The 144,179-nt window shown below is 45.6% G+C and overlaps 6 protein-coding genes and 1 long non-coding RNA gene across 11 annotated transcripts in view; 4 read left to right on the top strand and 3 right to left on the bottom strand.

The window, feature by feature from the left end:
• Nucleotides 1–2,068: 2,068 nt before the first annotated feature.
• LRR1 (leucine rich repeat protein 1) lies at nucleotides 2,069–7,667 on the top strand. The gene is made up of 7 exons (XM_078870408.1): nucleotides 2,069–2,121; nucleotides 2,499–2,558; nucleotides 3,191–3,423; nucleotides 4,259–4,357; nucleotides 5,109–5,309; nucleotides 6,545–7,092; nucleotides 7,405–7,667. The coding sequence occupies exons 3-7, from the start codon at nucleotides 3,217–3,219 to the stop codon at nucleotides 7,646–7,648; spliced, it is 1,299 nt and encodes a 432-aa protein (XP_078726534.1). The 5' UTR covers nucleotides 2,069–2,121; nucleotides 2,499–2,558; nucleotides 3,191–3,216; the 3' UTR covers nucleotides 7,649–7,667.
• A 956-nt stretch (nucleotides 7,668–8,623) lies between these two features.
• FANCM (FA complementation group M) lies at nucleotides 8,624–65,246 on the bottom strand. 2 transcript variants are annotated; one of them, XM_078870407.1, is made up of 23 exons: nucleotides 63,960–65,246; nucleotides 62,685–62,857; nucleotides 61,793–61,870; nucleotides 60,793–60,951; nucleotides 32,984–33,115; nucleotides 29,626–29,758; nucleotides 28,329–28,466; nucleotides 28,036–28,170; nucleotides 26,624–26,826; nucleotides 25,678–25,884; nucleotides 24,393–24,609; nucleotides 23,207–23,364; nucleotides 21,765–21,932; nucleotides 18,805–20,818; nucleotides 18,304–18,452; nucleotides 17,630–17,734; nucleotides 15,772–15,927; nucleotides 15,324–15,483; nucleotides 14,713–14,816; nucleotides 13,277–14,203; nucleotides 12,673–12,928; nucleotides 11,660–11,931; nucleotides 8,624–10,247 (listed from the first exon to the last, which is right to left on the bottom strand). In XM_078870407.1, the coding sequence occupies exons 1-23, from the start codon at nucleotides 64,660–64,662 to the stop codon at nucleotides 10,164–10,166; spliced, it is 6,831 nt and encodes a 2,276-aa protein (XP_078726533.1). In that variant the 5' UTR covers nucleotides 64,663–65,246; the 3' UTR covers nucleotides 8,624–10,163. The 2 variants fall into 2 exon arrangements, with proteins under 2 accessions (XP_078726533.1, XP_078726531.1); XM_078870405.1 differs by having other exon boundaries at nucleotides 11,660–11,972.
• On the top strand, nucleotides 43,228–60,038 carry LOC144943166 (heme-binding protein 1-like). Of its 4 annotated transcripts, none has more exons than XM_078870396.1 (8): nucleotides 43,228–43,353; nucleotides 43,462–43,597; nucleotides 48,719–48,814; nucleotides 50,431–50,717; nucleotides 53,864–53,955; nucleotides 55,829–55,973; nucleotides 56,943–57,126; nucleotides 57,418–60,038. In XM_078870396.1, the coding sequence occupies exons 4-8, from the start codon at nucleotides 50,438–50,440 to the stop codon at nucleotides 57,587–57,589; spliced, it is 873 nt and encodes a 290-aa protein (XP_078726522.1). In that variant the 5' UTR covers nucleotides 43,228–43,353; nucleotides 43,462–43,597; nucleotides 48,719–48,814; nucleotides 50,431–50,437; the 3' UTR covers nucleotides 57,590–60,038. The 4 variants fall into 4 exon arrangements, with proteins under 4 accessions (XP_078726522.1, XP_078726523.1, XP_078726524.1 ...); XM_078870397.1 differs by having other exon boundaries at nucleotides 43,255–43,353; nucleotides 43,466–43,597; XM_078870398.1 differs by having other exon boundaries at nucleotides 43,255–43,353; nucleotides 43,532–43,597.
• A 3,457-nt stretch (nucleotides 65,247–68,703) lies between the features above and the next one.
• Nucleotides 68,704–75,114, top strand: LOC144943167 (uncharacterized). Its single transcript, XM_078870401.1, has 4 exons — nucleotides 68,704–68,831; nucleotides 69,730–69,798; nucleotides 72,386–72,514; nucleotides 72,797–75,114. The coding sequence occupies exons 2-4, from the start codon at nucleotides 69,742–69,744 to the stop codon at nucleotides 72,917–72,919; spliced, it is 309 nt and encodes a 102-aa protein (XP_078726527.1). The 5' UTR covers nucleotides 68,704–68,831; nucleotides 69,730–69,741; the 3' UTR covers nucleotides 72,920–75,114.
• A 1,672-nt stretch (nucleotides 75,115–76,786) lies between these two features.
• On the bottom strand, nucleotides 76,787–80,752 carry LOC144943168 (uncharacterized). The gene is made up of 3 exons (XR_013639465.1): nucleotides 80,321–80,752; nucleotides 79,586–79,678; nucleotides 76,787–79,471 (listed from the first exon to the last, which is right to left on the bottom strand). It is a non-coding gene; the product is annotated as an uncharacterized LOC144943168 (long non-coding RNA).
• A 44,264-nt stretch (nucleotides 80,753–125,016) lies between these two features.
• Nucleotides 125,017–126,738, bottom strand: LOC144943304 (ubiquitin carboxyl-terminal hydrolase 17-like protein D). The gene is made up of 3 exons (XM_078870676.1): nucleotides 126,330–126,738; nucleotides 125,739–125,839; nucleotides 125,017–125,480 (listed from the first exon to the last, which is right to left on the bottom strand). Exons 1-3 carry the CDS (start codon nucleotides 126,432–126,434, stop codon nucleotides 125,273–125,275), a joined length of 414 nt encoding a protein of 137 aa, XP_078726802.1. The 5' UTR covers nucleotides 126,435–126,738; the 3' UTR covers nucleotides 125,017–125,272.
• A 13,279-nt stretch (nucleotides 126,739–140,017) lies between these two features.
• The window catches only part of LOC144943356 (uncharacterized), a 6,343-nt gene continuing 2,181 nt past the window's right edge, over nucleotides 140,018–144,179 (top strand). Inside the window, exons 1-3 of the mRNA XM_078870730.1 lie at nucleotides 140,018–140,311; nucleotides 140,762–140,983; nucleotides 142,936–143,052. Coding sequence (XP_078726856.1) covers nucleotides 140,018–140,311; nucleotides 140,762–140,983; nucleotides 142,936–143,052 — 633 coding nt within the window. The remainder of the gene's footprint in view (nucleotides 140,312–140,761; nucleotides 140,984–142,935; nucleotides 143,053–144,179) is intronic.

Below are 144,179 nucleotides of genomic sequence, written 5' to 3' on the forward strand. Positions count from 1 at the left end.
AAACCTTTTCCAGGTAATTGGGGGAGCAAAATTCTCTGCTTCTAAAATCTAGGAGGGGGAATTACAGTATGCTTCATCACCCCGACTTACACAGGGAATGGCAGATATAACATCTGATGTTAACTACCTCGCCTGGTATACAGGAGGTCGTGGGTTCAATCCCCACCTCTGACGCCTGCTGCTGTATATTTGGAGTTTGCATATTCTCCCCGTGGATTATTCTCTGGGTCCTCCCGGTTATTCCGTCGACATTCACATTTCGAAACACGCGTTTCGAGTATTTGGCTGCTAGAAATGTCCACGTGATAAGCCGCTTCGTTGAGTTATAATTTGTGATAACGAGGTCGCTTCTGAAAAAGAGGTATCCAAGCCCAGTGGGCCTTACCTGGTCAAATAAATAAAACGTTTGTGGTTTAGTTTGTCGCAAGTGTCAGGAATTGAAATTGGATCAGTTTCTCCCTCTGCTGGGAGCACCGTGTTACTACTACAAGGACGTTATGGGCGATGTGACTTCTTTTACTCTGAACAGGGGTCGGAAAACCAAAATAATTACAGACATTTTTTCCGAATTTGGAATACAAAAAAACCCTCAATATTTCAAGAACTGAACTATAATTGCAAATGACTTAGAACGGACTTCGCCCATGACGGCACGGTGTTTTCTTTTCATTTCGAGGCAGTGTTGTTGACGAATGCGTTGAGTTTTGCTTTTGTTGTTTGTGTACCACTGGCCAACGCAGTATCACCAGACGATTTGTTTTCTTAGAACAAAGGAACGATGCATCTGCCAGGCATCGCAGAACCAGAATATTTATTTATAGTGGAGAAATCCGATGAGCTATAAAGTTATTTTTCACATATGTCCAGTCGATCTCAGTCAGCGAACCCATAGCAACTGGGTCTGTCCCGTGACCTTCCTGCCAGCGAGTCTTCGACAACACTTCACGTTGGCCTCAAAGTGCACCTAGCCTGGCACAAGCGTCGCGGTGACGTGGCCGCCACTTGAACGGAGAATTGCGGCTGTTGTTGTAAATCATTGTGCAATGCACACACATAAGTCCCTACCCCCTATCAGTGCCTAGCTTATTACAGTTCAATTCAGACTTTATTGATCACCCCGTGCCCTTTATAAATCTAAACGTTCATTCTACAAATTCCCATCGCAAGGGGATAAACACAAATTGACAAAAACGTGTTGCCCGTACGCCGTTTGAATCTAAAACTTCAATTTCCCCGTACAACATACGGCAAACCCGTGTATGGGTTGACAGGTATGCGCACTATGAGACCTCCTTTACCAGTGGCAAAATATAGTAGTAGGTTTTTACCCTTTAAACTGGTACAAAACTGACACCTTTATACAAGGCAACGCAGTATCACCAGACGATTTGTGTAAATGCTTACCCCAAGCTCTCAATACTCTGATAGTGCGCTGTTTTTGAGTTGTACGCCTTTTGTCGTCATCTGGTCCAACACCAATGGAGACTAGGCTCTACGAAAAGCTGTCTCGGGTGTGGACCAATCAACTTCAAGGGCAGTGCATATCTTTATCATCATCAGAGTTGTTTCTTTTTGTTTGCATTTTGACTGCTTGTGTTGTGGTTATTGCAAACATGATGCCTTGTATAAAGGTGTCAGTTTTGTACCAGTTTAAAGGGTAAAAACCTACTACTAGGTATGCGCACGTTTGTAATTTGTAGGGTGTTGTGGCGATAAACGCAGCTACACGGAGCGAACAGCAACTTTTGCGATCAGCGTCATCAACAAAGGGGGCCCAAGTCCCCAGCTGCTCAAAGTTCACGCGCTTTTAACAGCTGCGAAGAGGCGCTCGTTGATTGGCTCGCACGCTCTGATCACGCCCCCTTATGTCACCCTCTCGTTGGTCGGTTGCGTGCGATCACGCGCCAGTTAGGCGCTCCCCATTGGTCGAGAGCGACAACTAACGCCCCTCCCCCAACCCCAGCAACTTAGACGCCGACGTGTTAAGCGTGGTTCGACCAATGAGAAAGCTCGTTACGGCTCGTCGACGCCATACAACGCGCTTCACGATTGGTCTAAACCGCGCGGCGTTACAGTCTGCGTCCGAAATTTGGCGGGAAAGCACTTTTTTGTTCGCGTCTGGTATGTGTCTTCATTGCCGTTTCGTTCTATAAACAAGGGAGATTAATAAAAGCGGCGTATTGCCTCGATGTCTTAACCGCCGCGGTGTGCGATTAACTGTTGGAAACTAATACGATGAGCAAGTATACTTGTTGAGATAATTTGTCAGGCGCGTTCACGTCCAGACTACGTGTTCTAATGCTACCCGATACTTGTAATATTCAGCCCCTGATATTAAACCAGTGCTGGGTGAAGGTCCTCCACACGCCGTTTCGGTAAACGGGGGACCATACTTGACCGTGGTTAGTGCGGGTTTGTTAAAGTACTGCCGGATATGTTTCGTAAACGTACTGTAAAGCACAAATCGGCTTGTGAGTTTTTTTTTTATTTTCTTTCAGGGACACCGTGCACTGCCGGAGGACCTGGTGCCGAGAAGCTACTGCATAGCCGCGCACACGGTAATGAAAGCCACGCGTCTACCAAAGTGAAGTGTCTTTAATCGTAATAATAACACGGACACGTACAACAGTAACTCAAGAGGCGCGCGGAGCTTCTAGCTCAGCGTCACTTCGAAAGCTGTCGCCGTGACGCAATCGTGCCAGTTGGGTGCCTGTGTAACATTTTTGGCAGTACAAAAATAACGAGAGAAAATATGTAACAATAAGCTTTACTCTTTCTGGAAATAAGATGTTAAAACACCAAATAGATGCCTATTACAAGACATCAATTATGCATTAATCACACATACTTGTGGCAAAACATAGTACAAGTCTAAACACGACTTTATATTATTAGGTTGTGCTTCTACTTATAGTGTAAGGGCAAGCCCCTAATAACAGTACAATCACAACTTTATACCCTATTATTACGGACTTGCTCTATAGAAACTGGCTTTATTGATCACAGTGATGCCCACATGCTGGAAACACATCTGTACCAAAAAGGCCAATTTATAAATGTGTTTAGCCCCAACGCCTATACCTGTCGGCTTCCGTACCACGAATTAAATGGAACAAACGCACGTTGGGAAGTTGTTACAGGATCCATGCGAGTGAATGCATGGTTTGTATGTCTCGTTTTGTCTCTGTAGCGGCTGGGAAGCCACAAGCGGTCGGGATGCGGCTGCAGTGCGACGTGGAGACCTCGAGCCGTCTGCTGCCATCGTGTGGCCTGAGAGGTCGCGGACGCGGGATCTGGTCGGTCCTGACTATCGGAGCCCGCGGCGGTGGCGGCGATGGTGGAGATAAGGACGGCAAGAACGCGCACGGCCAGCTATGGCTCATGGTTTGCAGCAGCAAGGACAAAGCCGGCTCCAGATACAAGGCACGGGCTGGCCCATTGATACGCTAAACATGTGTTGCATGCCCCGGGGCTACGCGAGGTGGGCAGGAGATAATAATGCAGTCATGGGGCCCCAATAGCTTGGAACGATCTGTGGATTGAGTCGGTGTGGTGGTGTGTTGTCCCCTCGAATGCATGTATTTTCTCTGGGTTTCTCTGGTTTATGCCCACTTGCCAAACACTTGAACGGAATAGGATGAATTTTACAGTGCATGATCCTCCCAAAAGAGTTGCTACTGGGAAGGCTTTTTGGGTAATTTATGGGCACGATATTTACAAGCACAACTACCGGTAAAACAACTAACTAACCCTGGCCATATGTTCATTGCCACACAGTTTCATTGCAGAAATGCATTTGGATAATTGCATGGTAAAAAAATTAAAAACGGTAATGCAAGTGTATTTAACACGGCAGTGTAAATGGATATCACACCATCCTGAATGTTTAGAAATTCCAAAAACCCTAATTATTGGTCCATATTGTGATTACAGTATCAAGTTCTTTAAACGGTAACTTGAAATATAGGGCGACTGAATTTTCATGAGTGTAAAGCACAAACCATTAATCGTTAACACATCACAAGTTGAGATATTTAGGGTACTCCCTGCAAGTTAGTTGCCGGTAACGATTGTACGAAAATTAACGATAGTGCGTCATAGCCTACAGACATGCGCCTGGTGGTTATGACCATAGGGGTTGCAAGATTTACGACAGCCAGTCAGACACTCATTTTAGTTGTGTATATTCTACACTACTGGACAGTGGTGCTACGGTCTCGCGTTTGCCTTGTTGATATTTTTTTTGCTTCCGCTGCAGCTCAAAGGAAATATCGAGCAGCTCTTCACGAAGTTTGTCGATGAAGGAAAAGCCACCGTGCGGCTTAAGGAGCCTCCGGTTGACTTGTGCCTCAGCAAGGTAAAATAGGCGCTGCGTTAATGATAAGCCTCTAACCAAATCACCCGGAGTCTGCCCAATCTCCTCCAGTTACGGAAGCGATGTACATTTTGAGTTTTCCAGTTTATTTTGCTGGTGAAAACTCAAGAGACCATAACAGTCTCATTTGCAAGAGTAGCCTCGGCGGATTCGTCTGCCAGTAGGGGGTGATGATTGCTATGTATAAACCCAACTGAGTATTGATAGTGATCAGATAAGTGACCACCAATTTGTTGTAGGCTGCTGTGGGGCTATTGGGTGGATAGCAGAGGACAGTGCAGCAACCTCCATTGTTGTACAGTATTTCTAAGCTCTCGTGTTTGCTTCTTGTCTCTACTAAACCACATTGATCAGTATGGTAAACTTACCCCCATGATCCACACGAAAGGTATGTACATGTGAATGCTTGAGGATGGAGTGCTTGTTGGGACTTTGATCTGAATTAGGGTAATTGAGGGTAGCCAAATGGGGACATTCGTAATATTTTTTTGGAATCCAGCTCGGGTCTCTCGGCTCAGTGCAGTGCGCTAACCACTGGGCCAGCACTCCACCCTAGTGCCTCGTGTATACCTCTTATTAAACTACGCACTCCCTTTGTCATATTAGCCGGAGTGAACAAAAAAAACTAGCTAACATTAACGGAGCTTTGTGTTAAGGGAACTGTTTGCGAGCTTCCAAATACATAACTGGCGTTAACAACAAAACGATTGGTGGGTGGTGTGCGCACACGCAGGCAAGCACAGTGGGGCTCAAGGGTTTCCTGTCGGCACTGCGGCTGGCGCACCAGGACCACAACGTCTCCTCGATGCATATCTCTTCGCTGGCTCCTGCCCGCTCCTCGGACGTTGAGAAGCCGCGCGAGCACATGACTGTACTTTCCCGTGCCAATTACCCACTCGTCGCCGGCTTCCCCAGCTCCCTCCAGAGGCTGCAGGTGCCGCCCCAGCCCCCCCCTACATTACTTGCAAATGTTCCCTTGTCGGTTTTCTGCTGCAGTGGGCTAGGTCGCTTGGTCGGTGAGGGTTTTGTCATGGTGTTGAGCCTGGCACCGCTGAGAATCCGGGATTTGAATCGGAGTTTCAGCTGCCCCGACAACGGATAAACCAGGTTGCCGAGTGCAGTGAGTTGATGGTCTCAGCTCAGTCATATATAACTTACGTAGGAACTCGCTTAGATACCCATAGGATTATACATAAACCTATAGCTTCACAAAGAGACCCATAGACCAATATAGATTACGTTTTTATTAACGTGATTCTCCAATATTTATAGTTGAGCCTGGACACCAGTGACTTACATTGACACCCATACACTTAGACCTATATATTCATATATAAACCAAGATTCACAGACCAAGTTGCGTGTTAAACTGCGTTCTCAAATATATACATTTTGTTGTACAATCGTAAACTACAGTAGGGAATTTGTGCTTTTGAGCCTTTCCTTCTAATACTACTGCCAGCATAATTCTTGAAATTGTAAAGCTCTGTGTGGACATGTTATATATATATGTGTATATATTACACCACTCCCCATAATTATCCTCATCAGCCATGATTATCCATTTCTGAGTGAAAGCCTCAGAGGTTGGGGAGATTGACCGATTTGTAGATGGTGATGTCTGTCGTATACTGCCCACGTATCTGTTAAAAGGCCAAGCTTGGTGACATTGTTGTCCAGTGTGCAGGCAGTGCAACTGCAACAGGGCCCACAGCCCGAAGGGGCTTGGTTGCTAGGCAACAACTCGCATGGCCAATATCGAATCGGTGAAGTGTTAACTACCTCACCTGCGATACAGGTCGTGGGTTCGATCCCAACCCTGATGCCTGTATATTTGGAGTTTGCATGTTCTCCCCGTGGTCGCGTGGATTTTTCTCCAGGTCCACCGGTTTTTCCCTCCACATTTAGAAACATGCGTTTAGAGTGTTTGGCTGCTATAAATTTCCACATAAGCCACTTTGTTGAGCTTTCATTCGAGGGCAGGTTGCTTCTGAAAAAGAGCTATATAAGCTCATCGGCCCTTACCTGGTGAAATAAAAAGTTTAGTTTGTTATTCACGCTTGCGCACCACTAGCGATGCAAACCCTTCGTGATTTTCAGTTCTATTGACAAAGCAACTGCACGCCCCCCCCCCATCCACCCCTCTCCCTGCCCGCTTCTCACCACCAGGTTTCCAACTGCCGCCTGTCGCGCGTGGACAGCCGCATGCTGAGCCTGCGCCACCTGTGCCGCCTCGACCTGAGCCACAACCACGTGCGAGAGCTGACGGCAGCGCTCTCCTCGCTCGGCTGCCTGGCCGAGCTCATCCTCGCCGACAACCGCCTGGAGGCGTTCCCCTCTGCGCTCTGCTCCGACGACTCGGCGCTTCGCCGGTCGCTGCGCCTGCTTGACCTCTCGCGCAACTGCCTGCGCTCGCTGCCGCACAACTTCGGCCGCCTTAGTGAGCTCGCGTACCTCCGCCTGGACGACAACCGGCTGACGGCGCTGTGGCGCAGGCTGGGCCGGCCTAACGCCGGCGTTGGCCGGCTGAGGTCCCTGTCGGCAGCGCGGAACGCCATTGCACGGCTGCCTGGCGGGTTCGCGCGCCTGCGCCTCGACGTGCTGGACCTGCACGGAAATCCGCTGGAGCAGCCGCGACCCCACGACCTCGTCGCCGTGCGGCTACTGCTGCCTCCGACACTGGCCGAGCTGGCGGCACGAGTGGCGAAGGCGTGCAGGTAACCCCGGAGACTCGCGACATTTCTGGGCTGGGACTGGCCGGACCGCAGGATGACTAGCAGATTCTGGAGTTGGATCGCTACACTGCATGCTTGCTGCATCTTAAATCAAGTGACGTTGAGGTTTCAATTGAGAATTTCTCGTTGGACAGATTTGTATGGTTGCTACAAGCACATTCTAATTTTGTGGCCCACTGGAAAATATTATCCTTGGTCAATCCATGATTGGATAGGGATGTATGTATTGCAACTATATGAATGTCTCAGTGCCCACTCATAATAAACGTGCTATCCTGTGTTTCTCCTCCTAAGGCTGCCCTACTGTCCAGCTTCGGTGCCGGCTGAGCTTTGCCGATGGCTCGACGCGGCCGAGCCGTGCGAAGGCTGCGGTACTTTTACGCTCGACAGCTTCGTGGCCACGTCTCTGCCGCTGGACCTGCGGTGCATCGCCATTCAGGTGGTGCTACTGGACCATGGTGGCAGAGGCCAGGAGGCCCCTCGGCTTGTGTTCTTCTGCTCCCGTGCCTGTCACCAGCGCTTACTTCTGAAGCTCTGACTGCGTGAACTTTATATACCAAAAGAAAAAAAAGCATCGGAGTAATCAAAGTTCCCCTCGTTGAACTTCAATGAGAAAAGCTTACTCGCGTATATTTTGCTCGGGAATGAGAGTTCTGAAATTGTTGCTTATGGACCAACTCGGAGAATGTGCCCGATCTCATCTATGATTGTTTCTGGCTGGTGCTTGAATGGGTGATCACCATGCACAACAATAGGTTGCTGTGGGTCTATGTGGTGGGCAGTGTGGAAAAATCCATTGTTATAATGAACTTCTATGCTCCAATTTCTGTTCCCAGCCTTCACAAACCCACAGCTGACCATCATGGTGAATATTCTTAGGTTTTTTCGGTAAAGTCACGTAGGTAAAAAAAAAAAATTTAATTAATAAAAATAAAATAAAAATCACGACGTTTCGGAGGCAACACAAGCTTCCGTCTTCAGGTGGAACCGTCACAGTCCGACAGCTGTATCACCTGAAGACGGAAGCTTGTGTTGCCTCCGAAACGTCGTGATTTTATTTTTATTAATAAAAAAACAAAATTTTACCTACGTGACTTTACCGAAAAAACCTAAGAATGAATCCTTGCAGTCACGAAAGCTTCAAATCTAGCATCATGGTGAAGTATGGTTAAATAACCTGCCCCCCACGTCACATGACGTGGATGGCCAACCATTACAATGCAGGACCCTCCTGATTCGGTCTTGGGACTTGAAGCTCTGCTGTGTAAATACAGGGCATTGACAACTCTAAGTTTCAACTGCCCTCCTGCTGCCGCTGTACCTGGTCACTTTATATTTTTAAAGAGATCTCCATACCTACTGTAGCTTTGGATGTATAAGCCTAAAAACAGTGGGGCAAGATTAATTCCTGCTGTTATCTGGAGAGAGTAATTTCAGGCAATTACACACTTATTATATTTGAAGCGTTTTTTATTTATCATTACCATGACACATTACAAATTAAATAAAAAGCACAGCATTATCTCGTGGCAGATGCTTTCTGTAACATACATCACACTGAACACAAGGATTCACTTTTTATTTCAAATAAGTTAGATTGATATTAGGTCTGCATGAGAACTGTACACTTTCATTTAAAGCTTTAGACATCACCCTTGACAAGGTTCACTGATTCTCAGATAAAAAAATATTAATTTCGCAATGACGACATCAAAATTAATCAGACTTTCACAATGTGAAAACCAGTGGTGTAAAAAAAAAAAACTCCTTTCGGAAGGAGCCAAATTGAGCAACATCTTTTTCAGGCACTTTGTTATACAACATTGTGGCTTTCAAGCTGCTGGCGTAAAAAAAAACGATGGGGCCCATTCAGTCATAGTGCATTGGCAGTGGAACTTACAAGAAAAACAACAGCAAATAGGATCCTAGTGGCCAAATCATATGTTACCTGTGGGTCTCTGGAAACACGTCACCCAAAACGCAACGATTGTGTTTCCAAGTGGCCGCACGAGGCTGTGGCTACAGTCGGGCAGAGCAGGTTGTGTTAGAAATTTAGGAGCTCTGAACTGACAATTTCGATTTGTATTGCATGTGAAGACGCTGAACATTCAATTTACTTAAGGCAAGTTGTAGTCTTTTATTCTTTGTTGAGAATGTCAAACAGTCAGGGATAACATGCTGTGAACATCGCTGTACTCGCTAGGAGTAAGCTTGATATCGTTGTTAATTCATTTGCCCAGTGTGGATGTGGTGGTCACCCTTGTGGGTTCTGGGACCTGCCCAAACCCTTCATCTCCACAACCGACTGCACACACACGGCCCATATTTATTACTCAAAGTATATATATTCTGTTTACAACTGTGAGACATTCTTTTGTAGATTCTCAGGCAAATAAGCAAAAGTATATCTTTTTTTTTATAAAATGTAACAGTTGTACCATTCACAATTTATTGAAACGTTCGAACTAAAGTTCATGATTCATTTTTTGAATCGGTTATTCTTTTTGATCTTGGGGTGCAAAAACAAGACCGTGGAATGAATCTATTGCAGGGGTCAGCAACCTGCAGCTCTGGAAATATTTTTTTTACCGAATTTGAAAAAAATCACTTGTTATTTTAGTTGCTGACCCCTTATTGTGAAATAAATGAATTGCAAATAACCGCCCAACATCGTACACGCAATTCAACGCATGTACAATAACTCGCACACAACTTATGTCATGGGATTTGTTTGACAACACTTCACCACACTGGTCAGTGCGGGTTGCTGATGCGAGAGGGACTCAGAACGCCACCGATGTTAACCATGACAGCGGATAAAACTCCGGTCACCGGATTCAAAGCGTGGTGGCGCTAACCACTGCTGCCACTCCACCCTCTGCGTGCATTGTAAGCATAATCATCTTCAACTACGCGCTCGTCAAATGTTACATCCACAGGGGGTTACACCGGCCTTTTCACGTTTGTGGAAAGAACGGCTTGCGGGGTCGGAGATCGTCCATGCGGAGTGGGGGTCATGCTAAGGTGGCGGCGGGACGGGCAGCATGATGGGGTCAAACGGATAGCGCAGGAACTGGTGGAGGCGTTCGGCGCGTGCGTCGCTCATCCCCGCCCTGGCGCGGAGTTCGCTTGCCGAGCTGTGGGAAAAGGCCACAGGTCAGCAGAGTCTCACTCACACACACGCCAAAAAGTCAGAGCGCAGAGCCAGCTGCGCTGAGATCCTGGGTTCCAATCTGGGCAGCTGCTTGTAATCAAACTGGGTTCCCAAGAAGTGTAGTGAGTTGACAGTCTCACCCCTGTCACCAATGGCTGTATACAAACAAATCTACGAGGTTAAATTTGGTTCTGCACTTAATGTGGTTAAATTTGATCTTTGGTGAACATTACTCGTATGCAGAGTGGGTGCTAAAGGTTTGCCCTTTACTGTATGGACTAGAGGCCATTCTCTAATACAGAGTTCCAAATGGATACAATTGAGAAAATACAAACTAATTCAAAGTAATATTCTTGGTTCTTTCGGTAAAGTCACGTAGAAGGGAAATAATAATATAATATAAATATTAAAACAATTAAAATTATCACGACGTTTCGACTGCAACACAAGCAATCATCATCAGGTGGATTTCACACCTGATGATGATTGCTTGTGTTGCAGTCGTAACGTGAGAATTTTTGTTTGATATTTATATTATTTCCCTTCTACGTGACTTTACCGAAAGAACCAAGAATATGAATCCCTTTAGTCACGAAAGCTTTAAATCAAAATTTAATTCGAAGTAATTTAATTACCCAAGTAAAGCTCGCCGAGTCTCAAGGCTCTCTTTTTAAAGAGGATCTTGGCATTGGGATGTATGGCCAAAGTAATTTATGCGTTGTTTGTTCATGGGTCCAGGGCACTGCCTTGTATCTCCAGTCGACCTTGTCCTTGATACTGCAGACCATAAACCACAGCTTGGGTGCACTCCTACTTCCTCATACCCAGTTTATCACTTCGGCTTTCCCGACCAGTATTATTCATAATAAAGGTTTTTGGGTTAGATCACGTTATTTACTTCCTCATACCCATTCGACAGCACACAGACAAAGATCCACCCCATATAGCCTTCATAGGCTGCTGGGGGCAAGTGCTTTTAGGGAGCACTTAAGGTTGAAACGGCAGCACCACACCCAGCCATTTTTTATCTTCTCAGTGCTAATTACACTCGCCCATACTCACATTCACAAAGACCACCCCTACATATCCTTTGACTGTTTGGGCAAGTGCTATTCGCGAGCCTCTAAAGGCCAGCACAGCACACGAGGGTGCGCTGTGAACAAGACCACGCCTGGCTGCCTTTGTCTCCCCAAAGGTGAATGTTACACACGGTAACAAGGCTGAGTCAACCTAAGGGAGGCCCAGGACCGGTTCAGATATTCGTCACCGATTGTTATCCACGAGCAGGAATTTAACTCTGATCGCCGGGTTCGTAGCGCAGTGCGCTTGTCCACCGCTCCCCATCGCACACCCCCACAACACTCCCACTCTCTCAAACCCACACACTCGTTTCACCTCGCGAGTGCGTGCTGCACGCTGCGGAAGCCCCTGCACAGGCCCAGCGCCGTCACGTACGACACGCCGGGGAGGCGGCAGTAGAAGGCGAAGGCTGCTCGCTCGTGCGGGTGCGGCTCCGCAGGCCCAACCACGCCGACGCCCTTGCGCTGCTCGGAGAGCGCCAGCCGCTGCAGCAGCGTCGCCGAGGCGACGGGGCCCGAGCTGAACAGAACCCGCACGTCTGCCGCGGCCAGTCCAGCCAGGGCCGCGTCCAGGCAGCGCGTGCGCACCTGCGGGCGCGATGCCGACGACGCGCCCGCTCCTATCTCGCCTGCAGCACCGCATCGGGAGAACAGAGTCACGACGTCGTAGGTGTTGGGAGTTGACCGACTCAACATGTGCGAATTGTGGCATTCAAACTGCTAGTGGGGGAAAGGACATTGTTACAAGCCCAACTAGGCTGATATGCTATGGTAAGCACGTACTTATTCACCAACCCCTTTCCAGGTATCTGATTAATTTTGCCAAATCACAAGTTTAGAATATAGTCAGATAGTCCATCAATTAATCCTAAGTCATTAAGACCCAGCACCACCAGATAGAGCCAACCAAATTGTTATTAATTAACGATTTGTTTGGAGTGGTGAGTCTTGACAACTCAACTTTTATGAAAGGGAATAACAGCCGTGACAACCCTCTTCTTGGTTCTTTCGGTAAAGTCACGTAGAATGGAAATAATAAAAATAAAACATAATAAAATAATTCTCACGCCGTTTCGGCCACAACGCAAGCATCCGTCCTCAGGTGGAGAACAGGTCTGTCAAGGACGGTTGCTTGCATTGTGGCCGAAACGTCGTGAAACGTCGTAAGAATTATTTTATTATGTTTTATTATTTCCATTCTACGTGACTTTACCGAAAGAACCAAGAAGATTAATCCCCGCAGTCACGAAAGCTTTAAATCGAAGCCGTGACAACCTCCGTGTTAAACGAGTCAGTCAGTCCGTCCGTCCGTCCGTCCAACACACTCACCGGGCTTGGGGCGCTCCCTCTCAACGATGACGCACACGCGCTCGAAGCGTTCCTGCAGGGCCCGGACGCGCGCCGCCACGCGCGACCTCCCGGCCGGCCCCGCCAGCTCCCCCGTGGCGGCGCGCTTCACCGCCATGCGGCGGCTCACCACGTAGTCCCCGCCGACGCCCTGCAGCACCGCGGCATGCACGCCCAGACGCTGTCGCAGGAACGTCACCACCTCCTGACCTGTCGACGCCACCTCGTGGCTTCCCACCTGCACGCGGAGGGGAAGATGGGGGGTGGGCAGCAGAGTTTGCGGATGAAGGGGAGTGAAATGTGTAAAGTCTTAAGTCATCAAATTGGACAGTGCTTGCATGGGTGACCAGCACGGTTACGCGGTAGACAGCAGAGGGCAGTGCGGAAAAATCAGTCGTACTGTACTCATGCCACCACTAAATCCTAACTGACAAGTATGGTCGTTTTCTTGTGACGTTACGCCGGTAGCACACGTGATAAAACTGTTATTGAATTACGCGTTATTTGCTAAGTACGACAGGCTTCAGTTTGTTGACACTTATACACAACAGATTCCTCGTCCAGACAAACCCTGCACCACACTCACCAGAATCAGTAGCTCATCTTGCTGATCCATGGGCGTCGCCACCGATGACGCTGTCATAGCCAGCTTTGGTGCAGTCTTCCCTGGTGCACCAGTCTTGACAGAGGAGCCCGCTTGACGATGCTGCGCGTCATTCGTCACCGAGCTGAGTCGGGAGTCAAACTTCAACATGCCACGATCCTGGGCGTCTCGTCGTACTGACGTTTGAACGTTCGTCACGTCTGTCATTTCCAAACTCTCTGTCAACGTGCCAAGTCGTGCATGGCAGCTCGAGCGCTGAAATGAAACGTCGAATGTGCTGCAATTGCGAGTGTTTGTGCTGTCCCTGCTGTTGTGTGGTGCCGTCTGAAAGTCGATTGCATCCGATACCTCCGCTCGGGCCTGCAGCCTGATCCTGCAGCGCTCCGCCAACGACAACTCGGCGCATGACGCAGCGCCTTCCCGTCGCCGGCAACTCGTGCCTACCTGGGCTGGTGGCCTCTTGAGACAAGTTTCACTGTCCTCTCCTTGCCGTGTGTCCCTGGTGTTGTCGTTCCATTCATCCGGTCGCTGCACCGCTCCGAGCAGCCGTTCGGTGACGTGGTCCGCTTTGTCGTCGTCCTCGCCGCTTGAGGAATTTTCTTGTGCGAGGATCCGGCGCCGCTTTGGAGCGACAGCATCGTTAGATCGATCCCCGCATTTCCGGCGCGGTGCCAGCAGGTCCAGCTGCTTCTGGCGCCGTGTCCGGTAAAGCCGCCGCTTGCCGTCCAAAAAGCTGTTTTCGCCCTCCTCCTCTTCCTCCTCCTCGTTGGGACGGGCACCGGGACCGGCGATCGTCAATCCAAGGTCGTGGGTGTTGTCGTTGTCACTTAGGCAGGGGGCCTCCTCCTCGTCGACGTCATTGCTCACGCAGAAGCTGTCCTCCAAGTACGACTCGTCTTCCTCGGGCACCTGTTGGCAAGTGCCACACGCACGCACGCATGCACGGACACATGCAAGAGATGGTCGCGTCTCCAATTGAATGGGCTGACTGCTGGGGTGAGATATGGTAATAGTTCATTCTGAAACATATTTCACAATGCATCTATGAAGCCACTGATGTATTTATGGCCTCCTCCGCTGTGATGGTCATGGATGTTGTTGACCATACTTCACCGTGCTGGTTAGAACTAGTTGGTGGAGAGGAGGGGGGGAAGCCAAAACCGTCTGAGATATCACTCACCACTAATGTTAGCCATGGCCTGAAATAAAACTCTAGTCACTGGGTTAGCAGTGCACTGCTGTAACCACGGCTACACCGCTGCAATGGTGACATCTAAAATGTTCAATTCTAAGTTAAAGCACCGATAATTACCAACGCCGACCTGCTGGAATCAAACCGCAAAATTTGGGTTCAAATCTGTAAATTGTCGCGAGAATTACTTTTTCGCTTAGTCGCACCAATCCGTGGTGACAGTCACCTGAGAGAAGATGTCGTGGAACGGCTTGGAGGACAACTTGTAGCGTGCGGCCTGTACTGTGGGGCTCTGCACCGACTTGAGATACACGCCGTGCATCGCCGACTCTGCAGCACGCACGCACACACACAAACACAAGTTTCCCCAACTCCACCGTGTAGGATTATAGACTGTTGGGGCGAAGCACGAGATAGTGGTGTGGCTGAAATGGTGTCCGACCGCCTTTGTCGCGCCAGTGCTGGCGTTTCCATTTGGCACCAGGTCATTATTTTAATCCCGAGTTGACCTAAGGAAAGGCCAGAACCAGTTCTGATATCACTGGAAACTTCGATCTCTGGGTTTAGAGAACAGTGTGCGAGCCACTATGCCACTGCTCGTCACACACAGTCATGACAGACATTTTCAGGACCGCACACACATACAACACACACAACAAAGAAAAACACACAAACAGCATGCACATGCGGTCGTCACAGCACACTCAAACACAGCACAGGCAGCACATACACACACAACCAGTGCAGCCTCTCACCAAGCACAAAATCCAGCACTCACCTATGACAGTAAACATTTTCACGCACACAAAGGGAGAGGGCGATGGTTGGTTTGCGCACCATTGAGCGCCATGCCCTGTGTGAAAGTGGACGCGTCGTTGATGAATTCGCGCATGGAGGATTCGCTCCCCTCCGCATCGCTCCGCTCGTCCGACGATACAGAGCCGGCTCCCTCCTCCGACAACTCCGCCTCCTCGTCCAGGAATTGTCGACCGGAGCCCTGAGGTGATGAGAGAAAGGACACAATACTGGGTTGAGTGACTACTAAGACCGTAACGGTTCGCGAGGGCATGGCGTGGCCAGCACCATGTCCGGCGCTGCCTTTGCCTCCCCAGTGGTTGAGATTTAACCTTGGAGAGGCCCAGATCCAAGTCAGACACCACGAGCCACTGATGTTTCCTGTGGCCAGGAATCAAACTCAAACCCACTGGGTTTTTTAAAACGGGGGATTCACGCTCTGTACGGTGACACTACGGCATAGACATACGTAACAGAGAGCCGACTTTACCTTCTTGGGTTTCCTACTGGATAACGACGAGGACTTCTGGGCCTTCAACTTCCCGCGGGCGATCCTCAGGACCTTTCCCTGGATCTGGAAATCGTCGTCGTTATCGTCGTCGTCGTCCCCACGACGGTCGCTCGGAGCCGCGCCAAACGTCGCCACCTGCGGGAGGCGCGTCAAGATGACTCCGTTACCGCCCGCACAACGAGAGCACCACGGGGGGCTTACACCGACGTCAGCGATGAGTGGTATCTTCAGTTTCATTTATTAGGTAAAGCCCTGTGTGCCATTCGGCTCTTGAATCGGGTGCAACCGCAACAAACAAAAACATCTTAAAACATCTGAACGGATCCGGGGTTTCCCCTTCATCAACACATAACAATCGGCAATGGTGAAGTGTGGTCAAACAATCTCCCGTGACTGACATGGTGTGGGGAAGGCCTTCATCCAGCAGTGGATCAACAAAGGGAAAAGAAACGTCATTGCGCTAAAACCATGCAGCCACTACGTTTACAACACTGGCAAGAAGATGCTTGAATCAAATCACAACTGTGGTGGGTAGGCTTGAAGTCTAGGTGTGTTCTTATTTCTATCTCTTTACTAATCTATTTATCTAGGTCAATATTTGTTTACTTTCTTTTTTGTTTGTTTGTTCTATCGACTCTACCCAGTCTCTCATCCCTGGACAGGTAGGGCGCCGACAATGACCCTGAATTGCGGCAAATCACAAGGCGCATCCAGCATTGGACTTATTCAAGTTGGGGTATGGGTTATAGGAACAGCACTAAGTCTCCCTCACGAGAGAGACACACTCAAGTTGTCTTGAACATTCGTCATCCTCAGTCACACACGAACATACATTAACACAAAGTTGTGCGCGTCTTCCTTTGCATGGAACTTGAATCACAATAAAATACTGAGTTTACGACTTAAAGCTTTCGTGACTGTAGGAATTCATATTCCCTGGGTCTGTAGGTAAAGCCACGTAGATAGATCAAATCATAAAAAGTAATAAAAAATAACAATTTCGTAACGTTTCGATCGCAACACAAGCAATCGTCATTAGGTGAGAAATATCGTGGGAGAGCTGCTGACGATTGCTTGTGTTGTGATCGAAACGTCGTGATATTGTTATTATTTTAATTATTTTTTATAATTTGATCTATCTACGTGGCTTCACCGAAAGACCCAGGGAATATAGGGTTCCCTCACTAGGCGAGTTCGGTTTATGCAATTTCGTGTACGTGTGGCTAACCTATTTTTACCCAAAATTCGTTATTTGCGGTTTTAATTCACTCATATGCAGCTACGTGATGTGAGAGATGGACTGCACCTGTGCTGCAGTCACAAATAAGACTCATAGAAACTCGCACAGACCCAGACTCACATAGAGATCCATAAACTCACATAGCAACCCATAGACTTCGATAGATGTACATCGACTTAAGACAGAGACCCATACTATTCCACACAATGCTACATTGAGTAATGGATCGCCCTTCACCGCAGTCACCAATCGGCGACTGTTAAATTCCCCATTCGCAGAGGGGATCGCCCCCCCTCCCACACGTTGTTCTTACGTGGTTAAGTGCGGTCTAGTGAGCTACATAAATACGCCGGCGGCACAGCCACGCATGTCGTCGCCGTGGCGGCGTCAGTCGCGGCAGCACGCTGTGGCAAAGTGGTGGCACGCCGAGTTTTAAGTGCGTCTAATTCAATGGCGTGACCAAATAATGCATACACGCGCTCTAGTTTTCTGGTCCTCCAATTAAACGCTCTAAGGCGCTGTAGGCATGACAGTGGCAGGACGGGGGTGAAGACGATGATGGTGGTAGTGGTGGTGGTGGGGGGGGGGTTCGCCTGCCTTCAGTGAATTCTGCTGCGAGCTCTCCTCAAGGAATAAGAGAGGCTTGTTCACTCTCCTCTTCGGGCGGATCATCGGCGAATCCAAGTCGCTCCCATCTCCCGCCTGGAACGGGGAAGAAGCAGCACGGGGAGGATGACAGCAACCAAAAAAGATGGGTATATTAAGGACGGACACAATGCACAAAATCGAAAACAAGTATAAACATCACAAATGTGCAATAGGGAAGCTAACAGGTAGCTGTGAAGGCAACATGCATTCGCATAATTGCAAAGAGTAACTTTTGCTGTTTGTGTGTCAACGTTTTGGGTAGACCTTTCATCTATGTGGCCGGTTCTCAAGAGGGTAAGTCCGAAATAGCTAGACAACTTCATACCAGTTTGGTTTGTACTGTATTATATTTACCAATAACTATTGAATATCATTATTTAAATTAATACACATTGTTCTGTCACAGAGAAGCAAACACACCAATTGTGACAAGTCATACCTGTAGAACCAGTATCAGCGTTTAAAGGCTTTCTGAGCTTCAATGTTTAAATACGATAGAGACAACAATACAGCTTTAGCATACACAATTGTGTAATCGGCAATGATGTTGAGGAAGATGTTTAAGAATGAATCAATGACTGTTAAACAAACGGTCTGTGGGCACATGGCGTGACTCTTAGTACAATGGCAGCTGCTTCTCTAGGAGGGGTCCTTGCTGGGACACGGGCGTCCGGGGTGTCCAGCAGGAGCTGCACATTTGGACGCCTCCTCAGATGGTGGTTCATCAACTCGCCCTCCCTGTCGTCCAAACACACGGCAACCGCTCTGTTCCCTGCCAGCAGACATAACAAAGACAAAGATGCCCCGTGTAGGTATTAACACAGAGTGTTAGCGAACACCTATGAAGGATGGCAAGGCGCACGAGGGGGTGGCGTGGCCAACACCACACCAGGAACTCATTTAAGGCTAAGTTGACCGAGGGGAGGCCCAGCAACAACTCATATATTCATCACTGTAGTTGGCTGCGGCCAAGAATAAACTTCTGGCCGCCGAGTTCGTATCGGAGAGCACTAACAACGACACGTAATGACACAAGTACGGAGGCTACAGACGTGTGTGGATATAAGCAGACACTAGGAACTGATTGAAAGACACCTACACACGCAAGCTTGCTCCTTCCTCACCTGGGTCCTGTGCAGGTCTTCGGAGGTCACATGACGTCGCCAACAGAGGCGTTGAAGACTCAGTAGGCACCGTCAGGTTGACTAAGGAGATACTCGAAGGCCCCACCGGAGTACGAGGTAGCACGACGTTACCGGCCACGTGGGTGACGATCGGCTCTTCCAAATCGTCAAATTCATCATCAGCTGGCAGCGTAAAATCATCGATAATCACTGGGGAAGTGTCGTGCTTCACTGGCGCCGGTGGGAGAGCGAAGTCCTCATCAAAATCCAAATCCTTGAAGCTCAGATTGAATGTGATGGGAGCGACGGCCTCGTTCGTTTCCTGCGGTCGGGGCTGGGCTATGGGGGAATTTTGATGACCGCCACCGAGAACGTCTTCAGCGTCGTCGTCATCGTCCAACTGATTAAGGTCGAACTCGAGGTCAAAGTTGACCGAGAACAGCTCGGCCGAGTAGTCGGCCATAGAGTCTCCCAGCGCTGAGACCTCGCCCGTGAGCGGGGCACTTGCGTGTGTGAGAGGTGCGCGTGGCGACAGCGACGGTGTCGCAGTGATAATGGAGGCCACGTTTTTCGCGTGGCGAGAAAGCGTTAGTTCCCGCGGCACCCGTGCTGATGGTGCGTCGCTCGACACCACCTCTGGCTCAGGCCGAGGTGGTGTTAGGCACTGCTGCTGCTGCCCGCCCTGCTCCTCCCGTTCCAGCATGGAGAGGTCCACCTGCAGCAGCAGGTCGTCCTCCTCGTCAAACAGGGCGACGCTCATGTCACTATTGCTATCGAGAAAGGCGCTCGGGGTTGTGGAAGTTTTGGATGAGAATTCTATGGCTCCACGGTGGTGGGTTTGGGCAACGGAGCGATTTTGCTGCCCTGGTGAGAACGTACGTCGTCGCTCATCATTGTGCAAGCACAATTTGTCCGCTCCGTCGTTGTTGTTGTTAACTGTTCTGCGATGATCGTGATTGTCGCATGATGGTGGCTCAAGCTGACCAATTGTGGATGATATACCCGGGGGCCTAGATTTTTCCTTCTCATTTGTACACATACTCGTCGGGCCGGAGAGACATGGGGCGGTAAACGAAGGCACTCTGTCTGAACTCTGATTACGTATTTGTTGCCAATGCATCTGGAAAAGCATCCCAGGAAAGGGGATCTGCTGGATGTCATCGAGGAAAGAGAAGTCACTGGGCGGCACAGGATGAGAAAGAAATTCCTTGACCATCCTTGCCATGGCTACCACGTTGTCAGGAGTGCATTCGCCGTCCACTTCCATCGAAGCCTCCACATCAATCCTCTGGCTGTTGGGAAACACACTTTCCTTAGGGTCTCTCGAGTACCAGTAAAACAGATCAGATAAGGCAGAATCATCCACATCACTCTTGTACCCGCACTCTATGGCCCCGCTGTTCAACCCCAAATTCATTGCGAGCCACGGCGTGCCGCACGGATGGGTAGCGCTGCCAACATCTCCTTCGGTGCCCATCCGTTTCCGATGAAGACTGCTCCCTCCTGGGCTCTGCTCTTCTTCGTCCGGCCGGGAGTTCTCCAAACTTGAGCGGTTTTCCCTGACGTTATCGCCCTCCGCCGCGTCCTCCACAATGCAAACATCCGAATCGTCATCCGAGTCACTGGGCTTCGCCTCCCGCTCAGCCGACCTCCCTTTCCACCACGCCGGTTTCTTTTTGGAGGAAAAATCCGGATCGGTTTCTCCGGTGAAAAGCGGTGGCAGCGGCCTCGCACTCTTAAGAGTAACAGCCTTATCAACAGATTTGCGCAAGGAGATGGTAGCGGTGATGGCGGAAACAGATGTCGCTGTGCCCTTCACCGGTACCGATGTTGACGCGGGTTTTTTGCGTCGTTTCTGGTTCTCGGCAAGGGTTGACCATGGGTCTCTATGGCGGGCGTTTGTCCGCTCCGCACGGTGCGTGCTCGGCGCTGCGTCACCGTCCTCCTCTGCCCCATCGCTCAGCACGTCCTGCCGGTCCAAGTGAGACACCGCCTCGAAGCCATACTCCTCATCCTGAGATACAAGAGACAGTGACATCATCATTATCATGACCCTGACAGAAAAGGGAGGAAGAGTGACCATGGCTGATGATGAATGTTCAGAGTTTATTTTTTTCCCGGCAAAAACCTGATTGTAAAGACACCAATTTCAGCCAAGGCTGCTTTGTTAACAGCGTCAACGGTAATTCTCGTGCCATTAGATAAGCCCGACCCGTTTGCACAACGTCTGTGTGCACGCGAGCAAGAAACAATTGGGCCACCTGTGAAATACAGAGCAGCTAACAAGAATGCGGTTATTCTGCAATCTTAATAAACGCTTCATTATGCATCGGCTTTGAGTCGCCCACCAGGACATCCGGCAAGTAACACAAGGCAAATAATTGTGACAATTAACACATGACAAGAAAACTGTCGAGCGCCATTTGGCGCTGTTTTTTGCTAAAACAACAAACAGAAATTGGTGCACTCCACTTGCTTGTGGGCCAGTATGGCAGCGGGAACCACAAGCAAATTAACACCTGCCAAGTCTCACACGGGGGCACCCCCGACATCCTGGCCCAAGTGGTGCCATAAAACCCCCAATTCTATCGATCGACGATCTTTAATTCGACCGACGTGACAGCTTAGTGTAAAGCAGCTACACTGACCCCATCACCAAAGGCTGGTCTTATGACAAAGCGTGGATTTCTGACTCGCGTGGATTTCTGAGTAGCGTGAATCCCTAACTAGCGTGGATTTCTGACTAGTGTGGCTTTCTGACTAGCCTGGCTTTCCGAGTAGCGTGGCTTTTTGACTTGCATGGCCTTCTGACAAGCATTGCTTTCTGAGTAGTGTGGCTTTCTAACAAGCGTGTCTTTCTGACAAGCGTTGCTTTCTGAGTAGTGTGGCTTTCTAACAAGCGTGTCTTTCTGACAAGCGTTGCTTTCTGAGTAGCGTGGCTTTCCGACTAGCATCCAAACCTCGCAGTACTTGAGTTTGTCGACCAGCGTCATGAGCCTGATGAAGGGCAGGCACGCCGCCTCCGAGTGCTCCAGCGCATACGTGTCCTGCACCTTGGTCTGCCAGGGCACGTAGTTGCACAGGGACAACTCCCGCACGTGGTCGTCCCCCGCGCGCCGCTCCGCCGCCTGCACGCAAACCGTTGTCACATCAGACTTGGTGCACAGTCGATGCCGCTTAAAGGGAAAATGCGACCTGGGAATCGATCGGTTCTTATCTAACAGCTCCGCGCGCCTAGGCCATGCGTCACAGGGCTGTGTGATGCAGGTTTGATGCTTCGTTAATGACAACATACACTTCAAAGTACATTTTGGAAGTGCCGCCATGGTGATGCCCCTGCCGTGATGTTTTATTGCCGGGTTCTTCAACTAGCGGCCCCTCGGCCATACATATACAGAAAAGGCTATTGGAGTAGCCCGCTAAGAGATATGACTCGTTACGAGATATGAAGAAATGCAGATTAGTGAGATGAAAGTGAGATGAGAGATCTGGAGACTAGAGCTACAGAATAATGGTCACATATGACTTATGATGTTACATGATCCACGAACAATGCTCATTTTAACCTTTCCCATTCCGAGACAAGTTTTCGCCGTGATGTGTGGGTGGCTGACGGGGTTAATGCTACGCTGCGCGTCTTCGAATCCTGGCAGCTGCCCAGGGTTAAACGAGATTATCAAAGTGCAGAGAGTGTGAGAAACGTCATTCCAGACCTGGTAAACTTTTGACTGTGTGGGCTCACTGAGTTAAAGTTTTATTAGGTTACGATATAGAATTATATCGTAACCTAATGCGACTGCATTGTACAGAAACAGTGGACGTACTTGTTTTTAGACAAAGGTACTCAGTCATAGACAGAAGTAAAAAAGGAAGGTCTTGAGTCTGGACTTGAACAGGGGCAAGGGAGTTGATAGCATGGATGGCTGGGAGAAGGAAGATCCATACCCTAGGGCGGCAGAGGAGAAAGGGCGACCTCCCACTAAGAAAAAGTTTACTTGGGGATTCTACAGAGAGCCTTGGTTGCTGGCGCAGAGAGTATATGGAGGGAAGTAGAGTGAGATGAGGGGAGATGATATTGATAGCAAGTGCGATCAGGAATTAAAAGGAATTCAGGCCGGGAAAACCAACCTATCGTCCAAGAAAGGATAGAGCAAGGCAGGGAAGGGCAATGCTAGAACAGGGCAGGCCCCCTACTGCCAAGAATAATTCCTATTTGCAAACCGGTTCTGCGATCACCTTGTGCGGCACAGGGACAGCTGCTGTTGGCGGGGGGGGGGGTCCCCTTGGCTGGAGTGCAGCATGCTATTGGAACGGTTTGAGATGAGATGTGATGATGTAAGGTGCCTTTGAGTTGCTCAGGAAATGTAACAGTGCGCCCTGCAGGAAGAAGAGCAGGACCCACCGCGGTCCGCTCGGGGTCAGGGAGACACGCGAAGGGCGCCAGCGCGAGGACGGGCGTCTTCTCCCCGTGGTGCGGGCGCACGCGCCGCTCCCAGTCGTCCTGCTCATCCCGCGTGAGCAGCCCCTCACTTCTGCATGGCTGCTTCCTGCCCAGCGACGCTGGATAAAAAAACAACGGCTTCGTTGTCGTCGTTATCATCATCGTCAGCAACAACAGCATCAGCGGCAGCAATTGTTTATTCTCTACTGGATGAAGGGCTTTCCCAAACCGCTTCTGTTCCTCGTGGTCAAGCAACAACAGCATTAGCGGCAGCAATTATTTATTCTCTACTGGATGAAGGCTTTCCCAAACCGCTTCCGTTCCTCATGGTCAAGCAACAACAGCATCAGCGGCAGCAATTATTTATTCTCTACTGGATGAAGGCTTTCCCAAACCGCTTCCGTTCCTCGTGGTCAAGCAACAACAGCATCAGCGGCAGCAATTATTTATTCTCTACTGGATGAAGGCTTTCCCAAACCGCTTCTGTTCCTCATGGTCAAGCAACAACAGCATCAGCGGCAGCAATTATTTATTCTCTACTGGATGAAGGCTTTCCCAAACCGCTTCCGTTCCTCGTGGTCAAGCGATGCGCAACTCGCACCTGCGAGCCGATTCCATCGCCCGATCTCCGGGGTGGACATCCTCATGGGCTGCCACTCGACCACTGGCCATCGTCCCTTCTAGCCGTGTCATGTCCCTCCCAAGCCCACTTACTTTTCTCACAATCAATGTGTTCTCTGATCTGTATGTTCCTAATTCTCTCAGTGTAATTCCAAGTATGCACCTCTCCACGCTTCTTTGAGCACTTTCTTTCTTGGTGTCTATGTGTTTCTAAACCATATTGGACCAGGTAGCACGCACTGATTATAAACTGTGTCGGTGAAAATAACGTTAGCATAGTTTCAATAATGGATAAATCGATACCTTTTTTAGACTACACCCCAGTTAGGCCCAGGACCTTCACATGGCGCTGCCGGTCACGATATGTCCAAATGACCAGCTTGTACCGAGGGGGCGGTCTTCTCTACCACCACCACCACCACCTCCGTCTGACGCCGCGCGCTCACTCACCCGCTCGCCCGCCCGCTTGCCCGCCCGCTCACCCGCCCGCTCACCCGCCCGCTCGCCCGCCCGCTCGCTTGCTCACCGAGTGTGGTCGATGCCTCTGCGACCGTCCGGCATAGGCGACCCTTGCCCCTCGTCTGACCATCGAACTTTGGTACGTGCAGGTGCATGCGGTGCGGCACTGGGGAAAGGCCGGCAGGCACCATGCGCGGGTTGTAGGGGTAGAGCTGGAAGGAGGTGCTCGCTCCCTCGATCGCCTTGTAGATGCTCTTCCTGCTCGACTGGCTCTGGTTGTACATCTGACCAGTGGGGGGGGATCGCACCTCCGATTAACTGTGCTAATCGCACCTCCGATTAGCATGGAGTTGGCTATATATGGTGAAAAAAGAAGTTCAGCATTCATACATTGCGGGAGCTAATTATCGAGGAGAAATCTGGACGGTAAACAAAGCGACCTGAACAGAAAGATCGACCCCGGATGTTGCTGTGCAGATCGCTGAAGATGACAAGAAGTGGACATCTGTGAAAAAGCGCGTTATAGCTCATCGGATTCCTCCAATACAAATACATATTCTGATCACTGGCATCCCCCAGACCCCCACGGAAAAGGAAGCCGATGATGATCATGATGAACAAGGAGTAGCCATAGGGCATGGGAAGCCAAGCGAGATTGATTAACAAAGCAGACTCAAGGCGGTAAACTATTGGTAGGTTTTCAGGAGGGTTCTGCAGTGGGATGTTTGGCCAATCCATGGATGAGCACTTAGCTTCGTGTGGGAGGGAACTGGAGAACCCAGAGAATACTCACGACACACATGAGGGCAGAAACACTCAAAGCTCAGCACAGATAGATGCACGAATCCACGGCTACACTGCCATATGCTGATAACATTTAGCTAAGGCTTACAATACCTGTTTTTTTTCAGGCAAACTCTCAGGAAAGTAATAATCAGGCTCCAAAGCCTGCTTAGCTTCTGAGATCTGACAAGAGATGGCTCATTCCGGTCGATTTGATCATAGGCATTACATTAATTAATCTACACATCACGATAAAATTTGGCCTTTAGTTAATGTATGGGTGTATGCTGAACTTCTTTCACACCATACGTAGCCAACTGTGCTCATCGGAGGTGCGGGGGAAGAACAAACTAAACACAAAATATTAAGGAACCTGTGCTCGGCAATCATGGAGAAAACGAAAAATTGTAAGGGGTGCTGCCTTCGTCTGAATCGCTGAGCCTCAGGATTTTCTGCAGCCAAACCCCAACGAGGTTCGATGATGCTCGATGACGGCAACAATCTTGACGAAAGCTACGACTCAAGCGAGCGTCGCAGTAGCAAAGAGGAGGTTAAGACCCGGGACCGACCCTCTCCTCGCGTCCGTGCGCCAAGATGACGACGATGCGCCCGTGTCGGCGCCGCCCCGTGCGGCCCATGCGCTGCACGAGGCGCACCGGGCTCTTCTGCGCGTCGAAGCAGACGATGAGGTCCACCTCGCCAATGTCCAGCCCCTCCTCGCCCACGCACGTCGCCACCAGTGTGTTGTAGCCGCCGTGGCGGAAGCGCTTCACGACCTGGTGGGAGCACGGGGCGAGCGGGGTTAGCGGCGTGTGTGGCCCCGTGTGCGTGCGTGTGTGGAGAGCGGTAGTGTTAGCAGTTAACGCGCTGCGCTACGAACCCGACGACCCGAGTTCCATCGCAGCTCATGGCCAACAGCAGTGACGATTATCTGAACCACAGTCTCCTCTAGGTCAACTCAGCCTTAAATGAGTACCTGATGCAAGCATTGCCACTAAGGAGACAAAGGTGGCCAGGTGTGATGCTGGCAACCCACCCCCTTGTGTGCTGTACTCGCTTTCATAGATGCTCACTAATAGCACTTGCCCCAACAGTCTGTTAAGGCTGTAGGGGGGGGGGGGGGATATTTATTATTTTGGCGTATCCTCACACTAATATGACGCTGCAAACTGGTGTCAGAAAGCGTGATACCCGCAGCCAGGGCGTATATCTACCAGGTAACAGCTCTGCGGTTATTCGAGGTGGAGCTGACCTTTTAATCGTCCAATTTCACGATCGCGTGGGGAGACAAAGACCAAGTGGCACAAGAACACACGCCAAGTATGTCGCATCTTCTTGGTTCTTTCGGTAAAGTCACATAGAAGGATACTACAATAAAAAAATAACCAAATATTCAAATATAATTTTTTTTTATTTCCCTTCTACGTGACTTTACCAAAAGAACCAAGAAGATGAATCCATGCAGTCACGAAAGCTTTAAATCGAAAAGTACGTCGCGCGTCGCAGAGGTCACACCTGGACCTGCTCCTTCTGCGTGAAGCCGCGTGTTGCCTTGCCGCTGGATGACGACTGCCCCACGAACATCATGGCGCGCACCAGCGGGTGGTGGCGGCTCAGCATCTCGGCGATCTCCTGCACGCTGTCGCGGAACGACGAGAAGATCATGACGCGAGTGTCCGTCACAGCGGTGCTGCCCTCCGTTCCTCCATCGCTCGCTGCTGAATGTAAACAAGCAAAAACGACAACAAAGTCAAGCAATAGTGGCTGCAATAGAACCTCATCATCATTCTAGATTTGAAGCTTTCGTGACTGCAAGGATTCATATTCTTAGGTTTTTTTTTTCTTTTTTCGGTAAAGTCACGTAGGTAAAAAATTCAAATTAATAAACGTTTCGGAAGCAACACAAGCTTCCGTCTTCAGATGGAATCGTCACAGCCTGACAGCTGTATCCAGTAAATGAGGGATTACAAGAGATACCACTCCGTATATATAATGGTTGAGGGGGGCAGGGCCAGGAACGGCACACTTTTTATTAATATGGTAAGGTGAGGCTTAAGACTAAAAATAGACTGCATAACAATTGACTGAGCCTTTGTTATGGAGAGGTGCGGTTTGTGACTTAGCCATCGCCAATCTACTACTGGATGGCAGCCTTCCCAATCTACCGCCATCTCTCACAATCCTGCAACTGCACATGAACTCATTTCATCGCTCCATCTCTTTGGTGGATGTCCTCTCGGATGCCTTCCATTCTTTAGCTGCCACTCCATCATTGGTCTTGACCATCAGCCATCATTCCTTCCTTCTTGGGATGCATCCTGCCTAAGCACACTGACTTTTGTTGAGTGATGTCGTTAAGCTGCATATACCATTTAATCCATGTAAAGTATTTCAACTTACGTCTCTCAGCGTAATTGCAAACACGCACCTTTCCATGCTTCTTTGCTCAGTTTTTGGAAATGTTATTCATAAAATACCACGGCAGTGAATAGCCTCGAAATAAAATTAATACAAAAATAAAACCACCACATTCACATGCACTTGCATAAACTCGGCAGAGCGTATTGGCATCAGGAAAAGAATGCGGCAGGGCTCTTACACAAGCGGCGCATGTGTGAGGACTGTTCAGGGTTCACCCACAGCTGCGCTACTCACTCCTTCTTGGCAGAGGAGTCCTTTCCTGCCATTTCCTGCTGTTTCCTGCTGAGGCTGCACGCAGCCATTAACCAACTTCACTTTGCACCGCGGCCCGCCGGCATGAATGACCGTCGCGATAATTGCGACCGATGAATGAGCAAGCTGTCGCAAGCCGTTTAATCTTGGCGTGACCATCAGCTGACCACACCCAATTTCTAACCGCCAAGATGACGACATATCAACCAAGCTGGCGAGAAGGGCGACAACCAAGCCACAAGCCGACCACTCACCCGCCGTCTTCTGCTGCTGCTGTTGCTGCTGCTGTTGCCACTGCTGGAAGTGCTGCAGCACAACCTCCTCGAGCTTCCGCAGCTTGGGGTGGCTGTAGACAAAGGGCCTCGGCTCCACAACTCGCTCGGCGAGCACTAAGGAGCAAGAATGAGAACGCGGCAGCACTTGAGTAGTGGTTGCGGTGCCGTGGGGCAGTCAGCTCCACGAGAGCGGGTATGCACCGTCGCGGCGATCGCTTCACTCGTTAGTTCGTTTTACTAATTTCCGAGTGGCAGGGGAGCACGTGTCAGACCTGAGGCCTGGGTGGGCTGCAGGATGCTGCTCGTGTTTAACGGAGTGGAGCCAGCTTGACGAAACACCTCGTCCAGGCGCTGGTAGAGCTGCATGAAGTCGGGGTTCCGGCTCAGCTCGTTGCGAGCGCGCGTCTTCTCTGCATGCGATCAGATGTCCCCCCCCCTCCATAACTTAGCTAATGGGCATAGCAATGTTAGTACGCACAATGGATTCATCTGGGGGTTAAAATAAAGTCTTATGCTCACGATATACGTGTCGAATCGTGAAGCTAGCAATAAACTCTTTTTGGTTTGTATATATTGTGGCATCGAATTGGGTTATGGAAACCATGCAACAGTGGAGTGAACCCAGTCACTCGAGATTGATTCACAACCACGGCTAACACCAGTGATGAGTGATATCCCTTGTCCTTGCCTTGAACAAATGACACTATAGTACACAAAGAGCCAGCCATGTTAATATTTACAATGATAAGACCATCAATGATACAGCCAGGAAAGCGTCACTGAATCTCCAGCCACTTTTTCAGTCAGTCTTGCATTGGGATATGTGGCCAATACCATTAATGAGTGTTGCCATTAGAAACTTCCCCGATTAAAAATCTGGGGAAAAAAAATATGAAAATGTTGTCCAAAACTTGGCGACTCAAACCAGAGCAAAAAACACATGCAGATATGCAAATGGTCTTTGCCCTGACTGCTACCTATTGGTTTCCGTTCTGCTAATTCATTATTTGCGAAGACAAATGCACGTTTTAAAGCGTTACATAACCCGTGTTTTCTTCCAAACCAGTTTTAAACTGAAATGGGTTTACCTTGCATGCCATGTGTGATTTGATTATAATAATGCACATGGACAGCGGTGCATTGAACCAGTCTGAAGGTCAATGTCAGGCTGACACAACCCCGGCTGCTGAATTCTAGCACATTAACTTACAAGTAGGGTATGACCATTCATTTACTGAATTGCAGATGCATGAAACCCATTAACGAAGATCCTCTTTATAGCCATTCAGTGGTCACTTACCTAATAACTATCCAGGATCAACCCAGCTTGGCCTCTAAGGTCTGATGGAATCATGCATATACCGGATGATTTGGTTATATCCATAATTGATAAACATTTTGCATTCAATGGAAACAATGGACTCTTACACACAATTTGATGCGTGTATCTTGTGAACATGTGTCTACGATAAATTGTTACAAGCCTCAATCCTCCAGCTAAGGCACTTGCATTGAAGAGAGGTGACTGGAGATTTGTAGGAGTGGGGGGGGGGAGGGGCGACAGCTGACCTTTGCCCCCGTCCAAAATGCTCTTGAGGAAGAGCAGCAGGGAACGCGAGCCCATATGCAACAGGAGCTCGAAGCCGTGGTAGAGGCTCACGCACAGCGCAAAGTCACCTTCCACCGCACCCATCCTCGACCCCTGTCAAAGACAAAGATCCCCCGTATAGCCTTAACAGACTGTAGGGGCAAGTGCTGTTAGCGAGCACCTATGAAGGCCGGCACGGCACACGAGGGGGTGGGTGGCCAACACCACGCCCGGCCGCCTTTGTCTCCCTAGCAGCGATGTTTACACATCGCACTAGGTACTCATTTTAGGCTGAGTCGACCTAGGGGAGGCCCGGGACCGGTTCAGATAATCGTCACTGGTGTTGGCCGTGAGCGGGAATCGAACTCGGGTCGCCGGGTTCATAGCACAGTGCGCTAACTGCTACACACACACATACACAAACAACACCTGAGCGGTGGTGGTATTGGTGAAATTGCCAAGGCGGGCGTACCAGTATTGGATGAAGGCCTCCCAAAGTCGTCACCACTACACATAGTCTGGCAATGCTACAACCCATCTCACTCCAGTAACAGCCAAGCTCACTGCTCCATCTGCGTGGTTGGTCGTCCCATTGGGAGTGTTCTCTCCCATGGCTGCCACTACATCACTAGGCTTGTCCATTGGCCATCATCTCTCCTAGTGATGCATCTTGCCCAAGCACACTTAGTTTTATTAACAGTCGGTATGATGTCTCTGATTTGTGCTTATTTTCTGATCCATGTGTTCCTCCTTCCGAAAGCATGTGTGAAAATCTAGGAAGTCAGAATATCATTTGGCCAGCTCACAATGCGTCCTCACCCAAAAATCAATTATGAATCGTGATGTTAATTACAAAAACCTATGTGTTAAGTCATATTTTCAGATGCTTACTCTCTCGTATACATATATCTACACACAAGCGCTCGCAGATTCTCACTCGTGGATATGTAAGCACACGTTTTAACATTGGACTCGTTCGTAGACGCATCACAATTCCTGCAGTGATTTTCCCAGCTATAACAAAAACCATTCACCACACTGCATTAGGAGAGCACTCCAACCTCCTCTTCCACTCAAAACCAGTAGTGGGGGGGGGGGAGAGCAATGGCGTAAGCAGCTAGCGCACTGCAGCTTATAGTGTGCCGGTTATGGACGAGGGCTGACAACGCAGTGCTTCAGGCGACAGGAAGCCAGCTTCTACGCCATCAGTGGCCTCTTGCACAGGACGATTTGGTTGTGTTGCGATCGAAGCGTCGTAGTTTTTTTGTTATTATTTTCGTTATTTTCTTTGAACCTATCTACGTGACTTTACCGAAAGATCCAAGAACATGACATTTCAGGTGTTTTTGTGTAATCGCCAGGGTATTTTTGGGCCACGCTAAATTTGGCACATACTCACAAAGTGAACGAATGTTCCTTTCATGGCATCGATGAAAGGAAGCACTGCCATGAAAGGAAGCACTAGACCAATGACTTGGTGCAATCTGTTTGCTAGAATATTATTGTCTTTCAGGCACTTTATGTTGTTGCGAATGGAGTGTTCAAATTTTCATGTGAAGAGTGCTTTGCGATCTTTGGATGAAAGGCGCTATATAACAATTAATTATCATTGGTAAAATGACCGTAGCAAGGTCACGAGATTGAGAAATTTGAAGATAATAACAGTTTGCATGCACGTCAGGGTGTCCACAAAGGCGTTATTTATTATGAAACTAAACTACACTATAACCTATTTATATTTTACTAAGAAAAGCAACCTGAGCTATGCAGCTCTTTTTCAGAAGTGGCCTGGCCACAAATGATAGCTCAACGAAGTGGCTCATCATGTGGAAATGTATAGCAGCCAAATACTCTAAACGCATGTTTCTAAATGTAGAGGGAAGAACCGGAGGACCCAGAGAAAAATCCACAAGACCACAGGGAGAGCATGCAAAGTCAAAATATATAGGCGTCAGGGTGATGTTTGAACTGACGACCTCCTGTATACCAGACGAGGTAGTTAACATCTCGCCACCGTGAAGGAATCACAGAGCGTTTTGAAATCGGTGACTGCAACGCGGGTAAACACGTTTCCTCTTATACACTTGCTTTTTTATCCTAAAAGCTGGCACCATCTTCAAAAGCACAATAGCAGACGCATTAGAAACAATCGCAGCAGCAATGTTGGTGAACACCAGGGACTGTCAAATCTCCCCGTCATGTGTGCTGCCAATGCCACAGCAAACACGTGCAGGTTTAGAGGGATGAGACCTGCACGTGTGTGTTTAAACGACGAACCCAGGAACATATTTAATTTCGTCATGAACGAACTTGTGCCATCGACTAACGTGACAATGATTCATTAAACAAAGCTCGACAAGCTTTGTTATAAAGACTTGGGGACATCGATATCAACGCTGAACAACACGAGTGTCTCGTCTCTCCTGAATGCATGCCTTTCCCCCACTCACCTCTCTGATTGGCTGAAACGAGGTCAGTATTGTGAGCATGTTGCCAATAGTAACATCCAAGCAATGAATGAAATATCATAGAGCTCCATGAAATGATCGGCCAGGACTAAACACCGAAATCTGAAATAACCTAAGCTAGGTAAACGCACAAATCTTTACTGTTTAAACAGAACATATGTGGACAACTTTGGGGACTGTAACATGCCCTCATGACTGATGTTGCTTTTAGGCATTTTAACAATCACCTCCATTGCGATTCGTTGAGCAATAGTTAATCGGCCGCCGACTTCATTTCCTACGGCCCACGACTTAAATTCATACAGCCCACGATTTAATGCCATATGGCCCACGACTTCAATTCATGCAGCCCACGATTTAATGTCATACAGCCCGTGATCACACATGAGCCCTAGCCTGCAAACGAAACGTATCCATCACTGGCAAGCATTTTAACCGCACAAATCAAGAACTAGAGGGCAACATGTTCTACCCGACAACAATACTGTGGTTCTCATTTCAGTGCACTCAGCAGTTGTCTTTCACGTAGTTTGGAGCAAACAGCTAAGCAAAACAATCATAGCATGATCAAAGTTTAATATTAACGAATGCGAGGCCGGCCAAAGCTATTTGCAAGTCCTTTTCAGGCATCAATCTAGAAAAGGTTCCTAATCCTTCATTTAAATTAACCGATAGTTAACAACATATCTGGATAAAAACACAATACAATTCTAACACACACAATAGTTTAAGCATGTACAGCGAACTTTAAGTCCAGAACACACACACAAAAACAAGTTTCCAGATAAATGTTTCTTCACAAATCATTAGAAAACATTGTTTGGAAGTGCTTTCAAGCAAAAGTGGTAGCTGTCCAAGTACGTGGACTCACCGGGAAATGCGCCGGCGGGTTCTTACGGAAGTGGTCGCGCGCTAGCAGCACCTGGTACTTGGATATGGAAGCCACGTCCCCACGTGTCATAGCTCCGATCCGAGATAGCCTGCCCATGAAGACATCAAGCACCTGCAATAGGAGATGATGCGGAAAGGAGCCACATACGTCCAGTGTTAGCCAAGTTTGTGCTTTGCGCAACCTCATGTCCTGTCGCTACTACCGTGATGACTGTTCCTTATTGATTTCTCGCAGCCATGTTGAGGACTTGGTCTACCATATGGTTTCATCTCACTCATGCTGTGTTCATCCACTAGACTGCAGGATAAAATGCTTCACTTTTCTACTTCTTCTCACACATTGCTCGATACCATGGGGTGCCGCTTTGGCGAGATGTTAACTCCCTCGTCTGGTATGCAGCAGGGTCTAGGTTCAATGCCGACCCCGACGCCTGTGTAATTATATTTTGCATGTTCTCCCTGTGGTCACGTGGATTTTTTTTTATCCAGGTACTCCGGTTTTCCCCTCCACATTTAGGCACATGTGTTTAGTCTGGCTGCTATAAATTTCGTTGGGCTATCATTTATGACCAGGTTGCTTCTGAAAAAGATCTATATCGCTCAATAAAAAGTTAGTAGTTTTATTTTTGCGAATGAAAAACAACCGATGACTGAGCTCAACAAAACAGTGTTGCTCGCCTTGAGGGAGATCATATTTTTTTGAACTGAAAACCTTGCCGAGACTTATTACTTATTTTCATGAGAATTAGGCTTATTTTTTTAGGAGCTGAAGAATTAAAACCGATTCTTCGGCTCACAAAACGCAAATGTAAAGGTAGCGTAACAATACTTTATTTACATTTTATGCAAATTACAAGCAAAACATTGAGAAACAGTACAAACAGGACAGATAAAATTAGATCCAATAAATGTTTTTCTTAATTTAAGCATGACCTCATATCGTGAATTGCTCAAGTGGGGTGCAACTCATGACATGCCAGGTATTTAGTGGATTGCAGTCCTGCACACCTGTGGCAGATGTTCTCGACTTGGTAGTGTTTCGCTCTACCACGAAGAGGGAATTAATTTATGGAACACATGCAAGGCAGTGATGTGGACAAACAGTGGCAGCAACAGTATCAGCAGCAATGGGGCACATCATGTGAACACTTTGGATTTGGGTGGGATTGTAATTGTCCGGCTAGAGCTTTCCCTGGGACAGCTTAGCCTGAATGGCCAGTGCTGCAATCGTGTCTATAACATAAAATAAAATCGCTATGAAGATAAAGGTGCAGCCCTGCAATTGCTTGCTCACATCACTGCTGGCGGAAGGGTCTTCACGAGACTGAGCCCTAAAGTTCCCCTTTAGAGGGTATTTTGGCCTACCCTCCCCCACTGCCCAGACGTCTTGGTGGAAGTACCCACTCTTTACCCCAGCACACGTGACCTGCCGACTCAGTGGTGTACCCATTTATACTGCTGGGTGGACAAAGGTGGGGGGGCGGGGGAGGCAGGGAGATTTAAGAAACTTTCACCATTTTTTCAACTGTCTAGTCAAGAGATTTTAACGGATGACCTACGGATTGCAATTCCAGTGTACTAACCATTGCACCATGGCAACACCCCACCATCGAAAAAAAGAATACAAAATAAGCTGACTAAAAGTGAAGTCATAACCCCCGTATGTTGTTTGTATACAGGCCTCAGAAATAACTCATTGTAAGCTTTTTGTGATACGGACTTTCAGAAATAATGAGGACTCCTGTTTGTCCTAATTTTTCTGACAATGAATACAATACAATTGGCAAACATCAATTTCCTCATCCCAGCAGGCGTACATTGACCGCACAAATAATAATAGCTCCTTGGAATAAAAATTGCCTTACGGTTATCGGCGGCAGCACGCACCGCAGGAGTTGCGAGCGTCATTCCTTCTGCCGTGCATAAATATACAAATGTAAAAGCGACAATTCAATCTTAATTACAATTAAAATAACGAGACGCAAAACATAGACTGGCCAGACATGATAGACACGCAAGGTAGGAATGCAAGATGCACGATGTGATAGTGCTTGCCATATACGCTGACATCAATAACTCTGCCCAAGGCCTTGCAGCCTAGAAAGTAGGGCACACTGGGACAGTTCAGTCTTCTCCCATTGTCGCTATCTAACAGGTCTCTTTATCAGAGCTTCATTCTGTCGCGTAAAGGCCATCAGTGCAGCAAACCCGATTACTTACATTTATGGAGTTTTTTGGGGAGGGGGGGGGGTCCGGTAAAGCTAATCAGTAGAAGATGAGTGTTGTCTGGACACACTTGAAAAATACACTAGTGAATGTATTACTAGGGAATTTATTTAAGGGGGCTCAGATTTAAAAACGGTCACGAAGAGGCAAATGGGCACTGAATGGAATGCGATTTGAAAACCGAACTTGATCATGAGAGAGAAGCTAAATAACATGTGCTACACGAAGGATGCTTTCAATTAGGGTCTATTACGCATGAGAACACGTAGATCTGAAAATAGACAGTGACAATTACAATTGAACAAAAACTTCAAAGTGCATCAAGAAAGGAGGTCGTACATGCTTGCAATGACACCGATAGACAGAAGCAAGAACACAAGAATCTGAGAAGGCAAATGAGAGGTATCATTTCGACTGTTCAGGGAAGTCGGTGGGCTTGGGGCATGCACATCAATATAACGGATTTTGCTTTATGGACGAGACTGGTGATGGAATGGTAGATAACCACAGAGGTGGAGGAATGAAATAAGCTCGTACACGGGAACAAGACAGAGCAAGGCTTGCAGGACGGCAACAATGTGGGGGGACCTTCATCTAGCAGTGGATAGGCCAGGCCTGAAAATTGACATGCTCAGAACCTTTCACGTCTCATGGTGAGGATCAAAAGAAGGCACAAGAAAGAAATGGGTAATTAATGTTTTTCTTCTTCATATGTGTTCGAGTAAATAGGTTGATTAGTCTTCACAAAGAACTCGGTACAAAAACAAGCACTCTTGATTGAATGTGAAAAAAAAATTACTATGTTTTTCCCCACCATTGGGTGACAGGGTTTTTTAACGTCTGCCTGCTACTTACTTCAGCACGACAGTTGAGCAAAACTTTAAATGAGTGTCGGAGTCGTTGATTTGTTTGAGCAATTTATCGCGACGGAATAGGCGAGCTCTGAGAGATACAAACACTGCAGCAGTTTCATCACCAACCACAATCAAAGCCCCCCCCCCCCGACAGGCAGCAAAAAAGAATATAAAAATGGCCCCGCTTCACGGAGCGATTACTGAACCGAAACATTCAACGCATGCAGATACAAACAAATGCGGTTAACCTCAAATAATACGACAAGCTCCAACAAATCTCATACCAATGCCTGATTTTAGTTTAACTTTTTCTTAATTGATATACAGTAGTTGACATCAACATCAACAACCATGGTGAATTCCTCTGCAAGATGAAGGCCTGCCCACGCCACCATCACCTCCCACGATCCAGCAAAAATCCACCTGGCACCTTCCCACAAGCTGCTTTACATCGCTCCATCTCCTGGGTGGTCGTCCTCTCGGACACGTTCCATTCCTTGGTTGATAGAGTTAATTTTTTTTACTCAATCAGAGCAGTTTTAAATGCTTTATATCAGTTTTTAAAAATTTGTCAATTTGTAGAGTTCCAGTTTTTCAACTTTATTTTCATGAGATTGCAGAGAACCTTGGGAAACCTTGTTACAAAATGCACAACATAAACTTGATATATATTTTATATACACGTCATATATAGTTGAAATTAAGTATGTATGTAAGTAATACGTGATATATTATGTACAAAAACACAAGATTCTTAAACTCAGAAAAATCATGTCATGACCTTCATTTTATATGTTAAGTGAATCGGTGAATCGTTCCACCTCTATTATACTGTACACATATGCACACACAAGGCCATTCAGCTGAAATGTCCAAAGATCATGTTTACTTTACTGCATGCAATTCTATTTAATCCCTTGTACATTGCATAAATTTAACAGCGAAATCTTCGTAAATTTTACCAAACACAGACCTTCGTCAATCCACTGCCGGGCGAAGGTCTTCCAACGCCGTGTGAGTCACGGGAGTTATTTCACCATACTTGACCGATGCTGGTCAGTGTGGGTTGGTGAAAGTGGGATAGGCCAAGGGATCCGTTCAGACATCAGTCATTAATGATGTTAGCCGTGACCAGGAGCCGAGCTCAAGTCATTTGGTTCGGAACGTGATACACTGTCTTCTCACTTCATCATCATCACTCCCTCTTATACTGCACTAAAATGTCAAGGGCAGGACAATATGTTTTACGGAATGGGTGTAATCCATTGAAGGCACCCAATCTCAAACTTTTTATCCCATTGTCCTTAACGCTGTCATCACTCAAGTAAAATGATTCACAGAATAGCATGCACAGTGAAAAATTGGGATTAAAATGAAAAAATAATCTCTCGAAAGAATAATCTCTACAAATAAAATAATCCCATCAGATCCGTGTAGCACAACCATTAGTTAAAGACCCTGTGGAAATCCCTCCTACCTCTCCAGTCTCATCTCACTCTACTAGCCTCCACGCACTCTCCTACCTCTCCTTTCTCAACTCACTGTTCCCCTGCACACTCTCCCCCACCTCCTGTGGCATAACTTTGGTGGTTCCGATATCTTTATGTGGTCAATAACAATGAATTATGTGATAACCATTTTAAATGAGTGCGTTATCAAATAATTAACTTTTTCTTGGTTCTTTCGGTAAAGTCACGTAGAAGGGAAGTAATAAAATAATAAAAATAAAACATAATAAAATAATTCTCACGACGTTTCGGCCACAACGCAAGCAGCCGTCCTCAGGTGAAGAACAGGTCTGTCGATAAGACAGAGTCTGAATGACACGTCCTATGTTAGTGTAAATGAGAGTCGCGGCATCTCTTCAGAAAGGTGAGAGACTCGATTAGCTGAGCCTTCTTATCACGGAGCTTGTTGAAAAATCTCAAAGTTACGTGGAATCCCTCCCCGTAGGGGCGGTTAAATTTCGATTTAAAGCTTTCGTGACTGCAGGGATTCATCTTCTTGGTTCTTTGGGTAAAGTCACGTAGAAGGGAAGTAATAAAATAATAAAAATAAAACATAATAAAATAATTCTCACGACGTTTCGGCCACAAAATCGAAAAATAATTCACTCTTATTCGTCATACTAATTCATCGGCACGACTAAAGTCTTGCTACCTTAAGCGGGACCATGGACTACTGGTCACCCATTAGAAGTGCCCAGCCACAAGTAATCACATCATGCAATTGTATTGCTTTAATATCAATTTAAATTAGCGCCGTGGTGATTAGCGCATCGTACTATAAACCCGGCAACACGAGTGAGACTCCTGGCAACGGCTAACATGAATGGAAAGTGATATCTGAACCGGTCCTGGGCATTAGCTTCACCAACCAGCACTGACCATGCGCGTGGTGCAGTATTGTAAAAAAATTCCCGTAATTGGTATGGTATACATAGGCCTGCATCCAACAGCGGATTGCAAAATGTTCGTGAATCGATATGAATCAATAATTATGAGCCAAGCCTAAAGTGAGTGCCGTTTTGTTTCTGGCCACTCAGTATTTTGGGCTTCATTGGAACCTCATTTGCCAGTAAAAAATATGATAATAGTTTTTTTACCCTTCTATCTGGCAACAACACTGACACCTTTTTACAAGGAGTCATGTTTGCATAGACCACAATACCTGCAGTCATAATGCAACTGTCAGTGCATACATTATCAGAGTTATGTTTTTTGTTTGCATTATGACTGCAGGTATTGTGGTCTATGCAAACATGACTCCTTGTAAAAAAAAGTGTCAGTGTTGTTGCCAGATAGAAGGGTAAAAAAACAATTATCATATTTTGGGCTTGTGCTCAGTAACCGTGATTTAAAGAAGAAAATCCATCCCATCTCTTTTCTCAAGTTCTTATAACCTTGCTCAATACAACAAACACATGTATTACACCAGCAGCAGTGTTGCGTGTGGTTTGTTACTGGCCGTTCGGCATTTTTCACCTTTGGGACTGTGTTCAGCAACCTCGACAACAACAACAAAACGTGAGCTGGGGATCTCGGCATAATGCAGGCATAGCGGCATGAAATGGCCACGCCGATCGTGACGACAGAGCTGGTGCGAGATAATGTGTGCCGTGCACCAGAAGCATGGCGTTCAGCCATGGAGCGGAGTTCACTCACGCGGAAACGCTAACAGTTGGTGCTCATTGGCGTAAACATCCTGGGTTTGAGCTGTGCACACACCAAGAGTCATGATCAACACATGCGTATACTTGAATGACAAGATAAAGTTAAATACCCCCGTATAGCCCTAACAAACTGGGTTTGAGCTGTGCACACACCAAGAGTCATGATCAACACATGCGTATACTTGAATGACAAGATAAAGTTAAATACCCCCGTATAGCCCTAACAAACTTTTGTGGCAAGTGCTGTTCGCAAGCACCTATGAAGGATGGCATAGCACAAGGGGGTGGGTGGCCAACGACCATGCCCGGCCGCCTTTGTCACCTCCGATTAACATGGTTGGCTACATATGGCGTGAAAAATGCTCAACATACATACTAGTGCCAAGGGGAGGCCTACGGCCAATTCAGATAATCGTCACTGGTGTTGGTCGTGAACAGGAATTAAACTCGGGTCGCCAGGTTCGTAGCGCAGCGCTCTTAACCGCTACGCTACCGTTCCCCACAATGACAATACATACATACACACACGTTGATATACACATACAACGCAGACACGTTAACACAGTGCACTAACTGTTGCACTACCGCAAACGCATGGCAACGCATGGCAACGCATGAATGGCTTTAACCCAAAATCCAAAATACAGGCAAATCCTCACGTGATTGTCCTCAGGTGAGGACGATTGCTTGTGTGGCGATCGAAAGGTCGTGATGTATTGTTTTTTCTACCTACGTGACTTGACCGAAAGAACCAAAGAGCATGGATTCCTGCAGTCACGAATACTTCAAATCAAGATTAAATCCTCAAGTGTTAAAATGTTATTTTGCGTGCAGAAAATTACCCACAAGAGCTGGAGGCTGTCTGTATCATGTTGCTGAACTGCATTTGCGTGCTCGCAGGCGTATATGAAGAACGCGCCACATCCGTGCTACTAACAATGCGCTTTGTCGTTTCACTGCCAAAAATAACATGTACTTTTCAAACTCTATGGAACAAACAACTCTGGTCATTTTAATATTCTGTTTTGTACATTTAAAGCAACATCATCATCATCAGCCATGCTCAATCCACTGCTTCCTAACGCTGCCGTCATTTCCCAGGTTGCTGTGATGTAACAATTCACCGAGCACCTGCGCAGGAGATGATTTAGTCTCTCCACCACGTCGGCGGATATCATCTCGGACGTATTTCGCTCCCTCGGCTGACACCCTTGTTATTCTTGACCGTCGGCCATCGTCCATACTGGTGACGTGTCCTACCCAAGCCCACTCGCTTTTCTTCGCAGTTTTAAATAAGTCATTCAACCACGCTCTCCTCATATTTTGTCCCATTTTTCCCCACGAATGACCCGTGGTTCTATTCCACGCCAAAGCAGGTATTACACATTGATTAAAAACGATGGGGACATTGGTATCCAGATCACACACGCAAATAATAAATAATCGATTCTTATGTGCACAATTCGATGCATATATCATTAGAATATGAAACAAATATACGAGCGAAATCATTACATCCCTGTTAAACATCCAACACACGCACACACGAACATAATATGCTCATTTCACTACACCGTTTCGGTCTAATGGCCTACGCTCGTCTGACAGTCATTACTTTGTCCTTAAAAGTGTGTGCATGTGTGAGTGGACGTTGCTTGTTGCGTCTGCCTTTGTGTGTGCGTGTGTCTTTATATGCGCATGAGTGTGCTCGAGTGTCCAAGAGAGAGCACATGTGTACGTGCTTCCGCACGCGCAATTTTCTTCTGCCATATTTGGCGCTCATCACTTGTTAGCAGGACTCGCGATCTCTCGATTGCAAGTTCACTTTCCCAGTTAAAAGCGTTCGACCTAGCCCATCACCCCTTCTGAGGTCACTAAAACGAGTACCACTGTGCTCATGCAGAGTGTTCGCCGCTGGCTCAAGGCCACTAGTGAAGATGGGTCAAATGTCAATGCTCGTTAGAGCAGAGCGACACCGACTGTTGGCAGAAGGGCTTCCACTTGAGAGGAGCTTGAGAGAGCCGCTCATGAGGATAGGTTTGGCATACTCTTCCACGCGACATGTCAATCGACTAAATGTGGTGTAACCAATTATACTGCTGGGTGGATAGAGGTAGGGGGATTTAAGAAACTTGCACCATTGTTTCTGCCACACCAGAAGATGGCTTCGAACCGGCGGCCTCTTGATTGTAAGTCCAGTGTGAAAATCAGCACAGCACGGCAGGATTCTTGCACGCAAAGGTAACAATTATAGCATAAAAAAGGAATTTAATAGCATTCACCCAAAATACACAATCTCACACTCACAGGAAAATCAAAAATGTAAATGCCAGAAAGGGCATTCAATTTCCTCTGCCATGGTCACACGTTTGAAGAAATCTCAATAAATCAACACAATCTATAAAGCGGCAAAAAATAACGTGCGTGTTTAAAAAAAGAAATGTACATTTTGAATTTCCTGTATGAAAAACAAAGTCAGGAACTGCATACTGTACATTGTAAACTCTAGCATGTAACATGTTGCCCATTTCAAGCGAAGAGTATTTTATTAGCTTGAAGCAAACGTCACGGTGTCAAATCACATAGATCCCATTTGCATGACTTCAAATCAAATCACTCGAGCACCGCTCCCATCCAACTCCCACAAAGCACATTGTGTTCATTCTCTTCCCACCAAGCCCAACGTGAACCAAGTCTTGAATGAAGACACAACAAAAACAACAAGGGGGTATTGTGTACGTGAAGGTGGCTCAACGGCAGAGTTGGCGGCTCACAACTGGAATACTAGGAGCTCAAATCCATGTTAGGGATTGACTCAGCCTATCATCTCTCTGGGGGTCGATAAACGAATTACCACTTTGTGGGGAAGTCAACAGTGGTTGTCCTATGGATAGCCTCACCACCCCTGCCATTTGAACATGGAATTTCCACGAATGGTTCAGGGTTGTAAACAGGAAATGAGCATCCAGTTAATTTTAATTTCAGACAGAAATCACATTGCCTTTATGAAAAAGCACCCTGGTGTTTATTTGCTTTCCATGGCGAGGGCAGCTGTAAGCCCTGCCCAAGTCGGCACATCCACTGCTCCCCTACCCCACCACGCCCCTGCGGTGGGAATATGGCCGGGAAACGAGATTGGACGATTCAAATGCCACGCATGCATGGCCACTGCTGGCGGGAGGGCCTCCACCAGGGATGGCTTTATAGAGAGCCGCCCCCCCCCAGAGGGAATTGGTCTCTGGTCTACTCTTCTATGCTGGTCCCAGACGTCTTGGAAGGGAAACATATGTGTTGCCAACGCCTTATTAGGGCATTGGCTATGAAAACCTACGTTTTATGTATTTTGTTTCATGACACCGGCCACTCTCCTGCTGTAGCCTTCTCGGGCTGTGAACCGTTTGTACGTGTGGGTCTCTGTCATGCGATCACATTGGTTCACTGCGTTATGCCCTACGATGAACAGAAGTGGCACTGGCCAACATTACACGAGATTGCATAAATGTTTATTTTCCCCGTGTATGTTGTTCTTGTTGTGAAGAACATTTAGCATTTTTCTGTTTTGCTGTATCAGCTCTCCCCTATGAAAAAGACTTGTGATCTCAATGGGCTCTGACCTGGTCACGATTAACGTAATTTACTACGAGGCCAACATTCTCCAACCCAACACAGCCCATACCAGAGCATAACACAAGCCTCAGCGCATTCCATCCCAACATGGCTCAATAATGCACTTGGGTCAAGTCTAACAGTCCAATAGATCTCAACACAGCCTACTATATAGCCAAACCAAACACGGTTAAAAACATCCAGGACGAACGCAACCTAACACAGCCCAACACACTCGAGTGTGGCCCACCACAGCCCAGTGCGACAACCAAACCCAACAGAACCCAACAGAGGAGCCCAGCCCAACACACTCTAACTTGGCCCATCCTAACACAGCCCCGGCCCAGCCCCACATCACTCCGCCTCCCCGTTTTCAGAACTCCGCCTCCACCGCGGGGTCTGCTCTGCGCGCTTGCGCGAGCTCGCATGTCAACAGGAACACTCGCCAGCCAGCCCAGAGAGAGAGAGCGACACCGGGAGGGTAGACCGCACGTACGAACACACTCGCTCGCGCAACTACTAAACACGTTTCGAACGTGCCATTGTAATAGATAAATATATAACTATTAAATACTTTTGTGTTTTATATATATAATACAGACAGAGATTTGCGCGTGCTCCCATGTGCACCTGAGCTGTCATCCCCGCCTGTCTGCCCATCATCTGCCAGTCGCTGCCGCCACCACTGCCAATCCTTTCCCCTGCGCCTGCCCAAGTATCCAAGACGACGCAGCCAGTACGGTATTCACATGGTACTCACACGAATGTTACTCAGACCCGGACACATCATTCCCTGCAGGGACCGATTGACCGTATAAGAGCGTTTCATTTGTGCACCTGTTCTGGCATCGCTCTGTACCGCCTCCACAGGGTGCCCAGCATTGAGAACTGCCGAGTTGGCACGCTGGGCGCACTGCATTGTCGAGTGTGTGAGTGCCCGAGTTGGCACCCTCTCTCTTTATCTAAAAAGCGTCCAAAGTGTGTATTCTCTCCACTTTGTTAACAGTGTCTAAAGATCCACGCCACATTCACTGTAAGTGCCGCTACAGTGAGTGTCAACGCACTTTATTGTACTCGGTGGTGTCCTCTATTCTGTCCTACGTGCGTGCATGCTTTACGCGTTATGTACAATGAGTCCACGTGGTCTAGTAATGCCGGCATTTGAAAACCCGTGATAGCAAACTCTGTACGTGTACTCCAGTGTAGACTCTGCAGTACCTCCATGCTATCTACTTTCTGTCCTGAAGCATGCTCCCAAAAGCAGGTCTTTGGCTCAAGCGCCCTGCATTTCATCCGACAACGTTCCTCCCCCTCCCTTGTAACATCACATCGCCAAACTGTGGTTCTTGAGCCATAATAGCGAAGGCGAGTTGTGGTCGTTTCCCCGATTATACAGTTTCATGTCATGCCCAGAATGCCGAAGGCATTTAAATCCCCACAGGGCATTCAATCAAGGTAATATATCGCAAGACGTGTTTGCCAGCAATTGAATAGCTGCGTTAGTACACTCTGTACTCCGCTCCACACTCGACAGCGCCGTTCTTAGAAATTCCGGTCCTCACGAGCCGGGAGCCACACACCCCCACCCCCTACCCCCCACAGTGAAGATTTTTGCGATCAGCAATATTTCCCCAGTCGTCACGGGGTAATTAGGAGAAAAGCTGTACCATGGGGTAGTCGGAAGGACACAGGATTTGAGAAACATTACTCTGCAGTGTCTACACGCTCACTGCTCTGTTGGCGTAATTTTTGAGTTTATTTGATTTGTTACAGGGATGGTCCCGTTTAGCCAGTTGCCTGGGTATTTTACGACGGAGAGGGAGATCCGTGGTGTGTTAGCACAGCAGTACCAAGAACACACACGTTAAAATTGCAGAAAACAAGTATAGGGTACCTTGATAGATATTAAACTAGCAAACGAAGTATTTGACGGTCGTAAACGAAATACTCTTGTGAGTAAAAAAACTGCTAATATTTGCTTTACTGCTTTATTATTAAACTGCTAATAAATTGAAATCGCGCCAGAAAAAGCCAGGCACCACAGCATTGCGTTTACTACATCTCAAGCATTTGCACACATTTCAGGCAGTGTAATAAGTATGCTTTATATCCTGCTCTTGTTCCTGATTTTCATTCAGTCGGGCCTATGCACTGTTCACAGTATTTAAAATGTAAACATCTACATTTCAAGCACCCACATTGCGTTGACTAAGTCTCAAGCGATTAAATGTCCACGTTAGCATGCTGCTGTGTAGTTTGCAATTCTACATTATCTACAGCACATAAATAGCCATTTGAGAGTATCCTGTAGTGCATGGCTCGTGTGCCCAATTATGGATCATCATGATTCAGGGTCAGAATTCAGGGTCACGACTAGGTTCAAATACATTGGAGTAAATACAGAAGCTTCTAGTAGTTTCCAGTCGCATAAAACCATTATAACAATCACAACTGGGAAAACGTCACTTCTTACATACGTTATTTGAAGTGTCCTTTTGTTAACGAATGAATATTAATAAAAAAATATGTAAAAGGTTGTTTTGTGGTTGCAAAGATCAAAGAACCCCTGCTTTAGCTTAACGTTGCATTGCATTTTTTCCCTCACTTTCATCCTCCAACCTGCTTTTCTAAATTCAATAATTGATGTTTTGTTCTATTAACTATTGAAATATATCTCCTGGAAAAATCCCTTCAGACTGCACATCGTGCTTGCAGGGGTGTCCATGGCATCGTTCGAAACGTACAAACATTTGAATCCACCAAGAACAAGACTTTGAGACTCATCAAATATCACAGCAGCCGCTTGGTGGATCACAATGTAGTTAATTGTCAATAATAGTAATGATGAAAACCATTTTAATATTAATTGGCATTGATAATTATGGTAATGATGATGATGAACAGTGCATGAATCGTACTATTGGTCACATTTATACTCCACGGCAGAGCAGTGGCACAGGAGTTGGACCAATGCACAATGCACCCAATGGACCTGAGTTTGATTCCTGGCCACGGCTAACATCAATGGCGAGTGATAGATCAGCTTGTCCTGGTCACCCACCCACTCTGTTCCCCCCCCACCCCTTTACCAAGCCACATGAACTAGCGTTGTTAAGTATGCTCCATTAAACAAGCCCCATGACAGACACGGCATTAGGAGGCCCTCAGCAAGCAGTGGGTTGAGAAAGGAGATATGAATGATATAATATTATCGCACAGTGGAGTACACCTGTATGGGGTGATGCAACAATACAGTTTTCACACCACCTCTACAGGAGCCTGTGTCCTGTCTAGTAAACGCTCGCTCAGATTTAGAGGCTGTAAAAAACAAAATGGAACAAAGGGTGAAAAGTGCAGAAAGATGCATGGAGAGATGAATTAATGAAATGATAATAACTCATGATGATGACCCCCCTTTCTGTGATATCGGCTGGCAGCTGCAGCCAGCTGCCACTAACAGCCGCCCTTACGCGAGGTACAACTCAAAGATGAGAGGCGACAGTGTGCGTGCGTGTGTGGTATGCAAGGCATATGTGCATGTACAGCCCTCTGTCAATCCACTGCTAGATGAGGTCCTTCCATGCTGTGCGGGTCGTAGGGATAATTTGACCATACTTCACCATGCTCGTCAGAAGTGCGAGTTCAAGGGCATGGAGCGTAGAACAGTACAACAATGGATTTGTATTAACTGCCCTCTGCTTTTCGACTTCGCAGCCCAACCATCTGTAGCCATGCATGGCAATTGTCCATTCAAGCACTATCCAGGCTCAATCCTACCCAGGGCACATACATTTCCACATGTGTTTTGGAGCTTGCACACCGAGAACCATTTTGTGACCCGCTCATATTCATAATAATGATGATTATGATGATCGAGAGAAAAGTGTCATCGTGCCAATGATGTCGATAACGTTGATAATGATGGCGACAGTGATCGGAGATTGGCGGTCTTTGATGCGTGGTTTAAAAAAAAAACATGGCAACAGCTTGGGGTGATCTTCATCCAGTCCATCTAGCAGTGGATAGACCATGGCCGATGCCCCATATTGGATGAAATAAAACGATGCCTCTGGCTCGGTCCATACCCAGAACCATTCTCAGTGTACCAATGACTACAATGCAGCCATTATAGCCTTAGTGCATCTCTCTAATATTAATTAAATACCGGAGTTCCTCACGGGCTAATTTTGAACGTGGGCTGGAATTAATCGTGGAGTTTCCATCTGCCACCCATCATCGGCGGGAGAGCGTGTTTTTTTGCAAACTGCACTCATATGCACGGCGGTGGCAGAAGCAATAGTTGTATGGCCTCTCTCTCTGCAGCGGTGTCTCAAGAGATTTAATCAGCGAACACAACACTGGCTGCAGCCAAATCACACGTAATGTGCCCAATCTTGTCGGATCCAAGCAGCTGAGCAGGTTTGAGCCTGGATAGTCCTTGGATGGGTAACCACCATGCAGAGTACAAACAGCTATGCTCTGTCTTCAGGTGTCTAAGCCAGAGTGGTGAAATGCTTTCAAATATCCTCCAAGAGCTGCATGTTATGGAGAGGCCCTCATCTAGCAGTGTATTAAAAAAGGGCTCGACATGACCACATACAGAACGGGCTCCATTGTCTGCTCTATGAGGTAGGTGCCAAAGCCTGTGAAGATGCCACCACATGTAATGTAACTTAAATCCACCTGCAACCCTTACTCCACGGGCCAGATAATGTATCGGTTCAACTTGTGGTGAATTGAGCGATAGCTTACTCATGAATAAATCTTATCGTGTTATTCAATTTAATTTTGCACAAATGTAAAATGGGAGTAACATTTTTTGTTGTTTCATTTTTTTCGGGGGGGGGGGGAGCGGTGGCGGAGTGAAGTATTTCCAAACATCCCCCATGACAGATGTAGCCTGGGGAGACCTTGATCCAGCAGTAGATTGACAATGACTGATGTTGACAGGTTGCATGATTAATCTGTGCATCATATAATTTTGTTGAGTGCTTAATTGACATTTAGATTGTTGTTGTTATTGCTTGGCCATGGTGGGAATGTTGCTGTTGTTTTCATGTCTAAGACAATGTGATTCAGGCTAAGAAGCCACAGGAATTAAGGTCACATGGTATGAATAAGAAAGAGGACTGTTCAATTACATCGCTGCCAAAGCGCATTACACTCGCAAAGTCTAACCCGACCTACTAACTATGAATATCTCTGCACCGAGTGGCACGGTAGATTTAGGACTAGTAATTAATTCGAGGAAACGTTCTAAAAGCGATGGACAAAATACGCTCACCAATGTGTTTTTGAGGTTATGTCGTTCAGCAGGGTATCCGGACCTTTTGCGCCACACGATGGGAGCTTCTGAATGCTGAATGGCACACACCCCGGAGTGCTAAACAGCACAACCATGAAAACCCACGTAGCAGTAGCAGACTTTCCGTTGAAAGACAAACCGCACAACCACCAGTTGCATGAAGATACACTAAAAAGTGCAGAGGCTTGTTTCCGCTGGCGTGATAGAAGATTGAAAATGCCGAGCTAAGCCCCTCATCCCCAAAACATGAGCGCTTTACCACAACCAGCATTCTATTACAGGGGTAAAAGTGAAATCCTGCAACTGCTTGCTCACACCACTGCTGGCAGAAGGGGCTTCACAAGAGGGAACTCTAAAGTTCCTCTTTAGATGGTGTTTTGGTATACCCTACGACCCTGGCCAGACATCTTGGAAGAGGTCGGAATATCCCTCACTTTACCCCGCCACACGCGGCCTGCCGATCGACTTTGGTGAACCCACGTATGCTGCTGGGTGGACAGAGGTCAGAGGGAGGGATTATTTAAGAAACTTGCCCCCTCATTGTTTCAACAGCCGGACCGGAAGATTGAGTCGAACTGGCGACCTCTGGATTGCAAGTTCAGTGTGATAACCATTTCAACCACGGCAGCATCCCTCGCAGAGGAGCAGGTAAAAAACATCACGAAGGTACATGCAACAACGGAGGACATTACAGTTGACATGAAAAACAAAAGCGGTGTAAAGTAGAGGATACACCTAAAAGAAGGCTGCTGTTTTTCTGTTTCCAATGTACGTGGCTGACTTCCCAGCATCCGTTATGCTATAAGCACAACATCAACACAGCCCAGGTCAGGCCCACCGAGATCGAGGACACAATGAGACTGCTCGGGCATTCAGAATACAATTCTCATTCGCGAAGAGCTTCATTATTATTCTGTTAACAGATTCTCAGGGAAACAAACAACAACAATAAATGCACATGTAGTATTTCAACAAATTAAATAGGAAAGCCTCAATCCTGATGAAAACATTTATGCAGTAGAAAAATGTAAGAATTATACTGATTCATACATGAATAGGGTTATCCAACCCTGCACAGTTAAAACTATGCTTACTGCCTTGCCCTTGGAAAAAAACACAATCAGGCTACTGGCATCTAATCTTGATAAGATGAATCCAATGGCCCACAGAAGTGGATAAAACAGATCTACTTCTGAGCTCCATTCAAGTGACCTCTGTTCAACACAGGTGAGTGAAGTACTTTCTCATCTGCCCTGCGACAGAGAGTAATGTTAAGTAAAACTGATATAAAATCTCAGAGCTGGAATTTTGCCAAATTACCTGATCCTTTGTTTGCACAGTTATCAGTGACTGGTTTAAGACCATCAACTCACGACTTGAAAACCCGGTAGAATCATGGGCGACTGCCCGCTTTCAAACCGAGAATATTAGCCGTGAGTTACCAGGCCAATTCACTGTGCAGCCCCGTTAAAAGCCACTTGAAAAGTGTTGTTCTCCAATCAGGGTGTAATAGGATTGCTGTACATTTGTACAATCTTCTGTTTTTCTGATATATAAGCCACAATTTGCAGCCATGAACAAACCACTCCTGTTGATTGGATTTGTAATAATGAGCTTTATAATTCAAGGGGCAACTTGCTGCCACTTGTGGCCAACAAAGGGATGTGTTTTTCTCACTGTTGTGCAGCACAGAAAACATGTTACCTGCTGCCAGTCAGTGCAGTGCATTGCAAGAATCCGTACATCTGAGGTTTTTACGACCCCATAATCAACAATCGAAATCAAGCCACTGTGGGTGTGGCGGATGTCTGAAAGCACCCCACATGTTTTTGTTGATCATAACAAAGAGATATCCACACATTTGTTTCATATACATGATGACATTTTTGAGTCAACATTAAATAAACAATCCGAAAGCTGAGCTTGTGGGAAAGTGTGACACCTACTTCAAGGATTTGTTTAGAAGTCGTGTGAAAAAAATCTATTCTGCGGGGTATTCACGGACATACCATACTCAACAACATACTGATCACGTTTGTCAATGACACTGCAGCCTTGAAAGAAATAATATATAATAGTTGACATTTTGGGTAATGACCTTTCTTCAAAGTCCATAAATCGCTATGCAAAATGTACAAATATATTACCCGTGTTGTGACATGAGGTCGATATCACCAATGGAATACTTTTATTTAAAAAAAACCGCAACAAAGAAACACGCGTGTGTAGCTGGCAATGGCAAACGACGCCACTCCCCTTCACAGGACTGACATGGAGCAGGAGAGCTGTCGTTTCGGTGGTGGCAGCGGTATGGTGGGAGGCCAGGCCCGGGCCATGCCAGGCCAGCCCCACGCAGGGCAACTGCTCATCACGATGGATGACCTGGACACCATGTCAGAGGAGACCATGGAAGGCTCGAACTGCACGAGCGGCGACGGTGTGGACAACGCGGGCGGACCGATGGACAACGGCAGCAATGAAGGCATGGAGGACCAGCTTTTCAACTACTGGGAGGATATTGCTCGTACCCATCAGGTGGTGCTGCCCAGAGGTAGGAGTGCTCACCCAGGACAAAACAATGACGGCGATGATGCACTCGGGCAGGGTTCTTCACATATGTTTTCCGACGAGCCACATAATACAACTAGCGTATGTCGGCGGACCACATGATGGCATATGTATGAACGTTAAGACGTTGCTGACTATTTTCTCCAGGTTTCTCATATCTTTCTTGTCCATCTCACTTTGGTTTCGCTAATCTTATCTCTTGTCTACAGCTCTCTTATCTCCATCACATTTCTCACTTTCATGTGACTTATCTATATCTCTTATCTTCTAAGCAGGCCATATCTCTCAACAGGCCCTATCTCTCAGTAGGACACTCCAAGAGCCTTTTCTTTTCACACCTCATCACCATTTCTTCATTTCTTAGATCACCAAAGCTGTGGGACCCAGTAATTTTTCAAGGTCCACCATTAAAATGTTCGCAGAAATCATGTCGTGGTGTGGTGGTTGTTGGCTTTGAGCATGTGGGCTATCGTCCAATTTAAAAATAGAAAACTAGAGGCTATGCGATAGTGGTGGGAAAATTTGTTTCTTATCGACTGTAGCACCACCATCATGGACGTTGATTTTTTAAAGCAATGCAACTAACTTTGCCTCCTTTAAGTCTTTAAGTAAACACACAAACTGCATTGTAATTGCATGCACTGAAGACATTGATTCTTGGCAGTGGCTAAGGGCAACAGAGAAGTGATATCTCAACAGGTTCTGGGTCCCCCTTTTAACAATCCTGCACTGGACCAGTGTTGCAAAGCAAAGTATAGTCGAACAACCCCTACTTCTGATCCAGCAGTGGATTGACAAACTAATTTCACGTAAAATGAACACATGCTCTCTACCTAAACAGAAGCCCAGATTCAAATGTGCTTTTCCGCAACTTTAAAATAACGACTGGCAGACCTCCATCAGATGGGCGCTGTTTGGATGCCACTAGATGATGATGATGATGGTGGTGGCAGATGTGGTAGTGCGAGGTTCATAAAAAATGTTCCCAAACTGCCTTACTTTAGAACTCCTTTCCATAACCTATGATTCCTGATTCCTATAACCTTGCGAAACTAATAAAATATGTTAATTATTTTTGTTATATCACAAATACATGCTGTTTCTGGCTTTGAGACTCCCTCCTATCACCTACTCTCCCAAGTTCTTAACACCTTGCTCAATTCAAGAAACGTGTTATGTTGGACTGTAATTATCTCACTGCCAGTCCAATCCGTGTCATATGCCATTCAAACCTCCGATTATGACGGTTGGCTACGTATGGTGCGAAAGAAGTTCAACATACATACATGGATTTTGGCCTGTGCTCATTAATTGTGATTTATAAAATACAATTGGGATATGTTTCCCAGGGCACCCGCCAAATTCACGTCAACCATTTGCCCACACAGGCCTACATGCAAAGAGCCTCATTCCTTCTTCTTATTTTTGCTCACGATGCTGATATGATGGAATGGTGGGAACCGATTGAGTCACTTGAGCTTCCTATTAGTGGAGGCTCTTTGGCCAGCGGTGGTGTGAGCAAGCAATTTCAGGGCTACACCTTTACCTTTTACCCATTTGTTCTCAGCTAACTGCTCATTAGGGAGTGCGCAGACACATCTGAGTGTGCTATGCTAGGACTTACATAACTGCCCTCCACATACACACACATGGCTGGCAGCTTTTGGACATTACAATGGTGCCCCAAGAGCCGGTGGCACGGCATTCCAAGTCACGCGTCACGAGCAATCCACGCTGAGAGTGGTCCCGATTAAATATACTGCTGCCAGCTGCAGCGCCAAAACAAAGCAGAGCGCTTTCCAAGACACCATTTGTTTTGTGCTAATAGAGAGCAGCGCGCAAAAAAGTTGGCAACAACAACAAACGCTCACGAGTATTTTCTATCACTTTGCGTTTTTTTTACGGAAAGCTTGAGCATGCGATTGTTGAGTAATATAAAACAAATTTAACACATTTGCTGAGTATAGGCCCAAAGACCCACAATTACAAGCAGTCAGCAACAAACAGCCACCATCAAAGTTGTAACAGATAAATGCTAAATCTTGACTTAAAGCTTTCGTGACTGCAGGAATTCATATTCCTTGGGTCTTTCGGTAAAGCCACGTAGATAGAAAAAATAATCAAAATAATAACAATATCACGACGTTTCGATCGCAACACAAGCAATCGTCTTCAGGTGTTATCATTTTGATCATTTTTAAATCCTTTATATTAAGTTCACTTGCTTGCTTGCTTAGGACCGTGCAAATCTTTCGGTCGTTTTTTAACCCACTTCCCGTGATCCAATCGAGCTGACATTTTCCACACAGACTCGTTGTGCGTGACAATTAATGTTCGTGAAAAAAAATTTCCAAAATTTTTTTCCAAAATTTTTCACTTTTTAGGACAAAAATATTATATTTAATTACCAATTGCTTAATGCTGCCATGCAATCATCTGACCCATAGGTGGCAGCTATCTCAAGCCAGAGGACGAGAGGACTCTAGCCGCCACGCATATAAAGGATTTATAGTGAAAAACTTTGTTTTTACGGGTTATACTTGTTTCTATCTACGTGGCTTTACCGAAAGACCCAAATGAAAATAAATGTTAACACTTTTCTTAAATTTTGCAAGGTTATAAGACCTTGGGGAAGATGACAATTGCACGAGTGTGTGTCTATGTGTGTGCAGGCGTGGTGCTGGCTACACACCACTGCCTTGTGTGCCATGCCGCTATCATAGGTACTCGCAAACAGTCTGTGAAAGACTTCACGGGGGTGATTGTCATTGTTTTGTTTTGGTATATAAACTGTATATTTAACGTCTGATTCCCGATCACGGATAACATCATTGGTCAGTGATATATGAACCGGTCTTGGGCTTCAACGAGGTCGACTCAGCAAGGTGCAGTGTGTCAACATCCGCACCGGAGAGTCAAAGGCAGTTGGGCATTGTGTTAGCCACACCAAACCATTGTGTGGCATGCTGGTCTTAAAAGGTGCTCGCGAACAGCATTTGCCCTACCAGTCTGTTAGAAGCTACCAAGGGGGACCTTCATATTTTTTGGGCACTTACAAATAAAAAATACACGATTCTGTGCCACCCTAAAAACACCGCCTTCACAAATTGCCTTCTTGTACCGTTTCAGAAATGGCACAGCCTATTCAGCAGATGACGATGAACAATGACCCAGAAACCCGGGAACTGAACCCTTACACAGTCATCCAGAGGAACGAGACGGTAAGCAATCGTGTTGTTGCGATGCAGAAAAATAACGCGAGCCAAGGGGCACTCGGGAGGAGGCAGCCGATACGAATACCCACATTGTAGTGCTAAGCCAACAACACTAAAATCATGGGTTCAAAAATCTGGGCTTCCTTCCAAAACACAAGCAGGTTGTCAGCCAGAGTGTTTGATGATCTCAGCCCAGTCACCAAAGGTTGTGGGCAACAAAACCATTCCTTTAAATATGGGTTTTTTGCACGTAATTAAAACAATTGCATCACTTGCGAGGTTTGCCAGTAAATTTGCCTTGGGTGCGCCACCCATTCGACTGATAACACTAAGAACATTGAGGTCTGGAAATCGTCTAAAAAGGGTCTTTGAAGGACAGAGCAATAGTCTATGATATCTCTGCTAGTTGAATCCACAGCAGGCGAAGTGGATAACACAAAAAATTACATCGCCAGGAATTAAGAATGTTTTGGCAAGTTAGACTGTTATTTGACCCATGTATGAACTTGTAAATGCGAAAGCAATGCAGGAGGGTGACTGCCCAAATGCTAGCTTGTTGCAAGAACAAATGGGCACTCATTGGACTCTTAACCACAATGCTACAATATTGATTAGATTAGGAGCCAAACGTTGTCTACAAAAAGCTCACCACATTCGTTAATCACAGTTTTTGTTGTAGTTATTTGTGGTTGTATACCACCGCCAATACAACATCACCATTTAATATTTTACACCGCGACTACTAAATGTGAGTTACCCATTTGAGAGTGATCTTTCATCTGTGGGCCCCGATGCACGTGTACCAACAAGACTTTTGTTTTGTTGGCTGTTGTCTTTCCCATAACGTTATTACAACTGTGCTCTATACATCACGTCACAAGAGGATATATTTATTCAGAACCCAGACAGAGCATCATTCCCATTTGTTAAAGAATGAAAAAAGACCTCAGAACTGCTTCTGAGTGGTAGGGGATTTACTTCCCACACCTCCAATTAGCATGATTGGATATGTACGGTGTGAAAGAAATTCAAGATGCCCTTTATGTTTTTCTGGAAGATTTTACTGTTTTTTCCTGGATGTTTCTGTTGCGCGTCGTCACTTTAAGATGTTCTTTGTTCATGTTTTGTTTGTTATGGTTGCACCCGAGTCAAGAGCCTCATGGCTCACAGGGCTATACCTAATAAATGAAACTGAAAACTGAAATGTTACAGAGAAACATGTTCATCATGTTATAGGCAAACTGATATTTTTAAGAGAGGTGGCATTAGCCAAATTAAATGAAAACCCACAAATTAATGAAAGTAGTTTAAGTTTTTTATATTCGGTCATTGGGGACTATTCTGAGAGCATCAACTCACTACACTTGAGAACCAGGTTAAATCATGGCCTCTGGAAGCCAAATTTAAATCCACAATTCTTAGAGGTGCCATCTAAGTGCTCTGGCGCTTGAGACAACCAGCCACTTGAGAAACCGATTTAATCAGAGGCAGAGCCTAATAAAAAAAATCACCGCGCACGGACTAAGATCCAACAAAAAATGAACGCATTAAAGTGTTGAAAACAATGGTATGTAATTTGAGAAAAACACATATATACCCAACAAAAAAATTAACAGGCACACTTTGGGGATTTTTAAAGAACGGATTTTAAGTTCAATAGAATGTTACGTGCCTGTAGCTACATATAAGTAGCTTCCAAACACAGGTGGCTGAAACCCAGATCTGAACCCAGGATCTCAGTGCTACAGACTCACAATGTTCAGACCGCCAGAATCACCCAGCCACCTCAGCTACACCGTTGTTAATCTTACCCAGGATTTCAGAGCACAGCCATAATCCCGTTGTGTTGGCGGGGTGTGCGGGGTGGGGGGGCATGCAGGGGGACGGTCGCATGCCAGTGGAGGAGCGCGAGTACCCGACCGGCTGGTGGGCATGCGTGACAACCAAAGAGGACACCTACGAGCAGAGTACCTGCTACGCGTTCATGAAGATCATGAGATACATCTGCAGGGGGAATTCCACTGGTAAGCAGTTAGTTTAAAAGTACGGTAAGTCCTCACTTAACGCGTGTTCATGCAGCGCATTTTTACGAAAACGTGGTTCTTCTATTTGGAAATACTTTTCGTAAAATGCGGAACGCGCCCATTATTACACGGTTTGTGAGCAGTTGACGACGAAATACTTTCTTGAGCTACACAAATGAGCAGTATGATATAGTGCACGGCCTACCCTCATCTCAGTTATTTGTCCCGCTATGGGATGACTGCAGGCTTATTTTATAGTGCAAATCTGATAAAAATGTGTATTGTTTCTATTATTTATTACCTGTAATGTATATACAGCAATTCTTTTGCGAAAATGTGTGAAGCATTTTCGCAAAACGAGTTAAACAAGGAATTAGTGATTTTTCTAAACATACCTTCATTTTAAGAAATGTACTTTCTTTTAAGTAGATTCATGTTTGTGCATTTTTTTATTATTACATTTCTATTTGCTTAGCAGCTGTACTTTATTTAATGTTATTACTTTTAGCATTTTGGTGACCCACATAATTCTTGCAAATGATCCACGTATCCTGTAACCTCAGACCTCACCTGGTTAAAACTAATACATTTGAACTTTGAGACAAGTCCTCAAATCTCTTGATCTTGTGTGTTCACAATGCATGCACGGAACTGACTGCAATAAAATTAAGTGGCTAATGCTATCTGAGGCGGGCAATTGGAAGATGTTACCGAATGCCTTCTCATAAACCCCCAAGGATCATGTGACCACTTGTCACTGGGCACACATGGCAGCTTTTTTCCATCGTGCAGACTCCAGCTGTGCCACAACATCTCTACGTGTTTAATTACTCACTAAATTTAAACCGTCAAACATATTTAATATGCCCAAAGCGCAGATTACCTGGAGTGCTGGGGATGTGTTCATTTTCAAGACCACACTTCCTAGACATCAAGTATATATCTATGTGTCCCCGTTGCGCGTGCCAGGCTCATACCTGGGCATGACAATCCCGATCGTTTCTACGGTGCAAGTGGACGAGGCAACAGGCACTCTGTTCCACCATGTGGTGGTAGGGTACCGCCTGCCCTTGCACCTTCAGGGCCAGCCACCCACGCCCTTCGACCCTACTGTCACCATCGAGGAGCGCCCGGCCATACGAGTCTACACCCGGTAACATCCCGCTACCATCACCGCCACCACACTCATCACCACTGTGGCCAACCTCATGGGCCAGTCCGCAGGGGATTAGCGGTACCAATTGGCTGGCCTCTGAAAAATTATATTTCTAATTGGCTGGCCTCTATAAATAGTTATATAGGTAAAGTATGATGAAACAGCCCCCATGACTGACACATCATGGAAAGTCCTTTATCCACCAACAGATTAACAGCAGTTAAAGTTGTTTTATTTACTCAAGCAGCGTTCGTTTTCCCCCCACCCCTCCTATCCTGCCCGCCGCAGTGAGTTCAGCGGTGCCACCAACGAGACTACAATCATGCGTCAAGTGAATGAGCTGGCACAGATCCTGGGCCACTCCGAGCTCTACAACACTGAGACCCACTTCATCGCTGGCTACAACAACCCGGCCGCAGCCAACCGCCGCAACGAAATCTGGTTCATCCGGAGAATCTAGCTGGCACGGCCGCTATAACATGCCGCAGAGTGGTGGCGCAATCCGAGGATGAGGGGGCGCACGACCTACAGTAAACTTTACCATGTGAATTAGTCTTCTTTAAATGGCAGGTCCACAGTTGAGCTATCAGTTTTGCGAAAACAAATCACTCTAAATAGAGAACTTATTCACCTGCAACTGTTTTTTCCATATTTGAGCAAGAATTTGCGCAACAAGGACTTATTTGCCGTTGCTAAAGGTCTGACCTAGTCAACTTGCGTACAGCCCCACCCATTTTCTGTTTAGCCCCCCCCACTACACCAACACCCACGTCAGGATTGTCACAACCAAGCATTGTTCGCAAATGCGCATGTGATGAAGGATGTCACTATAAAATTTCGCTGAGCGAATCACTTTAATTCAGTTTGTTCTACTTTAAGCAATCGGTTGTGCAACTGTTACAGAAATGTCCACATATAATCGATTCATCGCTCAGGTGTGCACCCGCTCTAAAGACAACAACCAAAACCACTGAGACCTCTATATCCATGTTGCTACTGCACTTGCACACGTCTGTAGATTTTATGGAAACCAGCCACTAATTTCTCGGTCTCAGACTACAGGTTTTTTTAGTTCCATATTTTTTAGGTCAGTGGTTTTAGTGGTTTCACAAGTGACAAACGAAACCCAAACAAGACCTGTGAATATGAGGCAATGATGTTTCCGAGGTGGTTGCAGCTGCAGCAATCTCTTATGCACAAGATGACGGAGGGGCATTAGTTTCGATTCAATGAGACCCTCGTATTTACAGTCGCCTATTTCAATTACGATAGTTTTAAGAGTGTTTCTGACATTAGATGGCATTATTGCTAACAGTTGCCAACAAATTGTATTCGCAGGGATTATTGTCATTCAGAACTGTTAGAGTCGGTGATCCGGAAAACATATCTGCAACTGGCACACCACATCTATCATACCTCGCTATGGCTGTGGCTACTAGCCACATGCCATCTACTCCAGTCACTCTACTAACGTCCAAGAAAATGTTAAAGTGAGAAATTAAGCCCTGCATATGCTGTATTTGATGGCGACGCAACAACGAATTAAGTCACTGCAGTGCTCTCCGGAACGCAACACATTCCGGATCTAAGCCACGTGGACCAATTGGTCTAAAACCATGTCACTGGATCGCAGGTTAAAGTTTGCAGGGCATAAGGTGAGAAGTCTTGTGGGCCCCTCAGATTGTAAACTTAAATTTCAGAAGCAGTGTTCATTTCATACACTTGTAGCTCTTAGCCAATCCTCTAACAAAAAACTCCATCTCAAACACACAGTGTTTGAATGGGAATAACACGAGCTATGCTATGTTTAACAGTCTATTCCAATACATGCTAGTGTAGTGATTCTGCATAACATTAGTTCATAAGCTGTGCACTATGTAAGAGACCTACATAGTTTAAAGTGTTAAAGCGTGACATGGCATTTGTAGCCATAAGGAGGGCACAACCTCTTAATTCTTTGCTTTTTTTCTACTTTTATTTAACAGTTTTTGATCTGTGAGGCCTGTTCTAAGGCATGATGAATGTAGGTTGCAGGGTGGGTTGTTTGTTTGGCTGTTCAAATGTTCAGCTTTGACAGCGAATGTAAGAAAAAAATGACGTATAAAAAGCTTTATACCCCTAGCATCACCTGGCGGAGTAAAACATATTTTTAACAAACCAACAACCACAACAGGAAAACAAAAATTGTACACACAAGGCAAAGGGCACTTTTCATGGGTACATTCTGTAGCGGAAACAAGTCTGAAGCTGTGTCTATCACTTAATGCATTGTCGAGAAAAACAAGTGCTTCGAGAAGAAGCAAGTGAGCATTACGTTTCTGAGAGCTCGGAGACAACATTAGTATGTGGCTTTAAAGGGGTCTTGCAGTCAAAACACTCTTGTCACAAGCACAGTGTCTGCTGCTGAGATGGAATTGCTTTGTGTCGTCTTTTTGAATGTATGTAAAACAAGAAGAGCGTGTCAGATTTTACCGCTCAAGTCGGGAACTATCGCAAATGTCGTCCACTATGGCAGTGAATAAAAACAGCATCACAGGCACAGAATCAGTGCCTTGAATCCGTCAACGACGCACCCAGGTTTTGTATCTATGTGAGTTTAATGTGCAGCACATATGGGTGCCCCAACTGTCACGATATTGAGACAATAAAACTGACAGTAGCTTGGGTTTTCACACTAGGTGTACGACTCACATGACACATACACGAGATCCGGTTTTAGGCATGTCGACATCACCAGACGCATCTCCACATCAGATGCATCTCTACCTAGCATCGCGATCACACTGGGCATCTTGTAGTTCCCTGGCTCTCGATTGTTTTGCTTGGCCAGTATGCGTACGTTTGATGTATTTAAATGTGATCCTCCGACTGCGAGAGAAATAAATGTACGTACACGTGAACGAAATGCAGCATCTTAATTCTATGTCTCATGAGTACGTTTTTCTGGAGGACATCATCATGCCCGAAAGGGGGAAAGAATAGTTAGGATATGCGTGAAATACGAGGATCTGTCTGGATTAGTTTGCAAAATGTGGTTGCCAGAAACCTCACCCGCACCCATAAACGAAACCACATCCCTTCAGTGCACCGGTCCTTCCACTGGCTTCCAACTCCAATCTTGAATCCATTTCAAGATCGCACTCACCATCTTCAGGAGCCCCCTGCCCATCTCTCCCCACTCAACTCACTCTACACCCATCGACGTACTCTCCCCTACAGAAAATTCAAGGGGGAAGGCTTCCACTAGTGAGCTATATCAAGTAATTTGGCCTATCTTTTACGTTGGCCACAGGACATGGAAGAGGTGGGAATACATGCACACTAAATGAATAATTAATTGGTAGAGTAAACAATTAGTTATATAATCGGAAAGCCTGGCTTTAGTGAGGACCATTACAGACCGTACCTCACCGGGCAGATGCTAGAGCAGTGTTCTTCACCAATTTACAGAGGGGGGCCACTTTTAGCAATAAGACATCAGCGTGAGGGCTGCCACACATTTGCAACCACTGAGTTTGACAGCATGATGGGATGTTTTCACATTTGTGTATTATCGGGGGCCGCACGTCAGAGGCCGCACCAAAGGCCACCAGGGGTTGCCAATGGCCCGCGGGCCTTGCAATGAAGAACACTGCATTAGAGGGACGATCGTGGGGGCTGTACCTTGAGATACTGCACCCTGATGGCTGACAGCTCCTCGTCCAGCTCCACCACGATCTTCTCGACGACACGTTCATGCGAGTAGGGCAGGATGTCGGGGGAGTCCTCAGAGCGCAGCTCCACACGCGAGATCAAGAGGTTGTTTAGAACCTGCTGAACAGACTGCGGCACCGCAAAGAGATAAAGGCGGAATTGGACGGTTGGAATTACGAGTGGCAATTATTTGCAAGCCACTATTCACCTGAAAAATATATTAAATATTCCATCAGTCATCATCATCACAAATAAAACTAAATTAACACGCTGTGTTAATAAAAAAAAAGAAAATTTACTTAACTAATCCTGCTACTAGTTGTTAATTCGGACACAGGAAGGTATAAACGAACCTCATCATGCAATAAGCCGGTTTTTGACTTTGTAAGTCTCAGCAGTGCGCCGCTTGTTAACCAACAACACTGCTGGGGTGTCCTGGGTTATCGGCAAGAACTGACCATTACCAGCAGACAATCAATTCACAGCATTCATCATCACCATCATAATCAGTCCCTTTAACCAGGGTCGTGGGGGCGCCAGTGACGCAACCCTACCGATTTAAGCAGTAGGCTGCCAATTGTTAAACCGTTTTACTGCAAATAGATTTTAAAAGCAAAAAATACTACAGTTATTGTATTGATGCTATGAAGAAGTAGAATAAACTTTGCCAAAGTAGTATGTGGTAAAATGGTTTAATCGAATCAGTAGAGCTGGCAAGTATGTAATGATGCTTTAGTAATCAACACCTTCTACCTATTGCAGTCATTTGCGATCTGCACAACATCCATCATCAATTTCCCTGTCCAAGACACGGTGTTCATCATCCAGCTGCTCCTCGGCCGAACTCTCTGTCCTGGTACCCTTCAACCGGGACCTGCAGGATTGTGTTAGAAAGTCCCTCTGGTGTTCAAGTGAGAGCAGAACCAACAGTCGACAAAAGCATGTGTCCCAGTGGGGTGGGGAGGCTCACCTGCCGATCACTTCCAGGCGTCGCGCTCAGAGCAAGGACGCGGAACTGGCGTGAGTAACCGACGAGCTGATTCACCACCTGCCATGGACACCGAGTACAGCGCACGTGTGTTAACGAACCAGCAGTCGGGAAATCTAAGGTAATCATAACGTTTTTTTTTAAGCGAGCGAAAGGCAGTTTTACAACAGTACAATTTGGATTCATGTAGCAACTAGCATGCAGAAGGTAGTCTTTTTGTCAATCCACTGCTGAATGAGGACCTCCCTACGCTGTATACGCATCATGCAGGTTAAACGACCATACTTCACCATGATGATCAATATGAGTTTTTGAAGGCGAACAGCATGTTAGGGGCATTGTAAATTACATCGGATTTTGGTCTGCTGAAAACATAGCCCCACAGCAACCTATTCTATTCTTAGGTTTTTTCGGTAAAGTCACGTAGGTAAAACATCAAAATTAATGAAAATAAAATAAAAACAAAAATCACGACGTTTCGGAGGCAACACAAGTCTCCGTCATCAGGTGGGACCGTCACAGCCGAATTGTGTTGCCTCCGAAACGTCGTGATTTTTGTTTTTATTTTATTTTATTTTCATTAATTTTGATGTTTTACCTACGTGACTTTACCGAAAAAACCTAAGAATATGATGCCTTGCAGTCACGAAAGCTTCAAATCTAGAATCCACAGCAACCTACAATACCACGTTGATACATGATGGTCACCGATCCAAGCACCATCCAGGCTCATCCCCGCTTAGTGTCGAAAATCTAACAAGACTGAGCAAATTCCAGGAGATTTTTTTCACAGGCACGGGATCAAAAAGTTAAAAGCTACTCACGATGCCGTATAAACCAAAATGAAGAATGAGCTCCGATAATGGGACCTAACCTGGCAATAAGAGTAGTTTCCCATCGCTTTGTGGGCTTCATCGACGACCAAGCACTTGACGGCCGCCGCAGGGCAAGCTTCACTGCAGAGGTCGTTCTTCATCACGTGCGGAGTCAAGAAGAAGAGCCGCTTCTTCGCCCAGATGGCCTGGCGGTTTGAAGCCATGGTACTGCCTGCCGAGGAAAAACGTGCAAGGAAAATGACACATTGGGGGACCTTTTTTGGCAGTATCAATGTATTCAAAATAACAATAGGTTTTACCCGTTCTGGCAATAAAACAGGTGTTAACATTATGAGATCTCTTTTACCAGTGGCAAAATATGATGGTAGGTTTTTACCCTTTTAACTGGTACAAAACTGACACCTTTATTCAAGGCATCATGTTTGCAATGACCACAACACAAGTAGTCAATAAAGCAAACAAAAAGAAGCAACTCTGATAAGGATAATAATATGCACTGTCCTTGAAGTTGATTGGCCCACACCCGAGACGGCTTTCTTTAGAGCCTAGTCCCCATTGGTGTAGGGCCAGATGACACCAGAAGGCGTATCAACTTCAAGGACAGTGCATATTATTATCCTTATCAGAGTTGCTTCTTTTTGTTTGCTTTATTGACTACTTGTGTTGTGGTCATTGCAAACATGATGCCTTGAATAAAGGTGTCAGTTTTGTACCAGTTAAAAGGGTAAAAACCTACCATCAGGTGTTAACATGTTGAAACACCAAATACTGTAGAAACCTTTTGCATGGAATCAAGTCGACATTAACCACGCGTACATGTGGTGAACATGCAAACTGATAATAAAATGACATCAGTTGTAAATTTTACACACACATCCTCTATCAGCAGACACGATCTATATCCAGCACAACTATACCCACCAACATTACCAACACCACAATTACCACAAAGACCACCACTCCGAAACCCTTCATAAAAATTACCATCATTACCGGTACCTCCACCACAAAAAAAACCCCGCTCCCCAAGTTTGTTGTTGCAATCTTGAGTTGAAGCTTTCGTGACTGCAGGAATCCATACTCTTTGGTTCTTTCGGTAAAGTCACGTATGTATAAAATATTTTATTTTATGTTGTTGCAGCTTGCCGACCCCCCCTACTGGACATCTGTGAAAAGAGTTTCATAGCTCATCGGATTCCTCCAGTCTAAACAAAAAAAAATATTCCGATTCTGAACCACTCAATAATTAGCATCCCAACCAACCACCGCCACCACCATCGAAGCAATCCACAAACACACAAAATAATAATCACCCGTCATCTCCGCCATGTGCTCCTGCGAGATGCCCATCACGTTGTGACACGCCTCCATCTGCTGTGCCACCAGTGGTTTGGTGGGAGCCATGAAGAGGATCTTGCCGGACGGGTACCACCGATAGAAGTTGTACATCACCACGGCGGCGATGAACGTCTTGCCCAGGCCGGTGGGCAAGCACACCATTGTGTTGTTGAAGAGCGCCGTCTGAACGATGCTGTATTGGTATTCGCGCACCGGGAAATTTGTCGGATAGATCCAGATGTCACCGGAGGTCACGTCAAATCCGGGCAGGTGTTCCACCTCCTGGTGTCCCACCACGTTTCTCCCAGACGCCGCCTCGACCTCAGCCGCGGCCACCATCAACACATCGTCGTCGTCGTCGTCGTCGCCAACGTAGCCACCCAACTCGACCTGCTGCCCGAACGAGGTCTGACCCATTTTGGTTTCAGGGCCCGTCCATAACGACGGCCCCCGACCAGAGCTTGCCCCAGCCCAGTCTCCCGCATGCGTCCTGGACCCCGTGGCTCCACGCCTGACCCCAGCTCCTCGCTTGGAAGTCCATGGTTTTGCTGACGATGGCCTTCCTTGAGACGACGATGGCCTTCCTTGAGACGACGTCGGTCCCACTGCACTGTCGCTACCCAGCCTGCCCCCCCAGCTCTGGAAGAGAGTCTTCTGCTTGGAATTGCGGCCGCTCATAATTGCGATGGCCGAGGCGGCCTGTGCATCGTCGTCGGCTGTCGTCGTCGTGACGATGAAGGCGGTAAAGGCGACACGAGGCGCCAGCGAAGAGCCCTCACCTCAGGTATGTTCAAGCTTTTCGGAAGCATGAGGTCCTCCAAACGCGGGTTGCCTGCTGGTATTGGAACACGTCCAGGTCACCCATCAACATCACCGTCTCAATACTTTGCCAGCATCGTTAGATCCACCAGCTTCTACCAACATCTCAGAAACCTCCTCTGGGACTTGACGCAGTTCGGATGGAACCTCCACAACAACAACAAAACCCTGCAGAGTCTTTAAAGGTATCCAGGTCTCCAACGCCCTATGTCTCGAATAGTGTTGAAGACATCGATCTCACACTCACTATTATGAGACCTCTTAACACTTTCCCTCACCGAACCTTCTCAAATCCTCCAGATCGTCGCAACGCATCCAAAGCCTGCGGCCAACTTGCCAAGTTCTTTCTCGACTTGTTGCGGAGCTTCCAGGGTGACCACGGCTCGCCTCCTCCTCCTCTCTCATCACCAGCGGAGCCCCCCCGGCTCAGCCATGCGAGCTCAGGCAGACACGGGGGAGGAGGGGGGGATAGGGGGGGAGGGCTGGGGGGGAGAGGGGCGGGCGCCATCTTATGAAGGGAGACTTCTGAGCAGTGACGATTTTAAAATTAATTCTAGATTTGAAGCTTTCGTGACTGCAAGGATTCATATTCGGTAAAGTTGTTGTTGGAAACCTCCCCCACCCACCCCCGCCCATTTCTTTGTTAAACAAGTTATTTGGAGATTCACACTGTATAGCTCGTCTATTTGTGGAGTGGTCATTGACCGAAACGTGTTCTATATATATGTGTGTTTTATTTAGGCGCCAGCAGTGGTATTGACAAACTTTTAAGTTTTACTTGTCCATCTTGATTTCGTGCGGTTGCCTTACCCAATATGGCCGACAAGTGTCCCCACGCGGTGCAGCGCTCATCCGGTGTACATTTTAAAATAGCGTGGCGCTCGAATTGTTAGTATGGATAGGTACAACGCGTGCTTCCGTCAACAATGTCAACAGGTGATATAATTGATATACAGTATTGCATTTGTGGTGAAGCACGATCCTGATGATGTAAAAATTAACCCGTAAAAACAAAGTTTTTCACTATAAATCTTTTATATGCGTGGCGGCTAGAGTCCTTTCGTCCTCTGGCTTGAGATGGCTGCCACCTATGGGTCAGATGATTGCCTGCCACCATTAAGCAATTGGTAATTAAATATATTTTTTTTCCTAAAAAGTGTAAAATTTTGCAAATTCTTTTTTCACGAAAATTAATTGTCACGCACAACGAGTCTGTGTGGAAAATGTCAGCTCGATTGTATCACGGGAAGTGGGTCAAAAAACGACCGAAAGATTTGCACGGTCGTAAGCGCGCAAGCAAGCAAAGCAAGCGAACTTAATATAAATGATTTAATAAAGACGTTGAGAGGTGGCAACCACGACGGCTTGCTGGTGGGGGGGGGAATGGACTCCCGACTTGTTGTTGCTGAGTGAACAGGGCCAACACCGCTCCTGCAACTCGTGGCTGTGAGTCCAGGGGCAGTTAGCGGGCAGCCACGTGGGCTGTCAGTTTAACACGAAGGCTTTCGCGACCGATATCATCCACAATCTTTGTTTTTTTCGGTAAAGTCACGTAGGTAAAAAATACAATTAATTAAAATGAAAACAACTAAATTAAAACAAATGTGATTTGTTTTACCGAGAAAACCAAAGAGTCACGAAAACTTCAAATCTAGAATCATCCATAATACAATATTCGTTTTGGTTTCGATTAGTTAAATATAAACGACACATTTATATGTACGCGATCTAACCCCCATAATAACTAAGCTGTCAGTTGGGGTAATTTAGGGATTAGGAGGGTCGATATAAATAGTAGTTGGGGGGGCAGTTAAACCTGGAGAGGACCAAGTGGCTAGGTTGTGAGAGCTCCATAGAAAATTAAAGGATAAATAAGTACAGAAGTGTAAACAAGTTACCGATTGTTACAATCGTGAAGTAATATATTATTTAATTGTGTTACCCATTCTGGGTACAAAATATACACGATTGTCAGCGTCTTCTATGCCTATATATAGCAAGATTTAGGCTACGTTACATTTGGTGGCAGCGATTTTTTTTATGAACCTGCAAGGAATGGCAAGAACAAGAGGCGACATGGAAGAGGAACGAAGACGATCAAATGACGAAGAAGTAATTCCTACTCGTCGACACCAGCTCACAAGGCCATCTCGGGTACCTCCAATATTTGACTGTTGTCAAAATAGCTATACTGGGAAAGATTTAGCCAAAGATTTAAAATAGCAGACACAGAGGCGCTACGGGAATTGGCGATGCATTTCAATGATGAATTAACGGAGTTTGTATTAATCGCAGAAGTCAAAAGAAGTACATTAACATCGGCATTATATGAAATGAGTTTACACTACATTAACTTCCCAACAGCATCTAAAGAAAATGTATTTGACTTTATAAGTGAATTTGACTTCATAGGTCAACGAATTAATGGGTTTTGGGTCGGAACCTAAATACGCCGAGCAGAAATGTAGTGAGGCACGATCCTTATGTATTAAGAAGTTGCGGGGCTTTATAATAGGGTGGAGGTGCAGTGCCGGATTAAGCTAGTGCAGGGCCTGTAGCATTATAAAGGGGTCCTAAATAAAAGAAAAACGCAAATATAAAAAAATGTACTTGCATAGTAAAGTCATTGTATTTTTTCATTAGCTATGCAGCCAGATAATACGACAAATCGCTAACAAACACCCAGTCATTCATTAAAGTTGAAGGCAGTATAGTACTATAGTAATAGAGCAAGTGCAGAATCACTGAACCGGAATTGATAGCTTGGAAGCATTTAGCGCAGGGCCCTGAAAAGTGCGGGTAGCTACTTTTACTGGTAGGAACCGCCAGGTTACACCAGCCCACAGGGGATTATTGTGTCCGTCGTGCAGGGAGGGGCTGGGTGGGGAGGGGCTGGGTGGTGGGGGGTGGGGAGGGGCTGGTCACCCCGTGGTGCCCTTATAAAACTCAACGTTTAACCTACTCACGCCGGCTTGTGCCCGCCCTCACAGTCGGGCATATTTGCGGAATACACCACGCCGCCGTTGACCCTGGCCATTGTCCGAGCAACCCAACGTTCCTACCAGCTCCCTCCGCAGGAATGTGTTTTATTAAGGACCACCACCGTCTCGAATTCACCACCACACTACATTGCGGCTCTTGAAATATTGAGTGATGGTTTTTTTACCGAATTCGAACAAAAATTGGAATCCTCTTGTTATTTTGGTTGACCTAGCACGTGGACATAATCCGATGGCATGGGCTCCATCTCTGCGATGGTCGTCATCTCGAGTGCGCGTGTTATTTGGCTTCCAATACGTCGTTCGTCTCGACCAGCGGCTATCGTCCGTCCTGGAATGTGTTGCTACTGGGATAATCCTGCACTGGGGAGCTGCGAGGATGGTACTCCTCGACACTTGCGGTGCTGACTGCTGAGTGGTGTGAGCCTTGTCAGCGCCACTGAGTGGACGGAGCCCCCCCCCCGCTCCTGCAGCTCGTGGGTGTGGAGCCACGTGGGGCAAGTTCACATAACTATCAACCCCTTATATGTGCCAACAAATTCAGATCTCATTGGTCATCCCGTGCCCTTATAAATCTCAACGTTCATCCTACAAAGGACCAATAATATCTTAATTGGTCTGTAATAAGATAGGCACTGATAAGGTATGTAATAGGTTCAACGCACAGTTATATGCATTCGACGGAGCCTATGATTCGTAACAAGTGACATTTAATACCTCAATCGATAACGAACAAGGAGAATGTATAACGACTGCCAATTAAATAAATCAGTAATCAATACAGCAAAAATAATCGCGTACAGTAGTTTTCTATATTTGAAATCGACTCCATTTGATAATTAAACTGGAATCGATTACGCACACCTTGCCGTGGGCGCCATCGGGAATCGATTCTTCGGTCATCGATTCTCTTTGGATCGATCCACCCTCCTACCAAGCCTCGACTGCCTCGTCCGCTCTGCTGTGGCCTCAGCTGCCTGCCGCGAAAGGGGAAGACGATTGACGATTGTCGCTGCACCATTGACGAAGGTGTGCATCTGTGCTTTGCTGTCAACGAGGAGATGTAGGAGGTGCAGCTATCGGGGGCTATCAAAGGCTATTTATCTCGCTGTTGTATTCAGCGAGGTACCTGTGCTGGATGAGGGAGAGGCCGTATCGGTGAATGGCCGTCGTACCAGCGAGGTCCTGTGTCGGCGATTGGCTTCATGATCACAATCGGAATATTTATATTGGATGGAAAATATAAGAAACCCACCTCACCCACTGGGATTTTTGCACACAGTGTTGGTGTACGGTGCTTTTTCTGCAATATTTTGCTGTCTTTTCTTGGATTTTCTGTTTGCACATAGTCACTTTAAGATGTGTTTTTGTTTGTTGCGGTTGCACCCGATTCAAGAGCCGAATGGCTCACAGGGCTATACCAAATGACTGCAACTGAGAAATCATACATTGTAGAATTGCTTGTGTATGGCTACTGTACAGCTGTGAACTCGGCCGTGTACAATTTAACATTTTTCTGTCGAGTTCAAACTTAACCTGTGGCATGACACCTTGGGCTGCGGACTAAACTGTGCAAAACATTTGGAGTTGACTTAGTCGAATGTCGTCACCAGCACTATGTACTGAGAGCGTAATGATTTACCTAACCACCACGGTGATCCGATAAATTCATTCATAATAGTCTTTGTTTCGTTTTTTCCATCTCGTTTCTATTGTTGCTTGCTTTTGTTACGTCTCCATTTGTACCCTTGCTTACTCCATTAGCCGAAGTAATGTTGGATATGGTTTCCCTATTTAGATTTCACATACATTGAACATTTTCATGTTTACTCTATTCGCTGCATGTATTGTGAGCCTTTGTATGATATTATTCGATGAAACGATGCATCTGTACTCAACCAAAGTACGTACTGCGTGGGTCTGGTAGAACTGTGGAAGAATGGACAAGGTTTTCGATGCCTCCTGGGGTCTGTCCAACGCTGAGCTCCTCCAGCAGGTACTGATGCACTGCCATTGGGTTGGTTCTGTACACCATCAGTGTGGAATCTTTGCCTTAATGAGGGCAGAATAGGAATTTGAAGTCTTTTCACGAGCAATCTGCACGTTAACAGTCACATGTTACTTCAAGAGAACCCTTACATGCCAAGAACGCCGGTAAACAGTGTGGAACATCGCAGACGATCAGAATAAACACATACATTTGCACACCTAGCTTTGACACGAAGATACTCGGGTAACCATCAACCACATCAGAATACTGTATCAACTGGCCAATGAGCACATCTCTTTCATGAATGGAAATTAAAATCACAGGAGTGCGTGCGGTCGTGGCCATGATACACAAACTATGGGCCATAAAGTAAACCACTGCTATTTTGGCAGCTTCAATGGAGGAGGGATAGCAAAACTACACGAGCTTTCTCCTGAAGTGCTCCCGTGGGTAGCAGACCTCTGTTGGCATTTAGCTCCTCAACATTGCCATACGCAAGAATAGTGCAGCTCTGATACTTGAAGTAATGGATATATAACATGTGCGGGCCGCTTTGACGTGATAAGGCCTCATGGGTTCATGGATTGTGTGATGTGAAGTCGTGGTTGTGATTTGGCCCACGGGCTATAGGTTCCCCACTCCTGGTATATACACACATTTACAATAACATTACACATATAAGCTATGATGTTTATATTTAAGATGGCTTTCAGGAACACAATAGTCGAGTACATATTTCATTGTAAAAATATATATTTACAGCCCTCAATCTACTTATGTATAATTTGTTCACTCCCTTAGCCTAATGTAACGGCATATTATTTTCATGAATCGTAGATATAATTGATTATTACACTCATTAATTTATTAAATTTAATGAATTAATAATTATTACATGCCAATGATTTGCTTAAGAGGACTGACTTTGTCCTCATTAACATTACTTTTATTCATATTATTGGTCTTTTCCCCCATTTTTATCCCAATTGTGCTAATGATGTCACGTTATAAGATTAATACATTGTTCAGTCCCTCCAGAAAAACGCGGAGTTTTTTGGTGATTGTTGCGGGCAAAAATCGTTGATTATGCGGCACGTTTTCTTAAAAAATGCGATGGAATATGCGGGATATTTATGAAATTTTATGCGATTAAATTGCGGGAACTTGCAAAAATTGCGGGAACTTGCAAAAACTGCGGTTTGATGAAAAAGAGAAAAAAAAGTGATTCCCCCAACACCCTATTCACTAGGCTACTACTTTAATGTAAAGAGTCATTTCTTATTACTTCCTATGATAAGCAAGCATACTACATCACAGAAAGTGCTGGGAATATTTAAGTTCTCATCTTGTTTTATTTCAGACCTTAACAAACAGATGGCTCAAACTTACAAAACATTGAGTCGAACAAGTTCTGTAGCTTTACAAAATGAATATGCTACAACTTCTGTAAAAATGAATAAATAAAATATTAAAAAATAAAATGTGTGCTTCCTGTTTTACAGAGGTAGCTATACAAAACAGACATCTTCTGTTAAAATAAGTGTTTTCAGTGCACAGTAACGTAAGCAATACAGTAACAGTACAGTCTTACAGTAATGTAAATTTACATACTACTAACAAAAAAGTGCAATCTTACAACTGTAAAGTTGCATAAACTCCTGAATAAAACTAACTACGTAGCCTCTAACACTGGCCAATCATTCACCATCCTCATCCTCCATCCCCTCTCCCTCAGTGTCCATCTCCTCCCCCTCCACCATCTCCTCCCTCTCAAATGCTCCACTGGCAAATGAGAAAGATTTGCGGGCTTCATCATGGTTTCATTGGCATCGCGGGGTTTGCAGCTTTTCAATGATGTCGCGTAATGAGTGACGTCACTTCATAACGTTCCCATGGCAACAGGGGAAATGGCTGCGCTTGTGTGAAGTAAACGCAACATTTGTCAACTTTCTGCTAAGATATATGTGACTTTTTGCAACGAAAATGCGGGGATTATGAAATCATGCAAGCCCGCATATTTTGCGCGCGGAAATCTGCAATTTATGCGGCGAAAGTGCGGCGTATTTGAAAAAACGCGCCCCCCGCATAAATATGCGGACTTTGGCTGATTTTGCATGGAATCATGCGATCGCATAATCGCGTTTTTCTGGAGGGACTGATTGTTATCTCAAAGCATTGCAACCATTTGTTTTAGAGAATGGCTCACAGAAGCAGATATAACAGAGCAACCTCTGAAATTCTTTCAAGTGACCTTTAGGCCACACATTCAGGGGCAGCATTTTCCCACTCCTGAGAGTAACCTGTCCTATGATGGTCAAACCAACATTTGTATTCCCTTTGATGAAGTTGGAATTCAACCAAATTAAGTGCAGAACCAAATGTAATGTGATGCTTGTTTGTGCAATCATTGGTAGCAGGGCTGAAACCATAAACCCTCTTCACTTGAGAATCCAGTTTAATCAAAGCTATGTGAAATCTAACCCAGAATCTCGGCGATACCAACTCCGTGCTTTGTCCTCTGAGCTGCCCAACATCTCCAATAACTTTTGACTCTCCTTCAAATCTACCACCACTATCCAACACCTGAGAGCAGATGGGGCTGCTGAGCTGGTTGTCCGGCAAGGAGACCACAAGTGAAGCATACCAAGCAATCACAGCCGGCAGGGTCGCGTACGAGCTGTACAACCGCGTGACAGGCAAGGCTGACATCGACAAATACAAGGTGCTTGTCCATGCATACCGGGACAGTCACCTATACGGAGCACACTTTTTCGTGGTCCACTTTGCATGCCTGTAATTTAAGCGTGCATAATAGTTAAGTTGATTTTGATTGTAATTCCTGAAATACTTCCTGATTGATGGCCTTATTATCTAACCTGATGGGATGATCGCAGCCCAGCAACTTAACACCAGATTGATCTTGTCCATTCCGCTTCCCCTTGTCTCTCATTTGTACTCATCCCTTCATCCCATGCCTGTAACCCCATTGTATTCCTCTCCCTAGGCTGAGTGCCTGCAGGGCATCGTAAATTTCATCCGGGACAACCCAGGAGCCACGAAAACTGCCATCGACCAGGCCGTTCTGCTCCACGTTCAGATATTTGCTGCTCGGGTGGATGCGATGTAGGACTGAAGTGTGACTAGGTAAACACCTGTTTGGTGGACATCTTTAGAATGAACTCCTTGTTGGATACCTTGAAGGATCAACATTTTTTGCTAACTTTGCCCAAAAACGCAATTCTTGGCGATCGTTAAATTGTTGACTCAGCCATGCAGCCTTTTTCATAACATTTTAAATATGTTTTATCTATTAGGCAGCTAAATACACTCGTATTTCTATGCGTCATATTGGAGTGGGCAACAACACCGTGTACTGGAGTGCAACAAGTGTGGGGGGGCCAACACGTGCACATGGGAGAGATAGAGCGATGGTAATCTCCCCCTGGGTGGTGTCACATGGGTGAGATGGTAATATCAAGAGAACAGCCTGGATATGCGCAATCAGAGAAGGAAATGGGCTAATATCTAGCAAAAAATCGCAACTACTGAGGCAATTTAATTTTTGCACATTCTCCAGGACAAATCACACCCTCGTAAAATGTTGCATTTCTAAAAGGGACATTTTTTTGTGCATTGCTCATCCTTTTGCTATGTTTGGTTCTTAAGTTATAAGCAAAGTCACAACCATATTACAATAAATAAATTGTAGTTTTATGCCATGCAATGGATTGTATCACGTGGATTATCACATTTCAATAATGAACACGTATGTATTGTCATTGATAAGATAATAGGTTTTTCCCCTTTTTTCTGGCAACAAAACAGGTGTTAAGATGTTAAAACACCAAACTTAAACCTTTTACAAGGAATCATGTCTGCATTAACCACAATGCTTGTGGTCAGAATGCAAACAAAACACATACTCTGATAATATATGCATTGTCCTTCAAACTGATTGGTCCACACCAGCGACAGCTTCTTTTGAGTCTCGTCTCAAACGGTGTTAGACCAGAGGACGCCAAAAGGTGTACATCCCAAAGACAATGCACTATCAGAGTAATGAGAGCTGGGGTGAGCATTTACATAATGGGACCTCCTTTGCCAGTACCAAAATATGATAATAGGGTTTTCCCCTTTTTTCTGGCAACAAAACAGGTGTTAAGATGCTAAAACACCAAACTAAAACCTTTTACAAGGAATCATGTTTGCATTAACCACAATGCTTGTGGTCAGAATGCAAACAAAACACATACTCTGATAATATGATATTGCCATTGAATTGTGACTTTATATGTACATTAATAATACAAACAACATTTAAGAATTTGCTTTGAAATATGTTGCACACTCGAAATGAAGGACATGGGCAGGTGCTCCAAATCGAGGGCAGACACATTTATTGTGGTTAATAGCAATCTTGTGAAGAACAGCACCGTCACTCTGTAAAATGCAACAGCACGTATGTTACAAACAGCATTTCTCCCGAGTCGCCATTAACCATGTGACTGGTTTACACGTGCGGTTATTCATTAACAGTTTTCTCATAAGCATCACCTACTCTTCCAACCCAGCCAACTATGGTAGCTCTATCCACTACTACTCCAGTAGCCCCGAACAATACACAGGTTGCCACGGCCAATACTCTGGTAACCCCGCCCAATACTCGGGGAGCCATACTACTCGGGTAGCTCCAACAACTACTGCGGCAGCTCTTTCTTTTGATGATATAATACGTTGAGTATGTGGCCAGAACGTTAACACCAGGGCCATTATGCCAATCGTCACATATGTGGAGACATTGAGACAGACTTTGTAAAACAATTGATTGTCCTGACCAAATAAAGAAGTTTTGGTAGCTTTACTAATTTATATTAACTGGAAAAATTGCAATGATACCTGTCTGATTGGCAATGCGTCGTCTAGGGCACCAGCATAACAAACATGTGAAGGCCTCAATGGATGCCCACTGGCACTAATTGGTGTATTTTGTAATCCTCAGTAAAGTGTTAAATTAATTCTTGAAACGTATTCAGCTCACCTGGCTGCAATTCACATTTCTACACGGATGTTTTTGTCCAGTTGCCCAAGATATACTCGTTCAAATATTTGCTTCATGTGTATAATTTATATATTTGTCTTCTGTTAAAAAACACAACATATACATACACAAATACTAAGCTTTTGTGAAAGGCCAACGTTCCGTTTGTCCATTTGTCCGTTAAAATTATAAGAGCCTTTCAGAAGTGCTGAATCAAAAAGTTACCGAAAGTGGGGGTAAATAGTTGATCTAAAAGGTTTCCAAAATTGTTGACCCCCCCCCCTCCAAAAATCTTTTTACCCCCCCCCCTCACCCAATTTTTATTTTGTAGGCATTTAATCCTACACACCCTACATAAAATAGTAGTATCTAGCAGAGGTGTGGACTCGAGTCATGTGACTTGGACTCGAGTCAGACTCGAGTCATGAATTTGATGACTTGCGACTCGACTTGGACTTGCATAACAATGACTTTGTCCCACCTATGAGATGTGGACTCGAGTCATGTGACTTGGACTCGAGTCAGACTCGAGTCATGAATTTGATGACTTGCGACTCGACTTGGACTTGCATAACAATGACTTTGTCCCACCTCTGGTATCTAGTAACTTTATAGGATTACCCACGGACTCTAAAGTAGCATCTAGTGATTCTATAGTATCTAATGACTATAGTATATACTGACTAAAGTAGTATCTACCGACTCTAGTAGTATCTACTGACTATAGTATCTACTAACTATAGTAATATCTACTGACTCTATAGTAGTATCTACTGACAGTAGTAGTAGTATCTACTGACTATAGTAGAAACTACTGACTATACTAGTGTAACGGGTTCCGGAGACACTTGTAGAGGTAACTTCTTTATTACAACACAACACTCCAACAGTCCTGATACTCTGTTACAGCCTAGGTACACAGCCTAGGTACACAGCCTAGATACTCTACTCTGGCTACGCTCTGGAACTCGCCCTCCCAAGGTCGTAGAGTCGGGAGTTCCAGAGTCCCACCACTCGCTCTCACAACATCCCAGGGTCTTCAGATGGCTGGTCGTGGGTCTTGGGTCTTGAGTTACAACTGGCCCCGATCGTCTAGGGAGCTCCCCTTTTTATGCCTAGTCCAACGAGGGGTGGGGCCGTGTGCGCCACCAGACATCCCACAGAGCACACACAGCCCCCCCCCCCCCCCCCCGTTGGCGGCGCCAAAAGGCTTAAGCGCCTGGGAACACAACGCCTGGCGCCCAGAGGCTTAAGCGTCTGGACCCCCTGGGAACCCAGAGCCCCCAGCAGCCCCTCCCTTCTTATGTCACTACATTAGTATCTGGCTCTACAGTCGTATTTACTGACTATAGTAGTATCCACTGACTATAGTAGTATCTGTTTACTAGTAGTATCTGCTGACTCTATAGTAGTATCTGCTGACTGTAGTTGTATCTGACTATTGTCGTACCTACTGACTAGTAGTATCTACGGACTATAGTATCTAGTGACTATAGTAGTATCTGGCACTACAGTAGTATCCACTGACTATAGTCCAGTGCCGGCCCGAGCCTCTTGGGGGCCCTAAGCAGAATTTGATTTGGGGGCCCCCCTCCCACCACGCAGACTCATCTGTGCTAGAAGATTATTGACACAAATGTCACACTATAATGTTATAGCGAATATTATAAACGAATACAGTGAGGTTATGTATTAATAAAAAATAAAAACAACACTTAAAATACTTCACTCTTTTATTAAAACTTCTGAATACAAACGGTCACAAAAAACATATTAAATAAATTATTTGCAAATGTGCATTAAATGTGCAATCTTTTAAATAAAACCAAAATAGACAAACATTAATCTAATCAAAAATAGAATGTTACAAAAAAAAAGATACTTAAATAATGAAAGCAAACATAAGAACAGCAAGGGTTCAACAATGTCAACTGTACAACAATGACCTCAAAATCGTTCCTTCCTAGCTTTTCTGGAGGCAAAGTCACTAATGACATCATTGTATGGTATTGCTTGGCCAACTTTGTTATTAATACTAATGACTGCAAGTCCACTTAGTCTTTCCTGGGCCATTGATGATCTCAAATATGTTTTTATCAATTTGAGCTTGGAAAAGCTCCTCTCTGCTGAGGCAACTGACACAGGCAGAGTGCAGGCTATCCTGAGAGCTACCCAAAGATTTGGGTAAAGCTCACACATCTCATTTTGTGAGAGGTATGTGAGAAGCTCAAAGGCAGTCATCATAGTTTGGGGAAGTTCAGGAAGACTCTCTATCTCTACTGCCAGTGCGCTACCATCAATATCAGCCTCCTCTCCACAAGAGAGTTTTTCCCCAAGAAGCTCACATTGTTCCCTCCGGACCTTTTGATCTAGCTCCCTAAAATTGAGCAGCACTCCAAAGTTCTCTTTAACCTCACTTAGAGACTTAAATCTATCCTCCAATGACAGAATACTACGGTCCACTACAGCATTAAAAAATGACACTTCCAGCCTCTTCATAGCGTCCACTATCGGCTCATCTGCAGCCTCATAGGCAAAGTGCCTTTTTGTAGAACGCAATCGCTTCTCTTTCAGCACTGCTTCTGTGTTCATCCGCTCACAAATTTCTTTAGCAGATGTCTGTGCATCACAGAAGCCTGTTTTTCGGTAACTGATAAGTTCGCCTTTGTTCTTTTTTACAAGGTTAACCGCTACATCAAGCTGCATGTTGGTTGACTGTAGAAGCTTGCTCGTGATGTTAATTTTAGACAAAATGTCACACCAGACAACACAACAAATCTGAAACCTAAATGAACCTATCTCTTCCGCAAGGGAGTTGGCTTCAACAGCCACTACAGGGTCAGTCGCTTTACTTCTCAGTTCTAGCAGGGCTTCCCTCACCTTCTCTGACTGGTAGCGCAAAGCTTCAATACTTTTTATCCGGCTTTCCCAGCGTGTCTCACTCCAGGACTTGAGGGTGATGTCAACAAACTTCCGTAAGATGGCCCACCTTTGAGTGGACCCAGCGAACAAATTGTACAGCTTCTCCACATTTCCAAAAAAACAAGAAGCATCCGTTGATGCTTTAGCCGCATCTGAAACGGTCAGATTTAGTGTATGAGAACTGCAAGGCACATAAAAAGCTCTTGGATTCTTAACTAATAGCCTAGCCTGCACACCTTTGTTTTTTCCCTTCATATTAGCCCCATTGTCATAGGACTGCCCCCGACAATCCTGAAAAGGGATGTTCAATTCCTCAAGCCTGTTAAGGATTAGATTGGACAAACCCAGGCCAGTGGATTCTGGAGCTATCAGAAATCCTAAAAAGTGCTCTTTTATTTCTGGTGTTTTGCCCAGAGTGACTGTGCGCACCACAACAGACATTTGTTCATGGTGACTAACATCAGGTGTACAGTCTAAAATAATTGAATAATATTTGCAGTCCTTGATTTCTGCCACCATTACCTCAATTATTTTGTCACTGACACACTCTATCAGCTCATTCTGGATAGTCTTACCCAGGTACGTGTTGTGCTGCATTCCACTATCAATTCGTCTGATGTGGTCTTTTAACACCGGGTCAAATTTTGCCATCAGTTCCACCTCTTTAAGGAAGTTCCCATTGTTGGCCTGATGCAAAGTATCGACAGACCCCCTGAGTGCAAGATTCCTCTCCGCCAAAGACTGAATGATACTAATCAAACGAATGAGAACATCTCTCCAACGATTTCTTTCTGCCTCCAAAAGGGCCATTTCTGTTGCATCAATAGTCTTCTGCTTAGAAAGACGGAGGGCAAAGTCTTTCCACTTCACCATATTACTGCAATGATCTTGACTATTCTCATGCTGTTTCAGCAAAGCACCTACATTTACCCAATCACGCTGTCCCTCTGTTGACAGTTTTGTGGACTTTCTTGTGAATAATTTGCAACAGAAGCAGTAAACCGCATCTTTTTGCTTTGAATAAATTAGCCAGCTTCGCTTGATTTTTTCCCCATTAACTAACTGTCTGTATGTGTAGTGGTAGTGAAAGCTTCGTCCATCTGATTTCTTGGGGAAGGTAAAGGTGTCACTTATTGGCACTGGCCCTCTTCTTACCAGATCAGTCCTTTCTGAGTCTGACAGGAATGCTGACCATTCAACTGGGTCAATTGGAGGAGCTGTTGATCTATCTTGATAGCTGGAGCTTGTTGAGGGAGTAGATGGGAAATCTATTGCAGTGGGTGGAGATGTAGAAGGACCTGTAGGGACATTAGATAAAAATAAAAAATAGAATTATAAAATAACATAACACAGAATATTTTATAGTAAAGCCAACACAAAACAAAAACTTTTAGATTAACTGACCTGTCATGCTGGCTGAGGTTGAAACCGATGTATCAGTGAATGTAAGTGCTTGTAACTGCTCCTCGCTTTCAGTCGCTTGTAACTGCTCCTCGCTTTCAGTCGCTTGTAACTGCTCCTCGCTTTCAGTCGCTTGTAACTGCTCCTCGCTTTCAGTCGCTTGTAACTGCTCCTCGCTTTCAGTCGCTTGTAACTGCTCCTCGCTTTCAGTCGCTTGTAACTGCTCCTCGCTTTCAGTCGCTTGTAACTGCTCCTCGCTTTCAGTCGCTTGTAACTGCTCCTCGCTTTCAGTCGCTTGTAACTCTGCAGTGGATGAACCTGCAATGATAAAATAAACAAACAAACAAATAAATACATAAATAAATAAAAAGCTAAATGTGTCATGTCATATTAACAGGCTATGTAACCATTTGCCATCAAGAAAAACCTCACCTGCTGTATCATCAGCTGTGGAGGCTCTGACACTCGATATGTCAGTAGGGGCAGGTAAAATTGGTTGTGCTCCAAAGTACTTCAACAGTGTTCCTGGAAAAAAAAAATAGCATTGCATAAATGCATAGTTGATCGAGCAGAATGAGTTTATTTTTCCATCATTACTAAGCAATTCCACACCACACCTAACAATTCATATTCTATTGGCAAATGAGGCATAATTGCAGTATGGTGAAAAATTAACATGGTGATCTACTGCAGCCTATAAATATGAGGATAGCACTGCTACATCAGTTGCCACCATATTAATAAAATTGAAGTCTATTTTCATTACAGAAGTCTCCCCACCTAACATGGCTTTGGTATATTTTCTCATAAAGATCAATACCATCGCTTGCCAAAGATCTTAAAGCAGAGACCGCACGTGCTTTGCCTATGAAGCTGGAATATTCACTTCAACACAAACAGCAATGCTAGCTAAGCTTGTCATCGCTGTTTTCTCCAACTTAAACCGATATCTATCAACGTGAAATACACACCTACTACCTAGATAAATGTATATTAATAACATTTCACTGTTGTGGCGGGGATTTAGCTCTGGTGCGTTATATTACCACTTTTATGGCTTATAAAAATATCATGAGTCATGACTAGCTAGCTGCTTCCTCAAGTGACGTGAGCACAATTTGTGCTGCTGCTGCACAAAACATACTGTAAATAATAATGCAAACATACCTTTATCTCGCTCTTTTTTCTCCTCCTCGGTCCTTTTCTTTTTTCTTTTTTCGGCACCAGAGGGATACGTCCTTTTTTGTGACATGGCTTAGGCGTATTTATTATCGTGACGTACAATTGCGCGCACCTGCCCGCGCCCGCGCCCGCGCCCACGCGAATTGTCAATGAGCCGTGACATCCGTGAGCCGTGACAAAGCAGCAGTTGTCGACAGAATTTTCTTGTCTTGAATCATTTATTCATTCATTCATTAATTCATTTATATCACTTGTTTAAGTTATTTAATTGTAAAAAAAAAAAAAAAAAAAAAAAAAAAAAACGATTCGGGGGCCCCCTGGTGGCCAGGGGGCCCCAAGCAGCCGCTTAGTTCGCTTATGCCTCGGGCCGGCCCTGCTATAGTCGTATATACTGACTACAGCAGTATATACTAACTGTAGTAGTATCTACTGACTGTAGTAGTATCTACTGACTATAGTAGTAACTGCACATATTGGGGTAGGGGGGGAGAAAAGGACATAACATTGTTCAGGATGTGGTTGTGCAGCAGTAATTGTGCTTTTTAATTCTTTTTGGCATTTTTAACGCGAGGGAGAACCTCTCTCCCATCGCCGCTCAGAAAACTTGTTTGCATTGGTAGGGGCAACCGCGAGTTGGCGTTTCCACGCAGTTATGCAGCACGCCACCTTGTTGTACGAGAAGTAGTGACCGCTATTGGTGGTGGTCCTGTGGTGCACAATGACCGAGAAGAGCGAATAATGTTCCGGCTCGTGCACAACCTGATTGGACATGACCAGCCGCATGTTGAGTTGTTCTGGGAAGAGGAACTCCTACGAGGGATGAGGGAGGAGACAGTGGTGAGCCAAGCGTTAAAAGAGAGGAAAATAGGGTGCTGGCTAAGCAGGGGCAGAAGGGGGGAGCAAATGAACGTATTGGTGGGACACCAGTGCTTAGAACAAAAAATCAAATAAAATTTGTTACTATAATTTATTTTCCCACGATTCGCAAACCCAGTCGGAACATCTTGCGGGGTGCGTCAAAATAATTTCTCAATATAGAAGCAGTTGGAAGATGGATGTCAGCTCAAGTTTTAGATGTTAGACTGTTTTACGAGGACCGATGTGTTATATTGCACCGGTGTACAGCCAATGTCCAAATGACAAATATGGTGAATGCAATCAAATTTGAATAGAAGCATTCTGTGTAGCAAGTAAAATTCACCTTGTCGATTTTTCACACCACTAATCGATTCGCTCAATGGTAATGATAAGCACATTGGGCACCACGTGCAGGCTCACTCTCTTTGTGGATTTCCCCACGTGTGAGCACCTGTTCGCCCGACAATAGCATGTGTTGAGGCCGCTGGCCCCCGAGGCCTCCCTCTGCTGGGCGCCGGCCATAGGGGGTCCGCCGTCTCCCGATCCCTGACTCGTGTGAGAGCAGTTGCTGCTGCTGCTGCGCTCCTCGCTCGCGGGAGAAGGGCTGCCGCCCGCCGGCTCTCCTCCCTGGGTCAAACCCCCGCGAGTCCGCGAGTCCTGCTTGTGGGGCATGGCTTGGCACTGGCTCGGCACTGGCTCACGGCCGCCTGAAAGCACCCTGTTGCCTCTCCGCCAATCAAACGCGACGCCTCCCCTCACACAAACCCGCGCACCAATCACACGCGCTGAACGGGGGGGTCAGGTGTTGGAGGGCAAATGACGTTGCTCGCGCCCGCGTCGCCGATTGGGGGTTTTTGTTACGGGTGGTTTAAAGGGCTGTGGGTCAGGTGTTCGCGAGGGGTGTTAGTCCGCACGCAGTGCGGGGGTTCGCAGCAGCAAGACGAAGCGTACACCCGTGGAAGCACCGACCACCCACGTTACGAGCGCACACACACACAGCACCATGCGTTTTCCACACACACTCGCAGAGTTCACCCGAGGTTGTGATCAATTACTAGTGTGCACCCGTGAAGCGCCGACCGTACACGTACGAGCGCACACACACAGCACCACGCTCTTCCCACACGCTCGCAGAATTCACCCGAGACTGATCAGTTACTAACGATTTATTATCGGCATGACTGAGCCACTCTCACGGAATCAGTCGGAATCGGCAAGGCAGGATTAAACTATCTCCCGATGGTCTGAACCTTATCCTGTTAGGACTTAAACCCCTTTGGCGATTAAGCTAAATACCAACTCTCTCTCTTACGGTTCGACGCTCCAGTGTGCCCGTCCTCACAGCACTTCGACTCGTCACACGGACGTTCGAATAGCTGGACTGAAGAGACAACCGCCCCGATAGCTGACTTGAGAAGCAAGAGACCCTCCTGCCCCTTTCCATCGTCCCTTTATCCTTACCTACATCAAAGAGCCCGATCCGCCCGCCAATCAGAGCGCTCACCTGCACCCCAGCCCCACTCGGACCGCTGACCTCAGCGACGTCCGCATCTGAGCCCGCCGCTAACTGCCCGACCAATTAGAGGAATGACCCCGTTTTCCCCGTCGTTCGTGGCTCCGCCCCCCCCCCTCACTACCTACCTGCCCACCGATCCATGTGTGCGGGGTATGTTTGTATCTGCGGTGGCTGCGTAGCCTCGTCGTGATCGTGCATTTCCACGTTAATTCCCAGCGCCGCAGGGTAATTCAGCCTGGGGAAAGCCTTAGTCAATTCTCTGGTCCCAGGGAAAACCATGGAGGATGTTCCCCCTACGAGGGGGTTCCTGGGTGAAAACCTGTGGACCAGGTGGCTTCCCCGCGAGGCTCTACATGGGGGTCGGTGTGTGTGTGTTTGTGCGAGGGGTTGGTGAGGGGGAAGCCGCGTCCCCGTCGCTTGGCGGTGGTGGAGTCGTAGGTGGGGCGCCCGCAGAACGGCTTCGTGGCTGCGACATCACACATGTTAGTTTACGACAGAGATGCGTGTTCAATCACACACTGGAAATGGGAATATAAAATAACGCTTCAAGGTACGCGAAGGAAGATGGCATTCACTTTCCACATCTATATTCTGTAAGTTTCTCGATCTTCATGAATTCATCAAAAGCTTCCACCATATACAGGGATTTCTGTCGAGTCAAAAAAGCACAACAATGGCAAATTATTACTTTGAATAGTTCACAAACCATGACTTAAGTGGCTCTGCAGTCAACTTATGATATATATAATTAATAAGGGATAAAAATCGACATCAGGCTTTGGCCTTCCCATTTCTTACGTTGATGTTAAGAGAGATGTCCAGGCAAGTGTCCAATGTGTCTGAGATGCTGAAGCACTGCAGGTGCTCAACTGTGAAAACACAAGTGCACACACACTCAGAGATGGTATTACCGCAGTACATTAATGGCCGTGCTCCAATTGAAAGTGTTGATGACATGTTTCGCCAACAGACAAATCATGCGAAACTCAGTCTGTTGGCCAGTGCAGTGCAGTGCAGCAGGGGTGGCGCACAGGGTAAATACAAACCAATCGCACACAGCTGCGCAATGCCAGGGAATGGACACAAAACTGGATTATAGCTCGTCTTGAATGTAAAGTATTTGGGATAACTCAAAGGTCAATGAGTGATTGCTGTAAAGCAGAAAGTCTGCCAGCGGCGTCGTGTACACGAGGCCCTGCAGGCTGGCATTCATGAAACGGCTATTCTCGAGGTTCTTGAGCCCAGCACCCTCATGTAGATCCTCTTGTCACTTGAGAACTAAGTTTTCTAACGCATGTGTAATGTAAGAACTTGGCGGGAGACGACCTTACGGGTAGCACACTCTTTTATTAACACCAACTTATATTACACGGGTGGCTAACTCCAGCCTTAACCCACGGGGTTCCCCTGGCTACACCCACACTGGCTCTTACGCCCCGTAGCCTCTCGGAACACACCCAGCCGGGGTGTCCGTCTCGACTCTGGGTCCCACAGTCTCGGCCCTCATGGACGTCAGACCACGGGTCCCACAGTCTCGCCTCCGAGCCACACAGGGCCCCGGCCCTCACAAGGACAGCGGGACTAGGGGTCTCAGGGCCTACCTCTTGAACTCCGTCTTCGGTCTTCGACTGGTTAACAACTCCCCGAGTGCTCCCGCGCGTCCCCCTTTATAGTCCTTCATGCGGACGTCGCTGAGAGCACCCACCCCAGTTGACCAATCACTGCGCGCTGCCCACGATCCTATTTCCCCCCCTTGTGTCAGCGCGCACAACCACGCACCCCGCGCCGCCCCGTGATCTCTCACTGTCGACGCGCATCAACACCACCACTACACATGCGTCATGTATTCTGGAGACGGAATGCTGTCATAGTAGTAGGTTTTTACCCTTTTAAACTAGTACAAAACTGACACCTTTATACAAGGCATCATGTTTGCAATAACCACAACACAAGTCAAAAATGCAAACAAAAAGAAGCAACTCTGATAATGATAATAATATGCACTGTCCTTGAAGTTGATTGGTCCACACCCGAAACGGCTTTCTTTAGAGCCTAGTCCCCATTGGTGTTGGACCAGTTTAAAAGGGTAAAAACCTACTATATTTTGCCACTGGTAAAAGAGGTCTCATAATGAATGCTGTCATGTTGTGGGGTAAAGTGTGGGTGCTCTCACCTTTTCCAAGATGTTTGGATGGCGTGGAAGAGTAGAGTTGCCTCGAGTGCAGACCCTTCCACCAGCAGTGGCATCACCAAATAATTGCAAGGCTGGACCTTTACGTTTTGACTGGTCTTCTTTGCAAGTGTTGCAACGTATGTGCAGACTCGGGATTGGTTTGGTGTCCAGCCCAAAATCACAACCCTTACATTTGTTTGAGCTTTCCACTTCACATGTCTCACTACCTGTTAATCTGCAGTGAGCATCGTAACATGAGGTCATACTGTAATTGTTCCTTTGGTTATTGTCTGAACTTAATTGATTTTTTTACTCAAAATGTATCAATACTAATTGGGTGGGCCAATTGCATGTTGCCCGGGCAACAACTGTGATCTCTTCTGCAGCTCCTTCTGCCCTTACCTTAGATAATCTGCCTTGTTTTCATCGGATAATGATATCTCCTCACTGTCCTTCCCCGCACCTCCGATTAGCATGTTTGCATAGGTACGGTGAAAAAGAAGTGAAACATACATATTGACTTGGTGTTGCAGAATTCAAACATTTTCTCACTGGACCAAGAACAGCTACCCACCAGACTCAACGGAGGGCTGAATCTTAGCGAATCTGCCTTGTGTCCATTGGATGATGATGTCTCCTCACTTTCTGACTTAGAACTATTGTTGTAGCTTTTAACAACATTATCTTGCTTCATGTTGGCTTTAGTGTCACACTCTACGGGAAGACAATCACTTGGCTCAATGTAGTTTTTAAAGTAGTTTTACATCCCCCAAAAAATGTTATTGGACGTTTTTAGTTATTAGCACAGACTGTTACACGTGCCCAGCCACCTGATGTGACCGATCTACCTCTCTACAGCTCCTACTGACCTTACCTTAGATAATCTTCCTTGTTTTCATTGGATGCTGATGTTTCCTCACTTCCTGGCTTTAAACTGGTGTTGCAGCTTTCAAAAACATTTTCACTGGAACTGGAATGGCTGCCCACCAGACTCGAAAAGAGGGCTGCCCTGTTGAACCTCAGTCAGCGAATCTGCCATGTGTCCATCGGATGATGATGATCTCCCCTCACTTTGGGAAATTAAACTGTTGTTGCATTTTTAACAACGTTCTGACTGGAAATAAAATGGCTGTCCACTAGACTCAAAGGAGAGCTGCCCTCGTGAACCATAGCAGCACTGCCCAGCAATCTCCCAGCATGGCTATCCTTATCAGAACTGCTTTGGCAACAGCATCTTTTTTCGATAAACTTTCTGAAGAATTTCTTAACGCCTTTTTTCATGGTGGCCATGTCACCAATGTGCCAGAGCACCTAAAATGTTAAAAGAAAATTTCTCATGAGAACGCCAGAGAACAAGTGAAGACCGTCTGCTTCCCAAGGTGTCCGATGAACCACTGTGAGAAACCACTACACGCATCACCATTAGGATGTGACGTCACATGCCAGACTGCAGTGACGTAACAGTGGGACCCCTTATTACGAGAGTCACGTGACTTCAGATTCCAGAATGCACTGGCGCCACACAACAAACTGTATTTGTTCGTAAAATAGCGTTTCGCAGTGTTAATGAACAGCACTATTGCATGCCCGCATTAGTAGTGTAACATCTAACACCCCACTGTATTAATTCTAGATTTGAAGCTTTCGTGACTGCAAGGATTCATATTCCTAGGTTTTTTTCGGTAAAGTCACGTAGGTAAAAAAATTTAATAAAATTAAAATCACGACGTTTCGGAGGCAACACAAGCTTCCGTCTTCAGGTGGAACCGTCACAGCACGCTTGCTGTATCAAGTAAATGATAAATTCCAAGAGATCCGACCTTGTATATATACTGGTTGAAGGGGGAGGAGCCAGGATAGGCCCCTGGATAGGAGTTTTTTTATGATACGGTTGGTGCGGCTGAAGCTACGGCTAATCTACATAACAAAGGACTGAGCCTTTGTGTGTATTTTGTAGAAACTGAGATGGTATAATCAGGAATGTTCATCGTGTATTCATGTGAGGCCTTGGCCTGCTTTGTCACGCTCTTAAAATGTTGAATTTTGAAAAGGGACCTTTTTATGTTTTTGTGCATTGCTCATCCTTTTTGCTATGTTTGGTTCTTAAGTTATAAGCAAAGTTACAAGTGTATTCCCATAAATTAATAGTATGATGTGATGCAATGGATTAAATTGTATGAATTATATTTCAATTGTGACTTTATATGCCGTGTACGTTATTTGTAATATAAACATTTAAGATTTTGCTTTTAAATGTGTAGGGGTATAGCGCTGGCTGCTGGCGGAAAATGGTAACTGTGGTGTATGGCAGTACTCGTGTCAGCATGTCAGATTATATACAGGAGGGGGACATCTAGGGGAAAGTTCATAGAAGGGGCCCATCATGAAGTCCCGGTAACATGCTCGTAGGTTTCAGACAAGGCGTGGTTGCATTTTCCCCAGATGCCCCTGGGTACATCCTCTAAATTACACTGGCCGTGACAAGGCCCTATTGAGGTGATCGAGGTCAAGAGGTGTGTGCGTATACAGGTCGGTCGCTGTCACTGGTTTGTGGACCCGTCATGGTTAAAACCCTATGTTCCACCTTATGTAGATATTTCATCTCCAGAGTGGCGGGTGTCTGATTTGTCCGACGAGCCGGGGCGACTGAGCCCGGAGGCTGCGCTTCAGAAGGATTGCATTGTGCCGCCCGTAGGATCCCAGCACCTGTAGTCTGGGGATCCTCCGGCAGCGCCTCCGTGTGAAGGACCGCGTGCGGAAGCCCGGCCGCCATCTTATTCTCCAAGGGAGGGGCTGCGCCCTTTAGGCCGTTAATGTGACATTCGGTGGTCTCCAGCGCGCAGGTTCCTGCTCGTGAAATTTCGATTTAAAGCTTTCGTGACTGCAGGGATTCATCTTCTTGGTTCTTTCGGTAAGGTCACGTAGAAGGGGAATAATAAAATTATAAAAATAAAACATAATAAAATAATTCTCATGACGTTTCGGCCACGACAGACCTGTTCTTCACCTGAGGACGGCTGCTTGCGTTGTGGCCGAAATGTCGTGAGAATTATTTTATTATGTTTTATTTTATTATTTCCCTTCTACGTGACTTTACCGAAAGAACCAAGAAGATGAATTCCTGCTCGTGGTGGGGGACCAGCGTCGAGGACTCGCTTCAAGAGCGCTTCTTTCCGCTGAACAGCTCCCTTCCCGTCATGACAATTGTATTCCGACGTCGTCCGGCGGGTGGCCGCCGCCGCGTACCGGGCTGAGGCTTCTGGTAGATCTGGGGTGCTTGCCGATGCTCGTGGCTGCGGCGCGTCCACGAACGTCATGAATTGTTGCGCTTCCCTCGCGGTTCGGGTTAAATCATTACGGGTTCTTGTTGCGAATGTCCGCCTAAAACCTCCCTGTTATAGTAATTGTGTTAGCGCACGTTTTGCAGGCCTTCCTCTTATTACACGATTGTTGTCAGCCAAGACGGTTTTTTTTTCATGGGGGTTTGGGGGGATTTAGGGGTATAGCGATGATTGCTGGTGGAAAAGGGTAACTGCGGTGTACGGCAGTACTCGCGTCAGCAGGCCACAGTATATACAGGAGGGGGACACAATTACCTTTATTTTTCAAATGACAATGTAAGCAAATATAAGCCACTCAGGCAGACGTGAACAACTCTAAAAACACAATTCTGCCTTTCATTCAGTCAGATAATATTGAACAAACTGTATAGAATACCTTAAATTTCCATGAGTTAAATATCTTTGCCTCATGAACATTTTAAACAGGAGTTATACGTAATGCAAAGTGGTCTGTTATCATGAAACTTTAAAACAAGTGAATTTTGCCCTTGTCTTTTACAAGATCTTTCAGAAAGCAATAGTTTGTGTCATATCTACAGGTACATAACATCAACAGTTATAACCAAAATCTTATTTAAGAGTCTAATAAAAACAAGTGCCATAAGTCCAAGTGCATTAGTGTGCTTTAGGCTTTTCACTGTTAATAGTGACAGATGTTACCGTTCAAAACACTCAATTTCATATTGATCAAGGAACAGATTACTTGCTGACACTAATGAGAAGGGTGATACTGAGATCTAGATTTCAGTAAAGAGACCAGGTCTGGCTTGAGGGCAGTGGTTGAGATGCGTAAAATGCCACGCAAGTGGGAGTCGCTCATCCTTGACCTCAATCAGTTCTTGTTTAAGTTCATGACTGAGAATGTTTGCTCACACAAATATGTGGAGCCGAATAAGCTCAGCATTTTCTTAGTGAATGACCGCATTTCTTTTTTTGCAGTCGCCATGGCAGAAATGACTCGAGAAGGGTTTGCGGCACGGATGCAGAGCCAGATAGAATTAGAATGGTGCTGCCACCGTGTGGTGAAAGGAGGAATTACATCTGTAAAGTTTTATGATTTATAAGACCGAAGCTGCGGGCCGTGTGAAATCTGACCACGGGCCGGACTTTGGACATGCCTGGTACTGTACACACACACACGTGTGACATCACTATGCGGGGGAGTGTTACCACCACGCGGGTCTACACACACACATGACGTCATCCCGGCTGGAGGCGGGAATGACGTCATCCCGGCTGGAGGCGGGAATGACGTCAGGGCCGGTTCTGGACTCGGGAGGCCACGAGGGTGTTGTGAGGTCGTGACCTGATCCCAGTGGGGGTTGGGGGCCCAGGGGGCACCTCGGGGGGCACGTGGACAGCAGGGGGCAGAGGTCGCAAACGGGTTTTGATTCCTTACCCGTACCCATACCCGGCCGCACCAGGGTCGCAATCGGGTACCCGATACCCGTATCCTACCCGATACCCGGCTACCCATACCCGGCCGGGTACGGGTAGCCGGATATCGGGTAGGGTATCGGGTACCCGATTGCGACCTCTGGCAGGGGGCCTTCGAGAGGGTTCTCGAAGGGAGGCGTGGCCGGGGTGGGGCCTGGGCCCATATAAGCAGCCTCCTCACAAGGTTCGAGGCTGCCCGTATCAAGAATGAAGATGCATCGTGAAGACGCCAAGAAGAATCAAGCCTCCAGTCAGCGGACCTGCCAGTAGCCCACCTGGCTGGGTCACGCTAGAGTATGTGAGAATTAGAGAAGTGTGTGTTAGCTAGAGTAGGTCGGTGGTCACCACCCTATGTGTAATGTAAGAGTTAACTGTTGTGTTCAGTAATAAATAAGTGTTACCTCCCAAGAAGTTGTGTGCCTAAATTCGAACTCACTACAAATGTTGCTTGTAATGTTTGGTTAGATACTCTTTGGTTCTTTCGGTAAAGTCACGTAGGTATTAAATAAAATAAATCACGACGTTTCGGGCGCACCACAAGCGTCCGACAGGTGGGAAAGCATGGTCTGCTGCTGAGGATGCTTGTGTTGCGCCTGAAACGTCGTGATTTATTTTATACCTACGTGACTTTACTGAAAGAACCAAAGAGTATGAATTCCTGCAGTCACGAAAGCTTCAAATAAAGATTTGGTTAGATGTTATATAAGAGATGGTCTGCCTGCATGTTTGGTGGACAATGGGTGCATGCGTAGATGGTGTGGACTTCGTCTTCATCGGCGGCAGCCCCTTAGGGTTCGAGGATGACATCTATCAGATCTGGTAGCGGCTCTTGAAGTGGCTGAGGAGTCCAATTCACGATCTGCAGATATCTATGAGCTTTGGGGGTCACGTGGTCCCAGATAGAAGTGGGATCCGCAGTGCTGGGTTAGCTTCCTTTGTTATTTGGCAGCGATCCACCTCGGCATCAAGACGTTGGGTCTCAGTGGGCCGTCACCTTGTGGATGCAGCAGCGCCACCCAAGGTGGTCGGCAGCCTTCTCCGTCGAATCTCAAAGCCTGTTTCTGTACTTCAGGGAGGAATTGAGGATATCCTTGAACTGCTTCCTTTGTCCTCCCCTCGTCCGCTGCCCATTGGAGAGCTGGGAGAAAAGGATCTGGTGGGGAAGGCAGTTCTGAGGTATGCGGAAGCAGTGGCCAGTCCATCGGAGTTGTTTTTTTTAAAGTATTGCTTCAATGCTGGTGGTGTCAGCATGGAGGAGGACACTTGCATTGGTGCAGAGATCTTCCCACTTGATCCCCTGGATTTGATGGAGGCAGTGCTGTTGGAAGCGCTCAAGCGCAGTGACGTGGCACCAATACATAGACAACCTACTGGCAGAGACTTCTTTAAAACTATCACTTCTACACAAACACTGAGTCTACACAACATGTAGCTTCAGATAATTTCGGTCCAACAAAAAACAGACGGTTACTTATATGACAGTCACATGATAGACAATGTTGGGACAAACAAAATCTTTCTGTTAACTCTTATCAGAATATTTATTTATACAGCAGGAATCCGATGAGTCGGGTCAGGTCAGAATGATACAACAACAAATAATACAAAAACTTGACAGTGAAAAGTATAGCAAATATTTACAAATAAAACGAAACTATTTTTTATCTTATCAGGTAAAGCCACTGAGCTATGAGCTTCTCATTCAGGAGCAACTTGGCAACAAATGATAGCTTAATAAACTGGCTTATCTTATAGAAATTTTTACAGCAAAATAATCTAAATAATGTAAACAAATGTTTGTAAAAGTTATCCCATCATATCAGATGTTTATATATTTCCTTCCTTCTGAGAAACCTAGACCATTATGGCTCACTAGGTGGGTTAGGGATGAAAACTAAGTACAGGCAGTCCCCGGATTATAGGGATGAAAATTAAATACACTGTGAATGAACATTAGTAAGTGAATGCTTTCTGTTAACAATTGATGTTAAAATGTTTAATGGTATTAATAAACATTTGGATACAGTATATGTTCCATTAGTTTAATTATGGGTAGTGTTAGGGTAGATATTCGATTAAATAAAATAACACTGGTCAACAAAAAAAAAACATTTTTTTGTGGCCTGGACTTTTGTAGCTGTTTTAGACTAATTTCAGGGTGCTGATTCCAAATCTGATCTCAGATTTGCTCTATCACATGAGATGTGATAGAGCAAAGCATACCCCATTTTCATTGATTTTACCCAAAATTAACTCTGTCACTTATGATTGCAAGTTGTTGCGAGTCAGGGACTGCTTTAGTGTTAAAATATGGTGCTGTATTTTTAGGATAGTGTGTTTATAATATAATTTTATGTAGCTATCCACATTTATTTAATATTTTTCTTCTGCAGTTTTTATTGAAAATGCAATATTTGATATCTCAAAAACCTGATGTGATAGACAAGAACTTAAAACCGTTGGAATACCTTATGCCAGAAAAAGTGTGTTGACCAGTGTAATCGTAGGAAGTGCAGAGCGTATATACAGACATATGCTACAGGCAGTGATACACAACGTATCACAACGCGATACAGTAATGAGAGAAAACAGTACGGGAGGCACAACTATTTCTGGCTATGGGATTTTATCTGGATTTTGGGTGGAAATTGTTGAGTTTCCAACATATGGAAAATTCTGGTTGCGGATCTTCCTTGGGAACCTAACGCTTCCATAATCCGGGGATTGCCTGTAAGGAGGGAGCATCTGATATCAGGCTAATTTTCTAAGTCTCCAACGTGTCTTCTTAGGTGGGGGTGTGTCTGCGGGCAGTGTGTCTGCGGGTTGTGTCCTTTCTTCCTTGAGTGTCCTTCCTTGTGTAGTCTGAGCACTTGTGAGCTCTCCTTGTGTCCCTGATGCCACCCAGTTTGAAGACTGTGGGTCCTCGATGTCCACTGGGATGGCATTCTGCTCTGGTGACCTACACATAGCACACATCATCACCATCAAATTTATTCCACTGGCCAACAGGGCACCACAGAAAACTGCCTGTCATTGAAACTACCTTGAAAAATAAATTGCACCGAAAATGGCTGCTAACTCACGTGGTAAACACCTTCAAAATATAATTGTGGCCCGAGTAAGAGTGTACACAACACTGTCAGATAACACTGTTTGACTTAGGGTAAATAGATCGAGGTTTTATGGTTTCTGAAAAAACATCATGAGTACAACTTACTTCGTATAGAAGAGGATGTAGGCCTGGTCTTCAAGAACTGCTGCATTGGTGACTGGCATCACGTCAGTATCGTCCATTCTGAACCAGCTGCCATTGCTGACCTGAAGAAAAAATACATCCACACTTGTTAAATTACGATCAATACCCAATTGTACCAGATTAATTTAAAAGTCAGCCATAGTGACAGATCATGAAAGCGGAATGTTATATGGAAGTTAACACGTGTACTCATATGCTTTGTGGGTGTGTATGAATGATAATAGTGGGGAACAGTAGCGTAGCGGTTAGCACATTGCACTACGAACCCGGCAACCAGAGGTCGATTCCCGCTTAAGACTAACAGCAGTGACGATTATCTCAACCGGTCCTGAGCCTCGTTCCCTCGGTCCACTCAGCCTCAAATGAGTATATGGTGCAATATGTAAACATTACCACTCAGGGGACAAAGGCGGCTGGCCACCCACCCCCTTCCTGTGTTGTTCTGGCTTTGACAGGTGCTCATGAACAGCACTTGCACCAACAGTCGAGTAAGGCTCTTTGGGGGATATTTGTTTTTTTGTTTATCATGCACAACATCACCTTGTTGTAGGAGTAGTAGTGGCCGCTATTGGTGGTGGTCCCGTGGTGCACAATCACTGAGTAGAGCGAATACAGTTCTGGCTCGTGCACAACCTGATTGAACATGAACGGCCGTATGTCGAGTTCTTCAGGGAAGAGGAAGTCCTACAAGGGATGAGGGAGGAGACAGTGGTGGGCCAAGCATTAAAAGAGAGGAAAATAGGGTGCTGGCTAAGCAGGGGCAGAAGAGGGGAGCAAATGAACGTATTGGCGGTACACTGGTGCACCGGATAAAAAAAGCACATTTTTCACAATAATTATATATTTTCCTTCGATTCGCAACCCATTTCAGAAAATATTGTGGGGTGCATCAAAATAATTTCTCGTGATCTCAAAGCAGTCGGAAGATGAGTGTCAGTTCACATTTAGATTTTATACTGTTTAATGAGGACCGGTGTGTCATGCTTTACCGGTGTACTGCCAATACGTCCAAATGACAAAACGTTGAATACAAATATATTTGAATATCAGATGCATTCTGTGCAGAAAGTAAAATTCACCTTGTCGATTTTGTCGCCAAACTCATCGTATCGCTTAATGGTGATGATAAGCACATTGGGCACCACGTGCAGGCTCACTCTCTTTGTAGATTTTCCCACGCGCGAGCACCTGTTCGCCAGACAATAGCACGTTAGTTTGCGACCGAGATGCGTATTTGATCACACACTGTATAAATGGGGATATACACGAACGTTTCAAGGTGCACGATGGAAGATTGCATACTCACATTCCACATCTGTATTCTGCAAGAGTCTCGGTCTTTGTGAATTCATGAAAAGCCTTCACCAGATCTAGGGATTTCTGTCAAAAGCCAAGAAAACACAAAAATGGCAAATTATTACTTTCAATAGCAATTAATAAACCATGAGCTAAGTTAATTTCAAGTTCATTTATTAGGTATAGCCCTGTGAGCAATTCGGCTCTTGAATCGGGTGCAACCGCAACAAACAAAAAAAACATGAACAAAAAAACATCTTAAAGTGAATATGTGACCGAGTGCAAACAGAAAATCCAAGAAAAGACAGCAAAATATAGCAGAAAAAAAAACACCGTACGCTGTGTGCAAAAATCCCAGTGGGATGCAAGTCAAACAACCAACAACAACCACAAGACAACTTAGATTAAGGCCATCAGTCTAACTCTGTACTACAACAAACAAACATGGCTAAACCAATACACTTTTCGAAATCACCAAAATAAAGCCATGAAACAGTGATCACAGGAACTAACGGAATTTTCACAATAAATGGCATAAGTGGCTCTGCAGTCAACCGGTTGTGGTACATAAATATAATGAATGAAAAAAACAATCGACATCAGGCTGTAGCCTTCCCAATTCTTACGTTGATATTAAGAGAGATGTCCAGGAAGGAGTCCAACGTGTCTGAGATGCTGAAGCACTGCATGCACTCAACTGTGAAAACACAAGTGCACACCATACGAGATTAATATTACTGCTGCACATTGCATAATCTTCATCAAAAGTATTCACATGTTAACTGGCTAATATCATGAACATCTTCAGATACCACCAACCCAGATGCAACTATAATTGTTAAATAAAAACATATTTTGGTGAAAACTGTAACGGTTTTAAACACAAAAAACGTTGATTATGAACGTATTGTTGATACTGTTGGCAGTGGTGCCCTAGCACAAATCACAGGTAATCAACACATTCGTCAATAGCACTGCCTTACAAGGAAACATATGCAATTGGTGACGTTTTCAGGATTGATCCTTATTCATAGCACAGAAACAGAGGCCAGTAACATAGGGTGGAAACGAGTTGGAGACTGCACTGTACAACATTTTTTTCCTGATGAACACTTTTTAAAGTGGCATACATATTTCTAGATTTGAAGCTTTCGTGACTGCAAGGAATCATCTTCTTAGGTTTTTTCGGTAAAGTCACGTAGAAAGTAAAATAAAATAAAAACAAAAATCACAAGTCTCCGTCATCAGGTGGGACCGTCACAGCTGTGACGGTCCCACCTGATGACGGAGACTTGTGTTGCCTCCGAAACGTCGTGATTTTTGTTTTTATTTTATTTTACTTTCTACGTGACTTTACCGAAAAAAATTTAAGAAGGTGGCATACATAATAAACACGTGAAATCTATTTCCATATTCGGCATCTTACTAACTTGTGTAGTCAATGATGATCACACTCAGGATTGTCTGGTAATAATACAACGTTTCCATAACGATGAATTAACGGCAACTACAAAACAACGCTCACTGCCACCCGCACGATGGCTCCGCCCTCACTGTCCAAAATGGCGGAAAGAAAATGGCTCCGCCTCTTTTACCCTGAGGACCACATCTATATTGTCTACACGTGTATGATGACATAAACTAATTTGTATTCAATGTTAAAGTTTCAAATGTTTGCAGATTGCATGTTGGGTAGCCTCGTTAAAGCGTGGTCGAAGAAATCACTATTAGCACAATCCAGTTGTTCGTATAGTTGATATAACACCCTTTAACCAAGAGCACTCCACGGGAAAGGGAGTAGAGTCAATTATATAGCTTGTAAACAATGAAAGAGAAACTAGAAAGGGAATGCATATTTTGTGCATGTATGCTTATGTCCTTGTGTACGTGTTTTTACATCTACACATGTGCTCGTTGTTTAACAGAGAATATAAGGTTGCATGCGAGAGCTTGCATAGCCCAGTATGGATTGTGACATTGGTTGAAATCACTCCTTAAAGGGTGGATGTTTCGAAAGGAGCACAGTACCTACCTCTCGATTTCAGGTACCCCCTGAAGATCTGGTGGATCAATGTAGGGGTCTCCATGTTAATACCGAGCCTGAAAACAACACGCAATGACACCACGTGGTAACTACAGAGGCAATGTCTTTACCAGATGAACACTCGGAAGAGTTACATATTTTTCGCTCCTAGTATTAACTCGCTGCAGTGACAATATCGTAACTACCTCGCCTGGTATACAGGTCATGGGTTTGATCCCAATCCTGACGCCTGTAAATTTGCAGTTTGCATTCACTCCCTGTGGTCGCGTGGATTTTTTGTATACGAGCCCACCGATTTTTCCCTCCACATTAAAAAAACATGCATTTAGAGTATTTGGTTTATAAAAATTCCACGTGATAAGTCACTTCGTTGAGCTATCATGTATGGCCAAGTCGCTCCTGAAAAAGAGCTATCTAGCTCAGTGGGCCTCACCTGGTAAAATAAAAAGAATTTAACGGTAAAAGTGTAAGTCACAGTCTCCAAATAACATAAACAATTCATCCAGTTGGCTGAGCGATAATGTGGGCATCTCACAAACGGAAAGTTACCAGTTCAAATCATGATGATTGGGAGTTTACTCATCATCCCTCTGAGGTCAATGTACTGGGTACCCCGTTGTGGGGCAGTCAACAGTAGTTGTCCTAAATTTTGACTTAAAACTTTCGTGACTGCAGGAAATCATATTCTTTGGTTCTTTCGGTAAAGTAACGTAGATAGAAAACATTTTCATTAAAATAAAGTGAATACAAATATGAATAATAAAATATCAAATAAAAATAATAATAAAAATACAAAAACACACTAATGTAGACAGCAGCCTGGTTCTTAATCGGAGTGAGTGTACTGGCAGTCTATAATGTAGACTGTAGCCTGGTTCTTAACCTTGGTGAGTGTACTAGCAGTCTAACATGTAGACTGTAGCCTGGTTGTCCTACGGACAAATATTTTTTCTGAACAATCCAGGCATCCATGTGCTGGTATTGTGCAAATATTTATGGAGTTTACTGGGGCATGCATTACTTACTGCCTTTGGTTGAAGAGGCAGGATTGGTGCAGAGCATATATCACGTAACCCAGAAACACATGTGCATCCTCCTGCCTGCCAAAACACAGGTCCTCGCCGATGTCTGTGTGAAAATGGACAGAGGTCACACATGATGTGGTCACACAGTGGCTGGCACAGTTAGTATATAGCTTATGAATTCCCTCAACAACTAAACCGGCTCCAGATTCTTGAGAAATATTGTGGAATCTGGTGCATAGGACTTTAACAGATATTTTCACGTAAACCTTTTCACGTAAAAACACGTCATCCTAAGCTGATAGCAATTCTACTCAAAGTCTGACTTGCAAGAAAAGGAAGAGCATATTGACAGATTTGTGGGTTAATCACAGAACTGGGTGTGGCTGGCAGTGTTTAGAACGAGCATCAACAGAGGAATGCTAGACCGGAAGAACATCCGATGCATTGGAGTTGTAATCTCAGTGCTGACCAAAACTAGTAATTTTCTATTCGATATTGTATACAAAAACTGATTCAAACTGCCCTTTCAGGGGATCTTGAGATGACTGAAGTTTCAACGTCAAAGACACTTGGGAATTGTGCTGGAACTTACATTTGAAATTGCGAACTATCTCGATGGGATTGATGGCCGTGCCCCGATTCATGAAGGTGTTGAAGACGTGTTTCTCCAACAGACACATCATGCAAAACTCAGTTTGTTTGCCTGTGAAGTGGGGCAGGGGTGGCACACAGTGGCAATGCAAACCAATCGCACACATAGCCCAGCTGCGCACAGTCAGGTAATCTACACAAAACTCGATTGTAGCTCGTCTCGAATGTAAAATATCTGGGAGAACTCACAGGTCCATGAGTGATCGCCGTAAAGCAAAAAGTTTGCCAGCGGCGCCGTGTATGTGAGGCCCTGCAGGCTGGCATTCACGAAACACGTATTTCCGAGGTTCTTAAGCCCAGCACCCTCACGTAGATCCTCCTGCCACTTGAGAACCGAGGTGTCTGTCGCAGATGTGATGAATTCTGAAGATGGAATGCTGTCCTCGTCTCCACACATTAAAAGATGGAAACACATACTTGACACTCACAGCACATCTGAGGGGAATGGTTTGAAAATTGCGTGTCTTAGCCTGTACGCGTGCTGGCATATTTTTTTGTGGTGCTGTTAGGTAGAAACAATCCTCTTCACCAGCTGGCGAGATGTAGATGTGTTAATGTCTTTGAAGTGTTCAGCACTAGTGATCAGAATTGCCTGAAGAGCATCTTCAGCCTGTAAGTTTTACATTGACAGCAATGGCGAGACAGCCACAGCAGCGTGACGAGCTATCAAAGTGTACGTATGTGTGCACGTTGAACTTCTTTCACACCGTGCGTAGCCAACCATACTAATCAGAGGGACAGGGTCACGCTGGCACACACTTACCTCTCGCGTTAGGTTTGTTCAGCCCAGCCTTGCTGACGCAAAACACGGCGGATGGAACGGTGCTGTATTGGATCCTCAGCCCCTTGTCATTTGCTGCTGACACCACTGGGGTCGATGTGGATGCCTCATCCTTGACGACGATGCTGGAGACAGTGTCCCCTTCTGTCCATTGAACACTCGTGGCCTTCTTCTCCTCCTACGGTAACGGTAAAAGCAGCCTTAAGTCATGCATACGCATCGCCACTACACTGCAGCATTACTCAAACTGCTAAGTGCAGATTCGTATTTCGAACAATGTTGCTAAATATGAAACAACATGGCAAGCCAATCTAATAATGGAGACTCTGCTTTGTTTTTAGATTCCTAGGATCTATCCTTGTGTCCAAAGAAGTTGGAAAAAACATACTACATGTCTAAATTCACATTGTGATATTCTGAAGATGTTACGTTAAAAAGATGCACGTGATATCACTCGAGCGCAAATACAGACCCATATGAACACAAATACCCATACAGGAATACATCCCTTCATACACCCTCCCCATCCTTGCAGTGCGTGAAATTGGAAATAATGATTTTTTTTTACTCAAATGGCTTAATGTACTATTCATGTAACGGTTAGCAATCTGGTGTTGTCATACGGAATTTGGTGCTTCAATTTCCTGGCATGTCAGTAGAAATACATCCTTCCCACCTTTATTCACCCAGCAGTAAAAATGGGGAGACCACAGTTAGTCGATGGACAAGCCATGTGTGTTGTGGGGTCAGGTGTGGGTGTTCCCACATTTTCCAAGGTGTTTGGTGGGCGTAGATAGGTGAGAGTTTCCTCTCGTGCAAACCCAACCGCGAACAATCGTATGAGCAGACAATTTCAAGGCTGCACCTTTACGTGTCGACTGGTCTTCTTTGCAAGTGTTGCAACGTAAACTTAAATACATTTTTACCTACATTTTATCAATACTGATCTATAATACAGGTTTTTTTTCTTGTTAGTTCGCGTAAATATATTAATGTGTCGTTAAACCAGCCACCACCCAACACTGACAACGAGTAAGGTTTGTCATGAAAACAGAACGTGGCCAATTCGTTACTAGTGCAGCACACCGGTGTGTTGGAGAGCAAAGCCACAACATTTACAATCTGAGTACGACGTTTCGCCAGTAATTACAACGAGCTTCATAAGGCGACAGTCAGATCTGTGGAGAAGTCCACCTGTTTTGTTCGTTAAATAGAGGCGTAGATGTGGTGACAACACTTGTGTGCTCTTGTGTTGTCACCACAAACGTGATACTGTACTCAGATTGTAAATGTTGTGGCTTGGCTCTCCAACGCACCGGTGTGCTGTACTAGTGACTAATTGGCATGTTCTGTTTACGTAACAACCCTTACTAATTGGCTGTCGGGTGGTGGCGGGTTTAACGCACATTTATATATTTATGCCATTTAACTCAAAATAAAAAAGAGGAAAAAATAAGGGAAAAACGGTATCATGGATGATTATGGTCGCGAAAGCATTCATAATTACATTTTGCCAAATCACCTGCTGTTATATATCCTCCCTCTTTGCTGCTCCTACAGCCTCCCTTACCTGAGTCATATCATCTGAATTGCTTTCATCAGATGATGAATCCTCACCAACCTTCCACGCACCTCCGAGCAGCATGTTTGCCTAGGCACGGTGCGAAAGAAGTTCAACATACATCATGACTTTAAGCTGGTGTTGCAGCTTTCAAAAGATTCGAAAGAGGGCTGCCTTTTTAAAATCTTATTTAACAAATGTGCCTTCTGTCCATCAGATGATGATGTCTCCTCACTTTTCTGACTCAAACTGTTGTTGAAACTTTCAACAACGTGAGCCTGCTTTATGTCGGCTTTAGGGTCACACTCGTTTACTCAACGTAGTTTTGTGGGTAGTGAGTGCGAGTTAAATGAATGTCGTGCTTCAGGCTTTACCCTGTCCATATATAGGTGAGACAAATCTACCTCCTAACTGGAATGTTTAGTTCTCCAAAAAAACGAAAATACTTGTTATTGGATGTTTCTAGTTATTAGCACAGACTCTGTTCGATGTGCCAAATCACCTGCTGTGATCTATCCTCCCTCTTTGCTGCTCCTACAGCCTTTACCTTAGTGAGATGATCTGCATTGCTTTCATCAGATGATATCTCCTCACCGTCCTTCCCCGCATCTCCGATCAGCACGTTGGCCTAGGTACGGTGCGAAAGAAGTTCAACATACATCATGACTTTAAACTGGTGTTGCAGCTTCCTGACTCAAACTGTTGTTGAAGCTTTCAACAACGTGAGCCTGAATTTTGATTTAAAGCTTTCGTGACTTCAGGGATTCATATTCTTGGTTCTTTCGGTAAAGTCACGTAGAAGAGAAATAATAAAATAATAAAAATATAAAACAATAAAAATTCTCACGACGTTTCGACTGCAACGCGAGCCTGCTTTATGTCGGCTTTAGTGTCACACTCTGTGGGAATATGATCACTTTCAACAACGTGAGCCTGCTTTATGTCGGCTTTCGGGTCACACTCTGTGGGAAGATGATCACTTTCAACAACGTGAGCCTGCTTTATGTCGGCTTTCGGGTCACACTCTGTGGGAAGATTATCACTTTCCACAACGTGAGCCTGTTTTAAATTAATGTAGTGCTTCAGGCTTACCCTGTCCATATATAGGTAAACCAAATCAACCTCTGAACTGATGTTTCGCTCTCCAAAAAAAAAAGTTATTAGCACAGATTCTGTTAGATGTGCCCAGTCACCCGCTGTGATTTATCTCCCTCTCTGCAGATCTTACTGTCCTTACCTTAGTCAGATCATTTTCCTTGTGTTCATCGATTGATGCCTCCTCACTCGTTGACGTTAAATTGGAATTGCAGCTCTGAAAAACGCTCTCACTGGAGCTGCGACGACTGCCCACCAGACTCGGAAGAGGACTGCCCAGTGAGGTCCCAGCAGAGTTGTCCTCATCATCAGAACTGCTTCGGCAACAGCAGCAGCATATTCTTTTGAAAAACTTTCTGAAAAATTTCTTTACACCTCTCTTCATGGTGGCCATGTCACCAATGTGCCAGAGCACCTAAACTTTTCCTAAAATGTTATCTTGCGAACGCCAGAGAGCAAGTGAAGACACGTCTGCTTTCCAAGGTATCCGAAGAGCAACTGTGAGAAATCACTCCACGCATCACCAGCAGGATGTGACGTCACAAGCCAAACTGCAGTGACGTTACAATGACACCTTACTACGAGTGTCACGTGACGTCACAGACTCCCGACTACGCCGACGACACACAACTAACTGCATTTGTTGCTCAAATAGCTTTCCTTGGTGTTAATTAACAGAGCTATTGCATGCTGCATTAGAAGTGTAACATCACACAGCCCACTGTATGCGTTAGGCTTCACTTTCCATTAAACACCAGAATCCACTCGAGCAAGAATTCCTTCCTGGCATGGAAGACACCTTACGTTCGATTACAGGTTTTCCAAAATTCCACTTTTATTAATTTACTCCCCGTTTAAAGACAATTTAAATTGTTCTGCACTTGTGACACGATCATCAATCAACGCTGTCTGATTGGCAACACACCTGCTCAAGCTCTGGGATAACAGGCACGTGGTGACATCAGTGCTTGTCCACTTTGCTCTAATTAGTATATTTTCTAATCTTCAATAACGTATTTAATTACTCGTTGAAGTTTAATGAGCTCACCTGCCTTGATTTTTGTCCAGTTGTTGCAGATACGAGTCACAACACTTGCTTCATGTGCAGTGATATCAATGTGAATTCAAGTGCGACGTTACCAATTACGTCCCATTTTGACTGGAGAAGATCAATGGGCGGGGTTTGAGAATCTGAGACGGTAAAATCTTGAATGTTCATAAAATCTACAGAGGTTGAGGGCTTTGCCTGTTTCACGTCGGCTTCAGTGCCACACATTATCGGGAAGAGAATGTCGTGGCTCAATGTATTTTTTCAAGTATTTTGCGCGGTGTTTAAATTAATGCAGTGCTTCAGGCTGACCCAATTCAATCTCCGATCAAAAATGTTTCGGGATTCAAAAACAAGATAAAGATTATTTATTTTTCTTACTTATTAGCACAGACTGTTATATGCCCCATACTTCAGTAGTATAGCTTAATAACCGTTCATGCGTATCACATTACATTTGGATTCACAAGCATTGACTTAAGTCCGTGAAAAAGAGGCTTGTCGTTTAGTGATTTAATTCACGAACTTTTAAATTACTTTCCGCGAGCAACAACAACAACGACGCAATGGCCAGGTGTTTGGAGAACTCTCGCTCCGACGCGTCTCCCAGGGCGGGCCGATTCTGGGTGGGCTCTCCAAAGCCTCTGTCGCCCGTGGTTGAAATCCTGGAGCACGGGGATTTGACGGCGGACCACAGCGTTGCAACTCGAGCACACGGGCACACAACAGGCGCCTTGAAAGGGGCTCCCGTGGTGAAGGGAGGTGTCCGTTTGGCTCGTGGAGGCTCGCTGCAGTCTCCTCCGCCTTTGGAACGAGCCAAGGAGGCCCCCTTGGAAGAAGACGGATTCGGGAGACGTGTCGTGCCGCCGTTCAAGTTCCAAGGAAAATGCGATGTTGTTGATGGTGACGGTGGTGATGATGATGATGGCAGAAGTGGCGGTGGTGATGAAGAAGACGGTGTCAATGTTCGTGGTAATGATGTTGACGGTGGTGATGGTGACGACATTGATTTTGCTGACAAAAACAGAAATGTTGCAGAGTTTGAAAGAAATCGCAATGGTGAAGGTGGTGACGATGGTGGTGGAAATCATAGCGTTCATTCCGGCGAGTGCGACAACGGCAACGTCAACAATGACCCTGACATTTTTTTCAACGACGACTTCAGCGTCTCTTCCGTCGAAACGCGCAGCTCGCCACCCGCCGACGCGCCACCTCGAGCCTTCTCCAAAGCACCCGCGGCCGAGTTCACCTCCGGGCACGGCTCCACCATCGCCTCGCGCAGCAGCGCAACGCGACCATCGGGGATGTAGGAGGAGACGAAGGCGACGGCGGATCTCGGGCACGGGACGTGGGACTCCCGTGGGGATTTCAAAGGCCGTGCCCGCGGGCCCGTGACCCAAGAGCTCTCGCCGCCGAGTTGGTTGGCCCGGCAGGCAGCGAGGAACCGGGAGGGAGCAGAAGTTTATTGGAGCTCTCCTCCGCGGACACCCCGAGGCGCCGCGAGGAGACGGCGCAAGAAATCGGTGGGAGCGGTGAGAAAATGAATCAAATATTTTGATCGACACGCCACACACGACTAACGTCAATCGGTCATCAATAAACTGTTGGATGAGCGCTTCTATGCGCCGCGCGGGGCGTGGGGGTTGTTTGACCATACTTCACCACACTGGTCGGTGCGGGGTAAAAGGCGGGCAGCATGTACGTGGATGCATTGAAGTACAGAACGACTTTTTACGCAGCCGCGCAGCAGCAAATAACACCTGTTTGTGCGTAGTAGTGGTCGTCCGTACAAGCCCTATCCTGATTGAAACCTGCTTAGCTACCTGATCTGATGAGATCGGACTCGTATTCTTCATCAGCTGCATTGACGATTGAACCTCGCCATCAATTGGTCATCCCTAACAGTTAATCATACTCATCCTCGAAATTATGTTTTGCCATAACGCTTGTTTACCCAATAATCAATTCTTTTTCAGGCGGGTCCTACCACGTTTTTGCAGTCTGTGGGGGTGATGATTGCCATATGATTTCAATCGCGGGTATCTTTTTAAAGTAACACATTTGGAGAATAACGTCGGCACGCACAATGGCTTCACGCTTGCGAATAACGCCACGGGGGATCTTGGATGCGGACTGTGAAGCAGACTGCGTATTGAAAAATGCATTTTAACCTATTGTAGTTGATACTCCAGAGGTATCATTATCGGGGCGTCCGCTGGAATCGAAACGTAAATCCTCTGCAACGTCGAGCGGACGCGGAATCGCCGCCGATTATCATCATGGCACACACACACACGCGTGATCATACGGTTTGATTTTTTATTGAGGGAAAAGGGGTTTGTGGATCACGCAGATTTGTCCAGTCCCAAATCGACTCTACTCCCGAGGATGCAAGGAGATGCCTGTGCAGATACAAACCCCACACGTTACCCTCGTGTTACGCGTTGTTTTCTCCCAGTATTCCTTTCACGTGAAGCCAAACTTAATGCGATTTGCAAAACGTCCCAACGCACCAGAACCCTCCTGATAAGTAATCTCGAGACTGAATGTGACTTTCCTGCGTAATTAGCATGATTCGTCATCGTGGCCATTAAATGTGATGTATTTTTACGTTTTAAAAGTTATGCCACTTCAGGTGAGCTACCAGGAGAGGGCAGCGTTTATCAAATGGATTTGAATCGCGGAGCTTTTTGAGTCCCTTATTTATCCTCCCGCTTGGGTGGGGTTTCTCATGGTCCTTGTGACACAAATGCGGTCGAAAGCCACTGCCTAATGGAGGCGAACCTTACTGATAAAATTCAAACTTGCGTCTCGACCATACAAGTAAAAACACACGTGAGTCCATCAGCCTATTTGCCTTTTTGGACGAATGCTATTCACGCAGGAGCATTGGTATATGCGGGTAAGCTGTGTATGGGGTTTCGGGTCGCCTGTCTCATCAGCAGGCTGTGGCTTCATACACACTGCTGAACATCTTAATGAGGGGTGTTGCGGCTGCAAGGGTTGACTTCGCTCAGTGATGGCAGTACAACATTCGGATTAAGATCCCATCTGTGTCAAGGTTTTGAGTTGCCACCACCTGGTTTTGTGTGGTGAGCTTTCTCCCAGATATCTGGGTTTTCGTCCACATGAAGCCAAAACACGTTTGAATGGGATAGGTCAAACAACTAGATGCAGCAACCTCCTGAATAAACTCGGTGATGCTTTCTTGGACAAATAATTGGCAAGACGAGTCTCCATCAGCAGCCATGATCTATTTACGACTGAATGAAGGGCCCCTCCCCAAGCCGTTACAGGACCGCGAGCGATGTTAAATGTCACAACGCATCTCGCCACGTGCGCACGAGCCGATGTAATCGCTCCATTTGCGCGATGCAAGTTCTCTTTTGGCATGTTCCTCTTCTTTGGCTGTAACTCCTTAATGAATATCGACCACCGGTAATTACTGTATAATATTACAAAGTGGAATGACCTTCCCGCAGGGAGCGCCCGTGGATGATCCGTGGACGCAGTGGGTGTGCATGCAGATCGAGGCCGCCGTGGAACACGAGTTGGTGGAGGAAGGTGGTCACGTCCCAGACCCAATCTTCATGCTCTAGGCCAGTGTTTTTCTCTAATTTCCAGAGGGGGGGGGGGGCTACGTTCACTGATAACACATCATTAGTGTGCTGGTCCCCACGTATTTGAAACCATTGGGATTTGACAGCACGATGAAAAATTCTCATTTGTGTACTGTCGGGGGCTGCACGTTAGAGGCCACACTAAAGGCCATCAGGGGCCACCAGTGGCCCACGGGAATTGCAATGAAAAACACCGCTCTAGGAAATCATCGGCACCCTCAACAGTTGCATTCAATAATCGATTAGTACGAGGGCCTCTGCATACTGGTATGATTATCTGACCATACTTCACCATTCTGATCAGTGTGGTTTGAAGGCAGGGACCAAACGTGGGAATCATAAAAGTGCAGAAGTGTGGATCTTGCTGCATGTAGCCCCAAAGTTTTTAACAAGCTGGCATGACCACCTATTTATCACTATCCTGCTCAAGTCTGCTTGGCTTCCGAGATCGGGTACATTCTGGGTGATTGTCACAGGTGGCATTGATATACATGGTAGAAATTTAATTACATTACTGCAAGGTAGACCTTATAAATGCCACATGAGCAGACGGCCATAGTAGGTATACAATAATACGTGAGTTTTTTTTATGTAAGTTTATTCTGTAAATGTAATGACGATCTGTACAAAATCGGAAAGCGTCTTATGTCATGTACGTTCATGTGCTCAATTAAAAGCACACCTGGGTACAATATATGTACAGTACAACGTAGGACTGCAGATTTGGGGCCTACAATCGAATGAAGTTTCAAACTAGTATTTTTTATTTTATTTTCGTGAACGGCATCTGCAGCATCTGGTTTAAGTACGGCAGCGCTGACGACAATTTCACACACGAGTGGCCACTCTTATCCTTGGTTAGTTTATAACATGACAGTCGACTCCAGTGCCATTCATGCAGGGCTTAATTTCAGCCGGATGTCTTCTGGTCAGCGACCCGTTAAATATTTGTCCAACCGGCACATCACATCCAGTAGATCTCTATGGCTGTGGCTGTAAAGTCGCATACCAATTCGGTGTACCAGCGATCTTAAATGAGCTAGAAATGAAGCCCTGCTTGTATTTCAATCCTTTGTCGTGCTACTTCCGCCTCAAGAGAGACCACAGTTGGTGAAGATGGCTCTCGGTTCGTATCACTTGACCCACTTCATGGCAGTCGAGCAACGTGTCCATATTGTTGTGCGTCTGCCTATGAGCCATAACAAGGGTGAAAGTGGAAAGCAGTTGTCATGCTGCTATTCTGCCACGAATTATAACGGTGGCCACATTTCCAACCTTTCAGGGCAAAAAACGGATCGCACTACTGCGGGGACTCCAGTTGATATGTAGAGCAGTTGTGGGTTTTCCCACAATGCTGCAGCAGAATTTTTTTTTACTTAGGTCGGATACTATTCGACAACCACCGACACCTGCTGACTGGCAAGCACGTGTCACGAAGTATGCTGGACATCGGAGGCATGCAAAGGTCCTTAAGAAGTTGTGGGGCTTTATAATAGGGGGGAGGTGCAGTGCCGGATTAAGCTAGTGCAGGGCCTGTAGCATTATAAAGGGGTCCTAAATGAAATAAAACACAATTTTAACTCGCTTAGTAAAGTAATTCTATGTATTCATTAGCTATACAGCCAGATAATACGACAAATCGCTAACAAACACCCAGTCATTCATAAAAGTTGAAGGCAGTATAGTACTATAGTAATAGAGCAAGTGCAGAATCACAGAACCGGAATTGATAGCTTGAAAGCATTTAGCGCGGGGCCCTTGAAAGTGCGGGTAGCACGTGTAGCTACTTTTACTGGTAGGAACCGCCAGGTTACACCAGCCCACAGGGGATTATTGTGTCCGTCGTGCAGGGAGGGGCTGGGTGGGGAGGGAGGGGCTGGGTGGGGAGGGGCTGGGTGGTGCTGGGTGGGAGGGGTGGGGCTGGGTGGGGAGGGGCTGGTCACCCCGTGGTGCCCTTATAAAACTCAACGTTTAACCTACTCACGCCGGCTTGTGCCCACCCTCACAGTCGGGCATATTTGCGGAATGCACCACGCCGCCGTTGACCCTGGCCATTGACCGAGCAACCCAACGTTCCTACCAGCTCCCTCCGCAGGAATGTGTTGCTACTGGGATAATCCGGCACTGGGGAGCTGCGAGGATGGGACTCCTCGACACTTGCGGTGCTGACTGCTGAGTGGTGTGAGCCTTGTCAGCGCCACTGAGTGGACAGAGCCCCCCCCCCCCACCGCTCCTACAGCTCGTGGGTGTGGAGTGGGGGGCTGTTAACGGACAGCCACGTGGGGCAAGTTCACATAACTATCAACCCCTTATCTGTGCCAACCAATTCAGATCTCATTGGTCATCCCGTTCCCTTATAAATCTCAACGTTCATCCTACAAAGGACCAATAATATCTTAATTGGTCTGTAATAAGATAGGCACTGATAAGGTATGTAGTAAGTTCAACGCACAGTTATATGCATTCGACGGGGCCTAGGATTCGTAACAAGTGACATTTAATACCTAAATCGATAACGAACAAGGGGAATGTATAACGACTGCCAATTAAATTAATCAGTAATAAATACAACAACAATAATCGCGTACAGTACTTGGAACGTGGTTCCAGACATACAGTACCCTGGCGTCTACAAACTAAGTTGCCTCTGTGGTAGCAGTTACATTGGAGAAACCAAACGACATGTCTCGGACCACATCCGTGAACATAAAGCTGACCTGAAACACGGTAGGACAAACACCTCAGCCGTGGCAGATCACTGTTACAATTCAATGGGTTCACATGACATTGACTTCTCCAAGATAGAGGTTCTCTGCAAGCCATCTGGCTACCATGAGAGATTCGTTCATGAGGCGATCTACATATACAAACACAGAGACAATTTCAACCGAGAAGATGGATTTTGGCTCAGCAATCATTGGAAGGACGTAATAAACCACTTCGGATCTTAACTGATTGTTGTTCACGTTTATAGTGACTTTCAGACCGCAGTCCACTCACTGGCATTAACTGTGTATCTTGTGTTCTCCACAGGGAATGCATTATTTGCTCCGCTGCGGATCTCCTGCCACCGTTTTCCCATTCACATGCTTCATTGCTTCTACATACTATTAACATGCCCTCCCTTTGTTAATGCTACCCCCCCCCTCCCTTTGGTGCTGCTGATTCTGCATAATGCATGGGCATAATATGACTTTGAAACCCCCCCGACCACCTCCTACGCATTTCCCATGAATATGCTAAATTCCTCTTGATATGCACATTCTTTTGTTAAGGCTCTCTTCTTCTTCCACATCCAACTCAGCTTATATATAAGCTCCTAGCTTGGCAGTGTCTCATTCTTCACCTGAAGACGGCTGCTTGCGTTGTAGCCGAAACGTCGTGAGAATTGTTTTATTATGTTTTATTTTTATTATTTTATTACTTCCCTTCTACGTGACTTTACTGAAAGAACCAAGAAGATGAATCTGTGGTGCCACAGCGACGGGGCCGCTCTGCCGAGCCAGGGAGCCGCCCGGCTTCCCCCACCGCACTGCCCCCCATCACCCCCCCCACATAAGCACACACCTGCACGCATTCCCCCCCCCCCATAGAGCTGGAAGGGAAGGTCACCTGACCGACCGGTTTTTATCCGAGAAACCCTTATCGGGATTAATTCTCACGGTTTCCGGCGATCAGGGAATTGGACGACCTCCCCCGTGCTACGTTGCGCCGCGGCGCTGCGACCAGCCTTAATATGGTGTGGTCGCGGCATGGGGCATTCGGCCACCGCGGTGGAGGCGCATTTTCCCCCCACATACACCCCCACGGGTCGACGAGACAGGCGGAGGAGGGAGGGGACAGCATGAATAGCGGGACCGCATGGGCTCTTGCGCATAGTCATGGAGGGTTGGGAACATTACGCTTGAGCGCGCAGGCCCCATTGTTAGGAAGGGTAAGGGAGTAATTAGGATGTACGCCGCCAACGCCGCTCACTGATTAGCATATCAAAAGCGCCCGGAACCGCCGTGCGCGGGCTCGAGGTGCACGAGCCCATTGTTCAGCGCAGCCTCCCTTTGAGGTAGGGAGGATAAATAGGGGGGCAAAAAGGGGAAATAGCACTCTTCTCTCCAGGCCAGCGGACCAGCGGCAGCTCCAGCCAGCGACCCGGACGTCCGTGCGACGTATCGAGGTACCTCCGCGGGCGCCAAACAGTGAGTGGGGAGGTGAAGTAGGATAATAGCCGATAAATAGGGAATAGGTACCGGTTTAGTGGAATAGGCCAGCCTCGTCGACTCACTGATTCAACATCAATTCGCAGGTAGCATATAATAAATCATTAATAGCGAAGCGTGGTCTCGCGTGATCTTGTCGTGCAGAGTGTCGCGTGGGGAGCTGCGTGTGTGTGCGTGCGTCCACCCCGGGTGCGATACAGGTGCGCGATCATAACGCGAGTAGTCAGGGGTGAGTGTAGTGCTGCGGCTCGCCTCGAGGGAGCGCTACACAGAGCGGCGCGAGAGTGGGTGTCGCGTGTGTTCACTCCGTGTGTGATACAGGTGCGCGATCATAACGTGAGTTGAGTTGGAGTGCGCGGAGCGGCGTGTGTGTGGGAGTGCGCATACATTCGTTACGTGTCGGATACGGATGCGCATTGGTAACGTGCCGCACAGGGCTATAGACGGGCACACGCTCGCAGTGTACGAGAGCTGTACGTAGCGGTGTAAAGAGGGGGAGTGTGGCGTTCGATTGATGATGCTGTGCGCACGTATGCTCGCAGCGTGGGAGCGCGGCGCAAGGCTGTAACAGTAGGGGCGTCGCGTTCGAATGCCAGCGAAACTGTAGCGGGTAATAGGGAGGTGGGGTAACGTAAACGGAATAGGGGATGCAGGCGGGAGGGACCCCGGGGGCCAACGGCCCCCACAAATCCCTGCAGTCACGAAAGCTTAAAATCGAAATTTAACCGCCTCTACGGGGAGGGTTTCCACATAACTTTGAGATCCTTCAACAAGCTCCGTGATAAGAAGGCTCAGCTAATCGAGTCTCTCACCTTTCTGAAGAGATGCCGCGACTCTAAGGTAATACCAAACGCATTTACACTAACATCTGCTGCTGTAACTTCTAATGCGAAACTAATTCTGTCTAGAACTAGCTTAGCTCTTATCTCAGAGAAAATCAGACTTACGCGCACCGAACTAGATCAGTTAGACAAGACACTCTACAAATCACACTTATCTTTGAGTGCAACAATGTCCACATCGGATTGGGAACATGTAGAAAAATGACTGCCTCTTCAGCTGCCGCTATGTCGACTAAATGTAAAGACAACTTGATTTCCAAATTCAACCGCCTCTCAAACAAGAAACCGGACCCACACATTGAAAAGCTAGATGTTAACAAAGTCGTAATTAATCGCAGTAACAGTCCTATTTCTGAAGGTCTGAAATCCGTTTTAGCTAAAGGACTAAACTTTGCAGTCACACCTAGACACATACCAGTTAATGATATAATTGCTCGATAGAGATGTAGCTCTCAAGGGCTTGAGTCACATCGCTGCAGACGTAGCAAGATCTGAAATCTCTGCAACCCTCAAAAACGCTAAGATGCCAGCTAGCAACATCAGCAAAGATGAGCGTTTTGAATTAGCTCAATTAAAAAAGAGGGATGACATTGTCATCCTCTCAGCCGACAAAGGCAATGCCACTGTCATCATGGACAAAATAGAATACAACAACAAAATTCAAGAACTACTCAACGATGGCAGCTATACAAAAATAAAAAGAGACCCCACCAACAGCCTCGTCACCAAAACCAACAAAATCATTTCTGCTTCAACCGCATTAATTGATCAGACCAAACAGTTCTCGTTGAAACCTTCTGCAGCCAGGCTACCAAGATTGTACGGCTTGCCAAAGATACATAAAGAAGATACACCTCTTCGTCCCATTGTCTCTACTATCAACTCCCCCACTTACAAACTGGCTCGTTTTTTGTCTGAAATCCTACGGCCTTTCACTGGAAAAACCACCTCTGCGGTACAAAACTCTACTGACCTGGTATCGACAATCAAGGGGATTTCCCTGTCCCCAGACGACCTGCTTGTCAGTTTTGATGTGGTTTCCTTGTTCACCAAGGTTACTGTGCCTGACACCATCGCAATCATTGAAGACTTGGTTCATCAAGGACTGAATGCTGGGGTACCCCCCCCTGGTGAGACACTGCTTAACCAATACATACTTCACCTGGAATGGAACCTTCTACAAGCAAACTGAGGGCACCCCAATGGGCTCCCCCCTATCTCCGGTTGTAGCCAACATTTTCATGGAGAAATTTGAGACTGACGCCATCCAGACTGCCACTCTACACCCGACCTTATGGAAGAGGTACGTAGATGACACTTTTGTCATCTGGCCACATGGCCGGCCTGCTCTAGACCAATTTCTCGACCACATCAATTCCATACACCCAGCCATCAGATTCACCATGGAAGTCGAAAAAGATGGCAAGCTACCCTTTTTGGATGTCCTAATTAAAAGGAGACCTGATGGTTCAATGAGCCATTCTGTCTACAGGAAAGCCACCCATACGGATGCCTACCTAAAACCGGATTCCCACCACCATCCATCCCAGAAGAACTCCCTCATCAAGACTCTATACCATAGAACCCAATGCATCTCCGACCAGGAACACATTGCCAGTGAACTCAAACACGTACGCCAAGCTCTTAAGGCTAATGGTTACTCCGACTACACAATCCGCAAGGCCATCACTCCAACCGTCAAGAAGGATCCTGCTGAGGAGCCTTTCAAAACCATCACCTTACCCTACATTGCTGGGGTCACAAAAAAGATCTCCAAAATCCTGATTAAACACAAGATTCAGGTACGATTCAACACAGTACATAAAATCCGTGATCTGGTTCCGTCTGTAAAAGACGTGGTTCCAGACATACAGTACCCTGGCGTCTACAAACTAAGTTGCCTCTGTGGTAGCAGTTACATTGGAGAAACCAAACGACATGTCTCGGACCGCATCCGTGAACATAAAGCTGACCTGAAACACGGTAGGACAAACACCTCAGCCGTGGCAGATCACTGTTACAATTCAGTGGGTTCACATGACATTGACTTCTCCAAGACAGAGGTTCTCTGCAAGCCATCTGGCTACCATGAGAGATTCGTTCATGAGGCGATCCACATATACAAACACAGAGACAATTTCAACCGAGAAGATGGATTTTGGCTCAGCAATCATTGGAAGGACGTAATAAACCACTTCGGATCTTAACTGATTGTTGTTCACGTTTATAGTGACTTTCAGACCGCAGTCCACTCACTGGCATTAACTGTGTATCTTGTGTTCTCCACAGGGAATGCATTATTTGCTCCGCTGCGGATCTCCTGCCACCGTTTTCCCATTCACATGTTTCATTGCTTCTACATACTATTAACATGCCCTCCCTTTGTTAATGCTACCCCCCCTCCCTTTGGTGCTGCTGATCCTGCATAATGCATGGGCATAATATGACTTTGAAACCCCCCCGCCCACCTCCTACGCATTTCCCATGAATATGCTAAATTCCTCTTGATATGCACATTCTTTTGTTAAGGCTCTCTTCTTCCACCTCCAACTCAGCTTATATATAAGCTCCTAGCTTGGCAGTGTCTCATTCTTCACCTGAAGACGGCTGCTTGCGTTGTTGCCGAAACGTCGTGAGAATTGTTTTATTATGTTTTATTTTTATTATTTTATTACTTCCCTTCTACGTGACTTTACCGAAAGAACCAAGAAGATGAATCCCTGCAGTCACGAAAGCTTTAAATCGAAATTAACTTTTCCATATTTGAAATCGACTCCATTTGATAATTCAACTGGAATCGATTACGCACACCTTGCCGTGGGCGCCATCGGGAATCGATTCTTCAGTCATCGATTCTCTCTGGATCGATCCACCCTCCAACCAAGCCTCGACTGACTCGTCCGCTCTGCTGTGGCCTCAGCTGCCTGCCGCGAAAGGGAAGACGATTGACGCTGCACCATTGACGAAGGTGTGCATCTGTGCTTTGCTGTCAACGAGGAGATGTAGGAGGTGCAGCTATCGGGGGCTATCAAAGGCTATTTATCTCGCTGTTATCGTATTCAGCGAGGTACCTGTGCTGGATGAGGGAGAGGCCGTATCGGTGAATGGCCGTCGTACCAGCGAGGTCCTGTGTCGGCGATTGGCTTCATGATCACAATCGGAATATTTATATTGGATGGAAAATATAAGAAACCCACCTCACCCACTGGGATTTTTGCACACAGTGTTGGTGTACGGTGCTTTTTCTGCAATATTTTGCTGTCTTTTCTTGGATTTTCTGTTTGCACATAGTCACTTTAAGATGTGTTTTTGTTTGTTGAGGTTGCACCCGATTCAAGAGCCGAATGGCTCACAGGGCTATACCAAATGACTGCAACTGAGAAATCATACATTGTAGAATTGCTTGTGTATGGCTACTGTACAGCTGTGAACTCGGCCGTGTACAATTTAACATTTTACTGTAGAGTGCAAACTTAACCTGTGGCATGACACCTTGGGCTGCGGACTAAACTGTGCAAAACATTTGGAGTTGACTTAGTCGAATGTCGTCACCAGCACTATGTACTGAGAGCGTAATGATTTACCTAACCACCACGGTGATCCGATACATTCATTCATAATAGTCTTTTTCTCGTTTTTACCATCTCGTTTCTATTGTTGCTTGCTTTTGTTACGTCTCCATTTGTACCCTTGCTTACTCTATTAGCCGAAGTAATGTTGGATATGGTTTCCCTATTTAGATTTCACATACATTGAACATTTTCATGTTTACTCGATTCGCTGCATGTATTGTGAGCCTTTGTATGATATTATTCGATGAAACGATGCATCTGTACTCAACCAAAGTACGTACTGCGTGGGTCTGGTAGAACTGTGGAAGAATGGACAAGGTTTTCGATGCCTCCTGGGGTCTGTCCAACGCTGAGCTCCTCCAGCAGGTACTGATGCACTGCCATTGGGTTGGTTCTGTACACCATCAGTGTGGAATCTTTGCCTTAATGAGGGCAGAATAGGAATTTGAAGTCTTTTCACGAGCAATCTGCACGTTAACAGTCACATGTTACTTCAAGAGAACCCTTACATGCCAAGAACGCCGGTAAACAGTGTGGAACATCGCAGACGATCAGAATAAACACATACATTTGCACACCTAGCTTTGACACGAAGATACTCGGGTAACCATCAACCACATCAGAATACTGTATCAACTGGCCAATGAGCACATCTCTTTCATGAATGGAAATTAAAATCACAGGAGTGCGTGCGGTCGTGGCCATGATACACAAACTATGGGCCATAAAGTAAACCACTGCTATTTTGGCAGCTTCAATGGAGGAGGGATAGCAAAACTACACGAGCTTTCTCCTGAAGTGCTCCCGTGGGTAGCAGACCTCTGTTGGCATTTAGCTCCTCAACATTGCCATACGCAAGAATAGAATAGTGCAGCTCTGATACTTGAAGTAATGGATATATAACATGTGCGGGCCGCTTTGACGTGATAAGGCCTCATGGGTTCATGGATTGTGTGATGTGAAGTCGTGGTTGTAATTTGGCCCACGGGCTATAGGTTCCCCACTCCTGGTATATACACACATTTACAATAACATTACACATATAAGCTATGATGTTTATATTTAAGATGGCTTTCAGGAACACAATAGTCGAGTATATATTTCATTGTAAAAATATATATTTACAGCCCTCAATCTACTTATGTATAATTTGTTCACTCCCTTAGCCTAATGTAACGGCATATTATTTTCATGAATCGTAGATATAATTGATTATTACACTCATTAATTTATTAAATTTAATGAATTAATAATTATTACATGCCAATGATTTGCTTAAGAGGACTGACTTTGTCCTCATTAACATTACTTTTATTCATATTATTGGTCTTTTCCCCCATTTTTATCCCAATTGTGCTAATGATGTCACGTTATAAGATTAATACATTGTTCAGTCCCTCCAGAAAAACGCGGAGTTTTTTGGTGATTGTTGCGGGCAAAAATCGTTGATTATGCGGCACGTTTTCTTAAAAAATGCGATGGAATATGCGGGATATTTATGAAATTTTATGCGATTAAATTGCGGGAACTTGCAAAAATTGCGGGAACTTGCAAAAACTGCGGTTTGATGAAAAAGAGAAAAAAAAGTGATTCCCCCAACACCCTATTCACTAGGCTACTACTTTAATGTAAAGAGTCATTTCTTATTACTTCCTATGATAAGCAAGCATACTACATCACAGAAAGTGCTGGGAATATTTAAGTTCTCATCTTGTTTTATTTCAGACCTTAACAAACAGATGGCTCAAACTTACAAAACATTGAGTCGAACAAGTTCTGTAGCTTTACAAAATGAATATGCTACAACTTCTGTAAAAATGAATAAATAAAATATTAAAAAATAAAATGTGTGCTTCCTGTTTTACAGAGGTAGCTATACAAAACAGACATCTTCTGTTAAAATAAGTGTTTTCAGTGCACAGTAACGTAAGCAATACAGTAACAGTACAGTCTTACAGTAATGTAAATTTACATACTACTAACAAAAAAGTGCAATCTTACAACTGTAAAGTTGCATAAACTCCTGAATGAAACTAACTACGTAGCCTCTAACACTGGCCAATCATTCACCATCCTCATCCTCCATCCCCTCTCCCTCAGTGTCCATCTCCTCCCCCTCCACCATCTCCTCCCTCTCAAATGCTCCACTGGCAAATGAGAAAGATTTGCGGGCTTCATCATGGTTTCATTGGCATCGCGGGGTTTGCAGCTTTTCAATGATGTCGCGTAATGAGTGACGTCACTTCATAACGTTCCCATGGCAACAGGGGAAATGGCTGCGCTTGTGTGAAGTAAACGCAACATTTGTCAACTTTCTGCTAAGATATATGTGACTTTTTGCAACGAAAATGCGGGGATTATGAAATCATGCAAGCCCGCATATTTTGCGCGCGGAAATCTGCAATTTATGCGGCGAAAGTGCGGCATATTTGAAAAAACGCGCCTCCCGCATAAATATGCGGACTTTGGCTGATTTTGCATGGAATCATGCGATCGCATAATCGCGTTTTTCTGGAGGGACTGATTGTTATCTCAAAGCATTGCAACCATTTGTTTTAGAGAATGGCTCACAGAAGCAGATATAACAGAGCAACCTCTGAAATTCTTTCAAGTGACCTTTAGGCCACACATTCAGGGGCAGCATTTTCCCACTCCTGAGAGTAACCTGTCCTATGATGGTCAAACCAATATTTGTATTCCCTTTGATGAAGTTGGAATTCAACCAAATTAAGTGCAGAACCAAATGTAATGTGATGCTTGTTTGTGCAATCATTGGTAGCAGGGCTGAAACCATAAACCCTCTTCACTTGAGAATCCAGTTTAATCAAAGCTATGTGAAATCTAACCCAGAATCTCGGCGATACCAACTCCGTGCTTTGTCCTCTGAGCTGCCCAACATCTCCAATAACTTTTCACTCTCCTTCAAATCTACCACCACTATCCAACACCTGAGAGCAGATGGGGCTGCTGAGCTGGTTGTCCGGCAAGGAGACCACAAGTGAAGCATACCAAGCAATCACAGCCGGCAGGGTCGCGTACGAGCTGTACAACCGCGTGACAGGCAAGGCTGACATCGACAAATACAAGGTGCTTGTCCATGCATACCGGGACAGTCACCTATACGGAGCACACTTTTTCGTGGTCCACTTTGCATGCTTGTAATTTAAGCGTGCATAATAGTTAAGTTGATTTTGATTGTAATTCCTGAAATACTTCCTGATTGATGGCCTTATTATCTAACCTGATGGGATGATCGCAGCCCAGCAACTTAACACCAGATTGATCTTGTCCATTCCGCTTCCCCTTGTCTCTCATTTGTACTCATCCCTTCATCCCATGCCTGTAACCCCATTGTATTCCTCTCCCTAGGCTGAGTGCCTGCAGGGCATCGTAAATTTCATCCGGGACAACCCAGGAGCCACGAAAACTGCCATCGACCAGGCCGTTCTGCTCCACGTTCAGATATTTGCTGCTCGGGTGGATGCGATGTAGGACTGAAGTGTGACTAGGTAAACACCTGTTTGGTGGACATCTTTAGAATGAACTCCTTGTTGGATACCTTGAAGGATCAACATTTTTTGCTAACTTTGCCCAAAAACGCAATTCTTGGCGATCGTTAAATTGTTGACTCAGCCATGCAGCCTTTTTCATAACATTTTAAATATGTTTTATCTATTAGGCAGCTAAATACACTCGTATTTCTATGCGTCATATTGGAGTGGGCAACAACACCGTGTACTGGAGTGCAACAAGTGTGGGGGGGCCAACACGTGCACATGGGAGAGATAGAGCGATGGTAATCTCCCCCTGGGTGGTGTCACATGGGTGAGATGGTAATATCAAGAGAACAGCCTGGATATGCGCAATCAGAGAAGGAAATGGGCTAATATCTAGCAAAAAATCGCAACTACTGAGGCAATTTAATTTTTGCACATTCTCCAGGACAAATCACACCCTCGTAAAATGTTGCATTTCTAAAAGGGACATTTTTTTGTGCATTGCTCATCCTTTTGCTATGTTTGGTTCTTAAGTTATAAGCAAAGTCACAAGCATATTACAATAAATAAATTGTAGTTTTATGCCATGCAATGGATTGTATCACGTGGATTATCACATTTCAATAATGAACACGTATGTATTGTCATTGATAAGATAATAGGTTTTTCCCCTTTTTTCTGGCAACAAAACAGGTGTTAAGATGTTAAAACACCAAACTTAAACCTTTTACAAGGAATCATGTCTGCATTAACCACAATGCTTGTGGTCAGAATGCAAACAAAACACATACTCTGATAATATATGCATTGTCCTTCAAACTGATTGGTCCACACCAGCGACAGCTTCTTTTGAGTCTCGTCTCAAACGGTGTTAGACCAGAGGACGCCAAAAGGTGTACATCCCAAAGACAATGCACTATCAGAGTAATGAGAGCTGGGGTGAGCATTTACATAATGGGACCTCCTTTGCCAGTACCAAAATATGATAATAGGGTTTTCCCCTTTTTTCTGGCAACAAAACAGGTGTTAAGATGCTAAAACACCAAACTAAAACCTTTTACAAGGAATCATGTTTGCATTAACCACAATGCTTGTGGTCAGAATGCAAACAAAACACATACTCTGATAATATGATATTGCCATTGAATTGTGACTTTATATGTACATTAATAATACAAACAACATTTAAGAATTTGCTTTGAAATATGTTGCACACTCGAAATGAAGGACATGGGCAGGTGCTCCAAATCGAGGGCAGACACATTTATTGTGGTTAATAGCAATCTTGTGAAGAACAGCACCGTCACTCTGTAAAATGCAACAGCACGTATGTTACAAACAGCATTTCTCCCGAGTCGCCATTAACCATGTGACTGGTTTACACGTGCGGTTATTCATTAACAGTTTTCTCATAAGCATCACCTACTCTTCCAACCCAGCCAACTATGGTAGCTCTATCCACTACTACTCCAGTAGCCCCGAACAATACACAGGTTGCCACGGCCAATACTCTGGTAACCCCGCCCAATACTCGGGGAGCCATACTACTCGGGTAGCTCCAACAACTACTGCGGCAGCTCTTTCTTTTGATGATATAATACGTTGAGTATGTGGCCAGAACGTTAACACCAGGGCCATTATGCCAATCGTCACATATGTGGAGACATTGAGACAGACTTTGTAAAACAATTGATTGTCCTGACCAAATAAAGAAGTTTTGGTAGCTTTACTAATTTATATTAACTGGAAAAATTGCAATGATACCTGTCTGATTGGCAATGCGTCGTCTGGGGCACCAGCATAACAAACATGTGAAGGCCTCAATGGATGCCCACTGGCACTAATTGGTGTATTTTGTAATCCTCAGTAAAGTGTTAAATTAATTCTTGAAGCGTATTCAGCTCACCTGGCTGCAATTCACATTTCTACACGGATGTTTTTGTCCAGTTGCCCAAGATATACTCGTTCAAATATTTGCTTCATGTGTATAATTTATATATTTGTCTTCTGTTAAAAACACAACATATACATACACAAATACTAAGCTTTTGTGAAAGGCCAACGTTCCGTTTGTCCATTTGTCCGTTAAAATTATAAGAGCCTTTCAGAAGTGCTGAATCAAAAAGTTACCGAAAGTGGGGGTAAATAGTTGATCTAAAAGGTTTCCAAACATTGTTGACCCCCCCCCCCCTCCAAAAATCTTTTTACCCCCCCCACCTCACCCAATTTTTATTTTGTAGGCATTTAATCCTACACACCCTACATAAAATAGTAGTATCTAGCAGAGGTGTGGACTCGAGTCATGTGACTTGGACTCGAGTCACATGACTCGAGTCATGAATTTGATGACTTGCGACTCGACTTGGACTTGCATAACAATGACTTTGTCCCACCTATGAGATGTGGACTCGAGTCATGTGACTTGGACTCGAGTCAGACTCGAGTCATGATTTTGATGACTTGCGACTCGACTTGGACTTGCATAACAATGACTTTGTCCCACCTCTGGTATCTAGTAACTTTATAGGATTACCCACGGACTCTAAAGTAGCATCTAGTGATTCTATAGTATCTAATGACTATAGTATATACTGACTAAAGTAGTATCTACCGACTCTAGTAGGATCTACTGACTATAGTATCTACTAACTATAGTAATATCTACTGACTCTATAGTAGTATCTACTGACAGTAGTAGTAGTATCTACTGACTATAGTAGAAACTACTGACTATACTAGTGTAACGGGTTCCGGAGACACTTGTAGAGGTAACTTCTTTATTACAACACAACACTCCAACAGTCCTGATACTCTGTTACAGCCTAGGTACACAGCCTAGGTACACAGCCTAGATACTCTACTCTGGCTACGCTCTGGAACTCGCCCTCCCAAGGTCGTAGAGTCGGGAGTTCCAGAGTCCCACCACTCGCTCTCACAACATCCCAGGGTCTTCAGATGGCTGGTCGTGGGTCTTGGGTCTTGAGTTACAACTGGCCCCGATCGTCTAGGGAGCTCCCCTTTTTATGCCTAGTCCAACGAGGGGTGGGGCCGTGTGCGCCACCAGACATCCCACAGAGCACACACAGCCCCCCCCCCCCGTTGGCGGCGCCAAAAGGCTTAAGCGCCTGGGAACCCAACGCCTGGCGCCCAGAGGCTTAAGCGTCTGGACCCCCTGGGAACCCAGAGCCCCCAGCAGCCCCTCCCTTCTTATGTCACTACATTAGTATCTGGCTCTACAGTCGTATTTACTGACTATAGTAGTATCCACTGACTATAGTAGTATCTGTTTACTAGTAGTATCTGCTGACTCTATAGTAGTATCTGCTGACTGTAGTTGTATCTGACTATTGTCGTACCTACTGACTAGTAGTATCTACGGACTATAGTATCTAGTGACTATAGTAGTATCTGGCACTACAGTAGTATCCACTGACTATAGTCGTATATACTGACTACAGCAGTATATACTAACTGTAGTAGTATCTACTGACTGTAGTAGTATCTACTGACTATAGTAGTAACTGCACATATTGGGGTAGGGGGGGAGAAAAGGACATCACATTGTTCAGGATGTGGTTGTGCAGCAGTAATTGTGCTTTTTAATTCTTTTTGGCATTTTTAACGCGAGGGAGAACCTCTCTCCCATTGCCGCTCAGAAAACTTGTTTGCATTGGTAGGGGCAACCGCGAGTTGGCGTTTCCACGCAGTCATGCAGCACGCCACCTTGTTGTACGAGAAGTAGTGACCGCTATTGGTGGTGGTCCTGTGGTGCACAATGACCGAGTAGAGCGAATAATGTTCCGGCTCGTGCACAACCTGATTGGACATGACCAGCCGCATGTTGAGTTGTTCTGGGAAGAGGAACTCCTACGAGGGATGAGGGAGGAGACAGTGGTGAGCCAAGCGTTAAAAGAGAGGAAAATAGGGTGCTGGCTAAGCAGGGGCAGAAGGGGGGAGCAAATGAACGTATTGGTGGGACACCAGTGCTTAGAACAAAAAATAAAATTTGTTACTATAATTTATTTTCCCACGATTCGCAAACCCAGTCGGAACATCTTGCGGGGTGCGTCAAAATAATTTCTCAATATAGAAGCAGTTGGAAGATGGATGTCAGCTCAAGTTTTAGATGTTAGACTGTTTTACGAGGACCGATGTGTTATATTGCACCGGTGTACAGCCAATGTCCAAATAACAAATATGGTGAATGCAATCAAATTTGAATAGAAGCATTCTGTGTAGCAAGTAAAATTCACCTTGTCGATTTTTCACACCACTAATCGATTCGCTCAATGGTAATGATAAGCACATTGGGCACCACGTGCAGGCTCACTCTCTTTGTGGATTTCCCCACGTGTGAGCACCTGTTCGCCCGACAATAGCATGTGTTGAGGCCGCTGGCCCCCGAGGCCTCTCCCTGCTGGGCGCCGGCCGTAGGGGGTCCGCCGTCTCCCGATCCCTGACTCGTGTGAGAGCAGCTGCTGCTGCGCTCCTCGCTCGCGGGAGAAGGGCTGCCGCCCGCCGGCTCTCCTCCCTGGGTCAAACCCCCGCGAGTCCGCGAGTCCTGCTTGTGGGGCATGGCTCGGCACTGGCTCGGCACTGGCTCACGGCCGCCTGAAAGCACCCTGTTGCCTCTCCGCCAATCAAACGCGACGCCTCCCCTCACAAACCCGCGCACCAATCACACGCGCTGAACGGGGGGGTCAGGGGTTGGAGGGCAAATGACGTTGCTCGCGCCCGGGTCGCCGATTGGGGGTTTTTGTTACGGGTGGTTTAAAGGGCTGTGGGTCAGGTGTTCGCGAGGGGTGTTAGTCCGCACGCAGTGCGGGGGTTCGCAGCAGCAAGACGAAGCGTACACCCGTGGAAGCACCGACCACCCACGTTACGAGCGCACACACACACAGCACCATGCGTTTTCCACACACACTCGCAGAGTTCACCCGAGGCTGTGATCAATTACTAGCGTGCACCCGTGAAGCGCCGACCGTACATGTACGAGCGCACACACACAGCACCACGCTCTTCCCACACGCTCGCAGAATTCACCCGAGACTGTGATCAGTTACTAACGATTTATTATCGGCATGACTGAGCCACTCTCACGGAATCAGTCGGAATCGGCAAGGCAGGATTAAACTATCTCCCGATGGTCTGAACCTTAGCCTGTTAGGACTTAATCCCCTTGTCTGCTGCCCATTGGAGAGCTGGGAGAAAAGGATCTGGTTGGGAAGGCAGTTCTGAGGTATGCGGAAACAGTGGCCAGTCCATCGGAGTTGTTTTTTAAAAAGTATTGCTTCAATGCTGGTGGTGTCAGCATGGAGGAGGACACTTGCATTGGTGCAGAGATCTTCCCACTTGATCCCCTGGATTTGATGGAGGCAGTGCTGTTGGAAGCGCTCAAGCGCAGTGACGTAGCACCAATACATAGACAACCTACTGGCAGAGACTTAAAAGCCTAGCATACCATCTTTAAAACTATCACTTCTACACAAACACTGAGTCTACACAACATGTAGCTTCAGATAATTTCGGTCCAACAAAAAACAGACGGTTACTTATATGACAGTCACATGATAGACAATGTTGGGACAAACAAAATCTTTCTGTTAACTCTTATCAGAATATTTATTTATACAGCAGGAATCCGATGAGTCGGGTCAGGTCAGAATGATACAACAACAAATAATACAAAAACTTGACAGTGAAAAGTATAGCAAATATTTACAAATAAAACGAAACTATTTTTTATCTTATCAGGTAAAACCACTGAGCTATGAGCTTCTCATTCAGGAGCAACTTGGCAATAAATGATAGCTTAATAAACTGGTTTATCTTATAGAAATTTTTACAGCAAAATAATCTAAATAATCTAAACAAATGTTTGTAAAAGTTATCCCATCATATCAGATGTTTATATATTTCCTTCCTTCTGAGAAACCTAGACCATTATGGCTCACTCGGTGGGTTAGGGATGAAAACTAAGTACAGGCAGTCCCCGGATTATAGGGATGAAAACTAAATACACTTTTCGATTTAAAGCTTTCGTGACTGCAGGGATTCATCTTCTTGGTTCTTTCGGTAAAGTCACGTAGAAGGGAAGTAATAAAATAATAAAAATAAAACATAATAAAACAATTCTCACGACGTTTCGGCCACAACGCAAGCAGCCGCCCTCAGGCGAAGAGGACGGCTGCTTGCGTTGTGGCCGAAACGTCGTGAGAATTGTTTTATTATGTTTTATTTTTATTATTTTATTACTTCCCTTCTACGTGACTTTACCGAAAGAACCAAGAAGACTAAATACACTGTGAATGAACATTCGTAAGTGAATGCTTTCTGTTAACAATTAATGTTTAAATGTTTAATGGTATTAATAAACATTTGGATACAGTATATGTTCCATTAGTTTAATTATGGGTAGTGTTAGGGTAGATATTCGATTAAATAAAATAACACTGGTCAACAAAAAAAAAACATTTTTTTGTGGCCTGGACTTTTGTAGCTGTTTTAGACTAATTTCAGGGTGCTGATTCCAAATCTGATCTCAGATTTGCTCTATCACATGAGATGTGATAGAGCAAAGCATACCCCATTTTCATTGATTTTACCCAAAATTAACTCTGTCACTTATGATTGCAAGTTGTTGCGAGTCAGGGACTGCTTTAGTGTTAAAATATGGTGCTGTATTTTTAGGATAGTGTGTTTATAATATAATTTTATGTAGCTATCCACATTTATTTAATATTTTTCTTCTGCAGTTTTTATTGAAAATGCAATATTTGATATCTCAAAAACCTGATGTGATAGACAAGAACTTAAAACCGTTGGAATACCTTATGCCAGAAAAAGTGTGACCAGTGTAATCGTAGGAAGTGCAGAGCGTATATACAGACATATGCTACAGGCAGTGATACACAACGTATCACAACGCGATACAGTAATGAGAGAAAACAGTACGGGAGGCACAACTATTTCTGGCTATGGGATTTTATCTGGATTTTGGGTGAAAATTGTTGAGTTTCCAACATACGGAAAATTCTGGTTGCGGATCTTCCTTGGGAACCTAACGCTTCCATAATCCGGGGATTGCCTGTAAGGAGGGAGCATCTGATATCAGGCTAATTTTCTAAGTCTCCAACGTGACTTCTTAGGTGGGGGTGTGTCTGTGTGCAGTGTGTCTGCGGGTTGTGTCCTTTCTTCCTTGAGTGTCCTTCCTTGTGTAGTCTGAGCACTTGTGAGCTCTCCTTGTGTCCCTGATGCCACCCAGTTTGAAGACTGTGGGTCCTCGATGTCCACTGGGATGGCATTCTGCTCTGGTGACCTACACATAGCACACATCATCACCATCAAATTTATTCCACTGGCCAACAGGGCACCACAGAAAACTGCCTGTCATTGAAACTACCTAGAAAAATAAATTGCACCGAAAATAGCTGCTAACTCACGTGGTAACCACCTTCAAAATATAATTGTGGCCCGAGTAAGAGTGTACACAACACTGTCCGATAACACTGTTTGACTTAGGGTAAATAGATCGAGGTTTTATGGTTTCTGAAAATACATCATGAGTACAACTTACTTCGTATAGAAGAGGATGTAGGCCTGGTCTTCAAGAACTTCTGCATTGGTGACTGGCATCACGTCAGTATCGTCCATTCTGAACCAGCTGCCATTGCTGACCTGAAGAAAAAATATATCCACACTTGTTAAATTACGATCAATACCCAATTGTACCAGATTAATTTAAAAGTCAGCCATAGTGACAGATCATGAAAGCGGCATGTTATATGGAAGTTAACACGTGTACTCATATGCTTTGTGTGTGTGTATGTATGATCATAGTGGGGAACAGTAGCGTAGTGGTTAGCACATTGCACTACGAACCCGGCAACCAGAGGTCGATTGCCGCTTAAGACTAACAGCAGTGACGATTATCTCAACCGGTCCTGAGCCTCGTTCCCTCGGTCCACTCAGCCTCAAATGAGTATATGGTGCAATATGTAAACATTACCACTCAGGGGACAAAGGCGGCCGGGCGTGGTGCTGGCCACCCACCCCCTTCCTGTGTTGTTCTGGCTTTGACAGGTGCTCATGAACAGCACTTGCACCAACAGTCGAGTAAGGCTCTTTGGGGGATATTTGTTTTTTTGTTTATCATGCACAACATCACCTTGTTGTAGGAGTAGTAGTGGCCGCTATTGGTGGTGGTCCCGTGGTGCACAATCACTGAGTAGAGCGAATACAGTTCTGGCTCGTGCACAACCTGATTGGACATGAACGGCCGTATGTCGAGTTCTTCAGGGAAGAGGAAGTCCTACAAGGGATGAGGGAGGAGACAGTGGTGGGCCAAGCATTAAAAGAGAGGAAAATAGGGTGCTGGCTAAGCAGGGGCAGAAGGGGGGAGCAAATGAACGTATTGGTGGGACACCAGTGCTTAGAACAAAAAATAAAATAAAATTTGTTACTATAATTTATTTTCCCACGATTCGCAAACCCAGTCGGAACATCTTGCGGGGTGCGTCAAAATAATTTCTCAATATAGAAGCAGTTGGAAGATGGATGTCAGCTCAAGTTTTAGATGTTAGACTGTTTTACGAGGACCGATGTGTTATATTGCACCGGTGTACAGCCAATGTCCAAATGACAAATATGGTGAATGCAATCAAATTTGAATAGAAGCATTCTGTGTAGCAAGTAAAATTCACCTTGTCGATTTTTCACACCACTAATCGATTCGCTCAATGGTAATGATAAGCACATTGGGCACCACGTGCAGGCTCACTCTCTTTGTGGATTTCCCCACGTGTGAGCACCTGTTCGCCCGACAATAGCATGTGTTGAGGCCGCTGGCCCCCGAGGCCTCTCCCTGCTGGGCGCCGGCCGTAGGGGGTCCGCCGTCTCCCGATCCCTGACTCGTGTGAGAGCAGCTGCTGCTGCGCTCCTCGCTCGCGGGAGAAGGGCTGCCGCCCGCCGGCTCTCCTCCCTGGGTCAAACCCCCGCGAGTCCGCGAGTCCTGCTTGTGGGGCATGGCTCGGCACTGGCTCGGCACTGGCTCACGGCCGCCTGAAAGCACCCTGTTGCCTCTCCGCCAATCAAACGCGACGCCTCCCCTCACACAAACCCGCGCACCAATCACACGCGCTGAACGGGGGGGTCAGGGGTTGGAGGGCAAATGACGTTGCTCGCGCCCGCGTCGCCGATTGGGGGTTTTTGTTACGGGTGGTTTAAAGGGCTGTGGGTCAGGTGTTCGCGAGGGGTGTTAGTCCGCACGCAGTGCGGGGGTTCGCAGCAGCAAGACGAAGCGTACACCCGTGGAGGCACCGACCACCCACGTTACGAGCGCACACACACACAGCACCATGCGTTTTCCACACACACTCGCAGAGTTCACCCGAGGCTGTGATCAATTACTAGCGTGCACCCGTGAAGCGCCGACCGTACACGTACGAGCGCACACACACAGCACCACGCTCTTCCCACACGCTCGCAGAATTCACCCGAGACTGTGATCAGTTACTAACGATTTATTATCGGCATGACTGAGCCACTCTCACGGAATCAGTCGGAATCGGCAAGGCAGGATTAAACTATCTCCCGATGGTCTGAACCTTAGCCTGTTAGGACTTAAACCCCTCGTCCGCTGCCCATTGGAGAGCTGGGAGAAAAGGATCTGGTGGGGAAGGCAGTTCTGAGGTATGCGGAAGCAGTGGCCAGTCCATCGGAGTTGTTTTTTAAAAAGTATTGCTTCAATGCTGGTGGTGTCAGCATGGAGGAGGACACTTGCATTGGTGCAGAGATCTTCCCACTTGATCCCCTGGATTTGATGGAGGCAGTGCTGTTGGAAGCGCTCAAGCGCAGTGACGTGGCACCAATACATAGACAACCTACTGGCAGAGACTTAAAAGCCTAGCATACCATCTTTAAAACTATCACTTCTACACAAACACTGAGTCTACACAACATGTAGCTTCAGATAATTTCGGTCCAACAAAAAACAGACGGTTACTTATATGACAGTCACATGATAGACAATGTTGGGACAAACAAAATATTTCTGTTAACTCTTATCAGAATATTTATTTATACAGCAGGAATCCGATGAGTCGGGTCAGGTCAGAATGATACAACAACAAATAATACAAAAACTTGACAGTGAAAAGTATAGCAAATATTTACAAATAAAACGAAACTATTTTTTATCTTATCAGGTAAAGCCACTGAGCTATGAGCTTCTCATTCAGGAGCAACTTGGCAACAAATGATAGCTTAATAAACTGGCTTATCTTATAGAAATTTTTACAGCAAAATAATCTAAATAATGTAAACAAATGTTTGTAAAAGTTATCCCATCATATCAGATGTTTATATATTTCCTTCCTTCTGAGAAACCTAGACCATTATGGCTCACTAGGTGGGTTAGGGATGAAAACTAAGTACAGGCAGTCCCCGGATTATAGGGATGAAAACTAAATACACTGTGAATGAACATTAGTAAGTGAATGCTTTCTGTTAACAATTAATGTTAAAATGTTTAATGGTATTAATAAACATTTGGATACAGTATATGTTCCATTAGTTTAATTATGGGTAGTGTTAGGGTAGATATTCGATTAAATAAAATAACACTGGTCAACAAAAAAAAAACATTTTTTTGTGGCCTGGACTTTTGTAGCTGTTTTAGACTAATTTCAGGGTGCTGATTCCAAATCTGATCTCAGATTTGCTCTATCACATGAGATGTGATAGAGCAAAGCATACCCCATTTTCATTGATTTTACCCAAAATTAACTCTGTCACTTATGATTGCAAGTTGTTGCGAGTCAGGGACTGCTTTAGTGTTAAAATATGGTGCTGTATTTTTAGGATAGTGTGTTTATAATATAATTTTATGTAGCTATCCACATTTATTTAATATTTTTCTTCTGCAGTTTTTATTGAAAATGCAATATTTGATATCTCAAAAACCTGATGTGATAGACAAGAACTTAAAACCGTTGGAATACCTTATGCCAGAAAAAGTGTGTTGACCAGTGTAATCGTAGGAAGTGCAGAGCGTATATACAGACATATGCTACAGGCAGTGATACACAACGTATCACAACGCGATACAGTAATGAGAGAAAACAGTACGGGAGGCACAACTATTTCTGGCTATGGGATTTTATCTGGATTTTGGGTGGAAATTGTTGAGTTTCCAACATATGGAAAATTCTGGTTGCGGATCTTCCTTGGGAACCTAACGCTTCCATAATCCGGGGATTGCCTGTAAGGAGGGAGCATCTGATATCAGGCTAATTTTCTAAGTCTCCAACGTGTCTTCTTAGGTGGGGGTGTGTCTGCGGGCAGTGTGTCTGCGGGTTGTGTCCTTTCTTCCTTGAGTGTCCTTCCTTGTGTAGTCTGAGCACTTGTGAGCTCTCCTTGTGTCCCTGATGCCACCCAGTTTGAAGACTGTGGGTCCTCGATGTCCACGGGGATGGCATTCTGCTCTGGTGACCTACACATAGCACACATCATCACCATCAAATTTATTCCACTGGCCAACAGGGCACCACAGAAAACTGCCTGTCATTGAAACTACCTTGAAAAATAAATTGCACCGAAAATGGCTGCTAACTCACGTGGTAAACACCTTCAAAATATAATTGTGGCCCGAGTAAGAGTGTACACAACACTGTCAGATAACACTGTTTGACTTAGGGTAAATAGATCGAGGTTTTATGGTTTCTGAAAAAACATCATGAGTACAACTTACTTCGTATAGAAGAGGATGTAGGCCTGGTCTTCAAGAACTGCTGCATTGGTGACTGGCATCACGTCAGTATCGTCCATTCTGAACCAGCTGCCATTGCTGACCTGAAGAAAAAATATATCCACACTTGTTAAATTACGATCAATACCCAATTGTACCAGATTAATTTAAAAGTCAGCCATAGTGACAGATCATGAAAGCGGAATGTTATATGGAAGTTAACACGTGTACTCATATGCTTTGTGGGTGTGTATGAATGATAATAGTGGGGAACAGTAGCGTAGCGGTTAGCACATTGCACTACGAACCCGGCAACCAGAGGTCGATTCCCGCTTAAGACTAACAGCAGTGACGATTATCTCAACCGGTCCTGAGCCTCGTTCCCTCGGTCCACTCAGCCTCAAATGAGTATATGGTGCAATATGTAAACATTACCACTCAGGGGACAAAGGCGGCTGGCCACCCACCCCCTTCCTGTGTTGTTCTGGCTTTGACAGGTGCTCATGAACAGCACTTGCACCAACAGTCGAGTAAGGCTCTTTGGGGGATATTTGTTTTTTTGTTTATCATGCACAACATCACCTTGTTGTAGGAGTAGTAGTGGCCGCTATTGGTGGTGGTCCCGTGGTGCACAATCACTGAGTAGAGCGAATACAGTTCTGGCTCGTGCACAACCTGATTGAACATGAACGGCCGTATGTCGAGTTCTTCAGGGAAGAGGAAGTCCTACAAGGGATGAGGGAGGAGACAGTGGTGGGCCAAGCATTAAAAGAGAGGAAAATAGGGTGCTGGCTAAGCAGGGGCAGAAGAGGGGAGCAAATGAACGTATTGGCGGTACACTGGTGCACCGGATAAAAAAAGCACATTTTTCACAATAATTATATATTTTCCTTCGATTCGCAACCCATTTCAGAAAATATTGTGGGGTGCATCAAAATAATTTCTCGTGATCTCAAAGCAGTCGGAAGATGAGTGTCAGTTCACATTTAGATTTTATACTGTTTAATGAGGACCGGTGTGTCATGCTTTACCGGTGTACTGCCAATACGTCCAAATGACAAAACGTTGAATACAAATATATTTGAATATCAGATGCATTCTGTGCAGAAAGTAAAATTCACCTTGTCGATTTTGTCGCCAAACTCATCGTATCGCTTAATGGTGATGATAAGCACATTGGGCACCACGTGCAGGCTCACTCTCTTTGTAGATTTTCCCACGCGCGAGCACCTGTTCGCCAGACAATAGCACGTTAGTTTGCGACCGAGATGCGTATTTGATCACACACTGTATAAATGGGGATATACACGAACGTTTCAAGGTGCACGATGGAAGATTGCATACTCACATTCCACATCTGTATTCTGCAAGAGTCTCGGTCTTTGTGAATTCATGAAAAGCCTTCACCAGATCTAGGGATTTCTGTCAAAAGCCAAGAAAACACAAAAATGGCAAATTATTACTTTCAATAGCAATTAATAAACCATGAGCTAGGTTAATTTCAAGTTCATTTATTAGGTATAGCCCTGTGAGCAATTCGGCTCTTGAATCGGGTGCAACCGCAACAAACAAAAAAAACATGAACAAAAAAACATCTTAAAGTGAATATGTGACCGAGTGCAAACAGAAAATCCAAGAAAAGACAGCAAAATATAGCAGAAAAAAAACACCGTACGCTGTGTGCAAAAATCCCAGTGGGATGCAAGTCAAACAACCAACAACAACCACAAGACAACTTAGATTAAGGCCATCAGTCTAACTCTGTACTACAACAAACAAACATGGCTAAACCAATACACTTTTCGAAATCACCAAAATAAAGCCATGAAACAGTGATCACAGGAACTAACGGAATTTTCACAATAAATGGCATAAGTGGCTCTGCAGTCAACCGGTTGTGGTACATAAATATAATGAATGAAAAAAACAATCGACATCAGGCTGTAGCCTTCCCAATTCTTACGTTGATATTAAGAGAGATGTCCAGGAAGGAGTCCAACGTGTCTGAGATGCTGAAGCACTGCATGCACTCAACTGTGAAAACACAAGTGCACACCATACGAGATTAATATTACTGCTGCACATTGCATAATCTTCATCAAAAGTATTCACATGTTAACTGGCTAATATCATGAACATCTTCAGATACCACCAACCCAGATGCAACTATAATTGTTAAATAAAAACATATTTTGGTGAAAACTGTAACGGTTTTAAACACAAAAAACGTTGATTATGAACGTATTGTTGATACTGTTGGCAGTGGTGCCCTAGCACAAATCACAGGTAATCAACACATTCGTCAATAGCACTGCCTTACAAGGAAACATATGCAATTGGTGACGTTTTCAGGATTGATCCTTATTCATAGCACAGAAACAGAGGCCAGTAACATAGGGTGGAAACGAGTTGGAGACTGCACTGTACAACATTTTTTTCCTGATGAACACTTTTTAAAGTGGCATACATATTTCTAGATTTGAAGCTTTCGTGACTGCAAGGAATCATCTTCTTAGGTTTTTTCGGTAAAGTCACGTAGAAAGTAAAATAAAATAAAAACAAAAATCACAAGTCTCCGTCATCAGGTGGGACCGTCACAGCTGTGACGGTCCCACCTGATGACGGAGACTTGTGTTGCCTCCGAAACGTCGTGATTTTTGTTTTTATTTTATTTTACTTTCTACGTGACTTTACCGAAAAAAATGTAAGAAGGTGGCATACATAATAAACACGTGAAATCTATTTCCATATTCGGCATCTTACTAACTTGTGTAGTCAATGATGATCACACTCAGGATTGTCTGGTAATAATACAACGTTTCCATAACGATGAATTAACGGCAACTACAAAACAACGCTCACTGCCACCCGCACGATGGCTCCGCCCTCACTGTCCAAAATGGCGGAAAGAAAATGGCTCCGCCTCTTTTACCCTGAGGACCACATCTATATTGTCTACACGTGTATGATGACATAAACTAATTTGTATTCAATGTTAAAGTTTCAAATGTTGGCAGATTGCATGTTGGGTAGCCTCGTTAAAGCGTGGTCGAAGAAATCACTATTAGCACAATCCAGTTGTTCGTATAGTTGATATAACACCCTTTAACCAAGAGCACTCCACGGGAAAGGGAGTAGAGTCAATTATATAGCTTGTAAACAATGAAAGAGAAACTAGAAAGGGAATGCATATTTTGTGCATGTATGCTTATGTCCTTGTGTACGTGTTTTTACATCTACACATGTGCTCGTTGTTTAACAGAGAATATAAGGTTGCATGCGAGAGCTTGCATAGCCCAGTATGGATTGTGACATTGGTTGAAATCACTCCTTAAAGGGTGGATGTTTCGAAAGGAGCACAGTACCTACCTCTCGATTTCAGGTACCCCCTGAAGATCTGGTGGATCAATGTAGGGGTCTCCATGTTAATACCGAGCCTGAAAACAACACGCAATGACACCACGTGGTAACTACAGAGGCAATGTCTTTACCAGATGAACACTCGGAAGAGTTACATATTTTTCGCTCCTAGTATTAACTTGCTGCAGTGACAATATCGTAACTACCTCGCCTGGTATACAGGTCATGGGTTTGATCCCAATCCTGACGCCTGTAAATTTGCAGTTTGCATTCACTCCCTGTGGTCGCGTGCATTTTTTGTATACGAGCCCACCGATTTTTCCCTCCACATTAAAAAAACATGCATTTAGAGTATTTGGTTTATAAAAATTCCACGTGATAAGTCACTTCGTTGAGCTATCATGTATGGCCAAGTCGCTCCTGAAAAAGAGCTATCTAGCTCAGTGGGCCTCACCTGGTAAAATAAAAAGAATTTAACGGTAAAAGTGTAAGTCACAGTCTCCAAATAACATAAACAATTCATCCAGTTGGCTGAGCGATAATGTGGGCATCTCACAAACGGAAAGTTACCAGTTCAAATCATGATGATTGGGAGTTTACTCATCATCCCTCTGAGGTCAATGTACTGGGTACCCCGTTGTGGGGCAGTCAACAGTAGTTGTCCTAAATTTTGACTTAAAACTTTCGTGACTGCAGGAAATCATATTCTTTGGTTCTTTCGGTAAAGTAACGTAGATAGAAAACATTTTCATTAAAATAAAGTGAATACAAATATGAATAATAAAATATCAAATAAAAATAATAATAAAAATACAAAAACACACTAATGTAGACAGCAGCCTGGTTCTTAATCGGAGTGAGTGTACTGGCAGTCTATAATGTAGACTGTAGCCTGGTTCTTAACCTTGGTGAGTGTACTAGCAGTCTAACATGTAGACTGTAGCCTGGTTGTCCTACGGACAAATATTTTTTCTGAACAATCCAGGCATCCATGTGCTGGTATTGTGCAAATATTTATGGAGTTTACTGGGGCATGCATTACTTACTGCCTTTGGTTGAAGAGGCAGGATTGGTGCAGAGCATATATCACGTAACCCAGAAACACATGTGCATCCTCCTGCCTGCCAAAACACAGGTCCTCGCCGATGTCTGTGTGAAAATGGACAGAGGTCACACATGATGTGGTCACACAGTGGCTGGCACAGTTAGTATATAGCTTATGAATTCCCTCAACAACTAAACCGGCTCCAGATTCTTGAGAAATATTGTGGAATCTGGTGCATAGGACTTTAACAGATATTTTCACGTAAACCTTTTCACGTAAAAACACGTCATCCTAAGCTGATAGCAATTCTACTCAAAGTCTGACTTGCAAGAAAAGGAAGAGCATGTTGACAGATTTGTGGGTTAATCACAGAACTGGGTGTGGCTGGCAGTGTTTAGAACGAGCATCAACAGAGGAATGCTAGACCGGAAGAACATCCGATGCATTGGAGTTGTAATCTCAGTGCTGACCAAAACTAGTAATTTTCTATTCGATATTGTATACAAAAACTGATTCAAACTGCCCTTTCAGGGGATCTTGAGATGACTGAAGTTTCAACGTCAAAGACACTTGGGAATTGTGCTGGAACTTACATTTGAAATTGCGAACTATCTCGATGGGATTGATGGCCGTGCCCCGATTCATGAAGGTGTTGAAGACGTGTTTCTCCAACAGACACATCATGCAAAACTCAGTTTGTTTGCCTGTGAAGTGGGGCAGGGGTGGCACACAGTGGCAATGCAAACCAATCGCACACATAGCCCAGCTGCGCACAGTCAGGTAATCTACACAAAACTCGATTGTAGCTCGTCTCGAATGTAAAATATCTGGGAGAACTCACAGGTCCATGAGTGATCGCCGTAAAGCAAAAAGTTTGCCAGCGGCGCCGTGTATGTGAGGCCCTGCAGGCTGGCATTCACGAAACACGTATTTCCGAGGTTCTTAAGCCCAGCACCCTCACGTAGATCCTCCTGCCACTTGAGAACCGAGGTGTCTGTCGCAGATGTGATGAATTCTGAAGATGGAATGCTGTCCTCGTCTCCACACATTAAAAGATGGAAACACATACTTGACACTCACAGCACATCTGAGGGGAATGGTTTGAAAATTGCGTGTCTTAGCCTGTACGCGTGCTGGCATATTTTTTTGTGGTGCTGTTAGGTAGAAACAATCCTCTTCACCAGCTGGCGAGATGTAGATGTGTTAATGTCTTTGAAGTGTTCAGCACTAGTGATCAGAATTGCCTGAAGAGCATCTTCAGCCTGTAAGTTTTACATTGACAGCAATGGCGAGACAGCCACAGCAGCGTGACGAGCTATCAAAGTGTACGTATGTGTGCACGTTGAACTTCTTTCACACCGTGCGTAGCCAACCATACTAATCAGAGGGACAGGGTCACGCTGGCACACACTTACCTCTCGCGTTAGGTTTGTTCAGCCCAGCCTTGCTGACGCAAAACACGGCGGATGGAACGGTGCTGTATTGGATCCTCAGCCCCTTGTCATTTGCTGCTGACACCACTGGGGTCGATGTGGATGCCTCATCCTTGACGACGATGCTGGAGACAGTGTCCCCTTCTGTCCATTGAACACTCGTGGCCTTCTTCTCCTCCTACGGTAACGGTAAAAGCAGCCTTAAGTCATGCATACGCATCGCCACTACACTGCAGCATTACTCAAACTGCTAAGTGCAGATTCGTATTTCGAACAATGTTGCTAAATATGAAACAACATGGCAAGCCAATCTAATAATGGAGACTCTGCTTTGTTTTTAGATTCCTAGGATCTATCCTTGTGTCCAAAGAAGTTGGAAAAAACATACTACATGTCTAAATTCACATTGTGATATTCTGAAGATGTTACGTTAAAAAGATGCACGTGATATCACTCGAGCGCAAATACAGACCCATATGAACACAAATACCCATACAGGAATACATCCCTTCATACACCCTCCCCATCCTTGCAGTGCGTGAAATTGGAAATAATGATTTTTTTTTACTCAAATGGCTTAATGTACTATTCATGTAACGGTTAGCAATCTGGTGTTGTCATACGGAATTTGGTGCTTCAATTTCCTGGCATGTCAGTAGAAATACATCCTTCCCACCTTTATTCACCCAGCAGTAAAAATGGGGAGACCACAGTTAGTCGATGGACAAGCCATGTGTGTTGTGGGGTCAGGTGTGGGTGTTCCCACATTTTCCAAGGTGTTTGGTGGGCGTAGATAGGTGAGAGTTTCCTCTCGTGCAAACCCAACCGCGAACAATCGTATGAGCAGACAATTTCAAGGCTGCACCTTTACGTGTCGACTGGTCTTCTTTGCAAGTGTTGCAACGTAAACTTAAATACATTTTTACCTACATTTTATCAATACTGATCTATAATACAGGTTTTTTTTCTTGTTAGTTCGCGTAAATATATTAATGTGTCGTTAAACCAGCCACCACCCAACACTGACAACGAGTAAGGTTTGTCATGAAAACAGAACGTGGCCAATTCGTTACTAGTGCAGCACACCGGTGTGTTGGAGAGCAAAGCCACAACATTTACAATCTGAGTACGACGTTTCGCCAGTAATTACAACGAGCTTCATAAGGCGACAGTCAGATCTGTGGAGAAGTCCACCTGTTTTGTTCGTTAAATAGAGGCGTAGATGTGGTGACAACACTTGTGTGCTCTTGTGTTGTCACCACAAACGTGATACTGTACTCAGATTGTAAATGTTGTGGCTTGGCTCTCCAACGCACCGGTGTGCTGTACTAGTGACTAATTGGCATGTTCTGTTTACGTAACAACCCTTACTAATTGGCTGTCGGGTGGTGGCGGGTTTAACGCACATTTATATATTCATGCCATTTAACTCAAAATAAAAAAGAGGAAAAAATAAGGGAAAAACGGTATCATGGATGATTATGGTCGCGAAAGCATTCATAATTACATTTTGCCAAATCACCTGCTGTTATATATCCTCCCTCTTTGCTGCTCCTACAGCCTCCCTTACCTGAGTCATATCATCTGAATTGCTTTCATCAGATGATGAATCCTCACCAACCTTCCACGCACCTCCGAGCAGCATGTTTGCCTAGGCACGGTGCGAAAGAAGTTCAACATACATCATGACTTTAAGCTGGTGTTGCAGCTTTCAAAAGATTCGAAAGAGGGCTGCCTTTTTAAAATCTTATTTAACAAATGTGCCTTCTGTCCATCAGATGATGATGTCTCCTCACTTTTCTGACTCAAACTGTTGTTGAAACTTTCAACAACGTGAGCCTGCTTTATGTCGGCTTTAGGGTCACACTCGTTTACTCAACGTAGTTTTGTGGGTAGTGAGTGCGAGTTAAATGAATGTCGTGCTTCAGGCTTTACCCTGTCCATATATAGGTGAGACAAATCTACCTCCTAACTGGAATGTTTAGTTCTCCAAAAAAACGAAAATACTTGTTATTGGATGTTTCTAGTTATTAGCACAGACTCTGTTCGATGTGCCAAATCACCTGCTGTGATCTATCCTCCCTCTTTGCTGCTCCTACAGCCTTTACCTTAGTGAGATGATCTGCATTGCTTTCATCAGATGATATCTCCTCACCGTCCTTCCCCGCATCTCCGATCAGCACGTTGGCCTAGGTACGGTGCGAAAGAAGTTCAACATACATCATGACTTTAAACTGGTGTTGCAGCTTCCTGACTCAAACTGTTGTTGAAGCTTTCAACAACGTGAGCCTGAATTTTGATTTAAAGCTTTCGTGACTTCAGGGATTCATATTCTTGGTTCTTTCGGTAAAGTCACGTAGAAGAGAAATAATAAAATAATAAAAATATAAAACAATAAAAATTCTCACGACGTTTCGACTGCAACGCGAGCCTGCTTTATGTCGGCTTTAGTGTCACACTCTGTGGGAATATGATCACTTTCAACAACGTGAGCCTGCTTTATGTCGGCTTTCGGGTCACACTCTGTGGGAAGATGATCACTTTCAACAACGTGAGCCTGCTTTATGTCGGCTTTCGGGTCACACTCTGTGGGAAGATTATCACTTTCCACAACGTGAGCCTGTTTTAAATTAATGTAGTGCTTCAGGCTTACCCTGTCCATATATAGGTAAACCAAATCAACCTCTGAACTGATGTTTCGCTCTCCAAAAAAAAAAGTTATTAGCACAGACTCTGTTAGATGTGCCCAGTCACCCGCTGTGATTTATCTCCCTCTCTGCAGATCTTACTGTCCTTACCTTAGTCAGATCATTTTCCTTGTGTTCATCGATTGATGCCTCCTCACTCGTTGACGTTAAATTGGAATTGCAGCTCTGAAAAACGCTCTCACTGGAGCTGCGACGACTGCCCACCAGACTCGGAAGAGGACTGCCCAGTGAGGTCCCAGCAGAGTTGTCCTCATCATCAGAACTGCTTCGGCAACAGCAGCAGCATATTCTTTTGAAAAACTTTCTGAAAAATTTCTTTACACCTCTCTTCATGGTGGCCATGTCACCAATGTGCCAGAGCACCTAAACTTTTCCTAAAATGTTATCTTGCGAACGCCAGAGAGCAAGTGAAGACACGTCTGCTTTCCAAGGTATCCGAAGAGCAACTGTGAGAAATCACTCCACGCATCACCAGCAGGATGTGACGTCACAAGCCAAACTGCAGTGACGTTACAATGACACCTTACTACGAGTGTCACGTGACGTCACAGACTCCCGACTACGCCGACGACACACAACTAACTGCATTTGTTGCTCAAATAGCTTTCCTTGGTGTTAATTAACAGAGCTATTGCATGCTGCATTAGAAGTGTAACATCACACAGCCCACTGTATGCGTTAGGCTTCACTTTCCATTAAACACCAGAATCCACTCGAGCAAGAATTCCTTCCTGGCATGGAAGACACCTTACGTTCGATTACAGGTTTTCCAAAATTCCACTTTTATTAATTTACTCCCCGTTTAAAGACAATTTAAATTGTTCTGCACTTGTGACACGATCATCAATCAACGCTGTCTGATTGGCAACACACCTGCTCAAGCTCTGGGATAACAGGCACGTGGTGACATCAGTGCTTGTCCACTTTGCTCTAATTAGTATATTTTCTAATCTTCAATAACGTATTTAATTACTCGTAAGAAGTTTAATGAGCTCACCTGCCTTGATTTTTGTCCAGTTGTTGCAGATACGAGTCACAACACTTGCTTCATGTGCAGTGATATCAATGTGAATTCAAGTGCGACGTTACCAATTACGTCCCATTTTGACTGGAGAAGATCAATGGGCGGGGTTTGAGAATCTGAGACGGTAAAATCTTGAATGTTCATAAAATCTACAGAGGTTGAGGGCTTTGCCTGTTTCACGTCGGCTTCAGTGCCACACATTATCGGGAAGAGAATGTCGTGGCTCAATGTATTTTTTCAAGTATTTTGCGCGGTGTTTAAATTAATGCAGTGCTTCAGGCTGACCCAATTCAATCTCCGATCAAAAATGTTTCGGGATTCAAAAACAAGATAAAGATTATTTATTTTTCTTACTTATTAGCACAGACTGTTATATGCCCCATACTTCAGTAGTATAGCTTAATAACCGTTCATGCGTATCACATTACATTTGGATTCACAAGCATTGACTTAAGTCCGTGAAAAAGAGGCTTGTCGTTTAGTGATTTAATTCACGAACTTTTAAATTACTTTCCGCGAGCAACAACAACAACGACGCAATGGCCAGGTGTTTGGAGAACTCTCGCTCCGACGCGTCTCCCAGGGCGGGCCGATTCTGGGTGGGCTCTCCAAAGCCTCTGTCGCCCGTGGTTGAAATCCTGGAGCACGGGGATTTGACGGCGGACCACAGCGTTGCAACTCGAGCACACGGGCACACAACAGGCGCCTTGAAAGGGGCTCCCGTGGTGAAGGGAGGTGTCCGTTTGGCTCGTGGAGGCTCGCTGCAGTCTCCTCCGCCTTTGGAACGAGCCAAGGAGGCCCCCTTGGAAGAAGACGGATTCGGGAGACGTGTCGTGCCGCCGTTCAAGTTCCAAGGAAAATGCGATGTTGTTGATGGTGACGGTGGTGATGATGATGATGGCAGAAGTGGCGGTGGTGATGAAGAAGACGGTGTCAATGTTCGTGGTAATGATGTTGACGGTGGTGATGGTGACGACATTGATTTTGCTGACAAAAACAGAAATGTTGCAGAGTTTGAAAGAAATCGCAATGGTGAAGGTGGTGACGATGGTGGTGGAAATCATAGCGTTCATTCCGGCGAGTGCGACAACGGCAACGTCAACAATGACCCTGACATTTTTTTCAACGACGACTTCAGCGTCTCTTCCGTCGAAACGCGCAGCTCGCCACCCGCCGACGCGCCACCTCGAGCCTTCTCCAAAGCACCCGCGGCCGAGTTCACCTCCGGGCACGGCTCCACCATCGCCTCGCGCAGCAGCGCAACGCGACCATCGGGGATGTAGGAGGAGACGAAGGCGACGGCGGATCTCGGGCACGGGACGTGGGACTCCCGTGGGGATTTCAAAGGCCGTGCCCGCGGGCCCGTGACCCAAGAGCTCTCGCCGCCGAGTTGGTCGGCCCGGCAGGCAGCGAGGAACCGGGAGGGAGCAGAAGTTTATTGGAGCTCTCCTCCGCGGACACCCCGAGGCGCCGCGAGGAGACGGCGCAAGAAATCGGTGGGAGCGGTGAGAAAATGAATCAAATATTTTGATCGACACGCCACACACGACTAACGTCAATCGGTCATCAATAAACTGTTGGATGAGCGCTTCTATGCGCCGCGCGGGGCGTGGGGGTTGTTTGACCATACTTCACCACACTGGTCGGTGCGGGGTAAAAGGCGGGCAGCATGTACGTGGATGCATTGAAGTACAGAACGACTTTTTACGCAGCCGCGCAGCAGCAAATAACACCTGTTTGTGCGTAGTAGTGGTCGTCCGTACAAGCCCTATCCTGATTGAAACCTGCTTAGCTACCTGATCTGATGAGATCGGACTCGTATTCTTCATCAGCTGCATTGACGATTGAACCTCGCCATCAATTGGTCATCCCTAACAGTTAATCATACTCATCCTCGAAATTATGTTTTGCCATAACGCTTGTTTACCCAATAATCAATTCTTTTTCAGGCGGGTCCTACCACGTTTTTGCAGTCTGTGGGGGTGATGATTGCCATATGATTTCAATCGCGGGTATCTTTTTAAAGTAACACATTTGGAGAATAACGTCGGCACGCACAATGGCTTCACGCTTGCGAATAACGCCACGGGGGATCTTGGATGCGGACTGTGAAGCAGACTGCGTATTGAAAAATGCATTTTAACCTATTGTAGTTGATACTCCAGAGGTATCATTATCGGGGCGTCCGCTGGAATCGAAACGTAAATCCTCTGCAACGTCGAGCGGACGCGGAATCGCCGCCGATTATCATCATGGCACACACACACACACGCGTGATCATACGGTTTGATTTTTTATTGAGGGAAAAGGGGTTTGTGGATCACGCAGATTTGTCCAGTCCCAAATCGACTCTACTCCCGAGGATGCAAGGAGATGCCTGTGCAGATACAAACCCCACACGTTACCCTCGTGTTACGCGTTGTTTTCTCCCAGTATTCCTTTCACGTGAAGCCAAACTTAATGCGATTTGCAAAACGTCCCAACGCACCAGAACCCTCCTGATAAGTAATCTCGAGACTGAATGTGACTTTCCTGCGTAATTAGCATGATTCGTCATCGTGGCCATTAAATGTGATGTATTTTTACGTTTTAAAAGTTATGCCACTTCAGGTGAGCTACCAGGAGAGGGCAGCGTTTATCAAATGGATTTGAATCGCGGAGCTTTTTGAGTCCCTTATTTATCCTCCCGCTTGGGTGGGGTTTCTCATGGTCCTTGTGACACAAATGCGGTCGAAAGCCACTGCCTAATGGAGGCGAACCTTACTGATAAAATTCAAACTTGCGTCTCGACCATACAAGTAAAAACACACGTGAGTCCATCAGCCTATTTGCCTTTTTGGACGAATGCTATTCACGCAGGAGCATTGGTATATGCGGGTAAGCTGTGTATGGGGTTTCGGGTCGCCTGTCTCATCAGCAGGCTGTGGCTTCATACACACTGCTGAACATCTTAATGAGGGGTGTTGCGGCTGCAAGGGTTGACTTCGCTCAGTGATGGCAGTACAACATTCGGATTAAGATCCCATCTGTGTCAAGGTTTTGAGTTGCCACCACCTGGTTTTGTGTGGTGAGCTTTCTCCCAGATATCTGGGTTTTCGTCCACATGAAGCCAAAACACGTTTGAATGGGATAGGTCAAACAACTAGATGCAGCAACCTCCTGAATAAACTCGGTGATGCTTTCTTGGACAAATAATTGGCAAGACGAGTCTCCATCAGCAGCCATGATCTATTTACGACTGAATGAAGGGCCCCTCCCGAAGCCGTTACAGGACCGCGAGCGATGTTAAATGTCACAACGCATCTCGCCACGTGCGCACGAGCCGATGTAATCGCTCCATTTGCGCGATGCAAGTTCTCTTTTGGCATGTTCCTCTTCTTTGGCTGTAACTCCTTAATGAATATCGACCACCGGTAATTACTGTATAATATTACAAAGTGGAATGACCTTCCCGCAGGGAGCGCCCGTGGATGATCCGTGGACGCAGTGGGTGTGCATGCAGATCGAGGCCGCCGTGGAACACGAGTTGGTGGAGGAAGGTGGTCACGTCCCAGACCCAATCTTCATGCTCTAGGCCAGTGTTTTTCTCTAATTTCCAGAGGGGGGGGGGGGCTACGTTCACTGATAACACATCATTAGTGTGCTGGTCCCCACGTATTTGAAACCATTGGGATTTGACAGCACGATGAAAAATTCTCATTTGTGTACTGTCGGGGGCTGCACGTTAGAGGCCACACTAAAGGCCATCAGGGGCCACCAGTGGCCCACGGGAATTGCAATGAAAAGCACCGCTCTAGGAAATCATCGGCACCCTCAACAGTTGCATTCAATAATCGATTAGTACGAGGGCCTCTGCATACTGGTATGATTATCTGACCATACTTCACCATTCTGATCAGTGTGGTTTGAAGGCAGGGACCAAACGTGGGAATCATAAAAGTGCAGAAGTGTGGATCTTGCTGCATGTAGCCCCAAAGTTTTTAACAAGCTGGCATGACCACCTATTTATCACTATCCTGCTCAAGTCTGCTTGGCTTCCGAGATCGGGTACATTCTGGGTGATTGTCACAGGTGGCATTGATATACATGGTAGAAATTTAATTACATTACTGCAAGGTAGACCTTATAAATGCCACATGAGCAGACGGCCATAGTAGGTATACAATAATACGTGAGTTTTTTTTATGTAAGTTTATTCTGTAAATGTAATGACGATCTGTACAAAATCGGAAAGCGTCTTATGTCATGTACGTTCATGTGCTCAATTAAAAGCACACCTGGGTACAATATATGTACAGTACAACGTAGGACTGCAGATTTGGGGCCTACAATCGAATGAAGTTTCAAACTAGTATTTTTTTATTTTATTTTCGTGAACGGCATCTGCAGCATCTGGTTTAAGTACGGCAGCGCTGACGACAATTTCACACACGAGTGGCCACTCTTATCCTTGGTTAGTTTATAACATGACAGTCGACTCCAGTGCCATTCATGCAGGGCTTAATTTCAGCCGGATGTCTTCTGGTCAGCGACCCGTTAAATATTTGTCCAACCGGCACATCACATCCAGTAGATCTCTATGGCTGTGGCTGTAAAGTCGCATACCAATTCGGTGTACCAGCGATCTTAAATGAGCTAGAAATGAAGCCCTGCTTGTATTTCAATCCTTTGTCGTGCTACTTCCGCCTCAAGAGAGACCAC

Source organism: Lampetra fluviatilis, chromosome 30 (assembly GCF_964198595.1).
Source record: "Lampetra fluviatilis chromosome 30, kcLamFluv1.1, whole genome shotgun sequence".
NCBI classification, from domain to species: Eukaryota; Metazoa; Chordata; class Hyperoartia; order Petromyzontiformes; family Petromyzontidae; genus Lampetra; species Lampetra fluviatilis.

Bases quoted from the DNA above. Each gene is read 5' to 3' on its own strand.
- LRR1 (XM_078870408.1), top strand. From the start codon at position 3,217: ATGCGGCTGCAGTGCGACGTGGAGACCTCGAGCCGTCTGCTGCCATCG. The intron at 4,358-5,108 runs GTAAAATAGGCG...GCGCACACGCAG, and splicing joins TTGACTTGTGCCTCAGCAAG to GCAAGCACAGTGGGGCTCAA. The intron at 7,093-7,404 runs GTAACCCCGGAG...TCTCCTCCTAAG, and splicing joins CGAGTGGCGAAGGCGTGCAG to GCTGCCCTACTGTCCAGCTT.
- LOC144943166 (XM_078870396.1), top strand. From the start codon at position 50,438: ATGGAGCAGGAGAGCTGTCGTTTCGGTGGTGGCAGCGGTATGGTGGGA. The intron at 55,974-56,942 runs GTAAGCAGTTAG...TGCGCGTGCCAG, and splicing joins CTGCAGGGGGAATTCCACTG to GCTCATACCTGGGCATGACA. The intron at 57,127-57,417 runs GTAACATCCCGC...TGCCCGCCGCAG, and splicing joins GCCATACGAGTCTACACCCG to TGAGTTCAGCGGTGCCACCA.
- FANCM (XM_078870405.1), bottom strand. From the start codon at position 64,662: ATGAGCGGCCGCAATTCCAAGCAGAAGACTCTCTTCCAGAGCTGGGGG. The intron at 61,871-62,684 runs GTTAGGTCCCAT...TGTCCATGGCAG, and splicing joins GAAACTACTCTTATTGCCAG to GTGGTGAATCAGCTCGTCGG. The intron at 29,759-32,983 runs GTGAGTCCACGT...TGTCTTTGACAG, and splicing joins ACCCGCCGGCGCATTTCCCG to GGGTCGAGGATGGGTGCGGT.
- LOC144943167 (XM_078870401.1), top strand. From the start codon at position 69,742: ATGGACAAGGTTTTCGATGCCTCCTGGGGTCTGTCCAACGCTGAGCTC. The intron at 69,799-72,385 runs GTACTGATGCAC...ACCTGAGAGCAG, and splicing joins ACGCTGAGCTCCTCCAGCAG to ATGGGGCTGCTGAGCTGGTT. The intron at 72,515-72,796 runs GTGCTTGTCCAT...TCCTCTCCCTAG, and splicing joins CTGACATCGACAAATACAAG to GCTGAGTGCCTGCAGGGCAT.
- LOC144943304 (XM_078870676.1), bottom strand. From the start codon at position 126,434: ATGTCCAATCAGGTTGTGCACGAGCCAGAACTGTATTCGCTCTACTCA. The intron at 125,840-126,329 runs GTGATGTTGTGC...TTTTTTCTTCAG, and splicing joins ACTACTACTCCTACAACAAG to GTCAGCAATGGCAGCTGGTT. The intron at 125,481-125,738 runs GTAAGTTGTACT...TGCTATGTGTAG, and splicing joins TACATCCTCTTCTATACGAA to GTCACCAGAGCAGAATGCCA.